Source organism: Alligator mississippiensis, chromosome 8, assembly GCF_030867095.1.
Source record: "Alligator mississippiensis isolate rAllMis1 chromosome 8, rAllMis1, whole genome shotgun sequence".
NCBI classification, from domain to species: Eukaryota; Metazoa; Chordata; order Crocodylia; family Alligatoridae; genus Alligator; species Alligator mississippiensis.
The window spans coordinates 58,011,250-58,114,753 of NC_081831.1; the positions used below are offsets into that span (position 1 = coordinate 58,011,250).

Genomic DNA, 103,504 nt, shown 5'->3' on the forward strand with positions numbered 1-103,504 from the left:
CTATGTACAAGCTTAGTAGTAGTCATACTTTAGCATCACAATGACCTATGTAGGTGGCCACTACAATTAGCATTGCTAAAAAGTGATGTTGTCTTAACCCATTCATCTTTTTCTGACTATGAAGAAATTGTTTTACACTGCTTCTGTGCTATAGATGTCTGAGAAGAAAAGCAGTGTACTGAGTTGACCCACAAAAGTCTTCCAAGCCAATAACAGAGCAGATATGTGTAAATTCCTCTGATGTTTTAATAATATAGTGTGACTTAAGGTGAGGGAATCAACCTCCCTAGCAAATTAGTGAAGTGTTTCCTTAGTGACTGTGATTATTTTTTGTATAAACTTTTAGTAGGTGGTTGAACTGCCCTTATTCACATTGGTGAGGAGTTGGGCCTATTCAGATAAGTTAAAGGTTCAAAATCGGACCCTTGCTGTTTTTTCCCAGGCTTACTGTTTCACCGTTGGCTATTTAAAGATTCAATAACCACATTCCAAGTGACAATGAAGATCCAGATTCTTTAGAGTTTCAGTTTTTCAGTTTAGTTCAGTAGTTTTTCTATGTTTTTATTCTCTTGGTTTCATGCATACAGCATTGGATTTAATTTTATAAATAATGTTCAAGCTGTCTTCATTGCCAGCTCTCCTGTAAATTCATCCTTCTCTCATAGATTTGATCCAGGATAGACAGTGAGGCCGTGTTCAGATGAGCATGTGCCTGTTGCAGCATCTCAAAGCAGTTTGAGGTGCCATGGAAGGCATGCTAGGAACAAAAAAATGTTCCCCACACTGCATATTTGCTGCACAGACTCTAAGTTTGATACCGGGACATCCTGGTATAAAAAAACACCACACGCACGGGAAAAAAGCAGTGCAGGGCAAGCTCCTGCAGCATGCCCTGAAGCAACCAGAGGCTGGGTCCTCCAAAGAGATGCTCTACCACGTGGCCAGACCATCTCTATGCCTGCCACATGCCCTGCTGCTCCAGCACACTGCCTCAGTGTACTCATCAGGTCTGAGTCATTTACTGGTTACATTCAGAGGTGCAACAGAGCAGCTGGACTCACAGGGCAGTGATAACACACTGGGGAAGCAGTGACTTCTGGCTGCCACAACGCTTGGTGTGGTTGCAAGGCTTTGGCAGCTGCTGTCCAAAGTTAGCACATGGGGCTGCTGCCCATCTCCCTTCCTTAGTCACGCTACTGGTTATTTTATATCTAGTATACAGAACAGGCACTCCCCACCCATCCATCCGCCTCTTCTGGCCCCTAGTGCCCAATATGCAGAACAGTATCTCCCCTCCCATCCCATATCCAGAGGCAACAGGAATGTCCACCTAATCCTCCAGCATCCTGAGTCCTCAAGGTTGTTACTGAGGCCATGTGTAGATGAACTGAGAGGCGTGTGCACAACACTTTAAAGTGGCCTAAATGCTTTTGCACTGCTTTAATGGTGTCAGTTTCTGCATACGTCGGCAGTGTGTTGCGCATTAATTCCAGCCGCTGTAGGAAATTTGGCAGTGTAATGTACCTTAAATGACTTGGAATGCAGCAAACTAAAACTCCTTCAAGGAGTTTCAGTTTTCTGCCCCTACAGCTGCAGAGCAAAGCACCATAATCTGTGCAGCTCCATGGCTCTGCAGGAAGCCTGGCAGCAGCCCAGGAAAGCAGGCTTCACCCAAAAAAAGTGGCAGGCCTCATTTTTTTTTTCTTCCCCTCCTGGAGCCTGCCTGCCTGCCTGAGATGCACGGGGGCCCAGTGCTTCCCTCTATGGCTGCAGTACCCCACAGGACCACCCAAATCAGGTGCCTGTGGGTGGGTGCCACCTGAGCCGCCACTGCTGTGGAGGGAAGCACCAGCCCTTCTCCCCCCAGCCCAGCCTAGCGACTGCTCTGCCCGCCGGCAGCTCACCCTCCCCTCCCCACTGGAGAGGCAGGTAAGTCAGCAAGGTGTGTGCACAACATGGGGGTTTAATCATCCCTAAATTGAAGTGGTGTTTTTTAAAACCCACTGCTTCAGTTTAGGGCCCCTGTTTCATCTACACACACCCTCATCAGTTAAACCTTCCCACTGCTTTTGCAATAAAAAGCTGCAAGTGCTTACTGGCCTGGATGCTGTCTCTATCTGTGGGGAGGAAGGGAGGGGAGAGGTGGTAAAGAGACGGTCAGGGGGCTTGCTATACAATAATTCATTTTCTCTTCCCAAGAGATGGAAAATGGGGCATTTCTCAAAGTTGGGGGTGAGTTTTATTCACTGACCAACTGCAAACACCCCAGGGGAAAAAACAAGAGCTGAAGCCTGGTGTGAGAACCAAGGGCTGCCAAAGGCTCCAATGTGTATAGTCCCAAGGGAGACTTGTTTGCTGGCAGCCCCTACAGCAGCAGCTCCTTCTAGCTGCCACTGTCAGGCTCAGCTGCCACAGCCAGGCCCATGGGCACTCCAGTCCTTCCACCCTGGGTGCACCACTGGGGGCTCTGGATGGAGTGGGTGGGCAGGTGGGGCCTCCATGAAGACTGATGTGGGCTGGACACATTTGGCAGGGTGGATGGGATAGGGCTGTGGGCAGGTAGGGAGTAGTGTCATAGGCAGGAGAGGTAGGTAGGGCCAAAGCTGGTGATGCAGCTGGGATTGGGATCACGGGTTGGTGACCGCTTGGGGCCAGGGCCCAACGCAGAGCTGGAATCTTCTCCCTGCATGCAAGGGACGTCAAGGGTCATTGGATCCAACCCCCGGCTCAAATGTAGGAATGCTACTCCTGAATCATCCCTGGCCAATATTTATCCAACCTCTTCTTGAATACCTCCAAGGAAGGAGATTCCACGACTTCCTGGGCAGTGTATCCCACTACCGTGTCATTCTAACAGTGAAAGTGTTTTTTTCTGAGATCTATTCTAAATCTACTTTGCTGCAATATAAAGCCATTACTTCTCATCCTACCTGCTGCAGCAAGGAAAAAAATGTTCTTTTTATGGCAGTCTTACTTGAAGGCTGCTGTCATTTACCCCCTTAGTCACCTTTCCTCCAACTTAAGGTATTCACTAGTTCATGTCTGGAAAATGCCTTGCAACAGGAAATTTCTCAAGAATTCCTAAACATCTCCTTTTGTCAGCCTCCCATTACCCTGCTTTCTGTGTCAGGATGATCCTGATACCTGCAAACATTGACCCTGAAAAGATGATTGATGAGCCAAAGGAAGGCAAGAACGAAACACAGCAAAATATAAACACTGGGCTTTAGAAAATCAGACATGAGGAGCCTCAGAGAACTGGTGGGCAGGATCCCAAGTGAAGCAAAGCTAAAACCAAGCATTGTTCTTACAGATTGTTTGACAGCTGCCTTTATCACCTGGAATCAACGTGTAACCAGTCATGCTAAAGAAAGACACTTAATCATTCATATGCATTGTGGGCCTTGGCCATGAAGTGTAAATGTAAACTCAGCATAAACCTGGCCAAACCTCAGTCTGGACAAGACGGTTGCAACCCAGTCCTAAAACATATGAGGGCTTCAACAAGCCCTTTTGGATGACAAGATGAAAAAAAAAAGGAAACCTCTCCTGGTTCCTACCTGTTTTTATTTCTTACAGATTCAACCATGGGCAGATTTAAATACTAAATCCATGTTGGAACGTACCGCACTCCTTGAGAAGACAGAAAAAGTCCAAGGTGATCTGAGGGACTGGGATATTCTACATCAGAACAAATTTAGCTTCCTATGGGGATACTTATATATGGAGATTTATGCAGCCATGTAAAAACTTACATGATACACAGCCCCTCATTGGTCAGCAGCCCCCTATGCCTCTGCTGGTCCAGAGCAACCACCCAGAAAGTCTGTCTGAGGGACTCAGTCCTGCCTTCCCTCTCTGTAGCTGCAGCAGGCTGTGGTTAAGGCAATGGGACCCGTGATGGGCCTCTTCTCCATCACGAAGGGCATCATGATACTGTTTTTGAGAAGCTCCCCTGTCTCCTGCTACAGTATGAGGGAGGGGTTGACAATCTTCATGTCACTGTGGTGAGATGCCACCTGGAAAACCAGCACTGGCCTGTGTGTGTGTGTGTGTGTGTGTGTGTGTGTGTGTGTGTGTGTGTGTGTGTGTGTGTGTGTGTGTGAGTGAATTGCCCTAGGAACTTCATAGCTCTTTAGGGCTTTCTTGGTGCAGTTCAAGACTTCTTAATGAATCAGCCTTGCCTATCCTTGGGGGCCTAAATTCACAGCAGCCAGACCTGTAGATAGATCATGGCCGTGTTGGGAATGCCACTTCCATTTTCTGGGAAGTCTGATAAGGGGAGACAAAATTAACTATTGGACCACTCCTTCCAGCTGAGTTTCACTCTGTTTCCTCTGGGCTTGGCCTCTCAAAGCTCCACAGAGTAGGGAGGATTGGAGATTGTCTCTTATGGAGTACATGGATTATGGTCAGGGCCTGACATTTTAAAACATGGAGATTTGGGGCTTTCTACAATGCGTTATAGAAGTGGATGGCTACCACCCCACTGCCTGTGAAGCATGTCTCTCCTGGGTGAAACAGGCTGCACCTGTGCAGCCCCCAGAGGAGAAAATCCCACTTCAGCTCTGTGCTTCCTATTCCTGTGTCCCTGGGCCTGTGTGGGCAGATGCTGGCTGGTCCTAAATCTGTGGTCATTTTCAGGGCATGGGCAACTCATGCCACCTGAGTCAGGAGACAGCACATGACCCCCAGCAGCCAGTCAGCGACCAGAGAAGGTGTGTCCCCAAGGCCAATCTTGCCGACTGGGGGGAAGTGGGGTCCCCTGTGGCCGATAGCGCCAACCAGGAAGTGGCTGCAGCACTCCCAGAAGTACCAGCGGTGCTTCATCTGGTGCTCCCCACTCCCCAGCTGGCACTCGCAGCGGGGGCACCGGTGCTCCCACCTACCCCCCTGTCCATCACCTAATCAGGGAGTGCTGCCTGTCAGGGGGTGCACCAGCCCACTATGATTTTTAGGTCCTTCTCCCCAACAAAAAGCTCAAGACCATCTGCTTTGCCCTGTACACCTAGGTAAGGGGAGGTTGTTCCTGTACTGCTCATCCTGAGGCCCATCAGGTCCAAGTCCCATTAGCCAGACAAACCCAGCTGAGGGCAGTGCAAAACTCCACTCTGCCTGGTGACCTTGCCCAAGAAGAAGAAAGCAGATGGTGGCCTCCTTGTCTCCCCTCAGTCATGTTCAACTGATGGGGCAGGTCCATGCAAATCCCTTTGTCATAGCAAGTCAGAACCAGAACAATCAAGAACCAGAACTGTGTAAGTCCAGCCAGGAGCAGCCGTGCTGCTAAAGAAAGTTGGAAATCAGGATCCCCTCTTGTTTATGATCTGGACCTTTGAGTTCTTGGCTCTTGCTGTGATTTCAGCAATGTCTCCTGGGGCTCAGGAAGACTCTGGTTCAACTCATAGAAAGTGGGAACTTAGGATCCATTCCATACTTTCATCTCCATCCGATGGGACGGTGGAGAATCCCTTCCCTTCTTCCCACAGGTGTGTGATAACACACAGCTGCTGAGACCAGAGTACCACTGTCTCGGTCTGCTTGGTAAGGACAAGAGACTCCAAGTGACACAGGGGTTTCCTTTGAACCTCCACGCACTGTGCCAAATCATGGAAGGGGGAATAAGAACAAGGACTGCTAAGGTCACTGAGGTACTGCTCTTTTCCCCTGCAGCCTGTCCCTCCCCAGACCAATTTATTTCCCTTGTGGGCTCCCAGCTCAAGACTGACAAGGAGGCAAGCCATGTGGCATACCTGTCAATCTTTAGTGGCATCATTGCTGCTGACTGTAAGTATGACCAAAGCAAATGTGTTGACTGCCATCTTGGCTGACCCGTTAGGAACTGAGTTAGGTCTGTCCAGGACTAATAACCTGCCCTGCTATAGCTGCACTCAAGAGCCCTGGATGCATAGTGCCAGACCTATGTGCTCTGCTGCTTGGTCACAGAGGGCAGAGAGTCTGCCCCTCTGCTTCCATAGCTGGGGGAGAGCCAGGATCTAGGGAAGTGTTATCAGATTGCCAGTGGGGAGGGGGATCTGCTTTCCCTCAGATGCCAATATGGGACTACTGAGTAGCAGGGACACATTGTTCTCTTGCCTGTGTGAATGGGGCCCTTTTTATAACCCCTAGAAGTAAAATTGGAGGCCTGGGGACCCTCCTCCCTCCCTGCCACCCTGTCCAAGTCGGGGGGGGGGGGGGGCTGTGCCATGGTCAGTCCCATCCACCATTTGAGCACAAGGGCAGTCTTGTCTCCTGTCTGTCCTCTCTTCCCCTCCAGGTAAAGAAGGCCATTCTCCATTTCAGCAGGATGCTACTCAACGTGCAAGGCCTGGATGACTGGGCCTAGGACTTAGTGGCATATATTTTCAAGCAGTCCAGCTTGTCTGGCAGCCAAATGGTAAGAGAAATGGTAGGAGAAATCAAGGGACTTGGTGCTGCTGTCCTAGCAGACTGAAGCCTGCCATTGGCTTGAGCAGGAGCATAGGGTGCCCCAGGGCAGCCAGGCTGAGTCATTAGAACCAGAGTCAGCTCAGTTCCGCTGGTACAGATCTAGGGAACTCTAAGGGAGAGGAGCTACTCTGCATTTTTCCAGGGTCTCAGGGAGACCAGACTCTGACCTGGACTATGTACATCTTCTGATGAGGCTGAGATTTACCCCTTCAGGCACCGAGGAATGAGGTAAAACCCTGACCACACAGTCTGTTAGAGAAACTTCCATGAGAACAGATATGTTCTCTTGTAAAAATAGACTCCCAAGGATGCATCTTGGTGCCCAGGACATAGCTCGGCCCATTGATAGAACCACATTGACACAACACAGAGGATTGAGCTGGCTGGGCCCCCGGAGCAGACAGAGCAGAGTGGGTGTGTGATGCCTGCACATTTGTGTCCACTGGGCTGAATTTGAAAGGTTCTCTTGTAAGGACGAGGGAAGTGAATACTTGTCAGTTTTCACTTCCAGGCCCCAGAAACTCTTTGTGTCCAGCAAGTCATTCTACTATGTTTGAGGTGTTTGTGAATTGGGAACCTGCCCACCAGCTTGGCTTTTCTTTTATCTCAGCTCCAGTGTGCTCTGAGCAGGACATAAAATCAATGGTAACTGTGCAGCATTCAAGCTGGTTGCGCAGGAGATAGCGCCTGAGTGTCCAGTCAGTGCCTCTCAACTAGCTCGTGAGCTTGCTGTCTGTTTCCTGTGCAGAAACCATTCCCATCAGGATGCTGAGGAGGAACAGAGCATCCAAGCCACCTATGCGGAGATCCTGGAAAATCTGGATGTCTCAGTCAGTGGCATGAGCCAAGTAGGTGACCAGTTACTGCCTCTGCATTAGTGACTGGCACTTATCTTCATCCCCTGCATTTCTCTTCATCCCCTGTGATGGATGAAGTCAGTGAGGGACGCTGTGAGTCAGTGAGGGACTCTGGATTTACCCCAAGGGAACAGATCAGAATCTGTCCCTGAGCCCACTGCAGCCAGGCCATGATTACAAATCCACCTTGGTGCACAAGAAATCAGTGGTCAGCCATCTGCAGCCCTTGATGCTAACCCGCTGGGCCTGTGGCTGCAGCAGAGCTGTGTCCCTTTGGGGGAGGCGTGGATGATCCCTTAGGTAGACAGTTGCCTGCAAACTCTGGATTGTGGACTCCATTGCCCAGAAGGCCTTTTCCACTTCCACCCCCCTTTGGAAATCTGAAATATACCACAGAAGGTGCTCTCTCTCTCTCTCTCTCTCACACACACACACACACACACACACACACACACAGCTTGGCAGCGTGGAAGGACAAATAAATGCTAAAACTTTGACAAATGAACAGCACGCTAAGTCTGCAAGACTTCATTTGGAAGAATTGTGAACTAATTGGAGAATCAAAAATTGTGAACAGGGAATGATAAAAAAAATGCCACCTTAAGACACTGAGGAGAAACACCAAGGACCTTCTTCCATGTTGCTGGCTGGCAGTGGCCTTCATGCTATTTGCAAAGGACAAACGTGATGACCCCAGGAGGGGTGGCAGATGGAACATTATAAATCAGCACTTTAGAGCCACACTGGTATTCATTTTCTGCCCTTTGAAGAAATATTATATTACTGTGTAAAACTGGACATACCTATACATCGAAACGTGTATGTTTTAGCTCAGTGTGCCTGAGTGTGTCTGGGTGTACAGGTATGAAAGTGAGAGAGAGTCTGTCAGTTGGGGGTTTCATAGATTTCATAGACATTAGGGCTGGAAGGGACCTCGGAAGATCATCGAGTCCAGCCCCCTGCCCAAAGGGCAGGAAGTCAGCTGGGGTCATAGGATCCCAGCAAGATAAGCATCTAGTTTCATCTTGAAGGTGTTCAATGAAGGCGCTTGAACCACCTCTGGTGGCAGGCTGTTCCAGACCTTGGGGGCTCGGACAATAAAGAATTTCTTCCTTATGTCCAGCCTGAAACGATCTTGTAGTAGTTTGTGACCATTCGTCCTCGTCATCCCTTGGGGCGCTCTGGTGAACAAACATTCCCCCAGATACTGGTGGTCACCCCTGATAAACTTGTAGGTGGCCATCAGATCACCCCTGAGCCTGTGCTTTTCCAGGCTAAAGAGCCCCAGGGCTCTCAGCCTGTCATCATAGGGTCTGCTTCCGTGACCTCTGATCACACGCGTGGCTCTTCTCTGGACTCTCTCAAGCTTCTCCACATCCTTTTTGAATTGTGGAGCCCAAAACTGGACGCAGTACTCCAGCTGCGGCCTCACTAAGGCAGAGTACAGGGGGAGAATGACGTCCCAGGATTTGCTTGAGAAGCATCTATGGATGCAAGCCAGCGTTTTGGTCGCTTTACTAGCCGCAGCATCGCATTGCAGGCTCATGTTCATCTTATGGTCAATGATGACCCCCAAGTCTCTTTCTTGCATAGTGCTAGCCAACATAGCAGTGCTGAGCCTATAAGGATGCTGCGGGTTTTTCTTCCCAAGGTGGAGAACCTTGAATTTATCGGCGTTGAACACCATCAGATTCTCGTCTGCCCACTTGCTGAGCCTGTCCAGGTCAGCCTGGATCACCCGCCTATCTTCTGGTGTGGATGCTTTGCCCCAAAGTTTGGTGTCATCGGCGAACTTGGCCAGTCCGCTTCTGACTCCAGTGTCCACATCATTAATGAAGATGTTGAACAGTATGGGTCCAAGGACAGAGCCTTGGGGGACCCCACTGGTCACAGGACACCACGATGAGTGACTTCCATCAATTTCTACCCTCTGGGTCCAACCCCGGAGCCAATTTTCCAGCCAGTGGATCGTGGAGGACCCAAGGCGACAATTGGCCAGTTTCTCCAAGAGGCAAACATGGGACACCAGATCGAAGGCTTTTTTGAAGTCAAGATATATGACATCAATCTCATCTCCCTTGTCCAGGTGATAGGTCACCTGGTCGTAGAAGGAAATGAGATTGGTCAAGCAAGACCTACCCGCAACAAACCCGTGCTGCCTAGCCCTTAAGATGTTGACGTTGGCCAGTCCATTAAGGATGGCCTCTTTAATAAACTTTTCTAAGATCTTCCCCGGGATAGAAGTCAGGTTTAATGGGCCTATAGTTAGCCGAATCCACTTTCCTCCCTTTCTTGAAGATAGGCACCACATTGGCCTTCTTCCAGTCTTCGGGCACTACACCAGAGCGCCAAGAGTTTTCAAAGATCCGTGTTAGAGGCTGGGCTATGATGCTCACCAGCTCCTTGAGTACCCTGGGGTGAAGATTGTCAGGGCCGGCTGACTTGAAGGTATCCAGCTTCTCAAGATGTTCCTTCACAAAGTCAGCATTAATGGAGGGCAGGGGATCACCCTCACCTGGACTTCCTGGCCCTGTAGCGGGCATGGGAGTCCCGTGGGGGTGATGAAAGACTGACGCAAAGTACCCATTTAATAGGTTGGCTTTTTCCTGGGTGTCAGTTGTCAGTTGCCCCATCTGGTTCAGCAGGGGTCCAACGTTGCCCCTGCTTTTCCTCCGGCTCCCCACATATCTGAAAAAGGACTTTTTATTGTCCTTGATGCTCAAAGCTAGCTGGAGTTCAGTTGCAGCCCTGGCTTTCCTGGTCTGCTCTCTACAGGACCGGACCAGTGCAGAATAATCCTCCTTGGAGGTGACTCCCATCCTCCATCCTTTGTAGGCCTTTCTTTTTAGCCTCAGGAGGTCTGCTAGGTCCCTGGAGAGCCAGGGGGGCTGCTGTGCCCTCTTGCTGCCTTTCCTCCGAGATGGAATAGACTTAGTTTGTGCATTGAGGATCGCTCCCTTGAGGAGCAACCACTCTTCTTGAACTCCCCTCTCCCTGTGGTCACGGTCCCTTAGGGCCTCACTGACAAGCCTCCTGAGCTTGTCAAAGTCGGCTTTCCTGAAGTCAAGGACTTGCGTGTTGCTGACTGACTTGCCAGTTTTTCAGCGGATGGTGAAGGTGATCAGCTCGTGGTCGCTGTCACCCAGCTTCCCATCAATCACTAGGTTGCCGACTAGGTCATCCCCAGTAGCCAGCACCAGGTCGAGCAGCACTTTGCCTCTCGTTGGCCCATAGACTTGTTGAGCCAGGTAGAGGTCATCCACGCACGAGAGGAAGCTCTGCGACCGCTCAGATTTTGCTGAGCGATCCTCCCACGAGATGTCCAGGTAATTGAAGTCACCCATGACAACCATGGTCCTGGAGCAATCTGCCTCAGCCAGTTCCTGGGCAAACTCCTGGTCAAGCTCAGGACTTTGAGTGGGAGGTCTGTAATAGACTCCCACCATTGTGTCCCCTGTGCCATGTTCCCCACGGATTTTAACCCAGAGGGTCTCCAGCCGTCCACCCTGGTCACCAATATTGGCTTGCAGGGACGTGTAGCTTTCCTTAACATAGAGAGCTACACCCCCGCCCCTTTTCTCACCACGATCCCTCCTGTACAGGGTATAGCCATCTATCCCCATGGCCCAGTCATGGGTGGAGTCCCACCAGGTCTCCGTTATCCCTATGACATCGTAATTGTTTGCACTGAGCAGGAGGATGAGTTCCTCCTGCTTATTCCCCAAGCTCTGCACAAGTTTGCACTGCAAGTTTTTCACTGGATGTGGAAGATGTGGGGTTTTGTAAGTTTTGTTCTGTTTGTGAAATGCCTATGTGAGGGTGAATATAGGTTTCAGAGAAAATGTAATGCACAGTAAGTAAGTGTGCCTTACTATGTATGATGTGAAAGACTTGTATTTCCAGGTGTTGATCTGTGGGTCCATGTTCAATTCTGTCTGTGTGTTTTTGCATGTATGTATGTGTGAGTGTGCACCTTAGTGTAGTTCAATGTCTGTGCACACACTCACATGCATGTGAATACATGGTTTTGAGTGTGTAGATATGCACATAGGTGCTGTGTGGGTGTGGGAATTTTTTTTTTTTTGTCTCAGCTTGAATGAATGCTATTTTGTTTTCTGCAGGCTTCCCGTCTTTCCTAGTCCTTACTGTCATTGTAGGGTGTAACAGGGTCCCGGACCTGGGGTAGCCACGATGCCCCTGGAGCCTCCTTTCAGTCCTTGTCACCCCTGCCACAGGGCTTATGCCAGATCTAATGTTCATGAGTACAGGTGTTCCTATTCATCACCTGAAGGGCTATGTACATGGCCTTCTCATCTCCCACCCAAGCCTCGTGGATGTTACCAGTCACTCCCTGGCTCAGGCCTGCATTTTCCACCCCTCCTGGGGTCGAACTATCACTTCTCCTAGGCTTAGGCCTTTGTCTCCTTCTGCCCACACCCAGGAACTTCACCCATCATAGCTACTCCCAGGCAGTGCCGTATCAATTAAGTTTGGTGCTCTTTGTCACATGGGGCAAAGCTCACAGCAGCAGCCCACCCTCACCCCATCCACAAATCCAGAAGGCACATGGCCCCCATGCTTGCCTGGGAGTGCATGCAGCAGCGGGAGCTGCCTTTCCCCCGTCCCCATGGCCCCCCACAAACCAGCCGCATGCGGTGCTATCCCATACCCTGCCCCAACTTGGTAGCGCCTGTTGGCACTCCTTCACTTTGGCACCCAGGGCAGTCACCCTGCTCACCCCACCTTGCTATGGCACTGCTCCCAGGTGTGGCCCTAGATCCTAGATCCAGTTTCCACCTCTCAGAGTCATTGGGCCCCTGGTCCAGTGTTGCCAGGTGTACAATAATTATCATATGTATGTGATAATTTCAACCTTTGTACAATGTATGATCAATAACAGGAAAAGTATTCAAAATGTACAATAATTTTTAAGGCAGCTAATTGTTGCAACATATGCAAAACCCAAGTCAACTGATGTTTGGGGGGTTGTTTGTTTATTTATTTATTTAATTTGTATCCAAGGCCAAATTAGACAAAACTAATTCCAAATCCAAGAATCCAGAACCATAAGTGGCCCTACTACAGGCAAACATCCTCCCCCCATACCTGCAGCTTCAGATGTTTCCAAAACCTTTGGCAAGCATCCTACTTGCATGACTAAGCCCAGAGGCTTGGGGTTCGGATGCCCCCAAATTTTAGCTGCTCTTAGCCATATGGCCCTTGGAAAAAGCAAAGAACTACTTGTCTCAAAATAAAAAAAATGCTTCTACTTTGACAACTCAGTTCTCACTCACTCACTGCATAGTTACAGTGAGCAAGATAAAGTAAATAAGAAAAAGATGTATTTGCATGTTACATATCTTCAGTGAACAAGCTTCTGGTATGATGATTTCATATTTAAGACCTGGCAACGCTGCCCTAGCCCTGTCTCCATCCTCTTCTAGGCTATGGGTCTCTGATGCTGTCAGTCTTTGGCTGTGGCCTTCCTCAGCCTTTGCCCCCTCTCCACCTCTCAGGGTGTGATCTCTTCCTACTACTGCTAAGCCAGCCTGGTGCTGCCATAAGATTTTACACTGTAGTCACACCTCCCCAGGGGGGTATCCACATAGTCCCAGGGTGGTATCAGTGGTGTTTCCTTTGCACTAGCTCCATCTTTCTATCTTTAACTTTCTGAATTTAAAACCACTCTTAACCCCACAGGAGACTGAGCTGAACTTTGATTTCTCAGGACAACTTAAAGTAGCCGCCTTAATGCAAGAGTTCTGGGAGCCCAAATCTCAGCATCATGGACCCAGCTGGACACCCTGGGCTAAGGTGCTCTGAATGCATTCATCGTTAGGTACCTAAAGGTCTTTCAGGACATGGCCTGGGGTTCCTATTCCTATATCTCCCCCTATTTGCAAATCCTTTCAATGTGAAAAAGAACAGAAAGACACCAATATTGAGAAGATTTGGAAGTGAGTTAGGTGTTCTTTCTGCCTTGGGGCTGGAGGCAGGGAAGAGGGGGGTACCAAATCCGTACAGCGATATGGACATGGGTATCTGCTGACTCTGGGGGGACAGAGAATGGGATTTGGAGACTTTCCCCTTTAGGCCCCATCACAAGTGACTGGGTGGGTTGGAAATGTGAAACCTTTTTTCTTTAGTGCTTGCTGCTTTAAAACCTTTAAAACCTTCAAACCGCAGCTTTAAAAAGCCATGGTTTGAAGGAACCCCCGGCACTTGAGGGTTAGGAGCGGAGGGAGCAGGGTGCATGTGTGCCCCACACACACGTGTGATCCCTTACCTTGGTGGCAGAGGCAGCAGGCAGCAAGCAGCAGTGGCAGCAGTGGAGGGGGCAGCAGCAGCTGATCCCCCTAAGGTAAGTGGGGCAGAGGGTGCCAGTGCAGCTGAGGCAGATCCTAAGGGGAAGCCCTTCAGATCCCTCTTAGATTAGCCAACAGAGAGCCGCACTTCCGAGCCGCGCATGGGCAGCACGTGCGAACAGTGCACGCAAACAGGTGTGCTCTGTAAGGGTGCGCCGGCGTTTGCGCCAGCGTTTGCGTAAGGCAGGTGTGTGGTAGCGGCCCAGAAGGGCACCTCCAACAAGTGAGAGCAGTAGACTCAGCTCCGTGGGCATGATGCGGACGCAGAGCACAGCTGCTACGGGCCCCACCCCGGCAGCACCGCCTTCCGTGGGCTCTTCTGAGGCCTCCACCCAAACAGAGCTCCTGGTAGGGTCAGCAGCCCCTTGCCCCCCTGTCTGTGGGGGAGGCTTGGTGGGGTCCCGGCAGCCATTGGGGAGGGAAGGCTGGTGGTTCCCTTGCCTGTCTCTCCTGTGCCTGACTTAGGGCTCTGGAGGAGCAGGCATGGGAGCTCCAGGCTGAGGTGAGCAGGCTGCAGGGGATCAGGGCTGCAGAGAATAAAATTGACTCATATTTCTGTTCACTGCAGGACCGGTCGTCCAGAGTACGGTCCCCCCAGGAGACGCGTTCAACACAGGAGTGGCAGAAGGTATCCACCAGATCCAGGGCTGCTCGGGCTAGTGTGGTGGAGGCTCCCCAGGTACAAATGAGGAACAGGTACGAGGCCCTGGTAACCGTGATGGAGAAGGATGAAGGGGATGCCTCCAGCAAGGACGACACCACTCCACGTATGACACAGACGGTGCAGAGAGGGAACATCAGGAGAAGAAAACACTGGGTCCTCATCATAGGGGACTGCATCCTAAGGGGAGTGGAGGGTCCCATCTGCTGACCCAACCTGGGGCTCGGATTCATGCCTGGGGCTCGGATTCAGGACATCACAGAGAGGATCCCGGCCTACATTTGACCCTCAGACTAGTACCCCATGGTTCTCATCCACATGGGAACAAATGACACAGCCAGAGGCAACCCAGACCACATCATGAAAGACTTTGAGGCCCTGGGGAACAAGCTCAAGGAGACAGGGGCACAGGTCGTATTCTCCTCTATTCTCTCGGTGAGTAGGTGTGGACGGCAACACAAAGCCTGCATTGGCGAGGTCAACCAGCGGTTACAGAGCTGGTGCTGCCAGGCAGGCCTCAGGTTCTTGGATAACGACCCACACTTTCATGCAGGGGACTTGTTTGGGTGGGACGGGCTACACCTCTCTCCTAAAGGCAAGCGTGCCTTCTCTTCCAGGTTGGCTGATCTCGTGTGGCGTGCTTTAAACTAGCTTCACCAGGGGATGCGGCCACAGGAAGACGTGAGGACACCTACCAACCAAGACAGGTGACATACACAAGGAGTATGCAGGTAAGCAGCAGGGGTGCAGATAGTCCTAAGAATCAGGGGGTGGCATACACACCAATTCAAGGCCTTAAATGCCTCTATACCAATGCTCGTAGTATGGGGAATAAGCAGGAGGAACTCACCTTCCAGATAGCTAGTTCAAAACTGGACATAGTAGGGTTCACAGAAACCTGGTGGGATTCATCCCATGACTAGGCAGTCAACATTAAGGGCTATAGGCTATACAGGCGGGATAGAACAGGGAGAAAAGGCAGGGGTGTGGCGCTCTACGTCAAAGAGCAATACACATCATCAACCAGCAGGATGAGGTCAGAGAAGGGGCAGGCTGAAGTACTCTGGGACAGGATACAGGGGGGGTTGTGGGGAAAGGGACTTAACAGTGTGGGTCTACTATAGACCTTCCAACCAAGGGGAAGGGCTGGACCGCGAATTCTTGGGTCAGCATGTGGAGGCACTTAAGGCAAGGGATGTAGTTGTCATGGATGATCTAAATTACCCAGATATCTGCTGGGAGGAGCAGTCAGCCGGGTCTGACCACTCACAGAGGTTCCTGGCTGAGATACAGGACCTCCACTTAACCCAAGAGGTGCACAGTCGTACCAGGGGGAATGTCCTGCTGGACCTGGTCCTGGCCATAGGCGATAACCTGGTGAGGGGACTCCAGGTCCTCGACCACCTGAGTGATAGTGATCATCACTTGCTGGAATTCACCATCCAGCACCGGGTGTCAAGGGCCTGAAGCAAGGCAGTAGCCTTAGACTTTAAGAGGGCCAACTTCAATGAGTTCAGGTGATTAGTGGGGGAGGCACTAGGGTCCTGGAGAGTAGGGGAACTGGGTGCCCAGGATGAGTGGTTATTCCTTAAGGAGACGATACTCAGAGCCCAAGGGGTGACAATCCCAACAAAAAGCAAAGGGGGCAAGAGTGCCCAAAAGCCCCCCTGGCTCACCAAGGGCATTCGGGAATGCCTGATTGCCAAAAAGGAGGTGTACACCCAGTGGAAGGGAGGGGCTATCACCAAAGAGGAGTACATCTCCACCACTCGGGTCTGTAGGGGGGCTGTTAGGAAAGCTAAGGCAGATACAAAACTAGGACTAGCATCAAGGATAACAAAAAGTCCTTTTTTAAATACATAGGGAGCATGAAGAAGGCCCCGGGAAATGTGGGGCCCCTGCAAGATATGCTTGGCAATCTGGTGGTCGCACCAGAGGAGAAAGCAGACCTCTAACAATTTATTTGCCTACATTTTCTTGTGCAGGAACCGAGACTCCTCTACCAAGATTCAGGATGGACTTGGGAGAAACTCTGCCAAGCCTAGGGTCAGGAAGAACTGGGTTGGAGAACTTCTGGAGGGGCTGGACGTGTTCAAATCAGCAGGTCCAGATGCTCTCCACCCCAGGGTGTTGAGGGAATTGGCAGGGGTTATCATGAGGTCCTTGGCATGGCTTTACAAGCATTTACGGTGCTCTGGCCAGGTGCCGGATGACTGGAAGAGGGCCAATGTGGTCCCCATCTTTAGAAAAGGGAAAAGGGAGGACTCGGGCAACTATAGACCCGTTAATCTTACTTCAATCCTGGAGAAGCTCTTTGAGAAGATCATCAAGGAGCACATCTGTGATGGGCCAGTAGCAGGGATGATGCTCAAGGGCAACCAGCATGGTTTCATTAGGGGCAGGTCCTGTCAGACCAACCTGATTGCCTTCTACGATCAGGTCACAAAATCACCGGATGCAGGTTTCACGGTGGATGTAGTCTTTCTGGACTTCAGGAAGGCCTTTGACACTTTCTCCCACTCCATTCTCATTAAAAAGCTAGGCAACTGTGGCATTGATGCCTACACGGTCAGATGGATTGCAAATTGGCTGAGGGGTCGTACTCAGAGAGTGGTGGTAGATGGGTCATTTTCGACCTGGAGGGAAGTGGGCAGTGGGGTCCCCCAGGGCTGAGTCCTTGGGCCTGCACTGTTCAATTACTTTATTAGTGACTTGGAAAACAGGGTGAAAAGCAGCCTGTTTAAATTTGCAGATGACACCAAGATTTGGGGTGAGGTGGGCATGCTAATAGAGAAGGACAGATTACAGCAGGACCTGGACAGGTTACAGGGGTGGCCAAATGAAAATAGGATGGGATTCAATACTGACAAGCGCAGGATGCTGCACTTGGGCAGTAGGAACCAGCAGCATACCTATAGGCTGTGGAACTCTCTTCTCGAAAGCACAGTGGCAGAAAGAGATCTTGGAATCATTATTGACTCCAAGATGAACATCGGCCGACAATGCGAGAACACGGTCAGTAGGAGGGCTAACTGTACCTTGTCGTGCATCCACAGATGCATCACAAGCAGGGCCAAGGAGGTGATCCTCCCTCTCTATGCGACACTGGTCAGGCCGCAGCTGGAGTACTGTGTCCATTTTTGGGCACCACACTTTAGGAGGGATGTGGACAGCATTGAGAGGGTCCAAAGGAGGGCCACTCATATGACCCGGGGACAGCAGGGCAGACCCTATGAGGAGAGGCTATGGGACCTTAACCTGTGCAGCCTTCACAAGAGAAGGCTGAGGGGGATCTAGTGCCCATCAATAAACTTACTAGGGGGGACCAGTGGGGTTTGGGAGAGACCTTGTTCCCCTCAGCACCTCCCAGAGTAACAAGGAATAACAGCCATAAGTTGCTAGAGAGTAGGTTTAGACTAGACATTAGAAGGCGCTACTTCACAGTCAGGGTGGTTAGGATCTGGAAGCAACTTCCAAGGGAAGTGGTGCTGGCTCCTAAACTGGGGGTCTTTAAGAGAAGGCTCAATGTTTGCCTGGCTGGGGTCATTTGAGCCCAGTTTTCTCTCCTGCCCATGGCAGGGGGTTGGACTAGAAGATCTACAAGGTCCCTTTCGACCCTACATCTATGAATCTATGCTGGCTCTGGTACAGCCTTATGTCAAGAAACTGTTGGCTCGGGGTGTGGGAAAGAAACTCTCTCTTGTAGGGGACATGAGCTCTGATATGGTCCCAGGACAGGAGCACTAGCTGTTTCCAGGAGTCAGACCCTTCCCTTCTGTGGGCAGTTAGCCATGAACCAGGCCCAGGTCAGGAGGATTAGATGATTCAGGGACTTTATCTACTGCTTTGTGACACCCCAAAATGGACAGCTCAATGAGGGCTGGGAATATGCTTCACATACTGTTGTCTCCAGGAAGAGTGGTTGCAAGGCGCCAGGGGACTGGCTGGCCCCAGGGCACAGGTGAGAATATTGGGGAACGGGAGCTGGGAGAAAAGGGTGCCCATCTCAGCAGGGCAGGGCAGAGGGGCGTTACCTTTGGAGGCAGAGCTGCTCTCACCTTCCTCTACCCTGTCATCCTATTGTAGCTAAAGGGGGCAGGAGCAGGGGGCAGGGTGTTCTGCAGATCCAAATGACAGGGCTCAGATGGAGCTTTGCATGTGCAGAGTGCATGGCGAGAGCTGACAAAGTGAAGGCTGATTGGAGGAGCTGTGTTTGGAGAGCCCACGGTGGGAGGAGCAGAGGGGAGGATGCTGCTCAGGAGTGTGGGTAAATATTTGTACTTTATCTGGAGCTTTATTGGCATGTGTCTCCCTGTGATCATGTGCCTTCCTCCTTTGTCAATACTGGCCTTGTGTTACCAGTTTTTTGGAAGTGCTCAATTTCTCCTCCCAGATTTCTTATTCCTTGTCCAGCAGGGGCCCAGGCAAGGACAGATCTGGGGGTTGGGGGTGTGCACTGGTGCCCTTGCACCCCACTTTGATTCCTGTTCTACCCACAGTTTCAAACCAACTGCTTGGCAGTGGCAGCACCATTTCTAGTCAGGCAGCGCTGAGGGAGTGAGTTGACTTCATAATCTACCTGATCCCGTCTAATCTACTCTTCATCCCACAGGTTTTATGACCCTCTGTTCTTTTTAATTGTTTTGCTGTTCCCCCTCCCAGCTATCCTTTGTTTTGCACTTCTGCTGTCCCTTAGCTGCTTCTGGTAAGGAAGCTCCTATTTCACAGCCCAGCAGATTAAGGCAGCTGGGAATGAGTGAAAAACAGTTTCCATTGTTATAGTTGCTTTTCTTCAATCTTAAACTGAATAATACAGCCCTGCCCCTCTAGAATACTGGTAAATTTTTAGTTCGTTTTAACTGGAGAAAACTGTGTGTTGTTTTGTATGTGATGCACCTCACCATGTGCACCCCCTTTTTAAAAATTCTAGATCTGCCCATGGCAGACAACAGACAACTGGCTGGAAAGGAAACTCAGAAACATCCCTGCTGTTGCTATCCATGGCAGTCAGGAACAGTCAGACCTAGGGAGTTTATACCCTGTGGGGTGGATCTGTCCAGGTCATAGAAAGTAGAGGAGCAATGTGGGATATGGGATGGTAATGGAGGGCCTTGGAAGCAGAACGGAGTGAGACGGGGTAACAGAAAGGGGAGGACGTGGGGCCAGAGTGGAGTGGGAGGGGATATTGGGTAATCACTACTCCTCACTGTCTCTGCTCAAGTGAAGCCAGGAACTTAAGGAATCATGTGGCCAAGAGGACCATTCTCTACCCTACTGCTGCTGATGACTTACCTGTTAGCCTGTGTGAACGTGAACAGAAAGGAAATGCCATACCAGACTTTCTAGAAGAAGCAAGTGGATAAGATTTCACCAGCTTCACACAATAGTGCCAATACATATTATCAATTTCATCCAGGCAGATGCTGAAAAGAGTGGCTCCCATTCATAGGAGAGCTGGGAACAAGACCCACAAGATGGAAGAAGGAGACTTGGGGGTCACCATTGACCACAAGATGAACATGAGCCTGCAATGCGATGCTGCGGCTAGTAAAGCAACCAAAACTCTGGCTTGCATCCATAGATGCTTCTCAAGCAAATCCCGGGATGTCCTTCTCCCCTTTTTCTCGGCCTTGGTGAGGCCGCAGCTGGAGTACTGCGTCCAGTTTTGGGCTCCACAATTCAAAAAGGATGTGGAGAAGCTTGAGAGAGTCCAGAGAACAGCCACGCACATGATCAGGGGTCAGGGAAGCAGACCCTAGGGCTCTTTAGCCTGGAAAAGCGCAGGCTCATGGGTGATCTGATGGCCACCTATAAGTTTATCGGGGCGACCACCAGTATCTGGGGGAACGTTTGTTCACCAGAGCGCCCCAAGGGATGACGACTAGGTCAAACGGTCATAACTACTACACGACCATTTCAGGCTGGACATAAGGAAGAATTTCTTTACTGTCCGAGCCACCAAGGTCTGGAACAGCCTGCCACCGGAGGTAGTTCAAGCACCTACATTGAACACCTTCAAGAGCAAACTGGATGCTTATCTTGCTGGGATCCTATAACCCCAGCTGACTTCCTGCCCTTTGGGCAGGGGGCTGGACTCGATGATCTTCCGAGGTCCCTTCCAGACCTAATGTCTATGAAATCTATGAAGAATAACTCTCAGAGCAGCCACAGCTTCAGAATGATCATCTTCAAGTGCAGAGGCTGTTCCACAGCTTTCACTCCAAGTAAATGCTACCAGAGATAATGTCATTGTCAAGAGACTTTTACTTCCCAATTATAAAGCAGAGAACGAGTGACATCTTTCTCTCTCTCTCTCATACTTGGGTCCTTTAATATCAGAATACAAGGTCAAAACAGGCCAAAACAGGCTTTTAAGCTTCAAGACTCAAGAATCTAAATTAGGTGTCAGGGTCAAACCTGACCCAGACTTTATACTAAAAACTGCTACCTGCAAATATTCTCTTTCTTAGGAAGGCAATGCTGAAGTTGGGTAACATGACTTAGAGAAACAAGGCCACTATCTCCAGTCACGTTTTAGATTCTGGTTTCTCTTTTCACCCATAAACAGCAAGAGATTGAGATTTATCATTAACAGCAGAAGTGCATTGGTGAAGTATGGTCAAGGTTCAATATAGCTTAGTAAATACCAGTATCAACAAAATCTTACTGGTTTACATGTGACTGTTACTTGCCTAGATACAGGTTGAAGCTATCCACTCCAAACTCCTTGCTATTAAAACTTTCCTCATGGTGTAGATTTGATCTCTCAGCCTCATCACCAGGAATCTGGGTTTTCTGTTACCCATGGAAAAATGGAGTAAACTGTGGATTTTACCTTTTACTGGAGGCAAATGTGGATTTCTCATTTTACCAGAGAAACCCACGAATTTTGCAATTTTGCAATGAAATTCCTGCAGGCTGGCAGAGTTCCAGCCTGCATGGAGCTGGGAAGGCAGTGAGACAGAGTGCCATGTGCATGTACATGCACATGGCCCCAGGCAGCCTACAGAGCAGCTCCAACAGGTAAGGGGGAGGGGAGAGGCAGAGGGAGATTGAGGTCCCTGTAGGGAGGGAGAGAGGAAGCTGGGCAGGGCTGTGGCTGCTGTCTAGCCAAGCGGTGCTTGGAGCTTGGAGCCACAATGCGTGGCTGCAGGGTCCCAGCAGGGAGCAGGACAAGCCATGGGTGGCTCATCTGGGAGAAGGGGAGGGGAGGCTGATGGGAAGGAGAATGGCTGGCTCCCCACTGGCATGCACACTTCCAAGGAGCAGGGGGCCTGGGTCCCTTCCTGTCCCAAGGCTGTGGGGGCTGTGGACTTTAATTTTAATAACAGACTTGGCGGGGTTTATTTATTAGAGAATTTGCAATTTTTTATGGGAGAATTTGCAATTTTTTATCAGGGGAAACCAGGATTTAGTTATTAGCCTCCTTGGAGATTTACTAGTAGCCAGACTAGTACCTGCATCCCTCCTTTAATTCCTGTTCTATCCAAACTTTAAAACCAAATGTCTGGGAAGGACAGCAGCATTTCTATTCAGGCAGCACTGAGGGAGTCAACAGATTTCATGGTTCTTTATAATCTACCTGATTCCTCTACATCTCTCTTCACTCCACAGGTATTAATGACCTTTCGTCCTTTTTAATGGTCTTGATTTCCCTCTATTCAAGCTATTCTTTTTTCTGTAATTTTGCTGCCTGTTAGTCATTCCTGGTAAAGTCTCCCTTCTAATTCACAGCCATGCAGACTGTTTTTAGCTCTAGCTTAACTCAGGTGGTAATATTAACCCAAGTGAACCTTAACTCACATATAGAAATGACTGTAAGTGAAGTATTGGATGCACCCTCAGGATGTTCAGAAAGGCTAGATATTGTTTTACGAATCTGAAAAAGAGATGTACATTTAACCACACATACTGTGATAACTACAGAATTATTGAAATAATGGGCATTTTTACACGTGTGTCACAGCGTTGGGTGTTTTGAAAAATGCCCAGCACTCCGACACATGCAGTTGTATAAGCAGCAAAATGCACGTCAGATGGAGAAAATGGCAGTGGCACACTTTTGAACTAAAACACTTCAGAGGTGCTTAAGATCAAAAGTGCACCACTGCCATTTCCTGCGCGCTGGCACACATTTCGCTGCTAGTACAACTGCACGCGGCACAGTGCAGTTTGCCTCGGCTCGCTTGTGGAGCAGAGTCAATTAATTGAATCAATTAATTGGCAGATCTCTTGCACATCACTGGAAAAAAAGTGTGTGTATAAATGCCGAATATCTTTTGTTTGTTTTTCCTAGTTTGTTGTGTTTTTTAAACTTAATATATAATCTAGAAAATGAGAGCACTTTCCAATAAAGTTTGTTTTTCTTTGATCTTAAACTGAATTATATAGCACTAGGCCCCTAACGTATTAGCAAAGCTCGTTGTTTCTCTTTAACTGGAGAAAAATGATGCACCACATCATCTCTCTTTCCCCCTTCCTCCCCCCACTTTTCAAAATCCTACATCCACGCGTGCTTAACACCAATGTCAAGATAAAGAATAGCTCAATTTGCCACACACGGAATAAGAGTCCTTATTTTCTTTCAGAATTAGATCCACTTTGGTACTTAGAGAAATCAAACAAATAGATGTATGATTGTGATAAAATCCTAACACCATCTATACCTTACACACTCTTTAACCAGATTCCTCCTAACAGAAACATGAAGAAGATTTCTAGCCATACTTTCAAAGGTAGTCACTGACGGTGTGGGCCTCAGCTTTGTCACTTAAAGTTCTACCTTGGACATCTAAAAACTGAGACGCCCAATACCAGTGGCCATTTTCTATTATTTTGACTTCAACTTTTAGGAGACTCCTGTATACTTTCTGCGTAAGCAGAAGAGAAATAACTCTCTGAACTGCTTGGGGAATCAGACTGCTACAATTTATTTCCACAAAACCATGCAATATTAAATGATACAGTGAAACCATGTTTTAAACACTTTTAAAGGACTAAAACCCTGCAAAAAATGAATTAGACATGCACTAAAGCACAAGCATTTAACAGGTTTCCACTCAATTGTAGAATTTCAAGACCACCAACCCAGGACACTGGCAAAGATTATCAAATGTATTCTAGGCTGGAATTTATTTTCATCAGGAGGCTAAGGCCACATAGCAACTGGAAAATATTTCATGAAATCTTTGGCTGAGCTATTATACTTTGCAAAGAAACTTTTTAAAAAGTCCATACTTTCTAGAAGGTTAAATCTGGGGCAGAATGAATCACTGGGAAAGTATGTATGGTATAGAATATTGTCTTCTCTGAAGATCAAGCAAAATGTTAATACAAGTGATACATTTTACCACTCAACTACTGCAAAAAGGTATTTTAATAGGCTTATGGGTCTGGGCCAGTAACTAATACACAGGATTGGGGCACGCATGCCTGTGTGTGTGTGTGTGTGTGTGTGTGTGTGTGTGTGTGTGTGTGTGTGTGTGTGTGTACATACAATGGCACGCACTTGCATTCATGTGTGCCAGTGTGATACTCAGCATTAAAGATTAATAAAATTTGGAATGTGTGGCCCAAGGGAAGCTCCAACATGTCAACATTTGGCTCCCCCCTCCCCCCCCCCCAAAAATGAGACCAAAACTTGAATTTTTCTCAGAACCAATAGCCTAAAAGCTGTCTGTTCAAAATTGTGACAAATTTTATCTCAATTTTTTTTCTTGAACTGTTTTCAGATATCGGGCATTGAACTGAAGTGACCCAAATGGCTATGTTTTGAAAGAAAGCAACATTTATCCGCATTTTTCTACTGTTTTATGGATGTTGAATGTTAGGTCATCAATCATTGTCTACTGCAGAGCAGGCTCTCTGGAGGACTACACTCCCCACAATTCAATACAAACGCAACTTTGTGGAAGCTGTACTATTCTAAGATGTGAAGCCCCTAGTGGAGTATGGATACCCAGACTACAAGCCCCATATGTAATGTGTCTGGAAAATGAAAGTTCATACAAAATTAAATATTTGGGGTCAGCTGAATAAAAGAAAATAAAGTGTACGTAAGTTAAACTGCAGGTAAACAACAAGTCAGGTTTCAGTTATTTTATTGCAACTTTCATCATGAATGATCAAAATAGACCCTCCTTCAAAATCTTGTTTTCATATTCTTTTCCTCTCTCTTATATTTTCTTACTAATGTCAAGGAAAAGACTGACTTCCAGTTAAACTGACCTCAAACAAAGAATATTTTATATTTTCCTTCAAGAAAACCAAAACTTTTCAGCAAGATAGAATTTTTTAATTCGATTTGCAAGAATGGTATTTTCTGTAAAAAAAAAAAAAAGAACGAAAGAAAGATTTTCTGAAGGAATATTACTAACTGACTGCTAACTGCAGCTCTGCAAAGAAAACTGGAAGGTAATAAAACTGACATCTCTGACAAGTCTCTTGCTTGATAATAATACCAAAGAGAAGGGGTTTTGTAACAAGGCATGAAATTTGTTATATAAAAGAAAAATCATTATTTGTTTTAACTAGTACCTCAAACACTGTGGGATACATAACAGAACATAAAGATGATACATCACAGATACAGATAAACTGCCCAGGAAAGACAGTATTCTAGCACCAAAAACCCAAGAGAACCAAACAGCTTAAGGGGTTGTCAAGTTTCTATCTTTGGATTCAAAATGGCTAGAATACTGAATTCTCTTTGGTTTGCTATCTAGAGAAAGACTAGGAAACTGATCATTTTCATAAATGCTCTATTAAAACATACTGATATAAAGTGTATGTAAGTTAAACTGTAGGTAAACAACAAGTCAGGTTGCAGTTATTTTATTGTGATTTTCATTATGAATGGTCAAAAATAGGCCCTCCTTCAAAATTTTGTTTTCATATTCTTTTCCTCTCTCTCATGCTTTCTTACTAATGTCAAGGAAAAGACCTACTTACTACATTTTTTCTTACTGTACTTGTTTGGCTTAGTTTTGATATTTTACTGTGGCAAAACTGAGCTCTATTCTACACAAAATGGATCTCCTGAATATGCCATTTTATGTTTTATTTAGACAGACGATCATGAGAGTATAGTGGTTCATACTGCACCCTTGGAGCCTATTGGACTTCTGTTCCTGATTTCAAGCACATCTGAACTTAAATAAGCAGGTGTGTAAGAACTCTGAGACATTCCAATAACATATTATATTTAATTAACATATATACAGTGGGTATTTTATATTACAACATAAGATTAGCAGTTTTTCAAGCCAAGCATGTATGGCAGTAAAGGAAATCTAGATTGAATTAAGTAACCAACATACTCATGCTGTAGTTTAGAACAATAACAGAATTATACTGAAATTGCTATTGCTGTGTTACCATATGCAGAAAAGACAGGCTGTGAAAATCCAGCGCTACCTCAGGGAAGAAGAATGAGGATTGCCAAAATTCATTTATAATTTTTATTTGCAAAAGGATCTCTTTGTTTCCTAGTTTTGATTAAACTTTCTTTCTGTTCTTTATGAAGATGAATGGGCAGAGAAAGGAAAGGGACAATGTTAGTCATGGTTGACCTGCTTGGGAATTTGAGTTGATTTGATTTGGAGAAGCAAAACTCAAAGGGCTGACTGCTTATTTGTAGTTTCTAAGAGACTGTTGATGTCTCCCACTTCCTTCATCCTCACATCCGCCCTACTATTCTCTCCCCTTAACTTTTATCTGAGTTGGTAGCAGAATCTACTTTCCCTTCTCCAACAGCAGCATCATTTAGTAGAGCTCACTCTGTTATACAAGTCTTCTGAAAAGTTCCTTCTCAGACCTGCTTTATACCCCAAAGATTTAGTAGCAGCAGCAGGAGCAAAAGTTTTCTAGAGAAGACTTTGTATTCTACCTGCCAACAACAACGATACTAGTGGAGCCATTTCTATTGAAGAGTCTGTGCTGTCTGGAGCTCTCATGTAGGATTTGAAGCTTTCCAGGTGCTAGGAGTCATTGCTGGGGAACCACGGCCTGTAGCAACAACACAGACAAGTACCAAAAAAGGGAAAAGAAGGAAAACTTACTTCAGAGGAAGAATCACAGAACATGTCTGGTTTTGTTTCATGGCAGGGACAAAGACTTGGGTCAATTCCAGAAGTAAAAAGCAGCTTTTTCATCAGAAAATATTATAAATAGAAGGAAGAAGAATATAGAGGAGCCAATACCTGTTCTTTTTACTGAACATCTTTTTTTTTTTTTTTTTTTTTGTATTTTTAGACTGATCCCTGAGTCTTTTTCCAAACAAACCAGGCTTATTAATCTGAAACTAATCTTAATTATTGTCAAATGTTCATCTTTCATTGCTGGTGTTCTTCTTGGAATTCCTTCCAGTTTCTTTATGTCCCTTTTAAAGTGTGGTGCCTGGCAATGAAAGCAATGTCACAGTAGAGACCCTGCCAGCACAGAATGGGTTGCTTGCCCCATCTGTGATATCCCTGTTAATACCGCTCAGAATACATATAGTCTTATTTACATGATTGCACATGATCACATGGCTGACTCCTTTATAAAGTAAGATGAGCAAATTTTCTTCTATACCACTGAGAAACACAGTCAGATCCATCAGTAGGAGACCAGAAGAAGAGCTGCATTCTTACATTTCTGAAGGTGCGTTTTTTTCTGTTTCTTCTTTCTTAACCCTCTCAGCACAGGCAGCCTGTAGAGGTAAGATGATGCAGGCAGACTTTGATCGGTTGTATTTCACACATGGTTCTTTTTCTGGATCCCTCACTGAGAGACAAGGAAAACACAGACTCTAATGAAATTTTTTTTTTTCCAGTTGTCAATCAACACAGAAATATTTAAAGCTAAGTTTAAATTATGACTTGTTTGCTGGGCTGAACTCAGTTAAAAAGATCACCTTTTAGCTACAAAAACAATTAGCAGTCAAGCAACACTGTTTTGATAGAAGGAAAAATAATATAATCTGAACCCTGCTTTGAATTTTGAAATATGTTATTGAGTCAGGGATCAAATACAGTAATTCTTTTGTCAGTCCCCACTGGTAACCATTGCATGCTTAGTCAGAATGTTATAAGGCAAATAATTCATGCCAATGAACATTTTTTTTTATAACTTGTTAAAGAAACAGCTGTACTGTACTGGTCTCATGGCAGAAGAACATTTCATTTTGGGATGCCACCAAAACAAGCAGTTAGATGTACATGTCCTCCAGTACATCTAAGTGGGCTCGTCAAAGAACAAACAGCTAATGGCTTGGATGGATTCCACGCTCCATTGTATGTCCTCAATCTGTCATGCGTACACTTGCCTCAGGTCACACTGACTCAACGGCAAAGACTGTAACAGAATCCAGGGATTCTGATTCCTCTCTCTCTGCTTTAACCACTACATCACATCCGTGCTTTGCTGGGGAGCAATGTGGCTTAAATAACTAAATTAAAAGATTAAAGTGCCTACAGCATATCTTAAAAGCTCTTTATGATGTTGTTATGGACTCCTACAGCTGCATTCCTTCTACCTACTCTTGCAACATCCTAGAACATGGTAGCAATGCATCTGGCTACAAATAGGTGACTACTAAGTCCTGAACTTGTTTTAATAAATGGTATTTGCTTCAAAAGTTTAAATAAAGAAGAACGAATCACAGGGGAAATAAAGAAGCAAAAAAGTAAGAGAAATATCCTTATTTCGCTAATATTCCTTCATATATTTGGTACAATACACACTTAATGCAGAAACACTCTATATTTAAAAACAAAAGCCATCCTCTCTGCTGAACACACACATCACTCCAGAAGAAGTAATAGCTTAAGGGTTAACAAATGCTGAATTTTCCCACTGTAACACATTGGCAGAAAAAATCCTGCGAAATAATGTTGTGCTAAGTATTGCAAAAACTCACAGTGCTCAATATCTTACACAGGGTGTCTCTAGTAGACTTAGAGACTGTACCTTGAGTTCTGGTTCAAAGCATAAAACAATACTGCTTCTCTGCATGTTGAGGGATTTCTTTTACACCTTCTCCAGATACAACAAGCCTGAGTTTCTTTATATAGAATGTAGATTCGTTTGATTCTTCATTAATATTAAACATTTTGAATGTGAAAAGTAAGCTTTTAGCTACCTCATAACTGATGATATGCTTCAGAGAACACATCAGGTTTTGAGCCTTGGATTCTTCCATGTTTGCTGTTTTGTTATAGGTGGATTAAGAGGGCATTTTTGACATTCAGCAAACAATAAACAATATAGGCCCTAATTCAGAAAAGCACTTAAAAATGTGTTTAACTGTCTATATGTAAGTCCCATTGCCTTCAATAGGCTGTAAACCTATGTTTTAAGCAAAACACATGGGTAAGTGCTTTCCTGAACAGGACTGGTTTCCTGAATCAGGAGGATAAGTATTTTTTTTTTTTTTTAAATAATTTGTGCAGGAAGGAAGCTGCAGGGCTGATATAGTCAGCTCCACAGTTGCTGGGGATTTTAACTCAAGTTTTTGTGTGGTGCATGACAAACAGAACCAAGGAGTTGATACTTCCCCTCTGTCAGGTGCTGGTCAGACCACAGTTGCAATACTGCATGCAGTTTTGGGCACCACACTTCAAGAGGGATGTGGATAACCTGGAGAGGGTCCAGAGAAGGTCCACTCTTATGGTTAAGGGCTTGCAGGCCAAGCACTACGAGGAGACACTGGGGCACCTGGACCTCTTCAGCCTCCGCAAGAGAAGGTTGAGAAGCGACCTTGTGGCTGCCAATAAGTTCATCATTGGGGTGCAGAAGGGAATTGGTGAGGTTCTACTCACCAAGGCGCCCCCGGGGGTTACAAGAAATAATGGCCACAAGCTAGCAGAGAGCAGATTTAGATTGGACATTAGGAAGAACTTCTTCACAGTTCGAGTGGCCAGGGTCTGGAACGGGCTCCCAAGGGAGGTGGTGCTCTCCCCTACCCTGGGGGTCTCAAGAGGAGGTTAGATAGACATCTGGCTGGGGTCACCTGAACCCAGCACTCTTTCCTGCCTATGCAGGGGGTCGGACTCAATGATCTACTGAGGTCTCTTCCGACCCTAACATCTACGAATCTATGAATTGTTCCTACTGAACTGTAGTTACCATGTTGTTTACCACTGGGAGGGTCTGCACGTACATTTACATCACATTAAAGTTACTTCACAGTAAGCAGGAATAAGGCCGGCATCTACACACGTAGGCGACTGGAACTAGATTTAATCCCAAGTCAGAGCAACCTGTCATGTGCCCAACCAGCACAGGGGCAGCATGTGGCAGCACCCTCCCTGCCCACCCTGCCTCCCCGCACCATGGCTGCTCTAGCCACTGCCCCTACCCCTGCCAGTAGCACCCAGTGCCCCACTGCTCCAGCCTGGCCCCTGCCAGCAATGACCAGTGCGCTACACTGCTGCTGGCCCCACCAGGCCCCCCTGCCCAGGCCCCAGCCAGGCCCACACACCCACCTGCTGGAGCCACACACCCACCAGCCAGACCCAGGGCACCGGCTGCAGGAGGCTGTGGCTGACCCCATTCTCCTGCACTCCCCACTCCAACCCACCTGCCCCGCTGCCCACAAACCCCTAATCTCCTGCCTACCCCCAGCACCACTCCAAGACACACCTGTAGGAGAAAGTGTACAAATTTTATAATAGAACAAAAGCCCCATCCCTCCTCCCTCCCCCTTAACAACCACAGCCCCCTCCCCCCCACACACAGTGCCCCTCCACCACCCTCCCCACCCACCAACAATAAAAACCCTATTCCCCAAACATCACAGACACTTCATGTGTCTGACCCCATCCCTGAGTCCATCTGTAAGGGGATGGGGGGTGGGGCCACTCAGGGTGGAGAGCCTGGTGGCAGGTGGCCAGCACCCCAGCTGCATCCAGTTCCCCATGGTACAGGGGCTGTGGCATAGGGCAGAGATGCCTGCAGCTGGCAGGCACTGCAGGACCTGTTCCAGGGTGCTGCTGGGGGCTAGCTGAAAGGCAGCGGCTGGGACCCAGGAGCCCTGCAGAGCCAGGGTGGGTGGCCAGTCATGGTGGGGTATGGGCACAGCCTCCTCTGGGCAACCATCTGCTGTTCTAGCAGCTCCATGCATTACTGTTCCAGGGCCAGAAAGTCTGTCCAGTGGGCACAGCATGCCCAGAGCTGCACCTCCTTCCGGGCAAGGTCCTCCACCATGCCCACTTGTCTGCCCCCAGCCCTCCACTGGGACTATCAGCCACCGGAGCATGCAGGTCCCATCCTGGCTGTGCTGCTGGTACCTCTGGGCGGCACCAGCAATGGGTGGCAGCAAGCCTGAGATGGTGGTCCTGTGGGCTCCTGCAGCCTCTCCCCTGTGTGCAGATCTTAGCCCTGCAGAAGCAAGAGACAGAAGGCTCTTGTGAGAGTTTACAGCATTTGAGAGATAAGATGATCTGCTCCATAAGCCCTGCACTGCCTGATCTCGGATTGGAGGTCAACCACAGGTGGGTGCCCAGGGACCATGGTAACCTGGCTGGGCAGACCTGGGCCCACGTGGATGCTGCCCAAGCCCCCCCATCCCTAGGGGCTGGCCTCAAGCTACCTGCCTCCCCTTTCCCCTTTTCAGGGCACACCAGGCCAAGCTTCTGGCAGCACTTGCTGCCGTGGCCCCAGCCACCACTGATGCCACCCCCCACCCTTGCAGGCCCACTGCTCTGTTGTGCTACCACCCAGCCCTTGGTGCCCAGGCTCAGGGTGCACGGGACTCCCAGACAACTGGGGTATGGGGCTGGACATGCCCCCTCCCTCCCTGCTGAGGGCTTCTTTGGGGAGGCACCCTAAGGCTGCCCCCCCACCATGCCGCCACTGCACTCCAAACATGCCCTTGCTGCACATGCCATGGGCGGTGCACAATGGGCTGTTTGTGCAGGTAGAGGGCTCCCCAGGCCACTACACCCTGCTGCTGCTGATCCTGCTGGTGCCGTGGGCACACCTGTACTCCTGGATTGGGACCCTGAGCTACAACAGTGCAGAGGGAAAGCCTGGCCTGCCCCAGAACCTCTGCCACTGCCTGGAGGGCTATCTGTTGCAGCACTACACATTCCTGACCCCAGCTGCCAAGGAGGAGATCACCACTGGGATCAATGCCTTCCTTGGTGCATGAGGCCCATACCCTTCCAGCCACGTGGACACAGACTGATCAGTAAAGGTCTGATCTGTGTCTCACATCTCTGCATGCTTGTGGGGGGGAACCTGGGGCCAGAGGAGTGTGAGTAGGCCAGACAAGTGGGGGTGGGGCAGGGCTGGGGCTGCAGCCAGGAGTGGGGACTTGGAGGGCCCACCCCCCCAGTGACAGACTTACCGTATGTCCAGAGCCAGAGAGGCTGGTGGCTCAACATGGGACTCCCTGTGCCAGGTGGCATCTGGCTCCACCCAGTGTCCATGGCTTCCAGTAGGCTGGGAGCTGGTGCCTGGCCAGGGATGCCCCCCCCCAGGTAGGAGCTGGTGCTGCTGATAGCTGGTGGAGCTGTGGCCAGCTGCAGGGCAAGCCCAAGGCCTAGGCAACCACTGGCAAGGTTTCACCGGACTGCCAGTGGGTGCAGCAGCTTGGGAGGAGTGCAGGGCAGGGCGCTGAAAGCCTAAGGACCCCTCCTCCAGTGACATGTCACCAGAGGTGTCAGGGTGGGGCATGCGTGTGGGGTCCCAAGGCACCAGAATGCAGGTCAGCTCCCACATGAAGGGCATGGTCCTGGGGCCCCCACCAGACCGATGATTGTGCCCAGTCACAGCCCCGCACTGGGCCCACAGGTCCTTAACATTACCATGCCAACTGGGAGTGGCCCAGCACAGGCATCCCAATTGCCAAGACCTCATAAGTGTGGGCATTCAAGTGCCCACCCTGGGTGAACTGCCTCAGGACATCCTCCTCACCCCATAGCGCCACAAGGATGCACACCTTCTCCTGGGTCCAGTTGGCACCCTTGGGGCTCTAGACAGGTAGGCACACACAGATGGGGCCAGGGCTGGACACAAGGGAGGAGGAGGATGTCATGCCCTGCAACAGCTGAAGGGCCCCCATGTGGCTGACCCTGTGAAACTGGCCCTGAAGGGGTGGAAGCAGCAACCTTGACAGAGGCATGGCTGGGGGGTCACAGCCACATGGCTAAGGCACTTCACCATGGTCCTGCAAAGAGAGAGGCAGGGGGTAATCAGCAGTGGGGAGCAGGTGCTGGCCCTGGTGGTACAGCCAGCAGGGCCAGCAGCCCTGGGGGAATCACAGGGCTGGAGAAAGGGTGCAGCAAATTGCAGCCCTTTGCAGCACTCACCTGTGGCCAGGCAGCAGCTCTCAAGCAGGACAAACCCAGCAAACATAGCCTGCAGACTGTCCAGGGGAGCACATGGGGCCTGCTGGAGTGCTGCAGCTGCAAGCAGCTCCTGCCAGCTCCCTGGAGCGTGTGTATCAAGGCACAAAATGGCTGCAGGCTTTTATACGCTGCAGCTAAGGGCTGCCAGAAAGCAGCCCAGCCCAGCCCAGCAGTAGGAGAAGGGGCCAGGCAGGAGCCCTGGGGCTGGGCTCCAGCTGACCCCCTACTGGCTAAGCCAACCCATTCAAGAAGCTCCCGTGTTACTGTGCAGTAACACATCTACACATGTGTTACTGAACAGTAATTAATTGGATGTAAATTTGAAATCTGCATGATGCATGTATCAAATTTACTCCCATGTCGGCATAAGTTGCCATAGTTACTGTGCAGTAATTTAGGTTACTGCACTGTAAGTGTGCACAGGTAAATGCACCCATTGTTACTGATCAGTTAACTTGAGTGACACTGGATACATCTAACTTGGAGCACGGCCATTTCTACGTTCAGTGTAAATGTGTTGTTAACATTCTACAGGTGAGGAGGTGACTGTATTATGTTGATGGATGTGATGATGATGCTTTGAAAGCTATGTGTAGGAAATGAGGCCTCTGACAGCCTTTCGGTTTAAGGCCCGTTGAGATCTAAGCTGCAATCCCAACAATTGTGCCTCCTGACACACCACATGTGCATGACAGGACACACAGTTTTGGGATTGGGGATTAAATGCCTATCATGCCTTTCTTTTCAGTGTAGGATCATGATCCCAGGATCCCCCTGCACCAGCAAGTTGAAACCAGGTACTGACAAAATCAGCTGATTGTCACTTGGGGCTGTGGACTGAAAGGGGATCTGAAACTGGCTCCAGTCAGGTCCCCATTCCCAGCAAACAATCAGCTGATTGTCAAAACTCTGGCTGGCTTTTTTACAAGTCTCAGCACATAGGGACTCATGGATCAGACTGCCGCAGCCTGATCTTGGAGTCCCTGAGCCTAGAGCAGATTTAATACCTGCCGCCCCCTCCCCCCCCCATACCATCCAGCTGGGTGGCACGTGGGGTTTTAAAAGTCCTGGAGCATGGAGACCCTGGGATTGAGCTGCGAGGACAGCTGTGTCCTGGACCCTGGGGCTGCATCATGCTGAACCATGACACACACCTGAGTTGGCCATGGGTTATGATGAGCTGCCATCAACAGGCAACATACTCAGTTTAAGACATGACAGAAAAGAGCCAGAAAGTTGTTACATATTATATATGGAATAACATTGTGGTTCATTTACTGTATTATCATGCTTTAAATTAACTTTAACATGTGGCTCGGTTACTATTTAGGCATAATTAACCTGTTGTAAAGGAGTTCATCCAGAAAGTTATGAGAGCTACAGGACTGGATGCTGATATATCCCAACTGATGAAGAAGCACCTGTCTTGCTACCTTACTAGCTAGCTATGTATGATAAAGGAGCCAGTCAGAGTGATATGCAGGTATAATGGAAGTACTAGAACACAGCATGAAAAACAAACAAATGGATGGAAGGCATTGGCCCAAACAGAGATATTTACTAAGATGGCCATAATAGAAAGATAACTGTTTCCACTGCTAAAACAAGGAATAGAAATTATGGGTAGTCTTAAGGGGAGATGTGCACGTATGACTCATTAACATTAATGTAAATTACATCAGGATGGGCACATCTAGACATGTAATTATTGCACCAGAGTTTACTGCTCCCAGGTGCTGCGTCTTCACTTGCACCCAGGACTGGCTGGCAGAGGGCCCAGGGAGTCAGCCTGCTAGCCCAGGGCTGCTACACAGGTCGTGGTTCAGAGGAAATTTCATGTGTTTGAAATCTGGTTTCCAAACTGAACTCACAACTAGAAATTTCCAGTTTCCCACCAACTGGAGGTTGCCCCAGCTGCTCAGTGGAATTGATACTTTTGTCAGCTTTATGCCTGATGACATCAGTGACCTTGGCAAAAATACCAGTTTCACTGACCAACTTCAGGGGCTTCCCAAAATCTATGGCTCCTAGGCAGTCCTGTCATACAGATTGGTCCAGAACCACAGACCCTGGAAACCCAGTCCACAAGTCCAAACCGTCCAGGCTCGCAGACTCTAAGTCCTGGCCTCTATGCAGGAAGTATCAAAGGAGCCAAGCCCTGACTGGACCCAGGGTTCCCTAGCATCCCAGGATTCCCATCCCTGGGGCATTCCACCTGGTAGTCCCAGACCTGGGGTTCCACTAGGTGGACTAGGTTATAAAAAGGATATTCATTGTACAGTGCCAAAGAAGGCCAAGGACAACACTGGATGAAAGAAGAATAGAGGGTGACTATAGCTTTGCTCACATAGATTGATTAAATGTCACAGGGTTAAAAAAGCCATGCCTTCTTCCTTAACATGTTCATTAACTGACATTTAAGTGCCTGAGAATCCAAGAACTGGATGCCTTATTTTGGTGCTGCCATTTACAACTTTGATCACAGCAACTTCCCAAAGTCTCTATGTTATTCTCATATAAATCATCAGAACATGCCTCTGTTTATCAACACATCTTCTATCAATGCAGAATGTAGAAAAGATCACAAGCTCACTCCTCTTCCAAACACTTTGCCCTACAATGGAGGGGTAATGCAAACAGCAGTGTGAACTACCTGACCACGAAGTACGAATAAGTGGCAGCAAACCTTAAATCCTTGCCTTGACTATGGACATCCAAGACAGCAAAGAAACATCTCCGTCATCAATCACCTCCTTTATAACATACAGACAGTTGGAAATTAGACAGCTGGTGTCTGTTTTAGCTAGCAGTACTTTGTTGAGACTGCATATTTTATTTTCCAATCTATGATATGTTAGGGCTATATTTATAGCCTCCATTTCTGTTTGTACATGCTACAGACTGTGAGCATGGTCACAATGTACACGTGCAAAACCTGCACTGGCACATAAACAGGGGAAGCTGACTGACTACAGCCTCAGTTTCATGTGCAAATAGTTGTGTGTGTAAAGCAGGTATTCATCCAGCAAAGAGTGGTCTAGTGAATCCAGGCGATTCAGGGAGATTTTCCCTGTTATCTTCCTTACTAAACCATGGGGGTTGGGGGGAGGGGTGGAAATCAGCCTCATCACTCATGAGATTTTCAACTTACCAGTTAAGGACCGGCACAGTTTATATTTTGAGCTAGAGTCGTCATGTCCTGAATAAGAATCGTCCTTCTGTGATTAAGAAATAAAATGCTTTAATATTTTTTTTAATATTGTACGTCCATTAATGGCATTTGTGTTTTATAAACAAACCAGTTACAGTCCCTATGGACTCAGTTTCCATTTGTTTAATTTTTCTGGGAATATACAAGAAAAACAAAATGAAATGCTTCTAAAGTTTCATAAGAGCAAGGGTAGTTTTTAGTGAATGTTTATTGACAATTGTTTCATAAGGAATAAACTATCAGGAAAGGATTCAGGGCAGAAATGAGAAGGACTCAGCTATGACTGAACAGAAACAGTGACAGGCCAGGTACATTTATTCCCTGGCTTTATGCCAGATAGCCAGTGGAAGGCTTGTGAGGGAGAGAGCTCATGCTAATGAGTGCTTGGTCCTTTTTGCTTTACAACTAATCTTCATTCTTCATGCATTTCTGGTAGCACAATGCAGCCTGAATTGTTTGGTATTTTTTTAAACAGGGAATAAGTCCCTTATGTAGCTGCAATTTGGCATCTAGGCCCAGAAGCCAAGGCTGCCAAATCACTTTGGACACCTCCCAGCCCAGTTTTCTGTTTTGTTTTGTTCCTTTTTTTCCCTTAACCAGGGACCCGATGCCCTCAATCCACTGCTTGCCGTGCAATTGACAATTTTAATAACAATGGTTTCCGGGTTGAACAGCAGTGGCCTAGCTCCCTGGAAAGGCATCCCCAAAGCATTCAGCGACTCTCAGAGCATGCTCCATGGAGTACTCTGACATAATTACTACAGGCAGTATGTCATTTATCCCCATGGCTTACAGACAGCTCCAAAGGAGCCACTTAAGATGGGGAGGGGCATGCGTGTGTGTTGGCAGCAGCAGGAGAAGGCTGAGTGCTACGTTCCTTGGCTGCACGGGCAAGAATTTCTGGGTGCTGAATAGTAATTGTTTCTTGCACTGAAGCTCTGACAGGACCAGGTCTGAGTGTGTGTGTTAGGCTGGATAGTCAGCCTGCATGGCAAGGATACCAGCATATGCCCAGTACTAGGCATCGTGATACCTATCCACAGCAATCAAAAGTAGAAACCTAATCCCTGAATTGTCAGCACATTTTTCACTCCATGGTGGAGAAAACGAAGACCCCAAACTGAACTCTTCAGAGAAAACAGATGGCCTCAGGGTCAGGGCTCTAGAACAATAATGACAGCCTGTTTTGACCTCTTACCTAAAACAACCCATATTATGAAAAAGAATGTTATACTGATAAAGAATAGCACTTCTGTTTCATGGCTGTAGCAGGACCCTCAACACTTGGGTCCTAGCAGGCAATAGCTGGTGGATCCACATACCCCAAGAGTCCCAAACTTTCTCTCTGCTTCTCACCTGATACTATGGAAAAGCAACACCACCATGGGACTCTGCAACTGACCTGATCTAAGCAGCACAGCATGAAATTCAGATAGTATAGAATCATCCAAATCCCCAAAGAAATATCACATAACTTAGAATAAATGAAAAATGCAAGAAAAATGTTATACACACTGACAATCCATGAGCAGAAAAAGATGTGAACTGAATGGATCAAATCTATTTTTCTTTTTGAATTATTCATTTAACTCTAAACATAAAACTTATTGAGGGTATTGGAATAGCTTTTCTCTAGCAAACTGAAAATGGAAGATGACATCCACATTTCACTGGTGTTGAAAGTGTTAGAGCAGTGATTCTCAACCAGGTGCCACAGCAGCCTGGGGTACCCCAGGATCCTTGTAGGGGTGACTTGCAATACTACGTGTGCAAACACCTACATGTGACTCCAAAGATAAACCCAAAGGCTGCATCCCCATGGGTGTGGACATTTGTTTCCCCAGGGACAACTAGCAGCAGGACACCATGTGCCACTGCTAGTTGTCCCCAGGGAATGCCTGTGCCACACACCCTCTGGTGCACAGCAGGTTACCCCAGGTGAGGTAGGGGAGAACTGGGCTGGCCCCAGCAGCTTTAGCTGGGCTACTGGGGTCCTCTTGGGACTGTAGCAGCAGCCATCTTGGCCAGCAGCTGGAGTGTGGCTCTAGACGGCCAGACTCTAGTTTTGAGCCACACATGCTGCTCCCACGTGCACTCCTCCACTTTTTTTTTTTTTTGCATGGTTTTCTTCACCCTTGGATATCCAGAGGTCAAAAAAACCCCTGCACTGCTCCCTTGCAGGGTGGAGAATAGCATGACCATGATCATTGGGATATGGCCAAAGATTTCAAATAGGATTCCATAGCATCAAAACATTCTGGTGTGTTGTGATCTTTCTGAGTTCTTTCCTACAGAAGAATTGCTCTGCTATTTTTCCATAGTCAAGAAATGAGTAAAGCTAAGAACAGGCATTCTTTGAGGGGGGTCTTGAGTCTATCAAGGGGTGCTTTGAGTCTAACAAAGGGTGCCTTGGGTCTAAAACAGTTGAGAACCACTGTGTTAACAGTATCCCCTTACATCTAAGTCCTATCTCCATCTTAATTCTTAAGATTCTTCTTAACAGTTACAGAGTTTATGAAACACAGAAGTTTGTTTCATGCTTCTTTTATTTCAGTTTTGGTTTGTGAATATAATTGTAATGGTTCCATCTTGTGGTGAAATGCAGAATAGACTACTGCAAGGAACAAGATGGTGATGTTTCTCTAGTTTCATGATCTGTGATATGCCTCAGATAAATCCTGAGAGTCACATTTTTCCCTTAGGGGCATGTAAAGTGGCATTTGTGAATTTGGCTGCATTTAGCTCTCAACAGTTTCTAGCTAGAGTTCTGGAATTTTTTAAATTATAAAGCCTTTTTTGTATGTTTATGGAACATGTGTACCAAGTTGGCATAAAACTAAGTCTACATGGCATATTTTAAAATCTTGGGTATAAAATGTAAAACTAGTTCACTGGTCTTAAGGGTCAAAAACCAATTTTTTTATCAAAGTGTTTTTCTCTTTAATTGAAACAATAAAATCATCCTTACTATTTCAAATGTTCTAATTCGTTGGTTCCTATTATGAGACAGCAACCTTCTAAGACTTAATTTTGGTCTTTCAAGTAATTGCATTGAGACTTTGTTAGAACACATACAAAGCAATAGTTTTCCTATCTGTAGTAAAATATGACAAATAAAGCAACAGTTACCCACAGGTAAATACTTCCATTGGCTGCAAAGAGATTTCTTGCATGTATTACATTACTCATATGTACATTTCTGTGATTCAACAGGTGTATCTACATGTGTGCTTTAATCTGCAGTAGCCTATTTTACTGTGCATTAATGTGTCATGTAAAAAACTGTGCAGTTATATTAAACAGTAAAATAGGCTACTGCGCATTAAGCATTACTTAAAAACTATGCACATTCAATACTGTGCATTAAGGCAGTCTAATGTGCATTCCTTTAGTACCTCACATTGGAGGTACTAAATTCAATGTGCATTAGAAAAAGTGCCTGAATGCATATGCAGACGTGCCCAGTGTTTCCAGGATCAGGATCTAAATACTTCCATTTGCTTCAGCTAGAGTAAAAAAAGAGCGGTTAGTACCAACACATGGTAAGTGACAGTCACTGTAAGCTGAAAATTAATGTTGTGTTCAGCTTTGTAATGCCAACAACACAATACAAAGATCCATGCTGCAGTGCATGGTCTATAATGATGCATGCTACTTATTGGAGATCCTTTTGCAAAGATCCTGTGGCAGAATCAGGATCATGTGATTGTGTCTGCGGGTGACTACTTGTGTCACAAGTCTGAAAGATGAATGCAAGTAGTAGTACACTCACATCATTTTTTTTTACAAGCCATTGCAAATACTGTACAACTGTTCTGGCTTTTGCTTCTCCCACTAAATACCCTGGCAGTGTCCAGTCACCTTAAAAGTCCATTACCATTAATCAGAAAAAAAAGTCTGAGCCTCAACATTTGAAGTTTATACCATATGCCCTGAAATACCTAACAGAAAGAACAGAGGATGTCAATGATGAAGTGAAAGGGTTAAGAGTTGAATGCCCTTATTTATCGTATATAATCTTGCTCACAAAATTAGCATTAGCTCAATGTATTTCTTTTAAAATTTAATTATACCAAATGTTCTACAAGAACATGCCAGGTTCTCTTCTATCTATTTTGAATTATAAGTATCAATCAGCATGTAAATGATCAAATTATATCATTGCAGTTGTTTGCTAAAACACCTTCCTGCGAATGAAGGACTAGAAGTAGAAGCATTTGGTATATTACTTCAGATCTCGGTAGGCTCATCAATGACTGGAATTTCAGAAAAGAAGTCAGAGTGAAATAAAAGCCTCTGGCTGTCTACAGGTTCTTTTCCTAGCAGGGAAAAATCTCTATCTAAATAAAGAAACATTAATCATTTATTTTAAAATGTTACGCTATGTTCCTCCTGCTTTTATTATATGCATTAAAGGCTATGTTTTGCCCTTGGAGTCCTTGCTCCAACTCAGCAAAATATTAAAGCATGTGCTTAATTCCTACTGAAGTCAATGAGGTTTAAAAACATGCTTAATTTCCTCACTCAGTTTATGTGAACTACCATAAATGGGTTTTGGAAGTAAATAAGATGGGTCATTCCTACTGCCATTAGAATCATTTAAATGTAGGCTAAAAGAAACCTCAAGAGATCATCTAGTAGTTCATTCCCTGTATCAAGATAGGATTAAATATACCTGGACCATCTCAGATAGCTATTTGTCTAAATCATTTAATTGACTTCCATGGAAGTTATGGACTATGCTCCACTCTTTGTGAATATGTGCTTGCATTGAATCTTGAATTGTAGTTATCTTTCATGCTCAGTAATGAATAGTTACAGTAAAATATTTTGTCTATTTCTTTTCTGATACACAACATGAAGGGTCGTGGGGTTATGCCAGTGGTAGATGTGGCCCTTAAGTGGTCATCTTACAAATTAGATATGCGACATTTCTTATTTTTTCATTTCTTCAGGGCTTTCCAAAACTGTAGCTAGCTTAAGAAATGACAAAATTCTGACAGAAATAACAAGTTCACGAAAATGGTTCTGTCCTTTTGAAGGAACTGGAGGGTGGGGTGGTTTTACAATCCATCTGTGCTTGTAACAACTTGTGTACCAAAGGTTCTGCCTTTTATGAAATCCTCCCTGAAAAGAAAACATGAAAAATAGACCTACATCCTGTAGAAACCAGGTCTCAGGTAATAACAGATTATTAAATAAATAACTGTCCTCACACTGATAGATTATATGATAACTGGAAGCTGAAATGTGCTGTACAGGGAACTACAGTTCACTTACAAGTGAGTGTTCTGAATTTTTCAGATAACTCAAAAAGTCTCCTAGTCACTAACATTCAAATCAGGGTTGAAGGACACTTTTGTATAGGCATTAGACTGTGACTTTTTTCTTTAAACCATTTTCTTTCTGGAGCTCAGTGCTAACTTTTATATCATCAGTACTTAATAAGAGACTCCTCATCAGTGAATATTCAAGAGAATGAACATGAAATGTGCACCACACTACAATTAAAAGGTTTTCTGACCCCTTATTACCTCCTTTCCAGAGTGAGCCAAGTCACTTTTGTTCATTTGCAACCGAAGACTCCTGTGTCTGAGGATTAGGATCTCTTTTGCCTGTTCCTCTGTCCCAGTCTCTCCAGGAAGCGTGTGCCTGTTGTATGCTGGCACCTGCTCACATTCCACCAAAACACAGATGTTAAACTGAATGTATAAAACATCTGCTATATTCAACATAAGATAACTCAAAGCAATCTCCATGAGGAATTATAAAAGCATCTTCCACATCCATGAAATGAGAAAGAGCTTGTTCCAGCTCTAACTGGAGTCAATGGGAATCTTTCTATCAGCTTTAATGGGGATTGGTTCAGCACCATATTTAGTACAAGTATCAATTTTTATGGCCAGATTCTGCTCTCACTAGTTCCAGTGTAAATGTGGAGTCTTTCCACTGTCTAGTTTGGATTTAGACTGGAGTTAGTAAAAACAGAAACCAGAGCTTGATTTTTCCCCATGTGCTTTTCCCATTCCCCAGAAGTCTTATCTTGTTGCCTTTCAGCTCAACAGAAAGACTAAAGGTGGTATTTGATCCCTCTGTGCTGAGATACCCACATTACCCACATCCCCAGTGATCTGGCATTTCATGCCTAATCCAAAATACAAAGGCTTAGTTAGACTTTAAGGATAAGGCTCCACATCTCACCATATGAGCAACTAATATAGCACAGTCATGCACTCTGTAAAAAAACCTAAGACAGAAAGCCAGAGATTATTCATGAGTTATTCTGCAAGCAGCAGGCATGTTTTATACATCCCAAGTGTATAAGCTTCATAGCAAAACTGCTGAGCGGCTTTAAAACATTTTTCAATTAATTCCTACTAGTGGGTCACAGCTTTCTGTAGGCCAAAAACATTACACACAAGAGAGACTGCTTGTAAACTCTACACACCTCCTGGGATACCAGGGGTTCTCTGTGGCCCCACTCGTCCATTTTCTATCTACCAGGGTCCTTTATTCTCCCTTATGCCAAGGGCCCTCTGTGCCACCTTTGTTTCCCATTTTCCCCAATGTTCTTCCATTCCTCCTTCGTTCTACATCCCCAAACAAGGCTTTTCTATTCCCCCAATGACCCCCAAGCTGGGGCTGTGTGTGCCATCATTCCCTTCATCCCTCATTCATCCCCCTTCCTCCCTGCAACCCCATTTTAATATTTTTTTCTCTGTGTCTTTCAGGTTGCCAACACTTTCAGTTGGATCAGGATCATGAGCAGAGCTAGGATGCGGGATTTTATGATAGAATGTGTTAACTGCAATTCCTAAGCAGTTCTTGTACCTACAGGCAATTGGAGAGATGCTTAAAGCTGCTGGCTGTGGTAAACAAATGCCTTGCTGCCCATATATTCCCTGTTTCCCCCTTTCTGTGCTGTATATTGATGCTAGAACATTTCCTGAAATTATCGAACTGTTTGGATGCAGCATTCAAAAGCCATGTTGTAAACAGAGCAGCAAAGAAGTGCCATTGAGTTGAGTGTTAGATCTCATTTCTCACAGCCAGTTCTCCTTATAGACAGCTCATTAATAGCATATCTAAATAATACTAACATCTGCACATGCTGCTGAGAAAGGCACTAATTGTACTGTACTGTCTGAATACCATATATCTCGAGTAAACAAAACCTTACCGTTCTTCTGATTTTGTACAGGTTCCTTGCCAATATTTTCTGTATATTTTCCAGTACATCTGAATTCAGGCTATCCACTATTTTGACCATTCCAGCAGACTTTCGGCTGTCACTGCAAAGAAAACACATAGGTTCTTCATTAATGCTTATCACGGGAGATAAGCTGCAAAGTCCCTTAATAAAGTGGAGGTTACCATCAGCAGCTTGTTTGCCAAAGACAAAGAACAATATGGGGACTTTGGATAAGAGAACAGCAAGAACCAGTGGAAGAACAAAAATGTCTGGAGGAGATGGGATGAAAGTCTGTCATTTTAATGTTTTACCTAACTGCCCAGGCTTGCCATTGTTTTCTCCATAATGACTAAGTAATTGTACAGGTGCAAAACCAGCCTGTACCACACAAACAGGGTAAATGTTCATTGTTCAGGTACAATCTTAGGCAGTGATATGCACCCACACAGCACTGACAGGAGGTCTATTGCTGGGTAATTCAGTGATACTGGACACCAACTGCATTTTAATTTATTATCTTTCTGGGTGACACCAACCCTTCCTGTGGAGACAGAAAGCAAGAAGCAGAAGAGAGGAAACTTTGTAAGGTCTCCATGTAACTCTTCCCTGAAGTGGGATGGGCTTTGGGATGCAGACTTCCAAGTCCATGGACCCAGAATTTTATGCCTCAGCTCTCTGTTCTTGGGCAACCCTGGCACAGGATGCAGTCTGCCTGACTCACAAGGACTCACCCCCCCCCCCCTCTACCTAAATGAAACTGATTAAGATGCAGTGAGAGACGCACCTAAGACCCTCACCAGATAAGGGTGACAAGAGTGAATCAACTGCCCTAGGTCTCATTTACATCCGAGATGGAACCAGATGACCATTCATTTACATGAGAGATGGAAAACAGAAAGCCTGAAGCAGAGACTGCAGTGAATTCTGGGACCAGAGAAGCAGGAGAGCGCTGCATGATGGGGAATCTGTGCTTCCAATGTTAATCAACCCTTGTTCACACACACCCAGCTCAGCATTTATCAGACCAGTCCTAATCTGGATTTGCTAAGGACTTTCCCCACCCCAGACACACACACACAGCTCTAAGTTTAATAGGCATCTCGGGCCGTACATTCCCCGGTCCCACTGTGGGAGGCCTATTTAAACTTGATTGACTAAAACTCGGTTGCCAGGTTAGGGAATGCTGAGGCAAGAGACCGAGTCCGAGGGGGTATGGGCAACATTTGAACAATGGTTAAGTGTTCATCACAGCATCCAGCCTGCTAGAGCCCTAATCACAGGTGTTGTCATATCTTTCCCGAGACGACTGGTGGGAGTCCTCTCCACAAAAGGTTATGAGCACCCCAAAAATTGTCTTAAGTCTGTTAAAAGACTATAGTAAGATCTGGAAAAGTCATGCTAAGCTGAGGCTTGTGCACAACAAGTAAAAATCCAAAATCCTGATGCTGCAAGCTATCTATTGTTCCTGAAGAAACCATGAGATATCCCATCAGTATATCTGCCATCCATAGGAATCTCAAGCTGGCTCCCAAGCATTTGGTTACTCCCTAATCTTAAGTGTTTCCTGATTATCAATCAGTTTCCTGAGATGGTCCAAACCAGTTAACCCCTTGTCAATAGAAAAGACAATGATTTACACTACTGAGGGTGCTTCGAAGCAGCTGAACTGAGGGTATAAAAATCTGTAAGTGTGTGTGCTGAAAGAGGAGAAAGAAAAAGAAGAAGAAGCAGGAGGAAAGGAGGAGAAGAAGAAAGAAGAAGAAAACTCCTGTGCTGACACCATCCCCTGTCATTCTTGGGACGCTGGAAGAACATATCATCTCTCTCTTTAAGGACTGTGCTACGAACTGTGCCTGTCAGCTTTGCAGCCTGAGTACCGTGGACTAGGTGAGACCCCAGCGTTCTCTCTCTTCTTCTTTCTAGGCATAAACTTCTGAACCTGAACTGTATTAGTTAAGCTTGAGCTAAGTTTCCCCAAATACTTAGTGAAACCAGGGTAGTATTGTCATTGTTTGTGTTTGTTTTTCTTTTGCATGTCTATTACTACTAGTACTATTATATATTTCATATGCTTAGCAATAAATAACTTTTATAGTCAAACTGGTAGTAATTGGGTATATTTTTCCTTCTCTGCTTCTCTTTCCTCCCATGCTCTGCAGCAACGCTTCTTTTACCTATGCTAAAGTTCCCTGTGAAGCCCAAATTATTGTGGGGTCTGCTCATCAAGAGGCCAAAGATTGGGACGTTCTGAGTTTGAAACACATAAGGGGATCAGCTTGTACAGGCTGATTGACCCAGTTTGACTCAGACGTGCCCTTATGAACTGAATGCTGGCCCATGAGGGTGTCAGCTGGACACCCAGCCGGATTCAGAGGGATTCTGTTCACCTGTGTGCTTGTGTTTGACTGCATTTTATTGTTGCTCTTATGAACTGATTCTTGGCATATGAGGGTGTCAGCCTGTCCATGCTGATCAGCCCGGCCAGGTCAGGCGTGTCACGTTAATTTGTGTGTGTTTGTGTGTATGACTGATTTGGTGACTGGAGGACCCCAGTCCCATTGAGATTGAGTCCTGCAAGATAACTCCACTGGGGGTGAGGGCTTGCAGAAGGGAGAGATACAGCTCCGTATAGTAACACAAGCAGCACATTGACAGAATCACCAAGACCCTAGAAACTATCCCTAATAAATGAGCACACCCCAAAGTAATGGGCAAATTTGGTAACAAGAAGAACCACTAGTATGTTTTTTTCCCAGTGGATATTGGTCAGTCTATACTGGTATCTGGTCCCTTTGGCTGCTTACAGAAATGAAGAAAAAAAAGTGCTTTACTTTCAGTTCAGCGTGTCCCCACGCCAAGCACAGTGCGTGCCCAGAAGAGGCATCATGTTGGTTTGACCTGGCTTGCCAAATGTCTGTATAGATCATGTGCTTCAGCAGGGCTTTTTGGCAATGTTATCTAATAGCTGATTGAATCAGCTTTAGATAAAAGCCCCAAAAAGCCCCACTGAAGCACCTAATCTATACAGAAGCTGGGGAGCTAGGTCAAACTGACATGCTTCCTCTTCCAGTTAACTGCTGAATGGGGGCTCCATGTCTGTCACAGCCTTTGTCACTGAGCACAACTAAGCTGCTTGGTCACCCCAGATGTAGGCAGCAGTGCTTTCAGATTTGATGTATGTGAGGTTGCATTTGGGTCCCTTCCCCATCTCCATGCTACAGCAATCTTTATTCCTTCACCATCCCTAGTAGGCAGCAGCCCAGGCAGATAAGCCAGTCTGGTGCCTCAGCTACTTGGAATCAACTGACAAACTGAATTTTAATTGGGGAAAGTGTTTTACTATAAAGTTAATTGTATAACCATCTTGTGTCAGGGAACTGGCTAGCACTTTCATCTTTTGAGAGCCCATTCATGTAGTGTGGACAATCCAAACATGTAGGGAATGAGTTTTGTCAGGAGTTTTTTTAACCACATTTTCCATTTGAGAAAAGTTTTTGTCATTTCCGTGTTCCCTGAGGGCACATTTGTGTTACCGGGAAATAAGCCCCACAGATTTCCCCAGCAGGGAATCCACCTCACATTAGCTTTTCTGAATTACTATGTGTGTCATTAGAGAGGGTTAGGAACATACTTACACCAAAGATGCATGGGATGGTGTATGAATTAACTGGCCTGCTTCTACAAGCTCAATGGCATGTTTCCTCTCCAGCTTTTCATAGAGAAGCACGATACTTGATTTGGGCTGGCTGTACTCTCGGAGTAGGAACTTCTGCAAATACTTGCTGTTGAAGTACTCAAATCTGTCCAAGAACAAATAAGACAAAGCATGGGGTTGATTCACACATTATAGACTAACTAAATCAAAGATATATAGCATAAGCTTCCATATGCCCAAGAGAAAACACTGTTGTGCTTACACCATCATGCTCTTTGGTTTGAACAGAGTTACAGAAATTCCTTTATAACTTTACTCCAAGACTCAGACCTAGTTTTAACAGATGAGCTTGTACTCCTTTAACTACGTGTTTTCCAGCAACTAATGGTTCAGGATACCTGTCCTGCCCAGTTTTCTGCCTGGGCATATCACAAGTATAAGATTGGACACCATATTAATTCAATAGTGTAGCACATAGATTAAGTCAGTGGTGATCAACTCTGAGTGGCACAAGGCAATCTGCAGGCCAGACTGGACCCACAAGCCAGGATCTGGCCTGTATTGCCTCTGCCAAGCCCTGCATGCCCCCATACAGAAATCAGTCTGCAGGGCCTGTACTGCCCCACCCAGCCCTGCATGCCAGGATCAGGCCCTGTGCTGCCCTGAGCACCTGATGTAGCATTCAGGGCCACCCCTAAATTAAGTTATTTACGCTCCTCTGAATGCAATTTGTCATGTCATAAAATGCCTTCAAAGAGCCAAAACTATCTTAAAGTCCATCTGATACATCAGATCAAACAGACTTGAAAGAAATCAAGCCAGCAGCCTAAGCAGCTTCCAGAAGCCTCTCTCAATTCAGCTCCCTCTTCTGTCTGCTTAGACAGCTCTCATCGCAGTACTTGGAGCACATCTAGTTCACATCAGTTACTGGCACTTAGGCTTGGCTATTGTTTGGCCCCATGTATATCTTTCTAGCCAACAGGAACATGCGCTACATTCAGGAGGATCCAATCCTGAATTTGTAAGTAGGCAACACTTTCAATACCCTCTAGTGGCTGTTCCAAATACAGTAAATCTCAGCAGAAAAAAAGTGTGTCAGACTGTTACCTAGAATCCTTACCAGAAAGGAAGGTATATCAGTGTTTGTACAATGAAATAATTAAATATGGTAGATCATTAGCAATGCACTTTAGGGTCTTTGTTTTCCTTTATAAAACCCAACTTCCCAAATGTGTACAAATCTACCAGTTTGTGATTTGTCCATTGACAGCAGTTTCCAAAGACTGTTCCAAACAACTTACCTTTCCCTGCTATTAACAAGGTGGACATAGAAAAGCACTGTTTTCAGATTTGTGCTTCTTCACTGATCTAAACACAAGAATGACTAACAGCAGTAGCACTGACAGGGAAGAGGAGAGGTGGACAATGAAAGGGAAGGAGGAGCAAACTGAATTAAACCAGAAATGTAAAGAATATCTGCAGGTTCAATAATATAACAGCAAATACCTGTAACATGAAGAAAAATAAATGATAAAAGGCAACAAATAATAGATTATGTACTGTTCCTGTTCTTTAAAGGAAACAGGTTTTTCCTTAGGCTACAGAGATATTAATTGTTGTATCACTAGCATTGTTAAAGTAATGAAAATGTCCTTGTCTGCCCATGTCCCTTTTTTTAGAGTTGAGTTTGCTTATTTCTGAATGCTGGGCTGGACATCCCGTATCTTCTGCCTTTACCTTCAGCTGTCATTGTAAAAGGACTTCATGCTCCTCTCCAAACCAATTAGAGCAGCATCAAAAAAGAGAGAGGGAGACTCACAAAGGAATGAGAAACAAATTACTGGTAGTTCCCCAAACTCCCCATAATCCACAAAGTAGGATGTAAAGGACTGGGGCACATTCAATTTTATAAAAATGAAAGACTAATGGAAATAACCATATTGAAACAGATAATGCCAGAATGATCCCAACATTTCCAAGCTTAGCCATGTCTGTATGAGCATAAGTAATGTTGGCATCTTAGTCTTTAAACTGGGGTGCGCACAAGTTCCTCTTTGACACTTTTGCTCTTGAAAATCAGAATGAATTCACTCTGCTATTTTGGTGCATCATTCCAACTTTGCCCCAGCAGGATATCAAAGGCCCAGATGGTACTAGCACTTTCCTAGTGTTCCTGCTATACCTAACCAGCAGTAAGAATCAGCACACCCTGGCAAAAAATATGGTGTCTGGAAAATGTGAGGTTCAGCTCTTTCAAGCTGTACTATTGTGCTTCCTGTTATATGTAGGAGCAACTTTAACTTAAATCTGTCCAGGTAAGCATGTACATATTTGCAGGGCTAGGGCCCCAATCAGCACCACAAAGAAACAAGCTGCTGGAATGATCACTGAAGCAACAAGTGCTGTGCATGGTGCTGGCATGACAACTCTTGTAAGCCTTTCATTTAAAGCATTTCAGAGTCTGCTTTGATGGGGAGGGGGAGCTAAGGTTTTTGGGATAAGGGTTTTGGGAAGAGAACAAAGGAATCCTCTTCAGTGCTGTAGTATGTGTGACATTCAGAGGAGGAAGGAGAGAATCGTCATGGAGGAAGGGGGATGGTCTGTTCTGACTTGGTGCCCAGACAAGCTGGTTACATCTTCCCTGCTTGAAAAAAGAAAGGAGAAGCTGCCCTCTCTTTGTTTGCAACTGTCATCTGCTTTATGACACATGGATGGATGAAGCTCAGCAATCCCCAGTGGAAACTTATGGAAACAGAACCAGGCTCATTTTCTTCTACACATGTACACAGTTGTATTTTTGGCAAATCCTTACTTGTCTTTCCAGTAATACTGTCCCCAGTGTCCACATATATCTTCTATGCCAGCCAGCAAATGATCCAAGAACTAAACAGAAGAGAGGATTTTGCTATACACTGGTGTATTATTGCATACATGATGAACTCTGTTAGATTACATCAAAAACCAGCAGACAAAATGTGAGACATTTTTAGCTAGGTACACAGATCCAGTGAACAAGGACAGGAGCCATCTGTGTAATTCCCCGTTCAATTATACATGCATATTCTTTGGTTCTAGAGTACAATGAGTGATTTGCTTCTTTCTTTCAGTTCTGTGAAAACAAAGACTAATCACTGAGGGACATGGATCTGTTCCTTATGATACATGCAGGATGGCCAACGGCTTGTATGTTCTGCATATTGGGGCTTGATAAACACTGAAAGCTCCTACCATCATGGTTTGAAGGCAACTTATCTCAGGAGAAAGATGCCTTTAATTCACAGCTGGTAGCTGGGGCTTCTCTTGAATAATAAATTCTCCCCTGTCCCAGAGCCAGTCCACATTTCTGTATGAAAGATCCTGAACAGGTTTATTTACAAAGCTTAACACACATTCAAAGTCTTTGGAACTTTCCAAATTGCCTCCCTAGCTGCTGTCATCAATAGACAGGCAGCAGATTCTGCTATGCTACTGTTCATTACTTCATCAACCACCTGGACCTAAGCTCTCAGAAGCTTCCTCCCATTCTAGTTAGAGAAATCTACTTTTGCAGTTAGAGATATTCTAAGTTTCCAATGTGTATGGAGTTGAGAATGTGAGCATACTCTCTAAATCCAGCTTTCCTCATACTTTGATTCTCCTGAATACCACAACCCATGATTACCCATGAATACCAGCTACCATGATTTCAGAAATGCTATCCTAAGACTTGGTGGGGCTTTTCCATCAGGTTAACTCCTTTGAGCTAATGTGACTGAAGAAAAAACACACTCTTTTTGCCTGTCAAAACAGGTCCTTCAGAGGTGGCTTGAAAGAGGGATGCTCACAAAATGTAATGCTACAGAAATTTGCCTTCTCGCCTCTCTCCTAAGATTCTGTTTTCCATCTTTCCAGCAATAGGAAATACTAAGAAGATTAATTGTACTTAGTCTTTTAAGCAGAAGTTTGTTTGAGTAATAAATGTTTGACAGATACCTGCCCTGCCATGTAGGAATAAATGAAATAGGTGAATTATTTACCCACTGAGTCTTAGTGGATATCCATTTCTGGCCCAACTTTACACTTCATATATTTAAATTAGGATGGATCAGAACCACAAATCACTGACAGGAAGCTCTTTCTTATTGTTATATTTGTACAGTACCAGCAGTGTGTTTCTGATAGGCCCAGGAAATGTCTACACTGCTAATCCAGACAGAACGCCATGTTAATGTCTCAGGAATGGACAATCTATTTTATGAGAGTCAATTAAAAGAGCTTAGCAATATGAAGGGTGAGAGGAAATATGATTAATTCCTCTTTGTAAACACATTCATAGGGTAAATATCAGGGAGGAGGAAGAGTTATTTATATTAACAATATTGGCACAAGATCAAACAAATTCAAACATATCACAAACAAAATTATACTGGAAATTAAAAGGAGTGAAGCTTGGAATGGTGCTTGCAATGGGAGCAAGGAACATGAAATGCTTCAAGGTGGAGCCTGACAAGTTTATGAATGGGATTACATGGTAAAATAGAGTTGTTCTTAAGCTAGTAATCTGCAGTGGACCTGGGCATACCATGCAGGAGAGTGGGGAGTCGTGGCAGGGGGGCGGAATGGGTCTAAGAGCCAGGGAAGGAGGTGAACAGGGGTTTGAAGAGCTTGGGGAAGAAGTGCCATGCAAGAATCTTACCCTAGCTGCTGCTATCACTGCACGCTCTGCCCACTCTGGTTCTTGCTCTTAAAGCAGTAGCACTGTAATGTCTGTGCACCAGCTGCTGCTTCAAGAGAAATGCTGTAGAGTAGGGCTGTGTGAAGCTTCAGTCCCTGATTTGATTTGGTGGAAATTTGACCCGATTCGTTGCCCAAATCTCTGAATCCAAATCGAATCAGAGAACCCTTTAATCTCTCCAAATCGGAACCCTCAGAGAGAATCAGAGAGATTTGGAAAGATTTGGAGATTTGGACATAGACACAGCTTTAAATGTTTTTTCTACATATCTTGAGGTAGCAAGAGCTTGTGAGTCCTGTGATGTTGGGGTGCATGGAGTGTCCCACAGGAGCGTGGGGGGCTCCCCAGTGCACTCAGCAACAGACCTGGAACTGGACCAGAAGTACTTCCAGTCCACTTCCGGGTCCATCAGGGAGCATGCTGGGGGGCCGCCATGCATCCCCCCAGCTCAGCGACTAGTGCCTCCTGGGTTCAGGGAGCACCCAGGGTCCCCCTGTGGCCAATCGCTGAGCCAGGGGGATGCGGGGGTCCCCCCTGAGTGCTCCCTGGAAGACCTGGAAGTAGACTGGAAGTACTTCCAGTCTACTTCCAGGTTTGCTACCAAGCACATAGAGGGCCCCCCACACTCCTGTGGGATTCTCCATGCGCCCCAGGATCGCAGTGCTCACAAGCCATGCTGGTACCTTGAGGTATGTAGAAAAAACATTTAAAGCTGTGTCTGCGTCCAAATCGCTGATTCTCCAAATCAGCATCAAATCCTCAGATTTGGATTCAGCCAAATCGAATCAAGGACAGTGATCCAAATCAACTAATTGAATCACTATCCCTGATTCAGGACGAATCTGAATCGAATAGGACCCATTTCGCACACCCCTACTGTAGAGTTGTTCTTGCTGAAGGCACACAGACTCCACAGGGATGGGGGACAATTTTGATGCCCTCCAAGTTGGCTGATGTCCCTCTCACTCACCCCTAGTTATATAATACTGATAATCAGCACAAATTATATCTGAATTCAAGTGTCTGGTATCTACAGGATTAGGCTAAAAAAGGCAACTGTATCTCATTGCCTGTAGGGGGCAGAAAGTAAAGCATTATTCTGGCATTCATTTCTTTTTCGTTGTCCTCTGAAGCCTTGGACACTAGCTACAGCTAAATACGGGAGTGTGGCTGGGATGTGCTAGTCAGTGCTTTTCAACCAGTGTGCCATGGCACACCAGTGAGCCACAGAGAGCTCCCTGTTATGTTCCAAGAATTTTGGAATAATGGGAAGAAAGTTCTCCAGCCATCTAGCACTAATGAGTAAGCCACGCTGATGAGATATTCACAGAAGACTTGCACATGTGTTGGCTGTAGGGGAGAGAGAGAACTAAACAAGCAGAAGGAAATTCATCTATTGCGCATGTGTTGGCTGTGGGGGATGCACAGTTCATGAGCCTCTGAACAGCTGTGCCACAGAATTTTGTTGCAGCAATGAGTTACAATGAGCTTATAACTATGGGGATGGGGAATCCATCAACAGGTATGCCACGGAAAGTTTTTACTAATGTAAGCATGCCTTGGGATGGAAAAGGTTGGGAAACACTGTGCTAGTGCTTCTAATGGTATTTAAAAACTGTTCAATGCACGGAGATCACCAGTCCATCACAGCAGCAGACTGGCATAGCTACTTATGTTGATGGGTATCTACAGTGGGCCCATTTCCATTCTATCCTTGGCAAAAGTTCTGGTTACATGAGGGCTGCAAAATTAGCCCATTATTTGTGATGCTATGAATGCAAATATTTAGTTTAAAAATCCTAGGCCATATTTTTCCATCAGAATGGGAACAAGGGATCTCAGACTGCACATTACAATTATCCCCACTAAAGAAATAAATTAAAGGAAGAAAACTGCCTCTGGGTTCCTGAGTGTTTGCTCTCTAACTATCTGCATTGTTACCTTGTCTACTTAACTTAATTGGTACACAGCAGTTTTCAGCTAACATTACCCAATAAACACATCTTCAATAATGATTTACTATTCACACACAAACAAAAGAAGAAAAGTATTTCCTGTTTGCTATAGGAAAAAACCTCTTCAGCCTATTCAACTATTTCATTAACCTTAGACAAAACCCGGTAATACATACTAATTGTGAGGAGTCAAGCATTTGCTCATCCTACCAGTGCTCTCAGACCTAGCACCTTTATTTTTGTTAGTTAAAAAGAATAGAAATATTCCCTTGAAATTAGCACTCAGTTGAAAAATGCTTTACCATTAAAAACATTCTATTTATAACCCATACTTTACCCTTGACAAAATGTTTCAAGGGACTCCATCTGTTTTAAAACTGCACTGCCACAATACCAACTATTGCTACAAGTAACACTTCCAATTAAAAGAACCAGAAGTGATGAGAAACAAAACTAAACCTTTCCAGTTTGCTCCCTCCTTGTGTTTGGCAGCCCTTGGGCGTACTGCACAGTCACCTTGGCTGTTTCCTCTACACAATCATTTTCCCTTTTGTTTAATGTGTGCCTGTAAGCCCTAAAAATTGGCAATGGGAATCAGAAACTGCCATTACTGTCAATGTCCAATTAAATGTTTTGAAGTCCTATTTGTCTTGATATGTAAAGTGCAGTGGGCTAGACAGTGACCCAAGCACTGGTTCCTCTGCACTGCTGCACTGGTATAAATCAGCCTTGAAGCTTACCCTTGGCAAGCTGGTATCCCCACTTGGCACAGTGAAGGTAACCAGCTCTATGTCCCTTCTGTCTGGCACTTAAGGTATAACAGCATATCAGAGGTGCAAAGGAGTTTCCCCATGGCACCCTGCATTCCACTTATCTCTAGTTGTCCACCTTAACCTCCCAAAATTACCCACAGCCGTATTCAGTTGAAAACTGGTCCAACTGAGGATCTAGCCCAGCATGTCCTGCAGGCAGTGTGGTGCAGCAGATAAAGTCACAGTCCTGCAAATGTGAAATCAGGAGTTCTATTACTGAATTTGGCATTGACCTACTCCATGACCTTGAGCAAATCACTTTGCCTTCCTGTCCTGTTCAAGTGACTGTTTAAAAGTGATTTCTATCTGTAGTTCTAAGGCTTTCAGCTACTGCATTTGACATAACATCTGATCTACTAAAGCTGATAGACACTAAAAAGTTTTCCAATTACATCAAGGCTATATAGGTCACCATAGAAATGAATGATATTTTGACTTGGAGAAGAAGTGAGCCAAGGCAACTACATTAATTTAGTTTAGAACCCTGTACCAGTGTGTTAGGGAAACCAAATCTTGTTTTTCATGTCTGATAATCCTTGCAATTCAACACCACAAAAATTAACATCCAGTTAACTTTAACTAAGTATTTACAGCCCCGTCTTCCTCCGGATGTATATGTATGTGGCCTCAGCCCCACTAACACAGGGGCAGGACATGGAAGACCACTGCAGAGCACGCTTTCTTTGTGTCAGGTATATCCTTATCCCCAGGACTAGGTTTGATTGTTTTTACTTGTGGAGCTTGCATAAAGTGGGAGTTTTTTCATTGACTTCAATGCACTTTGTGTCTTGGCCATGGATAAGTGTAGTCAAATTGCATTGCTAGATGAGCAGGCTTCCTGGCACAGACAATCAGGATGCTTGGGCTATGTTTCCAGAGTTGAACCACTTACCCGCATGTGAATCTGTTCTCCAACAGTGGGAGCACTTTCTCTTTTCCTCTTGACATCTAATAATTCCACAAGGGGACGGATGGTCATTCCCTGCAGCATAATAACGCATAACAGAGAAATCAGAGTCTCTTCATATCAAATCAGTAGGTTTTGTAATTCTACATCTTCCTCCGCACAGAATCATGGGTGTCAATGCTAAATGGGTGGAACGACCCAGTTTTTGCTGCACTGAGTGAGGACTTGTTTCCAGGGAGAGAAGTCCCTCTTTCAACCAGTCTCTGCTAAGCATTCTTTCATCAGAAAAGGAAGCTATGCAAAACAATGACAATTTAACAACTCTGTTTCCCATTTATCATCCACATTCTCTATTTGGTAACAGACAAGTCATGTTAATAACTGAGTCTCATCAATGGGAAGTCAAACATTTGTGGATCTTAAGCCCAAAGAGACCATTATAACCACTCAACCTGACCACCTGCATAGCAGAGGTGACAGATCTTCAACTGGCAGTTTCTGCATTAAGCCTGTAACTTTTGTTTTATAGAAGGAGCTTATATTTAAAGACATTAATTGATGATGATATGCAGCACCCTGAAGAAGGTACTTGGTACCCTGCTGAGTACAGTTCAAGATTTTCCTAAAATGAAGCAGATCCTCTGTTTCTTGATTTCTAGTTTAGAATATCATACATTAGAACTCATTACCCAGAGAATCTGATTTTTCTGCCAGTACAGTAAGCTGATTAATCAATGTATCCAACTGGTAAAAGGTGGGAAAAGTTTTTCATCTGCCTTTTGATTAAGATAAGTTTGAAGGTGATGCTTTGATGGTAATATATTCTATTTTTTTAAACCTGCCACTTCATTAAATGACTTTTCTAAGAGAAGTTCACAGCAGAAATGCTACAGTAGCTGGTGTTCATGGCTCTTAAGTGTCACAAGAGTTGGCACAGAGGACAACTGAAAAATCTTTTTAATTGTGAGAAAATTAATGTTTCATTTTAATTACTAATATCAGTACAGAATTAATCAACATTCAATGTAAAGAATATACATTTTACTCATTTAAAAATGGCACTTTGCAAACTAGGCAGCGCCTATGTAATTTGGACTCTTGTCTTTCCCTAGATAATCAGATGGGCTTGTTTTCATTTTAAAGTGACAGTCTGGAGTTTTGTCACCAGGACTCTTAACTTCACACGCATGCAAACACACACACACATAGGGAGAGAGAGAGAGATAGTTCATTGGCTCTCATCCTGAGCCTTGTTTTGTTTTAGGTAAGGGGACCATTGGACTTATATAGGGGTGGGAAAACTCCTGCACCCTCTGGGCACAACTTGCCAGCTTGAGGCTTTAATTCAGGCTGTAACCTGACCCATGTGTATAATGCATTATTGGTGTTGATCCAGTAGCTAGTGAACAAGTATCTACAGTTCACACACACAAACACCCACACAAAAAACCTTCACAATTGTTATCTTTGTTAGCAGTTTTACCGGGGAGGTCACGGTCTGAATAGGCAAAGAGATTGAACTATACATGGAGAACATGGCATTTAGTTTTTAAATTACATTGAAAAAGAGAACAATTAAGCTCTTTGGAGGCATTCAAGACAAACCAAAGTCTTTTGAGGACTTACGGGTGAAATGCCATACATCCAGGCCAGTCTGGATGCTGTTAGAATGTGTCGATTGCTTAATAAACTTTCACAAAACTATTGATCGGTCTAGTTCTGTCATGTAGGACTGGTGAGAATACTTATGTAATAGGTTAACAATGACCAAAATAAACTGGGTTATATAATGCATAGATATAAACATGTAGAGATAAGCCTAATTGCTTACATACTTGGTCATTTTTGTGCCCGATACAAGCACTGCCAGATACATGCTGGGACTTCCAAGATAACAAAGTAGATCTGTGCTCTTGCAGCTGCTTGCATATTCCCACACCCCTAAGCACCTGCATAAGGGCCAAGGACAGTCTGCCCTACTGTTGGCTTGTTTTCACTAGACAAGCTCTCCTCAGGTCAAAATTTGTTCCATTCCAAAAGTGTAGGCTCACTAGTTTAAGCAAAAATCATTGTTCCCCACACAAATAAAAAGCAGCAACAATAAGAGCTGAACACTAATATGGGGCAAATCCTTTGTTTCTTCTCATTTACTTCATAGGTAAAAATGCACCATGAAGAATGCATGGATACTGAAGTAATCATTCTGGGCTCATCCTGCACCCAGTGTAAATAGAATATTCCCTTTGGCTTTCCAATGGCTGATTTTTAAAACCTTCCTTCAATATTTGTATCTATTATTTTGATATGCCTTTTCTGTGTCAAAGCACATCATGCAATTGTTTTAAGCAAGTTTAAATATTTCTGGCTCTGGAGGTTGTCCTGGCTACATGATGCAATAGGAATCCAGAATGTGAATCAAGTTAGTCTTTAAAAACACTAAGTTTCCACTGAATAACTCAAGGTCACAGGGTCATTCTTCTGAATCACACCCACAAGGAATTCTGTTTAACTCTCACCCTTTTGCATGGAGATGACATCACTGTTTGAGCCCCAAGGTTACACAAAAGCCCTTTCGCAGTCCTGAGAATTATTTTACGAAGCACCCATGGAATGGAAGCGCTGCCTTAGAACAACCTTTGTCTGCGACTCAGAGGGCTCTGCATGAGCGGACCTGCCGAGTGACCGGATCTTTTCAATTTCTGACCCACATTTGCATCTTAAAACTTGTCAACCTGCATGTAACTACCCTTTCCCCGCCACTAGCCTATGCTCATGCCAATCAGCCTGCCACAGAGAACTGAAAATTATGCTTTTCAGTAGAAGTACAAATCCAGCTGCCTGTAAGACTCATTCCTAGGCCCAGGCCCAATGGCATATCCTACTCATAACTATATTTGCTCAGCTTGTAGTACATAATAGGAAGATGTAAAGAAGTCTTCTGTATGGGGCTAATTGTAAAAATAAAACATCTGAGTGTGAATCACTATGCCTGTGCACAGACTAATTTGTGGGCAGTGGGCTGCAGAGTCCTGTAGGAAATAAGTAAAGTGAAAGCAATTCTCTCCCCAAGAACGTGGAGCAGGCATGAGGCCCATATGCACCTGTGGCTGTAGCCTCAAAACTTCACAGGCCCCAGCTGCTGTATCACACAAATGGGAGGTGGTGAAAGGGAGAAGGACAGATATTGAATCACTGAATGGACCTTATGCATTTGGATGCAATAAAGTCTCTGGAAGCTACTCTAATTAGAGCCATCCTTTATACCAGCTTTAAATCTTGCCTAGTCTACATCCACATCGTAGAAGTGGACCACACCTGGGAGAAGTCAGGCACATTTGGACAACTCTATATTCTTATCGTAAACAAGAATATCAGCCTTTATTTCACACAAACATTTGTCTATATATAAAAGGCCTGCCCCTAACCCCGAACCTTTATAAAAACAGGTCAGTTTTAGGAGGCTTAAGTCTTGGTAATTCCTTAAGCAGAGAACCCCTAATTTGTACCACTAACTCTACTTCAGGCTGTGATCTGACATACCTAGTTTCAAGATAAGCTAAATAAGCGTGCACATTTCAGAGAAGGCTGAAAACTGAGATTTAAACAGTAATCCAGTTGCAACTATTAACTTGCTATTGGCGCAGCATAATTCTAGCAAAAGGCTGATAGAATCAGGTCCAAAATCTTTTAGCAACCTAGAAGCTTCTAGGAATATTATCCACTAGATGGCACCGTAATGCCAAGCCATGTTCTTCCTGCACATCCTTTTTTGTGAGGGGGCATGTACTTTCCACAAGCAAAATAGGTTTTGGAAATCTCAGTCGGAACTAAAATGAAGAGGGAACGTATCAGAAGGGGAACTTAGGAATGTCAGTTACTCTTTTACCCCTCTGAAACACTGAATGGATTTATTTTGGAGGAGGGCTTAACTTGAGGTGTATTTTACACTATAAATATGCACACAGTAGGACACCAGGGGCATTTTCAGGGAGTGTTTTTACACATGGTCCAAGGGTGGGAGGGGAGCACTTTAATTAGAGTGTCTTTCAGACCCGCTCTAATTAAAGTGCCTGCAGTATCTCATGTATCAGTATCCCTGCATTTCAAAATGGCAATGGGGATGCTTTAACTAAAGCTATTCAAACAAGCTTTAGTTAAAGCACTCCCACCACCATTTTGAAGCACAGGGACACTAATACATGAGGTGCAGAGGCTAACTGGAGCACACTAATTAGCATACTTCAGCAGATTCAATTAATTGAGTAATTACAGCGCATCAGAGAAGCCTTCCAACATGTCTACAGGCACCCCAGAGGTGTTTAAACTTCTTGGTCTGATAGCAAATTCAAGATCTGTTTTTTGCTTTGGTTTTTATTCTGTTTTATGTAAAAAATGTAGAGGCCTCACTTTAAAAGGGGAAGCTACACTACCTGCTCACCCATCACATTTTAGCCATTGCTTCTATGGATAGAACTGCATCAATGCAAGATGGGGCACACCAGCAGGGAGACATAAGTGTAGGCTCACTAGTTTTATTCTTGAATATATTCCAGGACTTGAGGGCTCGGACAGTAAAGAAGTTTTTCCTTATGTCCAGCCTAAAACGGTCTTCCAGGAGTTTGTGGCTGTTGGACCTTGTCATCCCTTGGGGCACTCTGGTGAACAGGCGTTCCCCCAGATCCTGATGCACACCTCTTATGTACTTTTAGGCTACCACCAAGCACCCCTGAGCCTGCACTTCTCCAGGCTAAAGAGTCTCATAGCTCGCAGCCTCTCTTCATAAGGCATGCTCTCTTGCTCTCTGATCATGAACATGGCTATCCTCTGAACTCTTTCAAGCTTCTCCACATCCTTTCTGAATTGTGGAGCCCAGAATTGCATGCAGTACTCCAGCTGTGGCCTCACCAAGGCCAAGTACAGTGGGAGGATGACATCCTGGGTCTTGCTTGAGATGCATCGGTAGACGCAAGCCAGAGTTTTGTTCGCTTTGCTGACTGCAATAAATGCAGGGGACTGGACTTGATCACCTGTGAAGCCCCTTCTGGTCCTTTATTCCTATATTCAATGCTTGTTCCCATTAGACTTCACACCCAATCTAAAAACTGTCAGCCATTTATCTGAAATAAAACACTGTCATGAACCAGGTAATAATTACACTGACATAGGTATTCTAACATATTGATAGCAGTTGTACCTGTACAAACACAGTGAAGAGAATGATGACTGTTGTTGCTGCGATGAAGAGCTTTTTTCTAGGAAAGTCAGGGAGCAAGAAAACCAGAGAGAAACATATTGCACCTCTGAGACCTCCGTATGCTATAATAAATTGGTCCTTGCTGGTAACAGTGTTCACATGTAATCTGTTCACAAAAAAAGTCAACACAAGAACCCCTAAAAAGCAGGAAACAAAAAGGGAAATTAGTAAACAGAAAGAAACCACAGCAGTCATAATGGTAGGAAATATTTTTGGACAAATAGTTATTACAATGGGAACAACTTATAAATCAGTCCAAACTGTGCAGAGAAGAATTCGTCAATATACTATATACCCCATCCATCACTGCAAGGGGATTCCTTCACTGGTCTGAGTCATGGGACTGATGTTCACCGTGTCTTGTATGGGTCCCAGTATAACTAAAAAGCTGGACTCAATTACTCCCAACTTGGAAAAGACAGGAGATAGAAATGATTGCCCACCATTTAGTGGGCATGACGTAACAATAAGATTTTAAACTTCTAACACTATAGTAATTTCTCTGTTGGCCACTCTAAACATTGCATATTGTTCTGACCTATTCTAGAAACTGGGGTTTTGTAGAACAAAGTTAAACTACAAAGGCAAGCTGACTATGTGGCTTATGTTCATTACAAGTTCCCTTGAACTGCTTTAGCTTCAAGCTATAGTTAAGGCACTCTAAACGTTTCATATGTTTTCTAACTGAATTAACTTTGCTGTATATTCTAAAGTCCTTAATTCATAAAGATGTATATAGTGTGAACTTTAGGCTGTGGAAGATGTCACAGAAATCAATGCCGTTTATAATTATTTGCAAAGAAACGAGCTAAAAAGTGCAGTAGATCAAACCATGGAGCCATTAATATTACAATATTCCCTTCACAAATACTGTGTAAGAAATGTGCATGTGTATCTTAATTCCTAAGGTTTGAAATGCCTAATATCATTAAGCCAGGCATTACTCAAATGAAGCCAACCAAACTTCTATAAACGAGATCAAAAACAGGGTCTTAAAGTTTGAAATGGTGACTATAATTAATTAATAACAATTCAGAACATAGGCATTTCCTTTCCAAAGATTAATGGCTTCTTTGAGAACTGATGACATAAGAATGTCATTGACTTCTGCCGGTAATTTAACTAGACCAATATTATTACGTTTTAATGCTTTTTTAAATGGTGTTTTAAAACCCTAAACCAATTTATTTGTTATATAATAAGCTTTAAAAACCATGCATATGCAATACCTATCCAGACACCTACATCCTTTTTACAACTAAAAATAATCAATTCCCATCACACAGAAAAAACAGTTTAAAAAAGAAATCTTGGGGTCTTCAGGAATAGTGAACTCAATTAACACTCTGGCAGTGGTGCATTCCCAGTTCTAGGAGCACTACGGTATTAATGCCAAGAAAAGCAGGTGATGATGAGAACTCCTGTTTCCAAATGGAGTCTTCCATCTAGCTGACAATAACATTTTTAGTTCAAACTAATGCTGCATTTCACAAGTAAAGATGAGCCAAATGAAGCTAGTCATTTACAATCAAATTAACTTCAAGTGCTACCATTAAGTAGGAGTGGTTGGTAACAGAACTATTTCTTAGGTCATAGAAAGTGTAGACCTTTTACCAGATCTGTATTTGGTTTAATGGGTGCAGCTCTATTAATTTTAAAGGAACTATGTTTATAACAGCTGCACATCTCAGCTTTGTGTTCCTTTCTTCCTTCCATCCTTAACTCCTTTATGTTTTTTAAGCTACCTCGAGACTTGTTGGTTTGTAGCAGTGACACGATCAATCATTTTGGCCAAAATATTTTTTCTCTGGGAGATACACTGTGGCAAAAAGAAGACAGAGTTTCTTTATTCTTTAGATGATGCTTGAGTCCTGGTGGTGTGACACCACTCTATACACCTCCTGGGACTGATGTTTCTCTCACTCTGCGGGCTTCAAAGGGTTTGGTTCTGATTTAACCCAGTGTAAGCAAGGATAGATTCAGGATCTACTGCTATGTCCTGGCACCTGATACATGAAGGCCACCTGTTCCAATAGCAGTAAACATTTTTCATCATAAAGACCTTTTTTCAAGAGCTTTATTCTCAGTTTAGGGCCTTTAAGCTGCAAGAAAAAACACCAGTACATGTTCTGAAGCTGTAAGTGAAAGGGGCCAATGCAGGCTACAAGATATCCAAGCCCTTCATCTTCTAATAAGGGATATGGGAAAAGTGAGATTTAGGTAGAATTTAGGCACCTCACTCCAGACATGCAATCGTAAATGCTGCATGCCCCCAGCAGCTGGGAGGGCACGGCGGCACTGGCGGCAGCGGAACAACGGCAGCACAGTGGTGGCTCCCGCAGACATCACCGGCGCTGTCGGGGGGGAGGGGTGAGTGCCAACCACTGGTTTTTCATAGGGGGTGCACCATCATGCTCAGGGGGTGCACATGCACCCGCGTGCACCCCCTACTCATCGCCAATGCATGCAATCCTAACTCCTTCCCTCCACACTCAGCTGCCACCTAGACCTGAAGACACTTAAAGTCTGTGGACAACTAACTTTTTTACTTCAAAGTTCCTTTGGTACCGAGAGTCCTGCCTCTGCACAGGCCCACCACTGCCCCAGTCTGAGCACTGCTTGGGATCCAGAAACCAGGTGTTCCTTTGCACTAAGCTCCCTCAGGGGCCCAATCTCAGAAGTGCTCTCGCACAGATCTATTAAAGTAGTTCTCCACTTTGTTAGACTTGAGGCACCCCTTGGAAACAGCCAGCTCTGAGTTTTCACTACAGAAAAAAAATAGTTTTCACTCATTTTCACTTGTTTTGTTTCTACAGTGAGTTGTTTCTCACTCTGAGTTTTCACTCGTTTTTTTACTACAGAAAAAAATAGACCAATTTTTTGTCACAAAGAACTTAGAAAGATCATAACCACAGATTTCTATTTGAAATCTCTGAGTTTATCTTGTGAATTATGTTTCCACACCTAACAGTGCTAATTTGCATAGCATCCTGCAACACCTTTGAGAGGATCTCAAGGTATTCCAAGGTGCTGCGGCACCCTGGTTGAGAATCACTGGTCTAACACATCCGTCCCAAAGGATTGGGCTTCTCACAAAATGAAGTGGCGGGGTTACTGCTTTCCCTCCCTGCTCCAATAATTCTTTCTGTATTTTACATTACATATTGCTTTGATAAAATGTGTGTGGATTCCTTGGACCAGAGACCAGAAACCAGGTCTCTCCCCTTCTGAGTGCCCAAAGTATTAGACTAAGGAGCCAAGCACCCTTTTGTGCTCTCTCCCTGCCCCAATGAACCTTGGATTCTTTTTTGGACAATTTCAGCAGGACGACAGAAAGCGGTGCTTGCTCTCTCATGCCCAGAATAGCCCATGGAGCTGTGGGTCTAAGCATGAACGATGAGTGCTCCCCGAGGCTGGCGGGGCACAGCAAATGTTCGCAGGCAGCGGCAGTGGTGGCAGTGGCAGGGGCATGGTGGCAGCGAGCGGGGAGCTCCCACAGGCGGCCGCAGCAATGGCAGCAGGAGGTGGTGAGCACTGACCAGTGGTTGGCAACAACCTTCAGATGCCGCCAGCAGCGGCAACCAGGGACGATCAGGGACCACCTGCAGATGCCGCCGGCAGTGTCAGCGGCAAAGGGGGGGTGGTGAGCAGCGACTGCTCGCAGGAGCTGCCAATAGTGTTGGCAGCACTTCTGTCAGGGGTGCACCGCCAATCTCAAGGAGTGCACATGCACCTGCGTGCACCCCCTATGCATTGCCAATGTCTCTAAGAGATGGGCATGGTGGTTTTGAACCCCCACAGGATGGTGAGGAAATTCAACCTGAATGGGAACAGTCCTTCCTCTTCTCATTGTACTTGAGAAGAAAAGCCTGAACCTTGCTTAGGTAAAAGACACTCCCATCCTCCGAGTACCCCTACTGGTATGCTGATTTTAGACAGCGTGCTGGCTGTCTCCGATCACAGTCAGAAGTCCCTAAGTCCCCACGTTCACTTTAGAGTTTGAGGTTCATGAGGGAACCAAAGCCCTGAGGTAAGTGCGGAAGCAGAAGACCTGAAGAAAGTACAAGGAGGAAGGGGAAACAGGAGGTTTCTTCATTCTTACTGAAAAAGTAGGGCAATTGGCTAGTTACCTCAGGTGTCTGTACATGAATGCATGGAGCCTGGGAAACAAACAGAAAGAATTGGAAGTCCTCACATAGTCAAGGAAGTATGATGTAATTAGAATAAAAGAAACTTGGTGGGATAGCTCGCATGACTGGAGCACTGACATGGATTGGTACAAACTGTTCAGGAAGGACAGGCCGGGGAGAAGAGGAGGAGGAGCTGTATTTTACATAAAAGAGCTGTATGCTTTCTCAGAGCTCTAGTGTGAAACTGGAGATAGGCCTGCTGAAAGTCTCTGTGTTAGGGTCAGAAAGGAGAGCAACAAAGGTGATGTTGTAGTGGGAGTCTGCTGTAGACCACCAAACTAGGAGGATGCAGTAGATAAGGCTTTCTTCAGACAACTAGTGGAAGTTTCCAGAAAATAGTCCCTGGTTCTCATGGGGGATCTTCAATCACCCTGACATCTGCTGAGACAGCAATACCACAGTGCGCAGGCAACCCAAGAAGTTTTTGGAGAGAGTTAGAGACAACTTCCTAGTGCAAATGTTGGAGAGACCAACTAGGGGCCATGCTCTTCTTGACCTGCTGCTCACAAACAGGGAAGAACTGGCGGGGGATGCAGAAGTGAATTGTAACTTGGGCAGCAGTGACCATGAGATGATGTAGTTCAGGATCCTGAAAAAATGAAGAAAGGAGAGCAGCAAAGTACAGACCCTGGACTTCAGAAAAGCAGACTTTTACTCCCTCAGGGAACTGATGGGCAGGATCCCCTGGGAAGCCAGTCTGAGGGGGAAAGGAGTCCAGAAGAGGTGGGTGTATTTTAAAGAAACCTTAATAAGGGCTCAGGAACAAACCATCCTGATTCACAGGAAGAGTAGCAAATATGGTAGGTGACCAGCTTGGCTTAGCAGGGAACTCTTCAGTGAGCTTAAACTGAAAAGCAAGCTTATAAGAAGTGGAAACTTGGACACATGACTAGGGAGGAGTATAAGAATATTGTCTGGGCATGCAAGGCAATCAGGAAGGCCAAAATGATATTGGCACTACAGCTATCAAGAGATGTGAAGGGTAACAAGAAGGGTTTCTGCAAGTATGTTAGCAACAAAAGGAAGGTCAGGGAAAATGTGGGTCCATTACTGAATGGGAGAGGCAACTTAGTGACAGATGATGAGGAAAAAACTGAAATACTCAATGCCTTTTTTACTTCAGTCTCACAGGCAAGGCCAAGTCCCAGAATACTGCACCAGGCAGCACAGTTTTGAGAGAAGGTGAGTAGACCTCAGTGGTAAAAGAACAGGTTAGACACTATTTAGAAAACCTGGATGGTTATAAGTCATGAGGCTGGATGCAATGCATCCAAGGGTGCTAAGGGAGTTGGTTGATGTGATTGCAGAGCCACTGGCCATCATCTTTGAAAGCTCAGGGGAGGTCCCGGACTTTGGGAAAGGGAAAAAGTAGTGCCCATCTTTAAGGAAGGGAAGAAGAACAATCCAGGAAACTACAGACCAGTCAGCCTCATCACAGTCCTCAGGAAAAATCAGGGAGCAGGTCCTCAAGGAATCCATTTCTAAGCACTTGAAAGAGAAGAAAGCAATCGGGAACTGGCTCACCAAGGGTAAGTCAAGCCTGACCAACCTGATTGCTCACTATGATGAGTTGACTAGTTCTGTGGATGCAGGGAGACCAGTGGATGTGGTATACCTTGATTTTAACAAGGCTTTTGATACAGTCTCCCACAGCATTCTTGCAAGCAAGTTGAGGAAGTATTGGTTGGAAGAATGGACTGTAAGATGTGTCCTGGACGGCCGGAGCCGACTCAAGGTGATTTAGAAATTACTCGGTCACTGGGCGGGCTGGTGAATGGAGAGGCAGACAACGCATATTGGTTGCAAAAAGCTTTACTTACGCCGCTAGTAGCCGCGACGCAGGTGGTCCAGTCGCTTAAACAACTCCACGAGTTGCTCCAGCTGGCAAGGCTCAGGCCAGCTAATCCATCCACAAATTAAGCCGGCAGGGAAACGGTACATCGAGGATTGCGCTCGGCGACGGGGAGAAGAATCGATAGGTGATCAGGCTATCGATCAGCTCAGCCACAGGTCAGATATCCTTAGATGCACTCTGCAACGTGCTCAAAGTTCTCCGACTTGGGCGGAAGTCGCACGAAATTTTATACAGCCAGCAAGCCAATTACTAGCCGCCACGTAGGAATAATTTAGAACTGGCCAATAGCAGGACACAAATTTGCATGCGAAATGGCAGGAACTCTCTTGCACCGGGGTTTTCTGTTGCAGCAGAAAATTTTTGCTGTGCAAGAGACTCTCATGTGGCGGGAAAATTCCATCGTGCCGAGGCACTTAAAATCATTGGGTTGTGACAAGATGGACAGAAAACTGGCTGGATCATGGGGCTCAAAGAGTAATAATCAATGGCTCAGTGTCTAGTTGGCAGCCAGTATCAAATGGAGTTCCCCAGTGTTTGGTCCTGAGGCTGGTTTTGTTCAACATCTTGGTTAATGATCTGGAAGATGGAAGGGACTGCACCCTCAGCAAGTTCACAGATGACACCAAGTAGGCTGGAATGTAGGGCTAGGATTCAGAGTGACCTAGACATATTGGGGTACTGGACGAAAAGAAATCTCATGAGGTTCAACAAGAACCAGTGCAAAGTCATTCACTTACGATGGAAGAATCCTATGCACCGCTACAGGTTTGGGACCAACTGGTTAAGCAGTAGCTCTGCAGAAAAGGACCTGGGGGTTATAGTGGACAATAAGTTAGATATGAGCCAACAGTCTGCCCTTTTGCCAAGAAGGCTGACAGCATACTGGGCTGCATTAGTAGGAGCATTGCCAGCAGATCAAGGGAAGTAATTATTAGGGCTGTGTGAAACACCATCCTTTCTTTTCAACATCCATTTCCCCATTTCAAAGGGACAGTGTTTTGTCTCATTGTTTCATTTCATTTCAAAACACTGTCCCATTTTGTTTCGTCAAAACTGTTTCTCTGTTTCAACACGTTTCGATGTTTCGCCCATAGCCTATAATGTAGAATCATGAAATGCCTAAAACTTAGTAATTTCTTGCCTAATTTCAGTGAAAATTGCAGAGATGGCATGAAGCCTGTCAAGTTTCAAGGAGATAGATGCAGAGGTTTCTCAGAAACTGCACCTCAAACTGTTCCCACTGCTGCCTAGGCCCAGTCCTGGTTGCAGCCAGCACCCAACACCAGAGAAAATTGCTGCTATCCCAGGTGGCAGCAGCAGCCTCCTCTCATCCAGCGCACAAATCCAGGGCTTGCACTCCCAGGAGGAGTCTGGCACAGCCGGCAGATGACAGAACAAGGAGTAGTAATGAGTAATCATCTCAAGTTGCAGCAAGGGAAATTTAGGTTGGATATTTGGAAAAACTCTCTCACTAGGAGGGTGGTGAAGCACTGGAAGGGGTTACCTAGAGAGGTGGTGGATTTTCCGTCCTTGTAGGTTTTTAAGGCCATGCCTGACAAAGCCTTGACTGGAATGAACTGGTTAGTGATGGTCCTGCTTTGAGCAGGGGGTTGGACTAAATGATCTCCTGAGGTTCCTCCCAATCATAATTTTCTATTAGGCCTGCGCAAAGCAACTAGTATTCGCTTTGGATTCAGCCGATTCATAGGACATCGATTAGATTCAGTGATTCGAATCACTGTTCCAAATTGATTCAGCTGAATCTGATTCAGTGATTTGGATCACTGGCCCAAATTGATTCAGCCGAATCTCCAAATCACACAGGCCTATCCCCTGCCTGCTTTCCCAGCCCTAGCAATGGCTGCCCTGCCCACCCCAGCTCTCAGCACTTTGAAAAAAAAAGCCGCGGCTCACTGGGTGTTGCCGGGGGGGGCAATCCCCGCTGCCCCTACTGTTCCACACTGTGTGGGCGGCTCTGCATGAGCCCCCCCAACCCTTCCCCCCCCACTGTCCCAGCCCCGCCAGGGCTGCTTCACCTGCCCCAGCTCCATCCCTTTAAGGAAAAAAAAACAAAACCTGGGACTTACCAGTTCCTGCCCAGCAGGGGGTGATCCCCACTGCTCCACCCCTGCTGCCCCATGATCCCCCAAAGCCACCGCAGGAACCAGTGAGTCTGCAGTGGGGGGGTTCATTTTTTTCGGTGCTAAAGTGGGGCTGGAGCTGGGGTGGGTGGGGCAGCCATGCAGGAGCTGGAGGAGCAGAGGTGGGGTCAGGGGGCTCATGGAAGAACCCCCCCATGCAGCATGGGGCAGTGGGGAGGCAGCAAGGATCACCCCCCTGCCGGGCAGCACCCAGTGAGCGGTTTTTTTTAAAGGGCTGGGAGATGGGGCTGGGTGGAGGAACCATGGCAGGGCTGGGGGAGAAGACAAGGGATGGGGCCTGGCAGGGGTCCTCCCATGGTTCACTCCCCACTCCTCCAGCCCCCCCGGCCCCGCCCCCTACTTACCAGCTCCAAGTCTGGCTCCAGCTCCCTGCTGCAGCAGGTGGGGACTGCCCAACTCATTGAAGCTCCCTGAATCTTTTCCTAAGATTTGGAGAGCTTCAGATCGATTCAGACCTTTTTATTGGACCCTGATTCAATTTGGATTTGGAGTTTCCGATACTGAATCGGACCGAATCTCCTCTGAGTTGAATCAGCACCCGAAGCTTCACATAGCCCTACTTTCTATGATTTTCTATGATTCTACAGGCAGGTCTACATGTACATTAATGTGCTTTTCCTAATGCACATTACATTTAGTACCTCCGATGTGAGGTACTAAATAAATGCTCATTAGGCTGCTCTGTCACAGGCCCTTCAAATATAAAAGCAAAAATCAGTATGCCTTTAGAGGGAAACCGGGGGCAGGGAGGACAGGGGACAACAAGAGCACTAGATCCAGGCACTGATTTTTCCACAGAAATAGCATCTACTGTACTGGTCACCCAGCCACTGCCACTCCTTATAGCCTGGCAGCAGCTGCTGTCCTTGTGCAGCCACTGCCCCCAGCCCAGAACTACTCAGTTACGTCTTAGAGCAAAATACCACAGTAGCATAGCAGAAAAGGCATTTGCAAATATTGTTTCTAGATATGTCCCCATCATAATTGGAACAGATATAAGAGTACAGCGTTCCTGCTCATCTATATTTGCTCCCAAGAGGTGCTTAAGAGCCAGGGGTAATATCCCTTAAGCTTCGGCTGTACAAATCACTGATAACTCCTACATCACTCCGTAATGTCTGCATCAAAGATTACTTACTTAATATAATTAGTACTGGAGACAAGTGAGGTCCCATTGGGAACCAAAAAAATGTTGAATGATTTCAGCCCTGGCTAGATGTGGGCAGAGCTCCTATTAAAGGCAATGGGAATTTCACATTCTTCTGACGAGACTGATTTTGATGTCATTTCTTCCTTGCTCTTTTATCGATAATAATAAGCCCTTTATAGTGCATGATATATAAAAAGAGAATCTGAACATTAATGTCTGTTTCTAGAGCTTCAAAGGATTTTGTTAGGTATTTTTATAATTTTTCCTGCCATTGCCTGCCCCTTCCTCCTATGCACTGAGCTACTTTCAAACTAGCAGTCGAAGATAATTGAAAACCCTTTTCTTCACTTCACTTATATATTTTAAATGAAGGAAACCAGTGCAATCATAATAAAACACTTGAGGGTATAGATCATTGACCAATAAGTGTGCTTTCAGGTGCATTTATGGAACTCGGTCATTCAAAGCAAATCTAGACACATGCTAATAGCCAATAAAGCACATACTACTATGTCTTGTTCATCCTGGTACAACCTATTTAAATAATATCCTTTGAAGTGCTTCTCAAAGCTGAGCCAAGTCAAACTCTGACATATTCATTTGTAAACAGAAATGTTATGAAGTAACTTTGCCAAATACTAGGTGTCAAATTTCTTGGTATAAAAATGCAGTTTGTGAGCATTCATTTAAGAATTATTTATTTTTAAAAATCCCTACAAAAGAAAATATACTATTCTGACACGGGTGGGTTATAATGTTATTTGCAGGTGTGCCAGGGCTCAGTTCACCACTGCCATGTACCTTGTGGAGTCTTTTGCACTTGTGCACTCATGTAAAACAAGATCAGACCAGGGAAGTAACATTTTACACCCACCCTGCACTCACTTTGCACAGCCTGCCAATGACTAGACAACTATGCGTATCAGTAGAGAACTAGGCTCTGTGAATAGCGAATTGGTGCAAGTTACTCATTTTCCTAAACATTTATGACACCAAAGATATGGCTCTGACTCACTTGCCAGTTGAACCTTCTTTCTTGATGTCTGTTTTTTGCCTTGTGATGGTAAAAGCCAGTCTAAGGCAGAGATTTTTTTCAGGACTAATGACTATTTTCAACCCCAAGTGTTTTGGTAAAGGGTCTCCATGCATATCCATCCATTGTCTTTAAGATCTTGATGCTGGTCTCCTCAAATTTGACTAGCAAGGGGAAGGGCAATCTAGTCCTTGTGTAGCAGGGCACTGGACTGTGCCGGCTCCTTCAAGGGCACAAGCAGCCTGAGAGGCTGCTTGCAGGTGGCAAAGGGAGCTAATAATAGACTCACCTGACTGAAAGAGTCTCAAGCTGGATCTATAGAAGCCCAGAGCCTGCACTGGTCAGGCAACCACGAAGTGAGAAGCTCTTGGCTGCAGGGACCTGGATGTTGCTGAACATCTCTGCAGGCCTGGAAACAGAGGCAAGTTCCCTGGGCAGAGCAAGACTGGTCATTGTTTATGTTAAACTCGGGGCATTTATACACATACATTTTCATGTCCAGACGTCCCAGAGATCCAACTCTTCAGAGCAGACTTGGATAATTGAGCCTGCTCTGCACATGAGCTGACACGCCTGGTGCTGCATCACTTGCAGCTGTATAAGCGGTGAAATGCACATCAGCACAGAGAAAATGGTAGTTGCGTGCTTTTGAACTAAAACACCTTCTAAGTGTTTTAGATCAAAAGCAAACCAGCACTATTTTCTGCGTGCTGGCATACATCTCACCACTTATACAACTGCAGCACTGGGCACTTTTCAAAGCGCCCAGCACTTACATATATAAAAATGCACTTAGAGGGTTTGAGGTGCCTGCCGGAGGCCGGAGATGCTTCTTGTTTATTTAAGTTAACCAGGTAATTTAGCTTTGAGCCTTGCAATGACAGGCTCAAGACCTGTTTAGAGAACTGGTAACCCAGGAGCCCTCAGACTGGACTGGGCCCCAGGAAAAGGCTGACACCTGGACCAGAGAGTTCATATGTGCCCAGGGAAGGGCTGAGCTAGGCTAGAGGGTCCACAGGCTCAGAGCAGGCTAAACCAGACTAGAGGGTCCAAGAGCCCGGAGGAGGGGCTGTATGTGGGACCAGGGCTCTGAGACCCCAGAGGGAGACTGCATGAGGGACCAGGGGATCTGAGGGCCCATGGGGGCCGAGTGTACAAATAGTTAAAATCAAAGAGAGAGAATACCCCCAAGACTTGGTGGTGGTGTAGGGGAGAAAATGGAGCCGCACATTGAGCCCTGAAGGCTACACGTGCCCTGGACGGGCACAGATGCACATGTAGCCCTCAAAGCTGCAGGGGCCTTGAAGGGGCACAGGACAGCTGAGAGAGTCTATTGAGCTTAAGGGTCAAATCAAAGCGTTTGGGAGTCCAGGAGAGGCGCAGTGGTACTGCAAGTGGATGAAGGCTCACTCTAAGGCCTGTGGGCAGCCTCCCTGATTCAACCTCAAGTAAAAACAAGGCATGGTGGGTGAGCAATGAAGGGAGGGCTGTAACAGAGGCTGAGGCAGGCGGGAATCACACAGCTACCAGGGGCTTCATGCCCCCCCACCCCTCCCCCTGGCCATGATCCTGCCATACTGGGATTCTGTTTGTTAAAATAGCTAACTTTGCCCTAGCATAGCTGATTTGTAGCTGTCACATATCTATATGGAAAGGCCGGATTGTTTCTCTAAGGGTTTTGTTACATGGTAATTTTGGGTGGCTTTTGGAGCTCTTAACCCCTGGATTGTTCACACATTAACACCTGAAATTGGTTTTAAGCACTCATTAGATAGTTCAAAGTTACACCATACTCCAGGACAGGCATATCTCTTATCTGTGTTACCCAGCTCATGTTACACTAGATTAAGCACTCCATCCACCCCTCCACTCCCTCGCCTCCTTCCTTTCCCCCATAGCCCAGATCAGATCCACTGCACCCCCACCCTCCCCAACACCCAGATCCCATTCACCACTCCATCCCCCACCCCTTACTTGTGGCTCCCTGTGCTGACTGTCCCAGGGAACAGGCAGGAAGGATTAACCGGTCTGATCATCAGCCACTGCTGCTACTGTCTGGGTGGGCTCAGCCTGGAGAAGAGCTATGGCCCTAGCAGTGGTGGTGGCAGGGCCTGGCAGTCACCGGGACCATGGCTCCAACCAGCAGCCACAAGTAAGCAGGGGGTGTGGGGGAGGGACCCTGGTGGATGGAAGCAGGATTCTTACCCTTCGGTCCTCTGGGCCCTTTTTGGACTAAAGCATGATTGCTCCAAATTCGAGCTAGCACTGACCTCAATCAACATTTGTGCGGCTCACAGCATAAGGTGTAACAAGGCCTTAACACACTCTTTGCATAACAAGAAGTAGTTGTGAAAAATGCCTGACTGACAAACACAGAAGCAAAAGTCCTCTCGTTATCTAGAAAAAAATCAACATATAAGGAGCAACAGTGTAGGTTTCCATACAATGGCTTTAAATTTTCCTTTCCACTTTTGGAGTTTTGGGCTGGGGAGACTGCTTAATAATACTGGCAGGCACTACACTTAACATGCAATTAAACCTGTTACTCACGTTTTAAATAGTAGCCCAGCCATATATTCAGGCAATTAATGGCATGAAAAAATAGGAAATGAACCACAAAATTATTCCACAAATGTGGAATATTTTTGTGGCTAGTCTCCATTGCACCTTAAATTGAATGTGTGGCAGGGTCCCCACTGTTCAACCTAATGCCAGCAGGATGACAGCCATGTGGGACACATGCCTAGAGCTCCACACTGCTGCTTTCAGGGTGCCCAATCAAGGGGAGCTCATCAGTTGTACCAGGTCATGGGGAACTGTGGGACTCCCTGCAACCCTGCACAATCACTGTCTTGCCCCACAGCTCCCAGGAGCACATCCTGGTTGCAGGGACCCTGGTATCAGGGAATATCTCCTAGATCCTAGGGCCTCAGCGCACCAGACATTAAAAAACCATGCATCCAGCTAAGCTGCACATGAAGTTTCTGTTTTCTTGGCACACAGGACTCTGGGACTGGCCTCAGTGCTGAGACCCACAATCAGCTGATTACAGGCCCCAGCCCTAGGACTGCACCAGCTCTGGTTTAGTCCCTAGGCTGAGACTGATGATCATTGTCAATCTGTGCAATGTAAGCATGCAGTATGGATGTAAAATGTTACTTTCCTGCTCTGATCATGTTTTTCTGAGTCTCAAGCTGGCTCCAGTGTGGCCCCAGCTGATTAACACTCTCAGCCCTGGGACCACACCAGTTCACACCAGAATGCAGGCACCCAGCTTTCCACTTGTCAGTAGCACTGGCAAGTAGCAATGGCATGACTGAAATCTGATCCCCAATCCCAAAATTGTGCATCCTGCCACAAACATGTGGCATGGCAAGAGGTGCAATTGTTGGAATCAGGGACCAAATCCCATCATACCATTAAATGAGTGGGATGTAAAATTATACTGGGACCAGGGGTCCCAGTATAATTGAAGCATCTTAAAGAACTGTGCTTTTTATAGCAACCCAGAGTTACTGTAGATGGTTATATTGTGCATGCTAATCTATTATATCTTGTAGAGGTGTGCCAATACATCGGTCCCATATTGGTTTGGAACCGATATAAGGAAAATTGACAGTATCAGCAATCGGCTTTTTTTGGCTGATGTGGCTGATAACGTCACCAATAAATGCCATGTGTATGCACACAGCCACAGCACAATATGCAGGCAGCCAGAAGCGCAGCCTGGCAGTGTAGAGAGCAGAGTCCGTTTGGTAAGTCTGTCATGGGGGGAGGGGGGGCAGATTGAGGCCCCCACAGTGAGGGAGTGAATAGGGCTGGGGCTAAGGCTGGGGCAGGGGCAGGGGCAGGTGCTGCACAGCTGAGGCAGGGCAGGCCATGGGATGGAGCCACGAGCAGTTTGTCCAGGGGATGCAGGGAGGAGGGGGTGGCTCACACTGCTACGCACATGCCAGGAGGCATGGGGGCCATGTGCCCCTGGATCTGCACATGGGGCAAGGGCAGGCTGCTGCTGTGGGCTGGGGCCAGGGCTGAGCCAGGCTCTTCCTGGCAGGGGTTGGGGGGGTTGGCCTGGGCTGAGCACAGGGCAGGCAATGGCAATGCTGGGAGTTGGGCTACAGCAAATTCTGGGGTGGCTGCAGCCCCCCCATAGTCTCCCTCTCAGTGCTGCTGCCACCTACCCTGAGCACAGCTCGGCTCAGCTCCCCACTGGGAAGAGCCCAGTGCAGCTCCAGCCCCAGCCCACAGTGGCAGCCTGCCCTTACCCCATGTGCAGATCCAGGAGGCACACAACCCCATACCCTCCCAGGGTGCACGTAACAGCAGGAGCTGCTCCCCACTCCCCATGCCCCCAGAGGAGCCACTCATGGCTCCGGCCTGTGCCCCACCCCAGCTGGGCAGCGCCTACCCCTGCCTCAGTGCTAGCCCCACTTCCTCCATCACTGCAGGGGCCTCAATCTACCCTCCCCACACCCTTTCCTTCCCCCTGCTCCTTCCCCTACAACAGATTTACCAGTCAGATGCTGCTCTCCAAGCTGCTCGGCCACATATCTGCAATCAGATCAGTATTGACCGATATGACTCATTAAAAATCAGCCATCAATATAGGCCCAAAAAATCTCTATCAGTACACCCCTAGTATCTTGCCATGGGTTTTGTTTTATTCACAACTACAGTGAAAGTATCCCATAGGTGGTCAAGAGGCTTTTATGAAGCAAACTAAGGCCACATCAAGAAGCAAAAATCTCTCCAATAAAAAGCATTCTGTCCAATGGAACTAAGGCAGAGCAGAAGGATGGTTTGTTTCAATTGATATAATTCCACAACACTTTTAAGGCTATTTCCAATCCCTGGGTGTGTCCAGACAAGCACGTACATGCAGTATGCGGTGCCACACACTGCACATGCCACTCATGCAGGCATTCCCCACATTGCTAATTTGCAGCACAGGGAGGGGTTTGACACTGGGAGATCCTGCTGTTAAAAAAAAAGCCCACACCTAAAAAAAGCAGGGCAGCACAAATGGCAGCAGCATGCACTGCCCAAAACCAGAGTCTGGCCAGCTGGAGCCATGTTCCAGGTACTGGCCAGGCTCCCTGCTGCTGGATCACCATGGCTGCAGCTCTTGGAGGCCCCCAGGATTTCATGTAAGGCTGCCCAGGAGCTAGCACACATGCACAGGCATTCCCCGGGGACAAGTAGCAGCAGCCCATATAGTGCTGCTGCTGTTTGTCCCTGGCAAAATGCACGTTCCCACTCATGGGGACAAGCCCTCTGGGGCTGCAGTAAAGGTGGCATACCTTTATGGCAGGGAAGAAAGCTTTGGAAAATAAGGGCGGGACTATTCAATTGTTGTTGAGAAAAGGAGAATTCTAGCCCACTACTTAAAAAATGTAAGATATGGGGAGGGGAACAATTGTTGCACTTCCAGATCAGCATCATGAGACTCATTCAGTAGCTGGTAGTTATTTAGTGGTCACTAACTTGACCATTTTGATCCCTAGCTCCCAAGTGAATCAAATTTCCAATTCTGCTTTGTTTTTAGGATATCATTTTCCCATTAACATTTCACAGCTGTGCTTACAGGAGAAATTACAGTTGCTGAGGTCTTGATCCAGGACTTCATCCCCCTATGCTGCAGGCTGTGCATATTAGTTATTTCAAGAGATCCTCTGAAAAGAATGTTGATATAACAGTAGCTCAAAATTAGGTACTTATGTTCTTCGACATGATAACCAAAAGCATTATGACATGACTGGCTTCTCACAATTTTTCCTCATGCCTCTGCTTTTGGGTACCAGTGTAACCAGCACAAAAACACCACCACAGACACCAGCTCACAAGATCATTCTAATTTTTCCATGTGGGGCGTGTTTCTTTCCAAAGAGGCAAAAGTTAGCCCACACCCTGAGATGATTAATTTAGGGTATCCATTGATATAATCATAGAATCATAGAAGTAGGGTCAGAAGGGACCTTGTAGATCTTCAAGTCCAACCCCCTGCCTGGGCAGGAAGAAAACTGGGCTCAAATGACCTCAGCCAGGTAGGCATCAAGCCGCTTCTTAAAGACCCCCAGGGTAGGAGCCAGCACCACTTCCCTTGGAAGTTGGTTCCAGATCCTAGCCGCCCTGACTGTGAAGTAGTTCTTACGGATGTCTAATCTAAACCTACTCTCCAATAACTTGTGGCCATTATTCCTTGTTATCCCAGGGGGGTGCTAGGGGAAACAAGGTCTCCCCCAAACCCTTTTGGTCCCCCCTAGTGAGTTTATAGATGGTCACCAGGTCCCCCCTCATCCTTCTCTTGTGAAGGCTGAACAGGTTCAGGTCCTGTAGCCTCTCATTGTAGGGTCTGCCCTGCTGTCCCAGGATCATACGGGTGGCCCTCCTCTGGACCCTCTCCATGTTGTCCACATCCCTCTTGAAGTGGGGTGCCCAGAACTGGACACAGTACTCCAGCTGTGGCCTGACCAGTGTCGCGTAGAGGGGGAGGATCACCTCCTTGGCCCTACTTGAGATGTACCTGTGGATGCATGATAAGGTCTGGTTAGCCCTGTCGACTGTGACCTAGCATTGTCGGCCCATGTTCATCTTGGAGTCAATGATGACTCCAAGATCCCTTTCTGCCTCCGTGCTCTCAAGAAGGGAGTTTCCCACCTTATAAGTGTGCTGCCGGTTACTACTGCCCAAGTGCAGCACCCTGCACTTGTCAGTATTGAAACGCATCCTGTTTTTGTTAGCCCACCCCTGCAACCTGTCCAGGTCTTGCTGCAGTCTTTCCCTCCCTGCTAGAGTGCCCACCTCACCTCAAATTTTGGTATCATCAGCAAATTTAAACAGGTTGCTTTTCACCCCATCGTCCAAATCGCTGATAAAGAAATTGAACAGTGCGGGCCCAAGAACCAAGCCCTGGGGGACTCTGCTGCCCACTTCCCCCCAGGTCGAATATGACCCATCCACCACCACCCTCTGAGTATGACCCTTCAGCCAATTTGCAATCCATCTGACTGTGTAGGCATCGATGCCACAGTCACGTAGTTTTTTAATGAGGATGGCCGGCCCCTTGCTTTTGCACTGATGTCTGGCCATTTTTATATCAATGTTGCTACCTATTTACTCACTAATACTCTATGTAGACATTCAGATCAGGTCAGGAAAGCACATCAGATTAATTTCCTACCTTTGAGCTCACCTGCAGACACAGCTCAGTAGTACTGGCCCACCTCAGGGAAGCAGAATGGCAGGCAAATCCTACCCAATAATTCTGACACCTTTTTATGAGGTGCACTTACTCTTGAAGGACATCAGACCAACTCTGCTGGAAGGTGTAGAGATGGATGGAACCATGTGCCACATCTCCAGCCGTCTTTGGAGACTTCATGGGAGTCTGAAGGGAACAGTCCCCGTGCTATTGGAACCCCATCTCCCTTTACCTAGTGGTAGCTTCTTATTCCATCTCTTCCTGTTGCACCCATGCAGAGCAGAAGGCATCTATATTGCTGTAGTCACAAATACTTCAATCTCACCTCAACTGCTGTATATGGAGGCACTGGGCTGATTGCCTGACTGAACACAAGGAATTCCACTACAGTATTAAAAGCCTCTACGTTTCCAGCTCCACTAGCTCAAGCAAGCCGAAGGAATCATGTATACAAAATATTTAGTCCACAACTTCCTAGTCAAGAGCAACAATACATGTGCAACTAACCTTCTTATTTGCTTCAGTTAGGACAGAATTTGGTACTGAATGTATTCTACAGCAGCAGTTTTCAACCTGTGGTCTACAGACCCCGGGGGATCCACAGACTGTCTAAGGGGTCTGCAAAAGATGACTATGATCAATCAAAATTATGTGAATACCCACACTTACAATTCAAAGGAGTTCACACCTCCATTCAAAATTTCCAAAGGGTTCTGAACCTCCATTTGAAATTTTTAGGGGTCTGCAAATGAAAAAAGGTTGAAAACTACGGTTCTAGAGTATTTGGATGCTCAGAAATGCAAGCCACTCATAAAACACTTATCTATAACAATCTGTACCTAGAAACATGCAAGAACATTAAGAAAAGTTAATAGAATTCAAACTCAAGATGCTCAGTCCCCCAAAAAAACATAAGCTTAAGATCAAGTACCAGAAACACAAGAAAGTAATAAAACAAGCTGGAAATAAAATAGGAATACAGAGGGAATTGTTAAAATAACCGGCAGTTAGAATTAAAGATTAAGTTCTGAATGTCAGACAATCAGTATTTTAATTTTGGTGTCACTCCCACTCCTGCCCTTAAATGAGATACATAATAAAGTCTGGGATCATACAGTTAACTTTAGAAAAAAACAAAAACCTGTTTTTTCACCATACCTAGTGCTCGCCAAAGCAGGCAGAAAACAATAGTGAAGCAAATATATGCCCAGTTCCACTCATGGTTGTCTCCAATGGTAGAGACCCCAAGAAAGATGAAGATAAGGGTATCACTAACACTGCTCCACATCTTCATGAAGTATTTGACTGTAGTGTGAGACTTCAGAGAGATGTTGGCTTCCACATAACGTTTCATACCCATGGCACAGGCAATAATTCTGAGAAAACAAAATGGAACAAATAACCATATTTTCTTGCATACAACATGCCCTGGAATAAGATACACACCTTGTTTTTGAAAGGCAGAATAAAGAAAAAAAGATCTTTCCTTGTAGTAAGTACCTGAGTAGCAGCATCTACTATTCTCAAACAGTGATTCTTAACTAGGGTACCTTAAGATCCTTTCAAGAGTGCCACAGGCTGCCACTCCATGTTAGCACTGTTAGGTGGGCAAGCGTGATTTACAAGATAAGCCCAGAGATTTCAAACAGGAATTCATAGTGTTAAAAACAGTCTGATCTATGGTCTTTCTGAGCTTTTTGCAACAGAAAATTTGCTCTCTCATTTTTCTCTATTAAAAAAAAAGAGTGAAAACTAAGATCTGCCATTTTCTGAGGCGTGCCTTGAGTCTAACAAGAGGTATCCTGAGTCTAAAAAAGTGATAACCAGTGATCTAAGGAGCTGAGCCCAGTCCTTGTTCTGGTCCCTATAGATCCTGTACAGACTTAATTTTCCTTTTGTTTCGTAAGTAGCAGAAATGGTCCTATTGTATTTCCTGGTACATAATGTGGCTTTGGGGTATAAACACCCTTCTTTAGGCACAGGGAGAGTTTGTTGTTTCTTTGTGTCCTCTCCTAAATAGAATGGAAATCAATATGCAAAATGCTGGTCCGTGAAAATGCAAATACATGGCAGGGGGTATCAGAGGCCCTATGAAACAATAGGTGAGAGAAAGGCAGGGGGTGGGGAAGCGGGAGAAATGTAGCTGGTAAAATGCAGACAGGTTACCTGGGGTTGTCAGATGGCAGGCAGATTATAATATGCCATAAAGCCAATGTCTATATTTAGTCTATGATTTTTTGTATCCAGTAGATTTATGATGTGAAGATCATCGACAAAGATGTCTTGTTAATTCTTGTTGAGGATCAGAACTGAGAGATTGGAGAGAGAGTGGTTGTCTTGTGAAAAATGTGTACCCACAGGTAATTGGGCATTTTCATCTTTGATAGATTTTCAGCATGCATTCATTCTGGTATGCAGTCATTGTTTGGTTTCTCCAGAGCCAATTACCTGTGGTTGCACACTTCTCACAAGACAACCACTCTCTCTCCAATCTCTCAGCTCTAATCCTAGAAGGGAATTTACAAAACACCTTTCATAAATGACCCTACAACTTCACTTTATTTTTTTGGATACAAAAAATCATAGACTAAATATAGACATTGGCTTTATCGCAATCTGATAACCCCAGGTAACCTGTCTGCATTTTAACAGCTACATTTTCCCCTTTCCCCGCCCCCCACCCTCACTTATTGTCTCATAAGGCCTTTGCATTTTAACAGAACAGCATTTTGCATACTGACTTTCATTCTACCCAGGAGAGAACACAAAGAAACAACAAACTCTCCCTGTGCCTGAAGAAGGGTGTTTGTACCTGAAAGCTTGCAAAGACCAACTTTTCCAACTATTTAGTTGGTCTAATAAAATACATCACATCTACCTAAAGAACCTTATCTGCCTATGTCCTCAGACCAACATGGCTACAACCAACAACCCTTGTATATAATGCATGCTTCAGTTCCAGCAGCTCATTAATTTTTTTTGTGGGGGAAGGGGGCAGGAGGGGAGGGTCAGGTGCATGTTGTATGCAAGAAGATGTGGTTGTTTTCTATCTAAAGTACACAGGATGTTTCAAGAAATTTGATGAATAGGCAAAATTAAGGGATTATTTTAGGGTTATATCTGACAGATTTAGTTTCATGAAGAAATCAATTACTCCAAGTTACTCCATTAAAATCATGTTTATGATTATTTCTACAGGAAGGTGCTATTCTGAATATCTGAATCTAGACCTCAATAAATAAACACATGACAGGATAGTCCATTATTATAGCCAAGTAGATTCATAAATTGTAAGGCCAGAAGGGAACTCGGAAGATCATCTGGTCCAGTCCCCTGCACCAAGCAGGAAAGATAACTGGGGTCAGATGACACCAGCAAGGTGACTGTCTAGTCTCCTCTTCAAGATTTCCAGGGTAGGCGACTGCACTACCTCTGGAGGGTGCTTATTCCACCAGTAGTAATATCTGTAGTTAAGGTTGACCAACACTTTTGATTTAAAGAACTGAAAACAGGTCCTTAAAAACTGCCGAATTTAAACTATTTGACTGAAAGTTTCTGTTGTGCATGTCTACCTCCAGCTGAAATTGTTTAGTGACTGTCAGAAAAAAAGGTTTCAGCAGCTTCTCAGAATGAGGTAAGGAAAATATTTGCTGTTTTTCCCATGTTATAACATTCTTACAGCTATGTAAATGAGAAAAATCTAGCACCATATGCACATGCAGCAATTACTACCCTTTGAGTGCTTGGCTTCACGTCTTGGTAACATTCTTTTAATGCAACTTTTTTGCATTGAACTTGGCATCTTTATTTTCTTTTTCTTGTTTGTTTTTAATATTTCAAATGTTTGTCACTCTACGATGTCTTTTTACTCCCCTTCAACTGTTTTCACTCATTCAGAGCAGGACCTGGGCTGAGAAACAGCTTGTCAGGAAGAGAGCTCAGAAGAAGATGTAGGCCGATCTGCACCATGCTGTAGTGCTCTGGGAAGTGCATGTTCTGCCTCCTGGTACCAATGCCATCATATGTGGCCACAAGGAGGCCACCTCAGTGTGCAAGAATCCTCAGAAGACATACGGCTGAAGCAGCAGCTCCTACACCATTCCCATCTCACGCTCATCATGCCATCAGGCAGCAGTAGGGCTCCTTTAAATCTAACTGATCCTTGATCACTATCTTAGGCTTCAGGCAACACTGGTAACCAGCACAGTAAAACCACCTTCCAACTTTGAGACTGACCAAGTGCAAAGCCAGCCCAAGAGTGGGGAAACACATGTGATTAAATATACCACATTTTACAATACTATCCCCATCCTGAGCTGGATTTTCTGGGCTCAGCTAATAATCCAGCCCCTGAAATAAACTCAAAGGCTTTAAAAAGATCAACTGATGTCAAATAGATGTTAATGAACGTGCATAAGGCTATACAACTAATGCAGAAATGGTCTTCAACAGTGCTGCTGCACTTTGGAGGAAATTAGAGAATCACTACAGCTGTAACATTTTACTTCTTCATCTATTGCATATTCAAGGTCACTTTAGAAGTATGATGCTCCAATTAAAACTTTTGCCCTTTAATTGTTCATGGATAATTGGTTCTTTAAGCTACAGGATACATGTGGTTAGCCTAATTCATCAGTTTTTCAAATCACTATAATTTGAGCCTAGCAATCTCAGAAGGTCAGAGTAATTCAAGAATCAAGGAGTCAAAGCTCTGCATTTTTTATGTTACTTGAACAGAAACATTTTATACTAAAAGCTGAATTACTGAAAGCAAGACAAACATAAGTTTCCAAGTTCTGGTTTCCACTGCTACTTTGGTGCCACCCTCTTAAGCAGAAGACCCGATTTTCTTCTAGTTTACATCAGTGTAAATCAAGTTTACGTCATCTGAGGGCCCTGGTGTTAAAATGGGATTAAAGTAGAGAGGCAGAAGATGACTAAGGGCTTGCATCAACTTCTCAGCATGGACAAAGTAAGCTAGGTCTGAAAGTAGGTGAGGCACTCAGTGCACAGTATGTAAGAAGTAATGTCAGAAGCATAAGAACTCAGCTGGACATCTGGGACAGCTGCGATGCACACAGGCAGTGACAACTTCTAGCTACTGATATGCTGCCAGTACAATGGCACACCTGTGGGGGTCACTGCTATTGCTCTATCCTCCTCCAAGTCGGCACCTGGGGCTACTGCTCCAGTTGCCCCACCTTAGTTATGCTATAGGATAGTCTACTCAATACTGCAACGGGAGTAATTCCCTTGCACTTCATATGCACAGGTAGCTGGTATGCTGTAAATTCATATCCTAGCTTACTTTGCATGTAGACAAGGGACAAGTCTTTGAAGAGACAGATTTTGAGTGCTCAGTGGGAACAAAGAAGTTCTTGGAGTAGATGGGCTTTGCCTTCTTTTGGAAAATGTCAATTTTTCTATTTACCAGTATTGGAATTATATGCAAGGATCTATACTATGCATAACAGAACAGCACTCTCTGAAAAGACAGCAAATAACCAAACTGAAAACCTCCAATAGCAGAAATAGTCAATGTTTTCAAGGCTTTGCTGCTAAGAGCTCCAATCTGACCATTTTTATGTAACCCATATAAAACCAATGAACCCAATTCCCTTCTCACCAGCCTCCTGTCTTATCTCAGAAAAAAAAAGAAACCTACTGACTACAGTGCATTTACTCCTTTTTTGCCTTCCTACTAGTGAGAACAGAATAAGTCCCAGCTTCTGCTGATCTCTTCCTTCTGTCCTGGCTCAACAGGAGGGACTAATTCACAAATCCTTATTGCTAGAACTATGCAAAACAATGAAGTTAAATAAAATAGCCATATAAATGCTTTGGATACAGCTGAAATTAGGTAAAATATTATTAGTATTGAGAAAAAAAATCAGGAAATTAAGTATCACAAATAACAGAATTATAGAAAACATGATCACTTTGAAATTAAGTTTTAAAAGGATTAGAAAACCCAAGTGAGCTGTAAGTAGTTTTGGCAAATTGTATATTTAACTCTGAAGTCTCACATTTTTCTTATGAATGTGAGAACTGATTTTTTTGCTATCTAAACTGAAAAAAATAAAAAAGGAATACATTCTATTTCTTTCATCCTGAAAGTTTTCCTTGGTTTTTTTTAATATTATTTACAGAGACAAAATATGAAAAAAGATTCAAAGACACAAAATTAATCTCTAGTTTCACACTAGAAGCACAGACAAAAGTTATATTTTTCACATTATTGGGCCCCTGAATGTTCTCTACAGCCATGCTGTGACAAACACGCACAGGGGCAGAGTGCTTTTAAAGTGGCTCATGGCACAAAAAATAAACCCTCCTCAAATGAGGTATCAGATGAAGGTGCTCTGCTTTAGAGTGCCTTAAGGAACTTGTGTTCTCTAGGGTTAATTTTTCATGCGTTCAGAGCTGGGCTGATACCCATGAGACAGGGGGGCTCCAATGCACCCCCACCCCCTCCAACTCAGGCCAAGCAAGCTACCAATTTCATGCTGCCATGCTCCTTTTTCATTTTCTGCTTTGCACAGCCAGAGCTGAAGGGGTGGATGGATTGCATTCCCCCTACCTCATGGGCTGAGCCCAGCTCCCCCCAGTACCCCAGCCAGTAGCTTGCTGCTGCTGGCTTCCCCCTCCTTCCTCCTCCTCCCTCCCTGCTGACAGCCCTAGAGCTGAGTGGGGGGAAGGGGGGCAGGGAGTCAGGGCTGGGGAGAGGGGTGGTTCCTCATCTTACTGTTTGCCTGAAAGCAGGTTTATTCCCCACCCCCACCCAACAGGTAGATGTCTGTTGGGTTGGGGAGGAGGGGGGGTGCCCTAACTCACGATGCTTTATGCAAAGTGCCATGAGTTAGAATGGGGGCCTAAACATCTGTCATTGCCCCTTGAAATGTTTTCGTTTCTGATGCTTCCTACAAAAGGAAAAATAGGTTAGAGTCACCAGAATATAATCTATGATGTAGAATGTGATAGTCTCTCCCTCTTACTCAACATCCCAGTAGTCAAAGCACTCAGTCAATATAAAGAAGACTCAAATAGAAAACTTATTTCACCTCCAAAAAGACTAACCCAGTGTTTTTAGGGGTTTTTTTAGATTTGAGGCACTCCACCATAACTTCTGAGAATTGAACAGCACACCATTTCGAAAACGAATTTATTTATTTTAGTGCTTACCTGCATGAAGAGAAGCCAGGAAGGAGGAGGGGCAACTGGCAGGGAAGCAGGGAAAAGCCTGTGCTTCTGAGTTGGGGAAAGAAGAGCAGCTGGAAGGGAAGAGCCTGTACTTACCTCCTTACTGGATCCTGTGCTTATCTCACTTATCTCCTCCTGCTGTCACAGCACTCCAGCTATAGCACCCTGGTTGAGAATCACGGGCCTAACCACTTATACTATTTGAAGCTTGTTTTCTTCTATCTCTCTTGCTGATGTTCCACTTTATAAAAAAATACTTAAATGTTTACTGAGGCAGAGAAAGAGAGGTGAAAATTACTCTATAGTTTGGTTGCTAAAGCACTCACCTGTGTTGCACTGCTTGCTTCAAAGAATAGTTAAATATTTTACATAAAATGGAACACTTCTAACAAGACAGACTGAGAGGAACTAGCCAGCACATACCCTGTCATCTGGTGGCTAGGGCACTCTTCTGGAAAGCAAGATGTGTGTTCACATCCCTTCAGGTAGAGGAAGGCATCCAACCTGTCTCCCCTGCATCGTGAGTAAACATTCTGTTTGCTGGACTATTAGATAAAAAGGCACCACCAGGAAATCAAGATGAGCGCAACCCCAAAAAATTGTAATTGGTACTGCTTGGTGAATTCAGCTCATATTGAATTCCAAACAAGTTCCAAGTAAGTTCGGAACAACCTAAAATGGGCTTTGCAGTGAATAAATTAGTTAAGAAATAGAAAAAGGTTGCCTGGCTCTGGTTCTTATGGTATCTACTGTTTATAAATAAAACAGATTGATTCAGTACAGGACTGCTAGTCCAGGGATTAGCTGCCTAAGCAACTGTATTGTTACTGAAACAATCCATTATTAAAAAGAAAAGGAAATGGATTCCATAATGGGTACAGTAGAACTGTTAGAAGGATGAAGCATTAAGACTGAATGCCTTCAACATCCATAATGATTTATGCAGCATATTTATTTCACTGTTCAGCCTCATGCTACTATAAATAGAGTTTTAATTTACCTATTCTCATGACTATAGCTGTTTTCAATAATGCTGAAATATTGCCATTCTAGGAAATAAAAATCAGCAGGGTATAGGAGTTGCCTATTTATATACAATGGAATAGCCTTAGTTTAACAAAATTAACTATTTTGATACTGCTATATTAAGCTGTTATGTGGGTATTTAATTTTTAATTTTCTTCTGATCACTACTATTATCATTTTTGCAGTTAGTTATGAAATCACTGTAATTTAGGATCAATTTATAGTCATTAGGGAAATATTTAATATCTTTATCTCTGTGTTCCTCAGTGGTAACTGACTCCATTTCCTTAAGAGGATCAGAAACAGCAGATAGCTAGGATTTATATATTAGGAAACTTGTGATAAATTCACAAGTGTCAGTCACAGTTCTGATTTCTGGGACCTCAAAACATGGGCCCTAATCCTACAATGAGCACTACACATACTGATCACAGGTGCATGGAGTCTCACTGAGTATATCTACATATGCCATTAATGCACGGCAATAAACTGTGGAGTTTATTGCTGTTTTCAATAATGCTGAAATATTGCTATGTATAAGCCATTCTAGGAAATAAAAATCAGCTTATTGCTCCACAGTTTATTGATCCTAGGAACCTCCCAGGTACACTATTTACATGTGCACCCAGACTGCAGCACACTGAGCCGGATTGGAGCAGCTCCAGGGGGCAGCGGGCCTGGGGGGTCAGCCTGACAGCCCAGGGCTGCTCGACTGGGCTCAGCGTGCTGCAAAGAGGCTGGCTGGGGCACAAGGGTGCTTCAGTACAGGGCTAGCCAGCAGGCAGTCCCCACACTGAAGCGCCCTCATGTCCCAGCCAGTGAGATCAGTGCCTAAACATGTGCTGCCGTGCACAAAAAAACCCTGCATCGGGGTTGTACTTGTAAATACATATATGCTGAGAAATTTACTGTACAGCTAATTAGTCAACAGCGCAGTAAATGTCTCGTGTAGACATGCCCACTGACTTCAATACCTCCTCATATAGGTATAGCAAGCTGTCCATTAGGAGCTCATTGATGTCCATTAGGAGCTCAGGAATTCGACACCAAATGGGAATCAAGGGAAAGCAACAAAAGCACCAATAGTTCATGCATAGCTTGAAGTTAAGGCACATAATTTATTCAGGCAAAGCACACCAAAAGAAAAGCAAGCTCCTCTAAAAAATAAAGGTGGCAAAGCTAGATGGATATAGTTCGTTGCCTACTAGCATGGGAAAGGCAGAACAAACAAGAAATGAGCCCTTGGGGAAATGAATGGTTCACCACCTCATACTGCTAAATCATTTACCAATATTGCCCTTGCTTTCCCTTCCTTCCCTCTTACAACATTGCAGCAATGTATTGTCCAACAGGAAGCACATACAGTAGCAAACAATAGAGTAACAGCTACAGTCATTCCACTAAGCTCAGTGGCAGAGGCATCAGTATGAATGAGAAGCATCTGGCCTGATGATGCAAGAAAGAATCAAGATCCATGCATGTGCACGTGCCTGTCTGTCTACCTAGAGTCAAAGCTATTAAAGAGTCATCATCACACTGATGAGTTATGGCTAACTCTTAATTTAAGTGTAGCGGGGAAGTGGTTAATCTCAGAGCCATTTGTGGGATGACTTCTGGGGAATTATGTTTTTAGGACAACCACTGATCGCAAATATAAATAGATGAATTGATCTCTACGATCAAGATAACATACACTAAAACACTAAGCAGCCAAATCTTGGTCAGAACACTCTAAGGAAGGGCAAAATAGGGAGTTTCTTTACCCACATATCATCTAAGCAGCAGTTAAGTGGGATACCTAATACCCTGTGCTCTGGGTACTCTGGGACTGCTTACTGTGTATTCAAGTGCTACACAGCCTCAATGGGCTGTTAGCCAGGGAGGTAGCTGGGTCTCAGCCACATACCATGTATGCTGGAGTGCACACAGAAAATAGGAAAGTTTACAGTCTTTTGAAAAGGGAAGCAACGTGCAGCTCACTGCATGCTCATCTCTCTCCCCACAAGCAATGCTGTCTGCCTACACCAACCTTCCAGAGTAACAGCAGAGTATAGCCCTAAGTAAAGGAATTGGTGAGGATGGGCAAAACATTGTGAACAAAATCAACCCAGATGAACATCTTGCCCTCATCTCAAAGCACACACACACGTTTCTGAGGTTCAAAGCAGATCAACTATTTTGTGTACCTTTTCATATCCCTGTTTTGACTGGGACTCAGAGTGGAAGTGGACATAACAAAACAGCGCTAGAAAGGCTGCTCTGGCTCTGCCAACGTTCCAAAGCACTGGAAATCTCAGACAGTTTGATCTCACAAGGTTTCCAAACTAAGGACATGAAGCCAGGCTCAAATAGCCACCAGAGTATTTGGATGCTGATTGAACCATTTGAAGTCTGAACAGCACTAGTAATCAGGACTGTTTATGATTTTCAGTTATAAAACATGCAAGCTAGCCCCATTCTCTCCACCCTGGAATGCATTGTTTCAACTTAAATCCTTTAGGATTTCAAATAAGTCAAAATCAGATGCCATCTGTTCTATGGTACACTGCTAAGACCTCTTGTCAGTCTTTTAAATCCTGACACAATCTCAGCATACTTGAAGAACGCATATCACCATTGATGTGCAATTGTATAATGCATGGAATGTGATTATAGCCCTGAACTATTACAAAGGCTTTTATATTTTTTGTTTCCCTTAGTACACAGATGCTCATCATAGAGCTCAGGCTAAGCAAACTTGATAACTTATCATAACTGAGTCTTTTCTGCATATGTAACCAGGAGGATTAACTGCATGACTGAAAGTCATACTTACGCCACAATACCAGAGAGATGAAACATTTCTGCAGTGAGATAAGATAGGTAACTGTACAGGAAGACAAAGAGGGGCTCAATGACACGGATGTTCTTGGTAAAGCGTGTAGTAAAAGCAGCAGTCATCCCAAATATAAGGCCTACCAATACCCCTCCTATGGCAACCACAAAAAATTTCCCAATTCCTGCAAAAACATCAACAGTTTTGATTGTTGACATTTCACAGAAGGATCTAAGCAGCTTGTACAGCACCTAGAAGAAAATAAATGGAAAGAGAAAAAAATGCATTAACTATGCATAATCAAGTACTGCAGTGACATCAGATTTTTTTATACTTCTGCTGATGTACCAGAATGCTATAATGAAACAGTGTTGTTTTTACCAGTGGATTTTGCCTCCTAGATGCATCATTTCCCCTCTAGCTCTGCAAAGATTTCCCATAAAAGATGAACACCCTGCCTGCCCCCTATCCTCAGCTCCAGATATTAGCCAAGGGACACCCCTAATACCACAGCTCCAGTGGATGCGGGAGGCCCTACCAGGTGTCCGAGGAGCTGTAAAGACACAGTTTTGGTTACGGGTTGCTCTGCCCCCTGGCAAAATCCTCAGGATCCACAAGATTTTTCTAGGGTCCAGGGCCATGACAGATAAACCCCATGTTCTTCATGGAATGATGCAGTGGGGTGCTCTTAAAGGGATCTCCTTAGAGATTTTCTTTCTCTCTCAATCTCCCCAGAAACTTCTTAGAAGATGAAAGAAAACAGGCAATAGGAATTTGCCTGTACTGTGTAATGCCTGTATTTAATTGATTCCAAACACACAATGAAGGCAAATATCACTGATGTGAATGAAGTGGCCAAGACATGTGTACAGTCTGTACTGCTGCTTCATGAATGATTATAAATATATTTCTACTGCATATTTCTAAACAAAGTAGTTAACTTGGTGTTATTTCTCAAAGTTGTACAATCCCCAGAGTTGTGACTAGAGCCCTGGGTACTTCTCTCCTGGTTGATTATTCCAGCCACTAGGCTACAGAATCGCACCACCTTCTGGCCCAGCGGGCCTTAAATTATTTTCTGTGTAGCTGAACATAGTTTCTCAACCTGTGGTATGTGTATCCCTGGGGGCACGTAAGACACAGGCAGGTGGTATGCAGGTACCCCAACACTCTCTCTCTCTCTCTCTTGCCCTCTTTTCCTCTTTCTTTCTCACCCTCTTTTCCTTTCAAAACTACTGCAAAAAATTTGGTGCACCATGAATTGTGCGGTGCTTTAAATTCCCCGGTAATAATTTGGTTCAGGCCTCCTAACTTTGGCCAACATCACCTCTAGCCCAGGTACATACTTGAGTTGTGCACCCCTGGTGTAAAAGGTGGCAACCCTACCCACAAGAGATCTGACAACAGCCATATATACACAGCCCTTCTTCCAACATATGGCACACATTAGTCTGTAAATATAAAATCCCCTGGAAAATTGAGTGTTGGGGTACTTTTGACAATTTTCAGAAGTTAGGGGGTACTTGCTGCTTAAAAGGTTGAGAAACACTGCAGTAGAAAATGCCTCAACAAAAACAGCAGAGAATGTCCCCACGCAGGCTAGCTTATGGAGTGATTGTTCAGATATTTTTCTGAGGGGTTATCCCCTCAGCAGAACAGGGAAATGACTTTATGTCTCCCAGAGCCTCAGCAACAGATCTAAGTGCTAAGCCATTGAATCAAAAGGTAGTACCACATCTTCTCCGGTTGTGCTTTAAAAGAGTAAGCCCTGCTCCAGTGTGGACAGAAAGGTTGTAGGCACCTACATTTTCTGGAGAGGGTTCTGAGCTGTGGATCCAGAACAAAAAAGGCACCTCACTGGAGTGCTGAGTAAAGTGTCTATAAGCCCTGGAGACAGTGGCACTTGAAGACACAACTCCCTCACCAAGACTTCAGGTTGAAGTCTGTAGTGTGTTGATGCTCCATGGAACTCCATGGTGAGTGAGCTAGTTGTTTTGAAACCTGTTCCCAGATGCCTAACTCTCCCTGTGCACTGTATAGGAAGTCTAGGTGCTAAGGTCAGGGTTCCTGAGTCCCTCTAAGGCCAGACACCTAGAAACTAGGCACTGAAACACCTAAGTTCTTGTGAATCTAGTCGTAAGGCTCAGATCATCACATGCTATTGAAATTAATGGGAGTTGGATGTCTAAATACTTTTGGGAGGCTGAGCCAATTGACTTGCCCAAAATTACCCAGGAAATCCTTAACAGAACAGGGAATTGACTTAAGCCTCCCACATTCGAGACTCGCATGCAATCCATCAGACCTCCTCATACTCTCTGCCCAAAATAAAAGATAATACTTACAACTGTAACAGCATCATTTAAGAGAGATTCTCCAAAAACCAAAATGTGAAGCTTTTCATTGACATGTATCTCTTCAAATACAGACAATACTGCTACAGGGTCCACTGCAGCAATTAGACTGCCAAACAAAAGATTATGGAGCAAGGATATATCCTGCAGGTGAAAGGCTTTCACTTGGCATATCCCATACAGTGAGAAGCCAATTCCAACCACATTCACTATTGTTCCCACTACAGCATACAAAAGGATAGTCCCAATGTTCTCAAAAAAGGGACGGCTGGGCATGAAATATCCTGCATCAAGAACAATTGGTGGCAGTAAATAAAGGAAAAAGACATCACTGTCCATGACTGGTGGGGACTTATCATTTAAACCATAGATGATTCCTCCCATGATGAGTCCCACAAATATCAATAAACAGCTCTCAGGCACAACTGAAGGCAGCTTGTTATACAGATGAAATCCTGGTGAGAGGTAAAGAAATAGCATCATTTCTATATCACCATGCAGAATCAGCATAACACATCCACATCATCTCAGCATATATTTGTTCATAATTTGAAAGAGAAAACATCACATATTGTGGGTTTTAGAAGACAGTATTCTGAGGTGAGAATGAATTATGTTTATCATAACTAATCTTACAAATCACCAGATTTAAAAATAATACCAGTTGGACTCTTCAGGCAAATATGCACTGAATTTAAAAATTGCTTTAAATATTGATAAAAATAAAATGTTAATAAATAAATTACAATAATTTCTATTGAGCCTTTCACCCAGGAAGATGATGCAAAAGCACTTTACAGATTTACGTTCAAACTATCAGCTGCCAGAACACAGCCAAGCCTGGGAAAATGCAACCTCCTTGCTATATTACATCACCATATAATAAGAGGAGAAATTTAGGTAGGTTTCATGGAATTTCCCAAGGAGAAATTTGTCTAGAACACCTCTAATTTTGTCAAAAGTGCTAGGAGAATATTATGGGAGGTAAGGATTTTTGGGGGTCATATCTTTTATTGGACTAACTGCATAGCTGGAATAAAGTTAGACAAGCTTTTGAATGGAATGCATTCTTCGTCAGGATATTTTTAATAACTATAATTGGGATTGACCCTAATTCATAACCTTAATTATAACCATAATTCATAAAAGTTAAAAATATATTTTTAGGCAATGATGCAGTAGTAACATTACAAATCACCTACTTAAAATAAGTAAATGATAAACAAGGATCCAGGTTTTCCATTTCCCACAGGAAAAAACAAGGATTTTCCCTTTTGGCTGAGAAAAAAGCAGGTTTTTAATTTTAACAGAGACACGCAGATTTTGCATTTTTGCAAAGCGCTCTCTGCAGTCTGGCAGAGTTCCAGCAGGAGGAGGGTGGTTAGGCAGGGGGCACTATATGCATGCGTGTGCTCACATATGCACATGGCACTAGACAGCCTGGGGAGTAGCTCCCACAGGTAAATCTGGGGGAGGGTGGGGATTGAGGCCCCTGTAGGGAGGGAGGGAGTTGGGCAGGGCTGGGGCTGGGGCTGTAGCTGCTGCCCAGCTGGGGCAGTGCATGCGGCTTGGGGCCTGGGGGCAAAATGCACAGCCACAGGGCCCCAGTGAGGAGTGGGATGGAGCCATGGGCAGCTCAGCTGGGGGGTATGGGGAGGTAGGGCTGGCTCCCTCCCCACTGTGCACACTCCTAGGGGGGCATAGGGGGCACATAGCCCCCAGATTTGTGCATGGGGTGGGGATGGGCTGCCCACTGCAGGCTCGGACTCCCCATCCTGCTGCCCCTGCCCTGGGGCCTCCATGGCCCAGTGGGTGAGACCCAGTGAGGCAGGGAAGAGTAGGGCCAGGCAGGGAATCTCCTTGCTGCATAAGCCCTGCACTGCCATGGTGAGGTGCCCCCTGCCTGCCCAGCAGCAATGGGAGAGGTAGCAAGGAGTTGTGCCCCTTGCTGTTTCTGGGTGGGTAGGGATCGCCTTGCCATGGTGGCATGAGGCTCACAGTGGTGGCAGCAAGCTTCCCCACCCGGCCCCGCTCTGCCCTGCTGCACTGGGTCCTGCTTGCTGGGCCATGGAAGCCCCAGGGGAAGGGGAGCAGGGTGAGGAGCCCAAGGCTGCAGCAGGCAGCCTGCACCCACCTCCCTCCCCACATGGGGTCTGCTCTGAACGTGCTGCCCATGGGGGAGAGGGAGCTGGGCTCTGCACTCCACTCTGCCACAGCAGCTGCCACCTCCCACCAGGGGGGCTGTGGGTGGGGAGTGAGGTAGGCTCCCCAATTGCTTTCAAACTGTAAATATATCAATAAAACATCATGTTCAATTGATACCTATATCTATATAGTTGTGTTTCATTTTAATTGCAGGTTTGGAATCTTTTAATCAGAGAAGTTACAATTTTTTTATCAGAGAATTTATGATTTTTAAACAGAAAAAAACAGGATCCCTGGTGATAAATCAGGTAACATATGATTTAGTCAAATAACATACTGTCTTCAGCACTACAGATGTGGATAGCAACACTAGCTAAAAAAAAAAATCAGTTACACATTTCCAACAAGAGAAAGCCTACTTACTATTAATAGTATTATCATAATAGTAATGATAAATTAATACATTTCCATTTTAATATGCACTATTCAGCAGTACTCCAAACAATTAGAAAACAATATTATGAAATACATTCACAACTGTACTGTGAAATTCCAGTACATTCAGACAAATGAAGCAGTGTATAGCTACTTTGTGCACCTCTTACAAATGTTCAAGCTATTAAAGGAAGTAAATTGAAATAAACCAAACTAAAAAGAAAAAGAATAAGACCAATCTTATGTGATTGTTCTTATTTGTCCAGTTATATTACCAGCTATCAGGGCCTCATTGTACTAGAACCTGTATAGACTTTAAAATCCTCTCTCTGCACCAAAAACTAGGTCTGTGCGAAGCTTCAGGTAGTGATTCAATTTGGAGGAGATTCAGCCTGATTTGGTGGCCAGATCTCCAAATCTGAATCGAATCAAGTTAAAGGTCCAATTTAAAGGTCCAATTTAAAGGTCCAAATTGATTCAAAGCTCTCTGAATCTTTGGAAAAGATTAGGAGAGCTTTGATGATTCGGGCAGTCCCCGGTGGCTGCAGCAGGGAGCTGCAGCTGAACTTCAAGATGGTAAGTAGGGGGTGGGTGGGGGGGCTGTGGGAGTGGGGAGAGAACCATGGGGGGAACTCTGCCAAGCCCCTCAGCCCCCCAGCCCCTCCCACCCCTGCCCAATGCCCCAGCCCCCCCATGGCTGCCCACCCCAGCTCCTGGTACTTTTATAAAAAGCCCAGTTTAACAAGTGCTGGGACCTGGGGTGGGCAGGGCAGCCATTGCTGGGCTGGGAGAGCAGGTGTGGGATAGGCCTGGCCTGGCTGATTCGGAGATTCAGCAGCAGCCAAATCTCCGAATTAGATTTGGATGAATCGATTCGGGACAGTGATTTGAATCACCGAATCAAACCACTGTCCCCTGAATTGGCTGAATCCGAAGCGAATACTAGCCGCTTCACACAGGCCTACCAAGAGCTCAGATATTTCATATTTCTAAAGAAATAAATTAAGGCTTAAAAAAATGTCTGCAGCACAAATGGCCAGAAGGTGAATGCAATACATAACCTGAACATATTCCCTTTCTTCTGCCAACCGCACAAAGATGCATGAATGTGCTTCACACACTGCACTTGACTTGATAAAAACATAAGAACAGTAGGTCTATGGAAATTTAGACCAAATGAAAATCGGCTCCTGCAGGCATTGAGATCATTCACAAGTAAATGTCTAAATTTTTGTAGGATTAAGACCTAAATAATTCATCATAATTGGCCAGATCCAGGATTTGCTCTTCATTCTAAATGCCCACTGACATCTCATGAGTCCTATGTCTAGAGCAGTTGCAAATAATTCAGGATTAATATGTCAATTTGCAATCCCATTATCTATCATGGAGTCTCCCCTCTCCCCTATTACATTTGCAAATCCTGATAATGTTAAACGTACACAGAGCTTAAAAACATACTCTGCCATTTGCAGCTGCAGTACTTTGACGTAACAAACAATTGGGTGGGGACTTTCTCATATGCAAACATGTTTTTAATGTCTTATATGTGCAGAGAAACCTCGGAGACAGCTAGCCTGGTTTTTTGTCTACAAGTGGCCAGAACTTGAGGCTACAATGAGGTAAAGGCAGGCAGCTGGAGCAGGAAAGAAACTATCCTTTTCTGTCTAGTCCAATATTTGAAATGTATAATTAAGAATCCCCTCCTCTCACTCTCTGAGAGAACAGTCTGCTGTTGAGCTTGTCTGTCACTGGGATTCCCAACAGAGCTGCTTCTCACTCAGGCACTGAGCAAGATGGGACAATCTGGGAGCCTCTGCATTTTAGGAATTAACAGCCAAAGTTGGGATAAAGGGGTTGAGCTGGAGGGAAACCTTCACCCCCCACCCTCCCACCCCCCAATCTGGGACTGTGGAAGACAAGTACCCGGAAGTACCGGCAAGGAAGTGTGCTAAGCCCCCTCCAAAGCCTGACTCTTGCCTCTCCCCTCTTCCTTACCTATTTTTAAAGTTGACTCCTTACCTATTTTGGCCAGAGAAGCTAGCATGATCCAGAGCGTTATTTCAAAGGGGACCTGGACGTGCTGATAATCCAGGGAGAAGAACGTGTGCTCTGAAGATTCATTACCAGGGACTTCCTCAGGTTCCCAGCTGGCATTCTCAGAGCCCAAATCCAAAGCCAGTAGCTGCTGGGGGCCCTTGAGTGTGCTGACCACAAGAGCACCAAGGAGTAAGGACCAGAAGGACCCCAGCAGCCAACCTGCTTCCAGGTTCTGCCTCTCCATTTGCCTGGGCAGCCGTCTGCCTGGGAAAGTTAGTTGCTGGCTGCTGCCCAGCTCCTGGCGGCTGCTGCTGCTGCTGCTCCTCTGTGCCTGAGTGGTTGGGAACTACTGCTGGCTCATACACCCTGTAGGATGTAGCTGTGAATGCAGGAGGAACTGCTCAGCCCAAAAGTGAACTTCCCACCCCCAACCCCACCTCTCTGTGGTCCAGCCAGAAAGCTCTGGAATAACTCCAGGTTTCTCTCCAGTACAAGGTGCCAATACAAAGTCTTACACTTAGACACAAAGTGCTTAGCATGTCCTTGCAGAAAAGCTTCACAAATACTTAGAACTGTGTGTGTACAGGGGAGGGGGGCAGGTTAGAGATGGATCATATTTGGCCTCATGACCTCAGATGTCATTGCCTAAATGGAGTTTAGCTAATCCAACTGGACCCACGGCTCCAGACCTTGATGTAGCAGTGCCCTCCAAATCCATACCCAACACCTGGCTCCTGTTGGACATACCTGATTCCTGGCCCCCGTTCACCCAAATTCTAATACCTGTATAGAGGACAAATATAAACAATATCTCTGGACAAATGCCTCTTAAATTGTCTTTAGAAATTCAAGCATAATATCATCCCAAAGCAACAACCAATTTACCCTACAATTACAGAATAAAACACAACAGGAAACATATTGGACAGAGGTAATCTGTACTGGAACATTAAATTCTAGCACTTGCTTGAAGCTTATTCTTGCCACCAGGGACAGAGAGCTGTTTTGGTGTTTAATTTCTGTGGACGGCACTCATATACCATAGGGTAGATATGCTTGTAAAAATTAGAAAAATTCTGTCAATAATACCATCTTTTAACTTCAAGGGGTTTTGATTACTTGGCCTTTTCTGCATTTCAAAATGATTCCTTTTGCTGCAGTGGCCTGTTTTAATATCAAACTGGATCAGGTTCAGCCTGCTGACTTCTTCAGTCACTTATGGGAGCAAGATTATTTCTTAGTGAGCATGTGCATTTAAGTGCACCTAAGCATGCATTTAAGCGTGCCTAAATTTAATACGTATTAGCTTAATGTGCATTAAGCGGGTTTAGATGGGTGTCTACATGTTCAGGCATTAAAACACATTAATGCTGTTTGTGGACTTGGGACTAAAATTAGCCCCAAGTTAGTCCACACACAGCATTAATGTGCTTTAACTATTTGCACCTAAATTCAATACCTGCATTTTCAGGTATCAGATTTGGGCACAAATAGCCGAAATTCACCTTTTTTAAAGTGTATTAAAGGTGCACACATGTAGACATGTACCCTAATGCACCTTACGTGTAAGCTAATGTGCCTTAAAATGTCTTGTGCAGATGCACCCACTAACACTGAAATATCCATTCATAATACAGAGGGCAAAATCCATGTAGCTGGATTCCTCCACATTGTAGTTTAATCAAGTCAGTGATATTTCACTAGACATGAATTTAGCCCATAGAAATCAAATAATTAATATGTGGATGCCCCAGGCTAGCACTAAAGCAATCAATGGCCCTTTTTTTCCCTTTAGCTGCCTAACTGACACCAGACCTAAGCTACTATTGACACACTGGCGACCCATTTTTCTGTAATGGGGATCAAAGTGGGAAACAGAAATCACACACACTTGTGTACCTTTTGTTAACATTAAATCATGTCCCAGTTTCTAATGTTATTTGTAGAACAAAAGAATAACTGAGAAACTTGGGATGCATCAAGAGGTGCAGAGCAATATATTCTGAAGGTTACTCTTTTCCATTCACCACTGTTCACCTGCTTTCATAGTGTTCCTTTAATATGAATTTCTATCTTGTCTGGAAAACAAATACTTGTCTTGGTTATGGTGCAAAATGAGATTTCCAGAACACTGGGGCCAATTGTTCCTTTGCTTGGGGGAAAAATACCTGCAGCATGGAGTCCTCGTGGAGAGAGCTCTCACAAGATTTCCCTCACTAAATTGTCCTTGAGTCCGTTCCATGGCATCATGGAGGAGAGGAAACTGGGTCTCACTACCCTAAATCAATGTAGTCTAAGAATATAGGTACTCTTCCTTTAAATATTAAGCAGGGAGTTGGATAGTTAGGTGATAATCTAAGTAGAAGCCCTACGGTGAAGAGGACACAGAAGAAGTTTGAGTCCACACCTTTCCCGATTCTAACCCAGTTCAGCGTCAGAAAAAGGTAACTGTTCAATTATTTACCTTTGATATGATACAGTGCCATATGATACGGCGTGTTCTGACCCCAGGAACCACAAAGCCAGACCCACCTGCAATAGCTGTTGGTCCCCTCTGATGCCCAGACATCCTCCACTAGTGATGGTTCCCAACCCCCCTTTTCTCTTCCCAGAGTTCAAGTTCCCTATTATAGAAGAAGCTGTGGAAAGGTTAAAATAACCCCAGGCTGTATTAAGTTTTGAGTGGATTTTTTTTGAAGTTTTTCTGCTCAGCTATTGTCTAGTTCAGAAGAATTGCTCCAGTTTTGAGGACCCAGGTATGAAGAGCATGCAAGAGGAAAAAAAAGCTTCAATTTTGATTTTTTGCCACTTTCAGGAAAAAGTGAGAGAAACATTTTTCCCCAGTTGGCTCTCATGAGCATTCCTCATGAGCAATGTTTGTGCCCAGAAGAGGGGAAAAGCTGCCAAGTAGAGCTTAATGCTGCTTTCTGCAAAATGTCTTCACCAGCTGAATCAATACCCATTTGTTCAATGGCACTCACAAGAGATAGATGACAGTAGGGAGGGTGTGGGGGATAGGTCAGAGGAGATAATGTTAAAATTTGCTTCAAATTTTTTTAAAGATATTTTTGACTAGATGCATGAAACCAGATATTGCACCTGCAATTTCATTATACCATACACTCATACAGCTTCCCACACAAATTCTGGCTGTCTGAAGAACACAGAACACACATCCAGGGCAGCATAAAAGTTATTTAATAATATTAATGATATGGGAAAAGAGCATGGAATGAATTTGTTCCGTGTAGCAGGCTGTTGGAGCCACAGTCTACAGCCCAGCTGCAGGTAGTAACACTCAGTACAGACTGCTCAGGGGGACTGAGCCAGCTGAGAGAGATAATTATCAGCCACAGGAAGAAAAAAGGCTCCCAGGCAGGGGAAGCCAGGGGGTCGGACAAAGAGAGAAGGTGCTTGGCTAGTGGCTGCAACACCGAGTCAAGGACTGTCCAGGGTCTGGCAACCAGCCCTGAGCTGCTCCAACCTGGCTTAATGTGCTGTGATCCCAGATGCATGTGTAAACATGGCAACTGGGAGCAATAAACTTGATCATGATGAGCACCGGAGTTTATTGTGTTACAATAATACGCACATGTAGACACACCTCCTTTAAGTATATTATTAGGTACAGCATAATTCATACAGTCTATTCTTTTCATGTATATACACATCATTTACTGAAAAGTAAACAACCTATGCAACACACTTCTATCCCTTTCTGAAATTCATAGAGCAGCTACTGGAATTTCTGCATCATACAATTCTGAGTCCTATAGGGAAATGAGTCATCAGTAATTTGCCTTTTAGCAAGGCTCCCTGAAGTACTTTCTAAGTCATTTAGACTCCACGCATATGAAAGTGCTGTGTTGTATCAGGGCCTCACAGGAAGACAGAGCATAAGACAGTAAAGAACCTGAGTTCCTAAGTTCAGACTCCTGCTTAGGGAACTACATCATGTGCTCCCATTCCCAGACTTATCAAGCTCTGACTAGAACTAGTTTGGATTTTTACTCGTATTGAAAGGCTGTTCCAGAGCCTCACTCCTCTGATGATTAAAAATCACCTAATTTCCAGCCTAACGTTATTTGTGCCCAGTTTATAACCATTTTTCTTGTGCCAATAGTTATTGTGATCTTATAGCTATTACTTTTGCTCTAGTGTTTAACACTAAGCTGGGAGAAATGTTAACCTTCAGTTAGGCAGCAATGTCGAGAGTAGCTGGAAGGCGTAAAGATATATGTATCCTATGTTTTCACTTAAATTTATTTTCACAGTTATTTTAGCCTTAAAAATGATTTTATTAACTGGGAAATGGTCTACCTTGCTCTGGAACTAAATGTACAAATTCTTTACGTTTGACCTCAGTTTCCTATCAGGGATGTTTTCCATGAACTAATTACTATCACACCTAGCGACCTTAATGCTGAGGAGCTTTAAACCTGATTTTTACCTATGGACATAATAAAGGCATATAAGACAAAGTGAGGCCTTACATTAATCCCAAATATAGGGCTTTCAACTAAAAAAGTTGATATAATGTTATTGATGCTGTATAAAATATGAGTTTTAAAAAGCCTTTCCAAAGTGAAAGTTTCTGTGTCACATGGGCTCTGCAGTCATCTTGTCTTTGTCATCTTTAAAACCTGGTTAGAACCTGCTCTAGCCTTTGTAAATGCTCCTCTGAATTCTTCCCTGTTATTTGTATACCATCCAAATAATAGACAACATTATTGACACCCTGCAGTACCTGAGCAATTATTCGTTGAAACATAGCAGATGCAGTGTTCCCTCTTCCCCGACCCCCCTCAATGGGTCATCTTTCATATCTAAATAGCTCCTTCTGCATATTCATGGTTAGAAATTATTTTGACTCTAGCTCCAGTGAAAGGTGCTGGTAGGCTTGGGATGAGACTAATGTGGTGAACTCCATGCCCTCTCCAAAATCATGGACATCACTGTTCCTGTAGCATAAACCATTTTCAGTACCACATCATTTGTATTTACTTAACCATAATAAGCGCCATAATAGATCTGTTCATTTTTCACCACACACTTCTATGAAGCACCACAATTTCTCATCTTTTCCTTCCAGGAACACTCTATTCCCCAGCTCAGGTTCTCCACAGTCACATTAGTGCAATGGCTCATACTCCCAGCCACTAAAGACTTCCCTTCAGTATATCCTTTGTGTGTTGTGATGCTTTCTGGCAAGTTTGGACATCGTGTAACCTCTTACTGCTTACGCTGGATTGTAGCTTACAGAAACAATGTTCCCCTCTGACTTTCCAACAGAAACATAGCTCCATTCATTCTGTTGGATCGTGTGAGATGTTTTGGGATTGTGCCGTCATCATCTCCTACACAGCACACTAAGGACTTCCCATATCTGGCATGATATAGCCAGATCATTTTCAAACATTGTTACATTTTTCTTTTTTGTTTCAAATAACAAAGCTGGCATCTCTAGCAACAGTTCCTTGTTGTATGCAAGTTTTAACAGACTGTCTTACTTCAAGGAGCTCTAGTCTAAAAATAAATAGATCTCCAAAACGCCTCTTTCAAAAACAATAACAAAAACAAGTAGCAAAAATAATTTTTTAAGACTTGCAAAAAATTCAGTAGTTGGTTCTGAGAGGCAACCTATGTTTATTCAATTATAAAAACCATGGTAGATACAGAAATGATTTTTGAGGAGTTCTATTATGTCTTTATGTTCTGTTTCATGAAGGTCTGGTGGGGAAAAATTAAGCACTGTAAATATGGTTTTCCCCACCAACATTAGGAAAACAGGCCATTTTGGCATATGTTCTATAGCATTTGAATTAAAACACTGTTCCAGTTTCTGAAGATATGTTGCAAAATCTTTTTTTCATTAAGTTAGAAATTACCTATATCAACTCATGTAGCCACTTTATCTTTGCTCACTTCCCTCTTAACAACCTAAATTCATTTCCAATTTTTTCTGTTACGTGCTTGTCATTGTAAACCATTGCTGCACAGTTTTTTTCAGTTGCTACCGTAAAGTAGCAATGAGCTACTGCACAGTAGCTTGATACTACTGCACAGTAGTGTCACATCATGATTAATGCCCACCAACGCTACTGTGCAGTAGCAATAAGATACTGTGCAGTAGCTCATTGCTTCTGCACAGTAGTGTCTCATGTAGACATGCAGACAGAGAGTTTTTAAAGTGTTTTTTATGAAGCAGCAACAAAAGAATAGTACTTTATTTTCTTAGAATCCAGAACAATAAACCCTAGACACAGCACACAGGCACACATGCACATGCGCTCCAAGTTAACAGACCATTTTTGAAGCAAGATTAAATCAGAACTAAAAAGAAAAACCAAAATCTTGATCTCATGTTTCTGTAGAGCACCCTGAACACAAAGCAGGAATACAAAACTCCTGAAAACTTAAAGAGAAACCATCTCTATATTGCAGCTAAGTCAAATTAATCTATCTGCATCTTATCTCATAAGCACTCTATGGATCACAAAGGAAGATAAATCTGTATGAGTTCAATTAATCTACAGTGACTTCACTCAACTATCCAAATTCAAAGAGAATTTGAACTAATCAACACAAAATTACATTGAGGAAGTTACAGGCATGTTAACAAGATATGAGCAAAGAAATATAAACCAAGAGGAAAAAAGACATTATCAGTATCCAAAGGCTTTCTTATGATTAAAACGTATGGATGATTTACACTATGCTCAGTGCAGATTTTAAAAGCCATTTGTAAAAATTAACAATTTGAGAAATATATGTGTTTCTGTAGCTCACTTCTATCTTTCATGAATTTGAAGATCCAGGAATACTGTACCAATGAACTATAATGGAGTCCAAAAAATAATATATCTTATTTGCCTTCATAATTTTTTCAGCCTATCACCCATTCTTTTCTCATAGTCCTTCACATCTCCCAGCATGGTCAGATGCCCCATCAGAGAACCAGATAAGTCTGGTTGCCTACATCAAAAGCGACAGTTCTGGTAGTATGGACTTTCAAGTCAGCTGTGTCACAACTTTACATTTAACAATCACTCAACTAATTTTGTCTTAAATAATTCCTGCATGGTAATTACAGATCGAGTACATTTTAATCGTTTTGACACTTACTTCTGCAGGGGGTTATACTTTTATTAACAACCACTTGTGCCTTTGAGCAATCATGTCAAAGGTATTCCTATGATCTCTAATATTTTTCTTTATCATTCCCACTAGAGAAGCCCATAAACGTGACTGCAGTAAAATATACATAAGAAGATTTTCTGGTTATTTTTCCATGCTTGTTTGTTAAAAACATTTATAACTCCATATTTTTAATTCCTGACAGTATCTCTGAGAATATTTTGAATCTGAGGGTGTTTGAGGAAAATAATGTCTGGCCCCTAAAAATACAAATGCATTTTACCCCCATGACTGTTTTCAGAAAATCAATTTAATCAAAAGCTCCAACACTCATACATATGATGTATCAGTTGACATCTAAAATACAAATGCAAACAGCCTTATGAATCAGAAATT

General features: G+C 44.9%; 1 protein-coding gene across 1 annotated transcript; it reads right to left on the reverse strand.

Moving 5' to 3' along the window:
* Positions 1-40,811: 40,811 nt before the first annotated feature.
* LOC102564980 (sodium/hydrogen exchanger 2) lies at positions 40,812-96,215 on the reverse strand. Its single transcript, XM_059733120.1, has 11 exons — positions 95,954-96,215; positions 91,343-91,806; positions 88,998-89,248; positions 79,115-79,332; positions 60,306-60,502; positions 55,097-55,186; positions 49,536-49,606; positions 46,706-46,868; positions 43,057-43,155; positions 41,411-41,545; positions 40,812-41,003 (listed from the first exon to the last, which is right to left on the reverse strand). Exons 1-11 carry the CDS (start codon positions 96,213-96,215, stop codon positions 40,812-40,814), a joined length of 2,142 nt encoding a protein of 713 aa, XP_059589103.1.
* Positions 96,216-103,504: the final 7,289 nt, after the last annotated feature.

Bases quoted from the DNA above. Each gene is read 5' to 3' on its own strand.
- LOC102564980 (XM_059733120.1), bottom strand. From the start codon at position 96,215: ATGGAGAGGCAGAACCTGGAAGCAGGTTGGCTGCTGGGGTCCTTCTGG. The intron at 60,503-79,114 runs GTATGGTGAAAA...CCTGCTTTTTAG, and splicing joins CCTGCTTTGGCGAGCACTAG to GGGTTCTTGTGTTGACTTTT. The intron at 55,187-60,305 runs GTACAACTGCTA...ATTATGCTGCAG, and splicing joins TCTTCACTGTGTTTGTACAG to GGAATGACCATCCGTCCCCT.